General features: G+C 37.2%; 2 protein-coding genes across 5 annotated transcripts; one reads left to right on the top strand and one right to left on the bottom strand.

Moving 5' to 3' along the window:
- Positions 1-3,470: 3,470 nt before the first annotated feature.
- LOC140170055 (protein C-ets-1-like) lies at positions 3,471-51,112 on the bottom strand. 4 transcript variants are annotated; one of them, XM_072193372.1, is made up of 9 exons: positions 50,930-51,112; positions 49,948-50,088; positions 39,479-39,635; positions 20,417-20,533; positions 19,725-19,925; positions 17,515-17,709; positions 10,509-10,805; positions 8,059-8,262; positions 3,471-7,498 (listed from the first exon to the last, which is right to left on the bottom strand). In XM_072193372.1, exons 2-9 carry the CDS (start codon positions 50,041-50,043, stop codon positions 7,161-7,163), a joined length of 1,605 nt encoding a protein of 534 aa, XP_072049473.1. In that variant the 5' UTR covers positions 50,044-50,088; positions 50,930-51,112; the 3' UTR covers positions 3,471-7,160. The 4 variants fall into 4 exon arrangements, with proteins under 4 accessions (XP_072049473.1, XP_072049474.1, XP_072049476.1 ...); XM_072193373.1 differs by lacking the exon at positions 50,930-51,112 and adding an exon at positions 50,384-50,483; XM_072193375.1 differs by lacking the exons at positions 49,948-50,088; positions 50,930-51,112 and adding an exon at positions 40,567-40,716.
- A 24,574-nt stretch (positions 51,113-75,686) lies between these two features.
- Positions 75,687-99,440, top strand: LOC140170054 (dimethylglycine dehydrogenase, mitochondrial-like). The gene is made up of 15 exons (XM_072193371.1): positions 75,687-75,855; positions 79,878-80,064; positions 80,809-80,907; positions 81,174-81,338; positions 85,157-85,361; positions 86,277-86,525; positions 87,192-87,390; positions 89,019-89,302; positions 89,984-90,201; positions 90,990-91,120; positions 91,640-91,857; positions 92,927-93,084; positions 94,278-94,337; positions 98,224-98,361; positions 98,779-99,440. The coding sequence occupies exons 1-15, from the start codon at positions 75,689-75,691 to the stop codon at positions 98,956-98,958; spliced, it is 2,658 nt and encodes an 885-aa protein (XP_072049472.1). The 5' UTR covers positions 75,687-75,688; the 3' UTR covers positions 98,959-99,440.
- Positions 99,441-121,896: the final 22,456 nt, after the last annotated feature.

Below are 121,896 nucleotides of genomic sequence, written 5' to 3'. Positions count from 1 at the left end.
GTTGCTGTCATTGGTATTTTGTGTACCCCAATGTGTAATAGTTCCAATGCAAAAAGATTTATCCATGTCTTCCTTCAGCTGAATAACCTGTTATGGGGCATCGGGCCCTTTGAGGCTACTGTCTGGGCCCCGTACAGGAAAAAGTTGCTGTCATTGGTATTTTTGTAAGCCCCAATGGGTAATAGTTCCCATGCAAAAAGATTCATCCATGTCTCTCTTCAGCTGAATAAATCAGCTATGGGACATTGGGCCCTTTGAGGCTACTGTCTGGGCCCCCGTACAGGAAAAAGTTGCTGTCATTGTATTTGTGTGCACCCCAATGTGTAATAGTTCCAATTGAAAAAGATTCAACAATGTCTCTCTTTAGCTGAATAAATCAGTTATTGGACATTGGGCCCTTTGAGGCTACTGTCTGGGCCCCCGAACAGAAAAAAGTTGCTGTCATTGGTATTTTTGTGCACCACTATGTGTAATAGTTCCAATGCAAAAAGATTTATCCATGTCTTCCTTCAGCTGAATAACCTGTTATGGGGCATTGGGCCCTTTTAGGCTACTGTCTGGGCCCCCTGTACAGGAAAAAAGTTGCTGTCATTGGTATTTTTGTGCACCCCAATGTGTAATAGTTCCAATGCAAAAAGATTTATCCATGTCTTCCTTCAGCTGAATAACCTGTTATGGGGCATCGGGCCCTTTGAGGCTACTGTCTGGGCCCCCTTACAGGAAAAAGTTGCTGTCATTGGTATTTTTGTAAACCCCAATGGGTAATAGTTCCAATGCAAAAAGATTCATCCATGTCTCTCTTCAGCTGAATAAATCAGCTATGGGACATTGGGCCCTTTGAGGCTACTGTCTGGGCCCCCGTACAGGAAAAAGTTGCTGTCATTGGTATTTTTGTGCGCCCCAATGTGTAATAGTTCCAATGCAAAAAGATTCATCCTTGTCTCTCTTCAGCTGAATAACACCATATGGGCGGGCCCCTTTGGGGCTACTGTCTGGGCCCCCCGTACAGGCCAAAATTGCTGTCATTGCTATAGGCATGAAAAGTATCCTCCTGGGAGTGATATCCAACAAGTTTTGTCCATGTCTCTCTTGAGCTGAATAAATGCATTTTTTGGCCCCTACTTTGTGACCCCAGGCTGAACGTACAGGCTGTGACCCGGCAGCAATATGGAATATTGAATCTTGGGCATATACTAACATAATCAGACCATCAAACCTTTTGTCTCTTCTGAGCTGAATAAATTGTCTGGGCTCCCAGTCTATTTATGTACCCAATATTTCTTGCAGATTATTTCGTTTAGCAAAAATATCGTCATATTTGAATTTCGTTCTGGTATACCAGAACGAAATTACAACAGCCTATGGAGCAGTGTAATACACATAATTTCATGCATAACTCGCAAACGCAAAATCGGAATCAACTGAAAATTTGGGAGTAAGCTTTTTTCGTGGATATAGACGAATCCAAGTAGCCAAGTCATGGTCAGGATTTGGTCGGACATCTTTGGGTAGCCGCTAGCACCAACCTGGTGTTTTGAGCGTCCAATTGTGCAAATAAAAGCCGCCTAACACCTAGAGAAGATGTAAGGACGAGGAGGGTTAATAGAATAATAGCTAATAATGTATATAATGGAGATAATTCCGCAGGTAATCCCGTCGCATCTACTTAGTCCTTTTGTTCGCAAGTACATCAATGCATAGATACCGCGTATAGTTAATCCGATTATTATGTCACTTCAACAGCGAATAGACCATGCTGTGTGTTTTGTCGAAGGGAACTGTATTGTGTTATTCTTTTGTCTACCTGTGTTTTCGCGGAAGGTGTAAAACGGGTGATGGAATGCAGTTTACAATTTCCGCCAAGGCTGAATCATTTCACATTTTGAGTGCATTGTAGCCGACGGCTACCCAACTAAAGGCTGCTAGTCAGGTGTAGGAATGCGTGAATTTAGATTCGTCTATAGACTGAAAAATGTCATAAAAAGAGGATGATAGGATCACGAAATACTCCTTTAAAAATTTAACCAGTATAATTCTGCTTTACCATGAAACATAGTTCAATATCAATCCATCTATTCGACCAAAACTGCCGAGTTCAATTTCTATATTCCATCAACTTTTAGGGGGGGGGGGGCAAAAGTGATCTTATAACATAGACAATAGTGAAATTAAGAATGATAGCAAACTTGGCTTATTCGCGTGATTTTGAATGTTTACACTTGGGCTGAATTCTGTGCCTGTTTAATATTGTGCGATATGCAAAATAAAGGGTTTTGACCCTTTTTCCTGAAAGTTAATTGAATATGGAATAATTATTTCAACTTTTATTCTCAATAAGGCCGAATTAAACGATTAGGATTCAGCTGTTTCATCTAACAAAACAGAATATTTTAATTTTTTTTTCAAGTTACTATTGTGATTTAATAAGATGTTTAACACGGGGAGGGGGTTACTCCATAAAAAATATGGGGGCTTCCTCAAACATGGGTCTCATTTTCGACTGTATCAATGACTCGTTTTTCGAAGTCAATTTTGTGTAATTATGTATGGGGTCATTATTCAAATTTGACGGAATCTGAGGCCATATAAAATTGGGATTGATTGAGCCCATATTTATTGGCCGAGCTACAACAAGTTTTAAAATAGTGGACCAGACATAGCCGAGTCCAATATTGTAAAATTCATAGCGAGACCCAACACATATTGGGCGTAAAACATCCAATTTTACGTTTGAGTCTAATAATATTTTTACACACTTGGATTCATCAAAACATATAGTGGAAAATAGGCGATATGTCCACTTTTTTTTGCATACCTTCCTTCAGACCCAAACTCGTGTATACCCCCCTGCTTTACGACACATAGGGCCCATTAAATAGAAGCAGCTTAGCATGAAATAGCGGGACAACATTAACCAAAATTTGCAATTAACGTTTTCCTCCAGCCCCGTTACAGCCCAAAAGACTGATTTGGAGCCATTTTGACACCTTTACTAGTATTAACTTTTGTGCATATTTTAAAATGTTAAGTTATCCCCCGAAATTTTCCTCAATACGTTTGTTGTCAAGATATAGGGTGTCCCTGAAAGAACTGTATCTTCGGAAACTTAATTGTTTGGGTATTTTAACGTCACAACTAAACATTACTAAATATTTAGTGTGGTTGAGGAATAAATCAGCTGTCACATACTTTTTTGAATTTTGACAATTGACCATACCGTTCTTGAAATTATTTTATTTCAAAAATGGAGCGGTCGATTGTCAAAATTAAAAAAAGTATGTGATAGCTGATGTTCCTCAACATCATCAATTATTTTGTTACGGTTGGTTTATGCGTTAAAGTACCCGATGATACAATTCTTCCAGGGACACCCTATAGCTGGTCCACGCAGGACATAGGTTTTGATGTGAATTTCCTGCTACAATATCTATGATCAGGAGTACAAAAGAATGGACAATTCAAATACTGTGTTTCACAATTTACAATGATTTATTTTCTGTCTACTGTGCACGCTTTTAATAATTACAAAATAGAAGGCACATAGTGCTCGTACTGATACAGAAGTGGAGAAAAGAAGCACGAGCAAACAAACATGATTGATCTGTTGAGTAGTTACCATAGCGACCTATATATACTTGCTATTATTCCCATCATGTATGAATATAATTTACTGAATTGGTAAATTATATATAACCTTGAACATGATTATTTAGCATAGTGCTGCTCGTAGCCTTTTAAATTTTTACAAAGTTAACAAAATCATAACTAGTATTTAAACTAGCGCCAGCGCCAGTTATGCTACTTCTTGTAATGGAAAAAAGTTTTGATTTTTGATCAACAAAATCATTATGTAAAATCTTTATATAAAGTCTGTATCAAAGCCCACACAACCAGTGTAGTGGTACTATAGAAGTAGAAGAAATGTGATTTCATGATGGATTTTGCATTCAAGCATTTATACTAGCAAAAAAGTTTCAGATCTGGAAAATAGGATTTCAAGTTATCTTGTTACATTATGATACAGTGTTTACAAAGTACAAGTCCACTCCACATTATAAGTATACATAAACATCAGACCCTTTAGCCAGCTGATGATAATATCTTTCTTTTAAGATTTGTTGAAAAATAACACTTATCAATCAATACAGTACACTTAATACAATGCTACAGTAAGTTTTGGACTAAATCGGCAGGTTTGTTGAAGCATCACAGGCCAAATTTGTTTCACACAATTGTGATAAGCACAATTGTTTAACACACATTATAACATTATTTTGTTTTAAATTGACTTAGTGAAATGATAGCGAGATGAATCTATTGATGTATTTGGAACTGAACAAACTATAATAGACTTTGGGCACATTTAAAAATCTTAACATTAAGTAGGTCAAACCACACACAAATATCAATGAGTTGGACATTTAATAATATCAGATAATTTTTTAAGCAATAAAGATATTTTAAAGCAATAAAGATATCACAATGACACGACGATTCTAGACTTTTCATGATCAATATACTTATATTTGAACAAGGCAAGACAAACATAAAGCCACAAATTGGAAAACCTGAAAAATCATGTTTAAATCGCAAAATATAATGAGTGATTTTTTTAATCTCTAAAGAAATACTTTTTTGTACACAACTTAGGAAGAAGTTCAAGTTAGGATCAGTAATTTCTTTTTAGTGTTGAAAAATGGAAAACTTACGGAAAAAAGTTGCAGATCTGGATGTTCTAACATAATTGAATATCTATTTTTAAAATGTATCGCATACAAATTTGCAACATTTTCACTTTTTTTTAATGGTGTAAAATCATACTAAACAGGCAACTCTACAACACAAATGCAATGTGATCAATCATATCAAAAGCTTTCTCTATCTCCGTTACTCATGCTCCACATAGTACCTTGCAACATATTCTCTCTTTTCTTTTTACTTCCCCTTTTCTCCTTAAAAATATTACCCCTTTTGTACAATTGTGCACATTAATAAAGCTATACAACTAAATAAAAAAAAGTAGTATGGTTAAGATTAGGCAGCGATAAATGTAATAAGTGTTTCTATTTATAAACTCTCTGTACAGTGTTTCTAGAAGAAAATAATAATAATCATAACATAGATATTGTGATGTTTCACTGGATCCTGAGCGTCAGATGGTTAAAATATGATGAAAGACATTAAACGCCTAAAACATCCAGTACAGTGCAAAGAGAGGTTTCAACTCCTTTCCTGGAATCGGCAAAGGAACAAAACTTTTCAACCATGACCAGGATTTGAACCTGGGACCACTGGATTTCAAGCCAGTGCTCTAACCAACTGAGCTATCAATTTCAATTTTCTTCCTTAGTCGACTCTAGGAAAGAAGAGATTTGTATAGTGCTATTCATTGGGAGTCAAACTTCTCTTGCTGTACTAGTATGTGGGGGGAAAAACTGCTTGATCTCCAATTTTTGGCAACACATTAAAACAGTATAAAAAGCTGAAGACATACAAAAAAAAATTCCTTGGACGTTACAGAGTCAAGCAGTTTTGACCACTGCCTAATTCATAACTGACTAAACACTAAACTTTTTTAATACAAAAGTGGAAATTTTCATGTAGGGTAAATTTTTGACGCTTTGCTAATTTTGAACCGTTTCACTGGTTTTTAAATTCATGGTTCTAAGCTTCTTTTCACATATTTTTATATTCGCGAGAGCTGATTGGAACACAACAAAAAAAAAAAAAAAAAAGGTAGCATGAAAGTATCCACTTTTATTTAATAATTACAAGAACAACAGAAAAAAATAACGTTGTTAAATTTCCACGGAAAAAAATACCAAACAAACTTAGAATATTTACAAAAAATGCAGAACAAAATACAAATTATCAACATCATCTTTGAATACTGCCGAGGTTCCGTTTAAAATATATTTCTCATTTTCAATGCAAAAAAAAAAAGATAGTTTAAATTAACATTTAGTTAGAACTTTTGTTACAAACATATACTTAAATACAGCCCAAGCAGTGTTTCTAGACAGAAACATCTCATACTGCACTTCTTCAGTAAGCTGCATGTAGCCAGTGATGAAATCTGACCAGGGTTGCCAAACCCGTGATTTGGTAGCCCAATTGGGCGACTTTTGAACATTTTCCGCACGACTTGACAATTTTTTGCCTATAGAATCCAATAGTTTTGAGAAAAAAATTGGGACTATTTCTACATTGGCACCCACGACTTTCGGTAGCATCATGTCCCATAGAAAACAAATAGTTGAGAGAAAAAATGGGTGACTTTTTCGATGATTTGACCCGCAATTTGGTTCAAAAAATATTTGGCAACCCTGGCGCCGACTCACTCTTATGCTACTAACAGTTTAACGTCAGTATGAAAAATACTATACAAAAAAGTTATGTTGTGATCCACATAGAGCACTTTATAGTCATCTTTCTTCAAAATGTACAATAAATACAAAAAAAAAAGTTTGTCAAAGTCACACATATTAGTTATCTTTTTGGCCTACTGTAAGCCAACACATCTAAAAAAAACTTCCTTTTTCTTAAAAAGCACCAATTTAAATATTTCAAAAAGGAGTAGTCATGTGCACTCATGGATGTGCACCCCCTGTTACACAGGATTAGTCTCGCTTGAACGTTGGAAGCATTATTTTGTTACCCATCATCCTTTTGCTGGAATGTTTTTACAAGTAAACCCCCCTTGTAAAGGAATGTATCAATCCAATTATGCAGTATATCCAACATATGAAAGCATGTGGGTTGTGTAACATATACTTAAAAAACAGTACATTGCACTTCAGCAAATAGGGGGGAGGGTTGGGGATTATCTCCAGGTACTATTATGTACTGCCACACATTACATCGCACAGTATTGACTGACAACAGGTTCACAATACTATATCACAAAAAAAGCAACATGGTGTCTCTATGGTGACAAGTTACCATGGTGACAAGTTACCATGGCGACAAGTTGACAGTACAACAAATGCTCTGGTCATACAAAAATGGACAGTCCAGCTGTCTCCACACAACACACTATTCTGGCCTAAATCCAAGCCCCAAAACTGGCTAGAGTTCAAAACATCAAATAGCACTGACTCAGAAAAGTGTTTTTTTTTTAAAACTGGCGCTGACGATCAACGCCATTTGCACTCAGTAGCTCAGTCGTCATCCCGCGCGGGATTGACTCCAACCATTTCGTGTAACTCTTCCGGCGAGTAGCCTAACAAACTCTGGAGGTCGCACACAAAGCGGTACACATATCGTTTACCCGCTGTTTTGTGAATAATGTTCTTGTCGTAGTAGTACCTGAGTCCGCGGCTAAGTTTCTCGTAGTTCATCTTGGGCTTGTTCTTGCGCTTGCCCCAGCGACGTGCGACCTCATCAGGATCTGATAGTTTAAATTCCCAGCCATCGCCAGTCCAGCTGATGATGTGTTGGCAGGTTTTGTCTGTGAGAAGTTCAAGAAGGAATTGCCACAACTGAATGGGCCCACTTCCTATATGAGGAGAAAATAAATATAGACGAAAAAAATACACATTAGAAAACTTATGCAAAACATGGAAGATATATTTATACTGTAGCAGCCTGTTAATATTTTGGGTTTTTGCAGACATGGAGTTACAAGAAATAATATAAACTGGTACAGTTTCATTATTGCCTCTTTCATTCTGCGTTCAAGGTGATTTGACCGATGGTGACCCTCTCCTCATTGTCCTGACGCCAAGCCTTCAGGTCATCCACTCAACCGTGCATTTTGGCCAACGGCTAGTAAGCTTATAAACGTTTGGAGTGCATCCAACTAAAACATTTCAAATTGTTTTTAATCTGGAATATCATTGACCATAGGAATCCATGCAATAACTTCTATACACCCATGAATATCGTTTGATTGAGGAGCATTCATGATTTATTCACGCCCAACGGTGAAACAAGTTCAGCACAATACACTGTGGGTTTGTGGTTTAAAACTCAACAGCTATTGTTTTCCTGATTGGCTTTCATAAAGCTTAAAGACCATTCTGCATTACAAAATTTACAACCAGTTGTTATATTTACCTGAGTAGCCAGCTAGGACAGCAGCAGGGATGACGGGGTTTGAGACAACTTCTGGGACGTCAAGAGGGGACGTTGATCTTGATGAAGGGGGTCTCAGACCAGCCAGATCTGTGCTTGAGCAACTGTCCGAGAGAGACTTGCACATTGGGACTTGTTGATAGCCTGAGTTGTTGCTGTCAAAGCTGTCGAAAGAGCCATACTGACCTGAGTGGAGAAAACAAAGTGGAAACAAACAAATGGTTAGCAAAACAATAGCTAGCAAAATAAAGTGTTCAAATAAATAAATATTTAACAAAATCGAGATGTATAATTACAACAATGTCTATGGACAACAGAACACATAACATAGTATGTAGTGGTAGTTAAAAATGCATATAGACCCCCCCCCCCCCAATTGTTTTGATAAAGTTTGCAATTGAATAATGCATTGAAATTTCATAACCTCTCAGCTATTGTACAGCATTGCAAACAATTCACACACAATAATTTTAACCCAGGGGCAATTATCTAAGAACTATTTTCAATGAACTATTTTGATTGGTTACTCAAGAGGATCATATGTAATTAACCAATCGGGAGCTCTGTAAGAAATGTAATAGTGCCAGATTTAATATAAAATCAAGAGCAAAAATCCATGATGAGCATCCACTTACATCGCAGCAAACCAGGCCCGTACGCAGGATTTTTTTTTGGGGGGTGCTGATTTTGAAAAAGTGGACTTTTTCCAAAGGGGGGGGGGGTGAATTTGTGAAAAGTGGACTTTTCCCCCCAAATTTGGACCTTTTATGACCAAAAAAACGTAAAAAACCTGATTTTTTGCTCGCTACGCTTTCATAAATTATTAAATTTGGGGACTTTAGTTATACTTTTGCAGATTTGGGGAGGTGCGGTCGCACCCTCCGCACCCCCCCTGCGTACGGGCCTGCAGCAAACATTTCACATACAATAGCCTTCTAAATTAACGCAAAAAAACCCCCAATTTATTAAGAAACTGAGTCTATAACAAATCTCCCACTTCAGAAAAACCCACAATTTTTGCATTTGACGGTTTCAAGAGCATGTACCAACAACACCCAAGTAATAAAACTAACAACAAATTGATGTCATTCATAAAACTTCTGGAAGGAAATAATTTACAGTTAAGTCATAACTACCTCTAAAGACCGCTTGTATAAATTATGCGCTTGTTTTTTTTCTGAATGAAATACTAGGGTCTGCCGGTGAAGGGAAGGATAGCGCTTAGTGCACAAATACACATACACAGGAAAGAAAGTGAGCCAAAACGGAAACTCGGTCCCGGAAAGTGGCCATGACGTCACTTCCTTATGGGTCTTGCTACTTGCTACTACATGGCTTGATGCTGAAGCATTTTACAATGTATGGGTCACACAAAACCCTGTGAATGTGGTTACATGTTTTTTTAAGCATGTGAAGGTAGCTATTAGTCTATCTATGATGTTATCAAAATATCAAATTTCAAAACGCCTAAAATTACGAACCACTTTAGTAATAAAAAAAAAAGTTTTTGAAAGTTTTTGTCAAACTTTTGAACTTATTTAACCATATTGGCAATGGCATGGATAGGGTTAACCTATCATATGAAGTTAAAATAGCATCAAGGCTTGTTAATACCCTTAATAACCCGTTTAGTTAAACCCACACGATTTATAAATAAAATCGGTTTTAATTGTCTCTTAGTGTTTTATTACTTTATCACAATTTCATTAATCTATATGTTTTTGTCATAACAAATTTACCAGGCACAGATTTTTATGGAGTGGAAGTAGATTATTTGCTAATTAAAAACTTAACAGCTTTGGGTCAAAACAAAGGAGTATAAATATTAAATGAATGTTCAACAATGAATGTTTACTCAACATTGTATTCCCAAAATGCAAGTCAATTTTGTTTTGATGCTACATGTGCACCACTATGAACCTTTTTCATCATTTTCAGTTTCAAAATATATCCACAATCTCGACATAGATACCACTGAAACTTTCACCATGCTAATCAGACATTTGTTTTTGCCTTGTTCTCTTCATAAGTTCATATATGACACCGTGAACTTTTCATTGTTTCAGTTTCAAAATGAATATCATACTGCTCTGTCTAACATTTATGAAGCTTATTATAATATGCAAGTTGCGTGGATCTGATCAAGGACTGAAATTTTAATGAAGGGGCCATATTTGCATTGAGTGGCATTACTACTAGATTTGCTTTTTATGAACAACCTTAGTTTAAGATGGATATGATAAACCGCACAGGGAGTAAGGGAGTAAGGGAAGCTATGTGAATATGGGGGGTGGGGGATCTGGCATTGTTCCTATAAGTTGTCAAATTTTGAAAAATAAAAATTGAATTTATCAAAGATTTTTTCTTGTTTTAATTGGAGGGTTAGCAGATAATACACATGGTCTTTGGTCAACAGATTGTGCAATAATCACCTTTGTAGCCATTGCTATTCTGCTGGAAATACCCCACCATGGACGGATCAAACATCATTGGGTTATTGTAGAATTCCGGCGTGGCCGCCTCCAAGTAGTTGTTGGAGCTCGGCGACGACTCCAGACTGTAATAATCTGAGCTGCTACTGGCCGCATCTTCCTGCTTCACGAGGATCTCCTCTGCGTTGAATTCGTTGAGCGTCTGCAGCGATTCCGACACGGAAAACAAGCCGCCGTCGCTGAATGTCGACTGCGGTGTTGACACTGGCACGGCTTGGGGCTGCTCAACACTGAATCCTGTAGCATGGGAAGAGAGTAAAAATAAAAATAGAAAATTATTATTACGTGTCTGCTTATTTGAAGTTTCTTTTAACAAACCGTAAGTGTTAAGTAATGGGAAAGCGTATTAAGGCGTGGTGGGTGTGGCATTATTGCAAATGACTCTTACAAAGTACTTCGTGTCAGAAAGCAATCATCTCTTTTACAAATTGAAAAGAAGAAAACAAAAGAAAAGTCCTAAAATTATACACTGCATTGAAATTCATACAATATCGTGACTGATTACCATAGTAGAAAATTAAATCTTAGCGTGTGATTGATTTGAACTTTCTTTGATTCAATTTCCCTGTTGATTGCATATATATATTTTGTGCATATAAAAAACACAAAGTAAAATGACAATTATTCAGATGAATTCAGAGACCGATGGCCATTGATTCAGTTAACCTATGATGCACTAAGAACAACACCCACATAGCCAGACTGCGAGCTGTAATAATCTCATACCCGATGGCATAGTTCATGACCCTCGCTGAACGAAATTTGACCTTAAGTTGTGGGACATGAGTTTTTGTACCCAATAAATCCAAAGGTCATTCTTAGAGTATAGATGTAGAAGTATATTGGGGTTAAGGAACTGAGTCCTAAAGATTGTATGACATGCTGCAAGTTAAAAATATCATCCATGAATATGAACAATGGCGGCAGCAACCTTGGCTGTATGGCCGCTAGTGCCGTCGTCGGCACCGTTTTTTAATGTCGACATGTCGATAAAATTCGTATACCGACGTCGACAGTGTGTCGACATAAAAAAAATTCTAAAAAAAAAATAATTTTTTTTTTTTTTTTTTTTTTTCAAAAAAAAAAAAAAATAATTGGCCAGAAAAGCAAGTTATAGGCCCAAAATGACTTGTTATTCAAGGTTGGAAACCAGAGAAATACTGCTACTCAAAAAAAAAAAAAAAAAAATGCCAATTTTTTTACAAAGTTGATACATTTGTATATTTTAATTACTTTTGCTTCTATTGAACAGCTAGCAATGCATACTAATTCAATGTGTCCCTGACTGTTCAATAGAAGCAAAGGTAATCAAAATAAACAAATTTATCCAACTTTGGAAAAAAAAATTGGCATTTTTTAAAATTTTTTAGTAGCAGTATTTCTCTGGTTTCCAACCTTGAATAACAAGTAATTTTGGGCCTATAACTTACTTTTCTGGCCAAAATATTTTTGAAAATTAAAAAAAAAAAAAAAAAAAAAAATTTTTTAGAATTTTTTTTTTGATGTCGACATGTCGGGATACGTGCCGACGTCGACATTATGTCGACATAAGGCATGTCGACGACGGCACTAATGGCCGCCTGCAGGTCAAAATTTGTTGATTGACAACAACTTTTCACTAAAACGATTCGCTCAGTAAGTTAAGCTCACGATTGTAATAATGGTGAAGAATCATAAACAGTGCAGAAGAACTGTCTGCGCACAATTCCACTGATGTTGACGATGTTTCTTTGGACTCGTAAACTAAGAACAGTATAGAAGAACTGTCTATGCACAAAACCATGCATAAACACTCCTTGCTTCTGAGGACAATTTGCTCAGCACTTTGTACAATTACAATTGTACTGCTATTGAAGACCCATCTTTCGACTAAAGAAATACATGTATCTACACAAGCATACACATCAAACCGCTCTTTGCCATGAAATGGCCCATGAAATGAACCTTACTGACGTTCATAAGTTCAGCATGTGTCCCGTTGCATTATTCCAATTGAAATCCACACGCCCCTAAGATGAGTTTCAAATAGAATAGACAATCGGGTAACTTACATTTGAATTACTCACTACAGTTGCTCAAGATATTTAAATAGGTAAAGCCATAATACAGAGAGAGAGAGTATGGGTTTCAAAATAACTGACCCAAGCCAATTCAATTTGAAAAACATACTCCCTCTGTGGAAGATCTATCTTGAATTTTCTACAGTGAGGAGTGTGGATTTTAAATGGAATACCTATTAATTAACACATTGGCAAAGGTTTCTATGACTAGCAGTTGTTGTTGTGCTTCAATTACATGTGCAAACTGCTTCCTTTCAAAGTAAAAAACAGAGTATCTGTAGATAAATAACACATCACATACTTCCTTTTAACCTGGGATCATGTGTTTTCTGAACAAGTCTGCTTTGATGTAAAAATTGTCATTGGGCAGTTAAAACCTCTTATGTGTCATTGGCCCCTCAACATGTTTAAAGCAAAACTTACCATGTAAGCTCTTGGCAGGTTTGTTTTACACATGTTCAAGGGCCACAAGTAGTCTGCTCCCAAAGTAATATAGTATCTGCTATGAAATAGCAAAGCAAATACTGTGTTTCTACCTGTGGGCTGGGAGCAGACGACGCCTGCCTGCATGAAAACACAATAACTTCTTATCAATCAAACTCACCAAAATCAAAATCCATCACTGGTTTGTTGAGATATGGCGTTCCCACATGGCAAAACATTTAGTATTCTAATAATAGGACACTAGGTCCTAACCACCATTTACAAAATAAATACTATTAATAAATAGTACTATAATAGCACAAAATGGCCGGTCCTTGGTAGTTTCTATCGTATCCAAGTTGGTAACCAACAAAAGCACACAAGACCATACGAATCCACTGGTATCAAAAAACAACCCACTATATTTCAACACAACGGCGGTGAAAGTGTTCGCAGCAGTTTCACTATGTCATGATGTACAAACTTCTTTGGAAAACTATTAACCAAATTGTGACCAATGTTGTCTCTGAAGCTACCAATCTGTGACTGATCACTTTGCTGTTATCACACCCGGTATACCACCATTCTTTCTACCAAAACAGTTCTTATCAGTTGCACCAGTCTGGTGTTCTACTGTGACGTACAGGAAGCTAGGTGGAAATCCACTACCAGAGGTCCAAGTGTGCTAAGACTAGATACCAGTGTCCTACCACTAGCCACGCCCTCCCACCCAATTACAAGCTATTACAACAAGGAAGTACCTCATTTGGTAGGACAAAACAATGGGACCAGATAATGACTTTCATTTTTTCTTCTTTTGTTTTGGGTGCAAAATGTAACCCCCTTGGCAACTTATGCTTGGCAACTTCCTGTACAGTTTCCTGATGTCCCTATATCACTGGTAATTTGATATTAGCACTTGTTTGATTGGCTGGTACAAAATTATTAAAATCTCATCCCCAGGTATCATTTTACATGTAATTCAATCAATCTAATCTAGTATATCCTAAACTTTGCCCTCTGCGCAACTGATTATCACTACCACATTTAGTGTTATCACTGAAACACCTTAAAACTTTGGCTTCTAGAGATGAGGTTTTGCACTATTTAATCGGTACATTTACCTTCAACAAAATAACAAAAAACGGTAGCAAACCCAGCCAAGTCTCATGTTTGGGTAACTTTTACTTTTACAGACAGAAGGAAAAGCATTGGCCCACAATACTTCCTCCGCCAGCTACTTTGTACCAACATTAACAAGAACTAGTTCGTTACTGACGCACTTTCACTCCAAAGAGAAGTTCTTTTGTGACGTACCAATACTTTTCGCTCAGACTGAACACAATTTCTGGACACAACTTTCTAAAATTATCCATATCGGAAGGAAACTGGCCATCCATACCGGTCATTTTAATGGTTAAATACGTACAAGCCAAGTCAGATATGGGAAGTGAAAGTGATGACGTTTGTGTTATTGGACTCTATTTATGTATCTCCTGCCACTTAATCAGGGTTGGCAATTGTCTTGATTTAAAAAAAGTTTTAATTGATTTATTTGATTTAAATCGGATTTTTTTATTCCAAAAACTGTAATACCCTGCGATAACGTCCAAAGACACCAGCGGAATGCTAGACATTATGGTCAATCCTATCAAGTATTTACAAAAACTCAAAATGTGTTTTTACAACGTGAAATTGTCAGAGAAAAAAAAAGGTAAAATAATGGGAAAAACCTGTTGAATTCTGCACCTTGAAGATGAATTTTTAGCAATAGATAAAATGACATCATGTAAATATTTTCATTGTATCCAAAAGTTGTAGAATCATTAGGAATGAAGTAAAACAATCAATAAGAAACAAATAAACTTACATATATTTATCAAAAATGGTAAAAATGAAAAAAGTTGATTTAAAATTAGTGAATTATTTTTAACATGATTCTGATCAAGCAACACTGCCATTTAATTTCACTTTTTGTAGGTATTATGATATATCCACTAGTATCATTATGATGTACCAAGACCCACTCATCTAACACTTGTTATGTTGGTATTCATTTTCTATTGTGAAAGTGTTCAATTCCTATTACTGATTTGTGTTTTTGTCCAAATTTATCAATTTAGCACTTCATGTGATGTCAAGATAAGCCTTTATTTGAAATAAAATTTGCTTGTTTTGCAGACACTCATGTTACACCCACTGTTGAATTTCATTATAAATGATATCGGTAACAAAAAAATTGTGATTACCTCACAGAATTGATTCATGAAAGCACGATCATGTTGTATTCATCAACACTGCGACAATTAGTGTGAGTTACATTGTGCGCAATTATCAGCATAGCATATTACATGTACACAGCACCGCCATGTTACATATTTGATGTTGACAACATTTCGATCAATTTTGTTATAAATTATTTTTATCAAATTTAAACTGAATCTCAGACAGCTCGATTTTGCGGTGAAAATTTTAACCGACATACTTCAGATCAAATATTGGAATTGTATTCCGTCTCCAAAAGATGCAACCTCTGTAAGGATTATGAATATTTATGAACAGTTCTACTCTAGAAGACATCAGATCACCTCATCGTCTTCTTCATGACAATTAGCTTATAAATTAACAAATCATATTCAACCACAACATAATGTATAAACCATGATAGTACTCTGTAATGAGGTTAACCCTTTCTGTGCTAAGATTGGATGCACACAAATCCGTATAGCTTTAAATGTCACGATTCTAAGCGCATTTTGGATTCAACGTGAAATAACTGCACTTTTTGTACAATACCGAAGAATATATATATGCAAAAGGGCCAGTAGCTCTTCTGATTCTCTGAACTGCACTAAATGTTTTACCCCTAAAGAAATCAAATATAAAACCACACACGGAAGCGTGACCAAATAAAAATATTTATTTCCCAAACCTGTTGCTACTTTGTACAAAAATAAATTATCTTCTTTTTTTAAAAGCAAATCTAAGTTACATATATATATATACAAAAGTGCATAAAGCTGCACCCCTTTGCCCCCTCTCCCCCAGAGCAAGAAATTGATTCTTGCAGATGATAAAATAATGCTAAATTGTATTTTCAAAACCATTAAAAATTTCTTTATTACTTTATAGACATCTTCATCGACTCTGGTAAACAAGCAAGCTAGCATATGCAAATGACTGCGTGGGCAGACGCAGTGAAATCCTATTTTGCTTTCTTGTTTCTAAGAAGATTTTTAAAGCTTCTGAAAGCTTTTGAAAGTGTTCACCATCAGTCAAATATTTCGTATCCCACAATGCAATGCAAATTTTGAACACATGTCTAAATGATTAACACCTGGGTTACTTGCAGTGGTTTTCACCACTAAAGAGCAATGTTTCAATAGATATCCATGAAAAAAACTTATTAAGTTAAATATTAGTTGATTCGGATATTAAATTTGCGAGTAAAGGACACAATCATGATGCAGTCCTATTAAAATCTCAATTTGTTTGGAGTAAGTTTGGGGGGGGGGGGCCGGTCGTGGAATATGAAGTGCCTGTTTAAATCTTTGCATTATGGGCATGTGTTCATTCCTCCTCCGAGTGTTGCATTATGGGCATGTGTTCATTCCTCCTCCAAGTGTTGCACTTTCCATCAACTGCGTTAAACATGCCCGCAAAAATTTATAAGATGCAACAAAACAGTTTGTTTATGTCGCCAACAAAAGCTTTAGCTATTTACACTGCACATCATTTGCATTCCTCGCACACTCTCGGCAACGGACACCATAATTCTGGGGGTTCGTACGGAAAGGCCATATCTGCAATAGCTGCCAGGTGTCATATTGTTAATATGCATACAATACAGAATACATAATTTGTCAAAATGTCTATGAGGCAGCTATTGCAGGTAGGGCTTTCTTTCGTTTTAGATTGACTTGCAAATAAAATTAAATTTAAATAAACTTGAATTTGTTTCTGATTTGGATTAACATTTAGTTTAATGTGTTTATTGATGAGACTCCACTAAAAATTAAATTACAGAAACTTCTAAGAGACTGTCAATTAGAAAGCATTTCAACCGTGTTTCAGCACAAAAACAAACGAACCACATATAAATTTAATAACAACCTGACCCTTCAGCACAAACTTCACATTCAGTTCCACATGAAGTTCAAAACTTCAAAACCAGTTATCATCAACTTCTTTGTTGTTTCATTTTCTTGGTGCATTTGGATCGAGGCCTCTACATGTAGAAACACCCAGCAAAGTCACACTTTCAAATTTTATCAAGAAGTTTGACTCAAAGTCTCAAGTCTTTTCCATTTTCTTCAAATTCAATTCTCACTGAAAAATCAGTAAGTCTATACCCAAACGAGACTAGAACTTAAGTATCTCAATGTCTAGGACTCTGGTTCAAATCCACACAAAAAAATGTCACCCAACAACCAACATGACATTTGACCCAATAGCTCACTCACCTGGATTAAGGAAGTCATCAAATGGAGGCATACAAGGGGAGTACGGTGAGCCAGCACCACCATTTTCCAACTTTATTGATGTAACTGCTGTTGTCACTGTCGCTGTTGATGACACCGCTGGCGCTGATGACAAAGCTGCACTGGTTGGCAGCGGGGCCTGTGCTGATGTGGTTGTGGTGGTAGGGCATGTGCACTCTGGGACAAAAAAAAACATGATACGTAAGTAAGATTCATGTTATAAATATAAAGTACATCTGGAAAATAATGGGTTTGTTTGCAGTTGATTTACCGTTGGAAAATATATGCACACCTTGTTGGGGGGAAGTTTAGAAGTCATGAAAGCATCTCTCAAACCAACCAAGAACAAAACATTCCCAGTGCATCAAGGGATATACATGTAATCATTAGAATCTGTGGGATAGCAATATCCAAACTAACGATTTATTGGTAAACAAAATACAGAGAATGAGGTAGGAGAAAACTAATGATTATTATTTATATTAAAAATTATTTAAAAAACTGGAATTTTAGGTACTACTACTAGACTGGCGATTAAATCGCCCACCCACGCACGTGGAGGGCACTATAATAACTTGTTATCGGTTTAAGAGAGCTCTATCCTTGAATTAATGTATCACCATGATAAATAATGAACACATAATTGTTCTAGTTACTTCTGCTCTTAACTCCATGAGTACTGCCTGCTGATTGGCTACAAGAATACTATTGTGATTTATTGAGCCAATCAGCAATGTGGTAAGAATGGTGGTAGGGCTCAAGGGGATTGAGCTTACATATTTAGAAGCTGTATTCTAATTGGTCTCTCAAGATGAAAATGTCACTTAATTAACCAATCAGATATGCTGTGAGAAGACATTCAGTTGTCAGGAGGATAATAACAGGCAACTGTGTAATTAAAACATCACTTACTTGACTTGATGTTATTTTTAAAACATCATGGCCACACAGGGCATCTTTAAATCATATTTTATTTATTTATTATTTATATATTTATTTCTGTCCATAACAATTGCACTTGCTTATTTATTTTGATCTATTGTACATATTTAAATAGAACAATAGACTTCAAGTTTTCATTACTTTTGTTTGTTGAAAATAGGCCACACGGGGCATCTTTAAATCATATTTTTCTTGAAAGCTTTTACATTTATTTTTGTCCATAATTGCACTTGCTTATTTATCTTGGTCAATTGTACATACTTGAATAGAACAATACACTTTCATTACTTGTTGTACTTTTGTTTGTTGAAATTAGGCCACATGGGTCGTCTTTAAATCACATTTTTCTTGAATGCACTTATTTATTTTTGTCCATAATTTCACTTGAATATTTATTTGGTCCAATGTGCATACTTAAATAGAACAATGGACTTCAGTTTTCATTACTTTTGTGCTTTGAAGATTTCCAATTATTAAGCTAAAAAACTTTAATTCATAGAATCAAGAGATAACTATGATAAATGACAATTTTATAAAAAGCATTCCTAAAAATTACTAAACAGTAGTTTCTACAGCAAAAATAATCACAGACAAGTCACATGCGATTGCTGCTGTTCCATTGAATCATCCGCACATGTCATTTGGGTATTGTAAAATGTGTTACAGCGTGAATTCACAACTTTCCAACTCTAGAGAACAACAGAATTGTTTTAAACTAACCTGCGATACAGCAAACAATTGCTTTCTATCGTGCAAGACAAAATTTGGAGCCGTGCCCACGGCAATGACGTTTAATAGTTACTGTAACCAAGGCGGACTGGCTCGCTCGCGAGCACCTGTCCCATGATTCACTGCTGGTCCGCACCACATGCTATGTGACTAATGTAAAACTTTCCCAGTAAAGTTAAATCTTCTTGTTGAGGCCAAAAAAAGTTGAAATATACTAGTATGAATGTAGCTCTGATATAAAAGGCAATATACGCCATTTTTAAATGACACCACACTTTCAAACATACCAATGTATAATTTTGTAACCGTGATCAAAAACACTACTTATTTTCTTATTATGTTATTTGTCCAGTTATATTTGCCAGCATCCAAACATAGGGAAAGGGGAACAGCTTCCCCTGTTCAAAGTATTTTCCCCCGCCCTGGCTGCCCCGATATTTAAATTTTAAGCCTTTTCTGTACTTAATTTAGCCCAATCTTGATAATTTTCATTAATTTTCAAATAAATAAAATAAACCCACCTTTCCTGAGCATGTCAATGTGTTCCCATAAGATATCTCCCATGAACGGTGGCGCTCTACTGAGGAATTCCAGCTTCGACAACGAGCACAGCTCACGTCCTCCCAAACGAAAGTTACCGACGGACACCCCTTCCAGACTGAACTCTTTGATTGCCCATAACAGCCAGGCTACCACTTGGCATTCTGACCATTGTCGGGGATCTGTGGTAAATGAAAGAAAAACAAGAAACAAGATTATTCACCAGCAACTTGGTACTTCATTTACTTCTTTATAATGTCATTAAAGGATATACAGTCCGACCTCTCTTTTATCCGGCCATGGCGGAACCGAGCACTGATGGATAAGTGAATATTCCGGATAACCGAATAGTTGGTAATTCTGCATTTAATTTCCTATATGTTGATTGCTGAATTGGAACACAGAGTACTTCCACCAATTCCATAACTTAGTAGCACATTAATTACATGCACGTGTATGCTTGCCCCCCAAAATTAATTCTAGGGTTACTCCTTCAGCAAACCACTGACTGACCCTATAATGTTGTTTTTGCATTCAAAGTACTTGTCAATTTATGAAATATGAACTTCATCCATGGCGTTGTCTTTTTTAAAGACATTTCTTGTTGTCATGTAAGTGAATTTATGCATGAAAAGGCCAAGAAAAAAAGAAAAGAAAAAGAGACTCCGCTTACCTCTGGGGATGCCTAACCTCTCTTGTTCTTTCTTGAAACTGCTAAAGCTCTCCTTTAGGCACGCGTTCATTAGCGCGTTTGTGCCTGGAGTCGGCGGGGGAGGGCCGGGGTGCAAATCTATGAAAACAAAAATAAAAATAAACGATAAATTATTATTAGGCCTTAAGCTAACAAATACTAAAATAAATTAAAAATCATAAAACCCTTTCACTGATCAGTACTTTGCATATCATGTTTAACAATCACTTCAATTTTGGAGCAATTATTAAAACAGCCAAGGGGTACAACAGCTATATTGGGCTATTCCATTTAAAAATCTACACTACCCCTGTAGATGATTTTGGAAATATCTTCCACAGAGGGAGTATGAATTTTAAATGAAATGAACACACTAGGCAGCTCCATTTGAAACTCACCCTCCCTCAGTGGAAGATTCAAGTTGAATCTTTCTCAGAGGGTGTACAAAATTCGAAATGGTGCTGGGTAATGTGTTCATTCCATTTGAAATTCATACTACCCCTGTGGAGGATACATTTCCAAAATTTTCCACAGGGGTAGTGTGCATTTTAAATGGAATAGCCTTTACGTTGGCCAAAGATGCACTACAAATCCCAGTATTTCTTTCTTTTTAAGTTTCATTAAAATTTCATTTTATAACAGTGACACAGAATTGCACGCAGTGTCATTCCATGTAAACGTGATAATCTGCCTAAGCTCTGCTTGTATTCTGCTTGCTTTAAATCCACAACATCACAAGTGAGAGAGGCTGTGGCAATATCTAGCGTAACTTTTGTCGCCAAGTTCTTAGTGTAAATCTTGTTACAAAACGCTCTCGGGTAAATATAGGCACGGCATATCCAAAAATAGCATTATAATTTTAATATCAGGTATAAGCTGCATGATAAATAATTGAATTTATAGCAGGGACTCTTATTACTGAGCATATAAATTCTGTGCATTTGACATCGCAAATATAATATAACAAACAAGTGTATATTACAATTCTTGCGTAATTAAATTTAAAATACAAATTAATGTTTAGATAAAAAATTGCATGTTCAAAGTAAGTTTGTTTAACAAGATGGTTTGACCCATTCCGTATAAATACTTGGTCTCACGTTTCAAACATACCAAAATCACACACACACAACTACAAAAATACAGATCATATTCAAACAAAACACCGAAGTTTAAACCCTTTTGACTGCAGACAACAGTTTTCTTTAAAATTCAACAATTTCAGAATTGTACATTATCATGACCATAATGTTGGGAATCAGCATGAAAAATGCATTCAAATGAGTACAAACAAGCCCAGTATTGGTTCAGTGGTTCTTGCGATAGCTCTTGATATTTTGAGAGAATATCTCAAAACTTGGACTTCTCTATGTTGCAGCCTATTGCCTGCATGCAAAACATTCAAACAAAGAAACAAAATTGAAAACATTTGAACATCCCAAGTTAGAAGACATACATTGATACCATTTTGTAGTTCTAGGTTTCTGGCAATGACAAATACTGTATGGCGACGGTCTCCTCCTCATTGAGCATTTTGAACACTTGGAGCTTTTCCTCCTTGTCACAGGCATGTTTGTACTTGATGGAGCAATGTGATGGAGCACATGTAAAGACCTCCTCTCAGATTTGTCCAGCATCTCTTATGGCTTGCCTCTTAGTGATGATGACACACTTGTTACTATCCCCAATACACTGAGACCTCAAACATGCTCATCCTTCAGGCCACAATTCTTTAACCCCCATATACTTAAACAATCCCAGAATGACCTTTGATTGTGTTATGTATACAAACTCATCCACCGCAACTCGAGGTTAACTTAAAAGTTAACTGATCAATGGGAGGTGAATGGACTATGCCCCTATGATGAGATTGACTTGGCTTATGTTTTTGCAATGACAAAAAACACAAGATAAACTCAATTGATTCCTCCTACAACAAACCCACAGGGGAGTTGAAATTAAGTTTATCTGTTTTTTACAGCTCTTTTCACAGACAGTTTATGTAATCCTTTATTGTTTTCACTAACAAAAGGTTTGTTTATGTGTACAGATAGGAGTGTGAAGTGTTTTGTACAAAATGATAAATTTTTAAATCACACAATTTTTGCAGTCAGAAGCTATAGAACAAGATACCTTAGAATTCAAACAGAAATATTTGGTAATTTCAATAACTTCGATATAATTATGATACTGTAAACCATTGAATATTTAGACAATAAGAAGAAATTTTGCGAGTTGGATGATTAATAGTGAAAATATTTCACTAAATTCAACGAAAGCGAAAATAACTTAATGTCATTTTGTAGACAATTTATTCAGCATTGAGCCATAGCTGATTTCTAAATAATTTGGATAAGAGGTGTGAAAACACAAACTGAAAAGGTTTAAAATCTTTTGAATGTGCTTGTGAAGTAAACAACTTTCACTCATCAAGTGGAACATATTGATTGAAGATGATAAACTAAAGACAGTCTTGAAAAACTGCACTAGGATTTTAAACATCTCAGCCAAAAAACACACACATGAATAAACAATCGTTTCTTTTTCTCTTGTCTCCCTTCCACCTTTTTTTTCTTTTGGGGATGTTTACTTGTTGAATGTCCCTAACGTTTTAGACACTAGAGGCCTCTTGAATCTTATGATTCAACATTTTCAAGGCACAAATTGTCCAAACAGTAGACAATGCTGGTCATCGACATTTTGACTGCTTAGTGCCAGAAGCGGGCAAGTGCAAAGCTGCCATGTGTAGCTGCCATACACAGATGAGTACAATATGCTGTGTGTAAATTGCCATATGGTTCACAGGGCAGCTATTGCACTAACCCACTTCTGGCACTAAGCAGTCGATTTGCTCCCTCCATTTTCTCAATTCTCCCAAGTCAAAAGTCTTTTTTTCTTTTCTTTTTCTAAGTTCCTTTATTTCTTTCCAGCGTAGACAAGGCTGGCCAATGAATGACACTTGTTCACTCCATTTCACCAAGAATAAACTCAATTTGCAAAATGATGATGAGGCGTCAAAAACAGCCGCCATTTTTAACACTTGTCTTTGCGGGCATTCATAATGCATTACATTTTTATCCATAACTGTTGAAACTCATTAGAACTATATTAAGCTTCTAAAGCAGTATACAGACTTTTTATTGTATCGTACATATATTGTATGTACAATATATACGATATTTAATCTATTGCCATTCTATTTCAGTAATGTTTAAGTTCTAACGAATGTTTGATGACGTAAAATCGATAATATATTTCTGCTAGATATTGTATGTAACATATTATCGATTTTTCGTCATCAAACATTCGTTAGAACTTAAACATTACTGGAAATAGAATGGCAATAGATTAAATAACGTATATATTGTACATACAATATTGTACGCATAATACTCGGAGTCTGAAGCGCTTTAAGGGTTTAACATATCATGTGGAAAGTCACAATTCTGAATCATCTGCAAGACATTTTCTTGAAAAATCAATAGCCCAGTATTAGGGATATGTCCTGAGTTGTGACAAACAAAATATTCATGGAGATGATATGAAATACAACATTCTTATTTTGAAATGTTCAGAACAAAGTTTCACTTGTATATCAGCAATTAAATGGATAAGCCTGCCTGCTTGACTTTGCTCATGAATCCACAAGCACAATTTTCACAATATATTTAGATGTTTATGCATAATTTACACAGCATAATTTAAAGACTAAAAGAGACTGAAATTTTCATGATTTGTTTTCTTTCTCAGCCAGGGATGAGTTTGACTTGCAAATCTTAATTCTAAATTGCAGAAAATATTCAACCACAAAACGTAGAATAAAATTAGTCATGATAACAAGCTGATTATGTATTGGTGACAAGTAGGCCTTTAAAAATCCCACTAGATTTTTTGCGCGACTACTTTTTGTGCGTTGTTATTTTCACCGTAGCATCTTGGAACACGAGAGCGTGAAAATAAATGTAAGAGCAAATATTTCCTTTTTTATCTGTTTAAGTGGTGACTTTCATGTGGGTTTTAATTATTTTCATGAGTAGTGCTGCAACCGCAAAATTAACCCCTCACGAATACAACAATGTATTGCATGTATAAGGGTAGAACTGCGCAATCACGAAAATACCATTCCCAAAAATGCCTTTCTCACTACAAATTGCGAAAATTATTTTCGTTATAACTGAATTTCAAAAAATAAAAATAAAATTGGAGAAAGCTCAAAAAAGGAAGCGGGAGGGGACGTGAAACATGTTTATTTTTTTATTTGGCCTTATATAGGCCTACTTAAATATCAATCCAATTTTCAAACACTATGGGGCCGGGGGCATAATGAGATCATTTAAAATTAAACCATAGTTTAGGCTGAAATAATATCGCCAATGTGTTTCCACATGCCATGATTTCTGGCTAATTATTCAGCCAAAGTCAAAACCACTAATTGGATTCATTTTGTACACAAGGTCCAGCTCTGGCAAAGAAACAATTAAAGCTATATTATCCATATCAAAATTATTCATAATTACCATGATTCACGGTTCTAATTTGGTCTCATTGGAAACTAATGTTGTTTATTTTGACAGACCTTTCTAGAAGACATGGCGATTGTTCCAATTTGGCAAGGCTATCTCAAGAATCAATACTTTTAAAAGACTTGATTTGTACTAAAATAATGCACTTTCCTTATGATCCGATTTATATGGTTGTGAAAATAATAGTCCAAACTTTTGCAAAAATATTGTTTGGCTGATCAACGTTTCCCCTTTCTTGTTAAAATATTCTGTTGTTATTTTTATACAGTGTTTTTTATGTAGCGCTTTGAGACTTTAATTGTGTATTGCGCTTTATAAGCATGGCTATTATTATTATACTTACAAAGAGTTGCATCTTTACATATTTTCCAAAAAGCATCTTAACTCTGTATTATAACTCTTGCAACAGTGTAACAAATATGTATTGCAAGTACAACATTGGGACAACAATTCAAGATTCACCCTTTGGCCATGAAAAGAGTAAGGAGAGCTATCCACCATCTCATGTGGATTCCACTTCATCTATCTACCCGTTATTATATATATTATTTCAATAACAAATAAACATGGATATCATGTCTCATATTCCCAATCATTCTACACTTGCACAAAAAGCTATTAAATATGTTTTATAAGTATATATATGACATAGGCAAATGAAATATCAAGTTGCCATGGCAACTGGCAATTTCATCCCATATATGCGAGAGGTATGAAATAACAATCTGTGGCTTCATCGGTTTTTTATCTCTATAAGACGCTTGCAGTATCAGACAAGTAACATCTTTACAAACTCTTTGCTCCTACGTCTGTGCTACGCCTTCACATCAACACAAACATACAAGAAACGATAGAATAAGCAAAGCACAGTGACAGACAACTCTCGGACCAATGCGATTCCCCATTTACATGCACGTGTTTGGACCAGCTATGAATATGCCTATCGGTTCTGAATGGCTAACTCTATTGTCGCAACACCAAATTTCACTTGTCTACCAAGTCACAAAACGGAAATGAACTGGCTATACCCCATTGATCATCCACTATTTCTATACAATAGACACACGCTACTCAAACATAAAACACTCAGTTATTTCAATCTATTCAACATGCTACACTTATATACTTATCCCATTTTTAATGTTTTAAGCATGACTGCAGCACAGAGAGTGACATAGGCTCTTCTTAATACGGGATCAAATCTGTCACTCCATATGATCTTCATTGCAACTTGGGCTGTAAATCCTGCTTGGGATCAATGAAGTACTTGTCTTGCTCTTGATCTCACTTTCAGCCAGATTAAGAAAGAACCAAATTGACGGGCAGTCAGCTCTGACAGGGCAAGAGCTTTCTGTTAGAAACCAAACATAGTGTTTTTCAATTTAATATCTCACTTTCATCCCTTTACCATATTTTATGAGGATGTCAAGAAAACAATACCATGTCAAGACTAGGACCCCCCCATCATCGTGCATAGTTTGACTACAAAAAGTTTAAATTTAGACCCCCCTACACATCTCAATTTGTTATCAAATATATGCTTAAATTACATCTACTACATGTATAAAAGGGTCATGGCCGAAATGCAACTTATATGATCATTTGTCCAGAGTACTCCCCCCACCCCCCACTTCAGACAAAACTTGTAATCATTTCATCTAAATAAATCAAGCTCTTGTTTATTGGCACGTTTTACTTTTTATTTTTATCCGACTAATTCATTATAATACCTCTACTTATTACATGAGTCATTGCAATGGTCAAGCGTCATCAACAAGACCACAAAAACGGGGCAGCTGACCATCAGTGTGACCACACTGACCAATCAAACTTGTTTTTAGTCTTTCTTATTTCTTTCTTTATCATGAGACCAATTGAAAGTACAAAGACATATAAGGTCAGTTACCTTTGGTTACCTTACCTTGATTTGTTTATGAACTGAGGAAGGGGGCCCATGGACTTGGAAAGTTTAAAGGTCAATATAACAAAGCAAGGTTTTGTTGATTCAGCTCCTGATCGTGTCCAGTCTAAAAAGCATAAAAAACCTATTTTGTTATATTTTCCCCCTGTTTCGCTACACTCGAAAAGCCAACCTTTTTGGACTGGTGATGGGGCGGGGGAGGGGGACTGGCTATGCCCCTGCCAAAGTTGAAAACTAATAATATGGGAACAGGGCTGTTCAATCCCTGACTGAGTCAATCCAGGGATATTCCCTGTTCAACCAGCAAGTTTAAAATTAATCTAAATGTTAATATTTTATAGAATCAGAAGTTGGTCCACAATTTTTATGATCACTGAAAAAAAGGCAAAACTAGGTTAAAATAAGTAAATAATATATTGTGTTTGTTTTCCAGGAATTGTTTAAACATACATTTCCACACTCAATTGAGTCTTTATTTACTTTTTCTATTTCCTTTGGATATGAATATTCATCAGTTTGCCAAATTACCTTTTGAAATTGTTCAAGCTGTTAATCCCACAGAGAGTAGGCCTATATTAAACTGTTGTAACCAAATACAACAATTATTGAACAAAAGCAATTTAGTTAACATGGCTTATGATCCACATAATGAGCCAGCCTTAAGTGTTGCTACTTCAACTGGTCAAGGCCGCTATTTAAATCGCCCACTACCATGAATATGTGCACGACATGTACGACTTAGTATGAGCTCCACGATCACGCAAAGTTTACAACAAAATGTTTTTTTTCTCAACATCACCGTACCACCATTTCAGGAACTGCTTACACAGTGGCCCACACAACATAGGTTTTATACAAAGAATATGCAAAGGTCATTACTAATAGTCCTAATGTGTAAATAATACAACATAAACTATCCAGCACAAGAGGTCATCATACTCGGCCATCATACCAAAAGCTCTGCATTCACTAACCAATACTGCACTGGCCCAACTTTACCAGTAGAGTAGCCAGCCATGACATATCCAGGGGGATGGTGGACCAAATTTTCAAGGGGAATGGTGAACCAAATTTGATATCAGTTGTCAAAAATTGTCAAAAAAAATCCTAAAAAACTAAATTGTCATGGAGGAGGCCAGTGCTCATCCCACAGGTGGGGCAAGATGTTTAAAAGATGCCACTGATCTTCACCAAGAACAAATGTACTGTACCTACAAGATTTCAGGAGTTACATCTAAGTGGAAATAAATTAAATTAATTGTCAGACATTCATTCTCTCATAAGTTCAATTTCAAAAGAGATCTGTATGTATCAATCGTGCATACAGAATATCATCAATGTAATTCCATTTTTTTCCCAAACTCTTTTATAATTTGTACACATGTATACATTATCAAACTGGCATGTTAAAACTTGTTTGCCTCTGAACTCAAACACACTATTTCAGAATTAAAGTGCGATTTGTACTATTTAAATAAAAAATGAAAAATTTGTCTTGTGAATTGTTTCTTCCCAATAAAGTGCCCTACATGTAAGTATCTGCCCACACACATTAGATTTTAAAGTTAGGGTTAAGATTATGGTTAGGATATGGAGATTATGATCAATTCTGAGATAAGTTTAGCATGAAGGATCGGATAGCAACGTTTGCAGTATGAGAGGGACATGAGAGCACATTAGATTAGACCATCGAATTGCATTCTGAATACGAGGAATGTCCTACTGATATCAAATAATTTTGATTCTTTGGAATTTGCGATATAATACCCTGTACAAATTTTATGGCAAAATTGATATTTTTTTTTCATTTTTGATATTTAACACTCCTTGAAGTAAACTCACGTTCCCCCTAAAAAAAAATACAGTGCAAACATTGTTATTTGTAGGAAATTAGGGTTGGGATAGTGACCACTATATGTATTGCTTCCAAATCTTCAAATTACGCAGTCTGCATGACCTGAGTGGCAGCACACAATTGTTCTTTTTTTTGGGGGGGGGGGTACAATATGAATAAATCACAAAGCCAAAATTAGTCAATCTGTTACGATGAAATACTACTGATCTATGTGTACAGTGTACTGTACCTGTTGCGTAAGCATGCAAGCTATACAAATGTACAGCCAGATATTGGCTTGACGAACTGCACACAAATAAAAATCGAGATCGTATAAGAACTGGCCTTGCCCGTACATGCGCTCACGGTGATGTAACACACCCTATACGGCCAAATCTCAAAAAATCTTCAAAAAGCATCAGATTAGTTTCAAAATCGTAATGCCCATGATGCTGACCAACTAAGATGTGTGGGCGTCTACGATTTTCATAAGATAACAAATCCAGTAGGTCTGACAGAAGATAACCTGTTGCTAAGGCAACTGGGGAACAGCTACGGAATGGATTTTACATGATGCTGCAACATGTACGTACAATTCTTGCTTAAAGTCATCATTTCACAGTCACTTGACTAGAGAATAAGTGCATTTTGGACGCTTCAAATATCTATATTCTAATCATACCAGGAAAAACAAAAGTGGATTGAGGCACTCTACTCATCAATCATATTTTACACAAATAAATACAAGTGACTAGATTTTGAATATTAATATCAATTTATACACAAAGCTCATTTAAGTGAGTACAATTTTGCGAATTCCACAAATTAATAGCCATTTTCGGACAACAGAACAGTTTTTCCAAGGCTCTATTTGATCATTACAAAGAACTATTTGATGTTGAAACGTGCCTTGATATCTGAACCAAATATGTATAATTTGCATAATAGTTCATAATTTTTGCTCCACTGGATCTAGTCCGAGGTGCTCTGACGATAACACTCCGATCGCCAGGCAATCTACGTTGTAGTAGGCCAGTGGGACAACGAAAACGCTACGTGAACGAGCTACACTGGATCCAAGGAAGATTATACATTCAGATGTGAGCATTTTACACTGGTACTTTTAATCCTCATTTTCTTCTGTTCAATACATGCAAAATTATATTCCTTCCAAAACCTACTTGCACAGAAATTGCAACTTAAAGGGGGAAAAAGTAACAACTTAATTCGTAAGAGAAACAATAAAGTAGTACCCCTCAGCCAACTCAATCCATGATTCTGCTAAGTAGTTAAGACGCCTTTACTAAACTGCCCTAAAGGCTCAAGGTGTTGAAAATAAACAAAACAAATTGGTAATATGCACAATATTTTTCCAAAAAAAAATTAAAACTTGGACTGTCATGACATCCGATTTAGAATGTATTTTAAGGCCATTTAAAATCAATTTCTTGGTTCTCATCACTGCCTGTATCATTTTAAGAAGTTGATCCTTATTTGCTATATTACTCCCACCCTCAAAAATCTTAAAAATCCTCTAAACGAGAACCAAAAAAATAATAATTTTATGCGACTGTATTTAAAATTTTACAGTCAACCCCAGCACCTAAACAACGCCAGGGGCCAACCCACAAAATCCTCTGTTTGATTCCCCCCACCTAAATAAATCACTAGAAGAATACAGCTTAATACGACTTACAAGATCGCTCATACAAAATGGCAGACTGTTAGTCTCCACGACAACACTCATTATTATTCATATTTAATTTAGTTACCCATTTCACAGACTGTTAGTGCCCTTATTATTGTGGTTATAGCGTAATAACACCTCAGGGTAAATTGCTAATTGCACACTATCGTTTGGGTTAAACTCTGGCCATCCCCTACACTTGAACGCCAAAACAAAGATATCTCAACAACCGTATCGGCTCACTGATTCATTAACCGAGCAGTGAACCGAAAATTTTGATTTTTCTTTTTGGTTGTTGTTAAAAAGCTGATCAAACCAACACCGACCATAACATGGTGTTTAGGATTATGATTTACATCATACAATGGAGAGGACTTTTCAGAACAAATCATCTTTTATTATTAAGGCTTTTGAACAACAAAATGTAACATCCAATTTCAAAGCAGCATTTCTTTATTCCCAGTTCCCAATTTTTGTTTTTTTATTCTTTGTATATTTTTGCAAAAATTTCTCTAGATTATTCAGTTCAATGTGATTTTATTATATTACTGCAATTAAAATTGTAAAAAAAAAAAAAAAAAAAAAATGGGCAAAGATAGGGAAAAAAACTTGGAAAACTAAAATGCAGATTTCTCAGTGCTGATTGATTTTAAGAAATTAGCCTAAATTTAACCAATATCTGTGATTTAACTAGTTCAGTAAAAAAACAAAGGTTTCAAGTTGTATGAATGTCCCTGGACAATTAACACCTTGTTCTTCAGCACCTCCCTCCTACCAGACTCCTACCAAGTGTGGAAGTATTGTCATGGACACCCGAATACTCCCTGGGGTAAAACCAAACAACAAATGGGTGCATAGCATTCAAAATCTTGGTATTTTCAAGGAAAAACATCTTTTCATAAAGGACTGAAGTGAAGCATAAAGTATGATTTCTTGGGATAAATAACAAATGGTGGTACAGGAGTTTGCAGCTTGATAAAAGAGGATTTGGGGGTTATATGGGTTCATACTCTAGGGGTAGCGTGTAATCCCAAGAAACTTGTTCAACGAGGAACAATTACTACCTCTCCACTTACAAGTTCATATTGATAGAAGTCAGCCACGCTTTTATAATATGCATACATGTAGAAGCAGCTTGGAGCCATTTTGGATACTTTCTGTCTGCTCGCACTGGCCGTATCGCGCATATATTCCTCTTTTTTCGTATATTGTGCAAGTTTACATATGCGTGGGTGGGGGTTTAAAGTGTGCGCTGCGCTAACTGCAGACTTGTTGCTTTATGCTCGAGTCAAATTATATAAATATTAAACACGGCTCTACGATGAGTGCTTATGTAAACCTCTACTCAGAAAACTGGATTGGGGATTTGTAATTTTGGTGATTCTGATCTTTCTTTCCTCAAGCCATTCACATTGTCATCTTTAAAAATCCTGGGAAGGCAAGGTACCATTAAGGCATATTGTGCTATATAATAAGCTTTTACATTAATGTCACAGATTAAATGAGGACACAGAGATCAAAACAAGAAATCGCAAAGGGTTTCCTACGGTCAAGTAACACTATGGACCACAAGAGCCTCATCCTAATGGCATAGTCCAATAACCTCAATTACATAATCATAGTGCAAAATTTGACCTCAAGTTGCAGAGTATGAGTTTTTGTACCCAAATCTTCAAAGGTCATTCAATGAATGTACAAATGTATTAGGGTTTAAGAACTGTTCCCCTGATAGATGAGCATGTTGTGAATCCTAGTGTAAATTAATAAAATGAAGTGTGATCAATATTTAAATGAAACACATTGCCTCCGATTTGTGGAAAATTTATGAAAAAGACTTTGAAATATTTAGTATGTTGTGCTCTGAACACTAAATGCATTTTCTGCATTTGTTTGCTTATTGTTTTGCTTGTTTTTAATTCGGTCATCAATGCAGGCCCTGCAAATAAACCAGTGCTTATCATCTGGAGTCCATCCATGGATCAGGAGCAAGAAGACAAGTACTTCTACATGACTGTTAATGTTATTCCAAAAATTAAACTGGAAATGCTATTAAAAACCATAGCATATTTCAGCAGATTGGTCTCCTAAGTCCGAGAAAGGCGCAGGATTGGTTGTTTTAGTAAATTTCCTATACTTAAGGTATAGGGAAATTTTACATTTCGCCACATATATAAATTGTACAAATAGCACAAATAGCTAGAAGTAAATGCAATTTTGAACTTAGATTATTTTTCTCATATCCTAGTTGCTTCCAATGATCGCTATTTGTGCAATTTGTGCAATTGGTGGAAAGGGCTTTAACGTGCCGACTATATAAGCAATTATGACATTGATCGCCAAGTCCCTTCTAGCCGTCAGCAATTTGTGCAATTTATGCAATTTTGAACTTAGATTATTTTTCTCATATCCTAGTTGCTTCCAATGATCGCTATTTGTGCAATTTGTGCAATTGGTGGAAAGGGCTTTAACGTGCCGACTATATAAGCAATTATGACATTGATCGCCAAGTCCCCCCTAGCCTTCAGCAATTTGTGCAATTTATGCAATTTTGGACTTAGATTATTTTTCTCATATCCTAGTTGCTTCCAATGATCGCTATTTGTGCAATTTGTGCAATTGGTGGAAAGGGCTTTAACGTGCCGACTATATAAGCAATTATGACATTGATCGCCAAGTCCCTTCTAGCCGTCAGCAATTTGTGCAATTTATGCAATTTTGAACTTAGATTATTTTTCTCATATCCTAGTTGCTTCCAATGATCGCTATTTGTGCAATTTGTGCAATTGGTGGAAAGGGCTTTAACGTGTCGACTCTATAAGCAATTATGACATTGATCGCCAAGTCCCTTCTAGCCGTCAGCAATTTGTGCAATTTATGCAATTTTGGACTTAGATTATTTTTCTCATATCCTAGTTGCTTCCAATGATCGCTATTTGTGCAATTTGTGCAATTGGTGGAAAGGGCTTTAACGTGCCGACTATATAAGCAATTATGACATTGATCGCCAAGTCCCTTCTAGCCGTCAGCAATTTGTGCAATTTATGCAATTTTGAACTTAGATTATTTTTCTCATATCCTAGTTGCTTCCAATGATCGCTATTTGTGCAATTGGTGCAATTGGTGGAAAGGGCTTTAACGTGCCGACTCTATAAGCAATTATGACATTGATCGCCAAGTCCCTTCTAGCCGTCAGCAATTTGTGCAATTTATGCAATTTTGAACTTAGATTATTTTTCTCATATCCTAGTTGCTTCCAATGATCGCTATTTGTGCAATTTGTGCAATTGGTGGAAAGGGCTTTAACGTGCCGACTCTATAAGCAATTATGACATTGATCGCCAAGTCCCTTCTAGCCGTCAGCAATTTGTGCAATTTATGCAATTTTGGACTTAGATTATTTTTCTCATATCCTAGTTGCTTCCAATGATCGCTATTTGTGCAATTTGTGCAATTGGTGGAAAGGGCTTTAACGTGCCGACTATATAAGCAATTATGACATTGATCGCCAAGTCCCTTCTAGCCGTCAGCAATTTGTGCAATTTATGCAATTTTGAACTTAGATTATTTTTCTCATATCCTAGTTGCTTCCAATGATCGCTATTTGTGCAATTGGTGCAATTGGTGGAAAGGGCTTTAACGTGCCGACTCTATAAGCAATTATGACATTGATCGCCAAGTCCCTCTAGCCGTCAGCAGTTTGCAATTTATGCAATTTTGAACTTAGATTATTTTTCTCATATCCTAGTTGCTTCCAATGATCGCTATTTGTGCAATTTGTGCAATTGGTGGAAAGGGCTTTAACGTGCCGACTATATAAGCAATTATGACATTGATCTCCAAGTCCCTTCTAGCCGTCAGCAATTTGTGCAATTTATGCAATTTTGAACTTCTCGCCGGCAGGACTTGCCGTACAAATCTTAACTTCTCGGCGGGACTTGCCGTGATGATGCCTAGGATGATGATGATGAGGATGACAAGATGCCGATGCCTCAAATTAAGTATGACTCGGATGATTGGATATAATGATGATGCCTAGGATGATGATGACTCGATATGATGCATAGATGATGATGACTCCCATAATGATGAATATGATGATGAATATGATGATGATGATGATGATTGATGATGATGATGATGTAGACGACGACGATGATGATAATGATGATGACGACGATGATTACGCTATTAGCTGGAATAAGGGCTAAATAAACCGGGAAATTTTGTGCATTAGCATTCCCCAACCAAGCCTAAGCATAATGACAAAATGAATGAAGGTGTCATTTTATTAGCGATATTGAAATTAGGGGCCCCGAAAAGTTGAGTGTTACCGTAGTTACTGCGGTTTTCGGACTTGTTTTTTCTTTCTAAACATCCTCGTACGTATCATTCTTCCTTAAATTTTCTCGGTTTGAAATAAGGCGGTTCTCGAAAGCAATGGGACAGCGCTATTTTGGGAGTCTAATTACCCTATTACTTAGCAGGAATAAGAGCTAAATCAACCGTGAAATTTTGTTGATGACGATGCATCGCATGATATAGACTTGGATTATCATGATGACCATGATGATGATAAGACGGCGATGCCTCAGATTCAGTATATAATATCATCACACTGCCGGCGCAGCTTTTGACTATAATGATGATGCCTAGGATGATGATGACTCCGATAAGATGCCTAGGATGATGATGATGACTCCGATAATGATGAATATGATGATGATGATGATGATGATGATGATGTTGACGACGACGATGATGATGATAATGATGATGATGATGATGTTGGATGATGATGATGATGATAATGATGATGATGATGATGTTGGATGATGATGATGATGATGATGATGATGATGATGATGATGATGATGATGATGATGATGATGATGATGATTAAGGCAGCCCGAAAAGTTTAGTGTTAGTGTTAGGGCGGTTTTCGGACTTGTTTTTCTTTCTAAACATCCTCGTCGTATCATTCTTCCTTAAATTTTCTCGGTTTGTAATAAGGCGGTTCTCGAAAGCAATGGGACCGAGCTGCGTCGATGCCTCAGATTCAGGATGATGAATTGTATATAATATCATCACACTGCCGACGCAGCTTTTGACTATAATGATGATGCCTAGGATGATGATGACTCCGATGATGCCTAGGATGATGATGACTCGATAATGATGATGATGATGATGATGATGATGCATGATGATGGTGGTGATGATGATGATGATGATGACGATGACGATGACGATGACGATGACGATGACGATGACGATGATGATGATGATGATGATATGAAAGCGGTTCTCGAAAGAAATGGCGCAGCGCGAGCCCGGAAAAGTTGAGTGTAACCGTAATTAGGGTTGTTGACGGATTTTTTTTGCTTATAAACATCCTCGTACGTACATCATTTTTTCATTAAATTTTCTTTCCACCAATTGCACAAATTGCACAAATAGCACTTACTGGAAGCAACTCAGATATTGGCCTCATTGTTTTTATAAATTGCATAAATTGCAACACCTGTGGCTATTTCTACAATTTGTAAAAATTGCTTACGTGCATGGCTATTTGTACAACTTGCACACTTTCTCGCACCTGTACGCAATTTGTGCAATTGGCTGACATAAATGGCACAAATTGCAACACCTGTGGCTATTTATGCAATTTGTAAAAATTGCTTACATACGTTGCTATTTGTGCTATTTGTACAAATTGCACACTTTCCTGCAACTGTAGGCTATTCGTGCAATTTACTGACATAAATTCCACAAATTGCAACACCTGTGGCTATTTATGCAATTTGTGAAAATTGCTTAAGCAACTGGCTATTTGTGCAATTTGTGCTATTTATACAAATTGCACACTTTCTTGCAATTGAAGGCTATTTGTGCAATGACCAATCCTGCGCCTTTATGCTAAGTCCTGGATCTAGTAAAGGTGCAAATGCAAGGGCCATGCTGACCATCGATTGTCCAATATAAGCACCATGTCATACTGGAATAGCCATTACCCTACTACATTATACACAAGGAAAGTCAGTCACCTATGTTGTAGTCTAAAAATTGTAGATTTTTTCCCCAATATAAATTTATTTTTATGAACAGTTTTGAATTCTTAACAAACCCGTTCAATCGAGTACAAGGAACTCTGAATTAATTCAGTAGCTTGTAATTCCTGTAATTTTGGCAAAAATGTGACACATTTGGTGAATTAATATCACACAAAACTAAAGTCATGCAGAACTCATTAAATTTCTGATAAAAACAAGAAGTCAGGGATCAAGTAGGCGAAAATGAAGAGCTATGGTGAAATGATAGGGTGATAATACAGCAATGTCATCTAAACCTGGCTACAATTGACCTCCTAAGTCCAGGGAAATGGACGTTCACTCCATTCCCAACATTAAGATTTTTGTTCAATTCTCAGAGTGACATGCATAGATGATGGACTTGTGAGAAACAAATTTGTTAGGTGACTGACTGTACAGCAATTGTGCCGTATTGCAATTTCGCTGCAAATCAGCTTGCGCTTTTACAAGTTTGTGCAATATTTTAAGTTGTCAAACAATTTCTTTAATGTGTACTGTATTCAAGTCTACATTGATTCGGTGTATATAAATTTTGTTTTTTTAAATCGCACAAAATGTAAGATCGCTACAATCACACAAAAATGTGTGCTTTGTTTCTTTTGGTTGATTGTTGCAGCACATGATAGGCAAGGGCAACTTTTGATTTGATTCTCTCATTTTTACTTCATTTTAGTGCGTAAAATGTAAAGCTGATATACATTGTACAGGTTTTACGCACTTAAAAGCGAAGACACTGGTTTACGAATATAACCTTAATCCCACTAGCAAGGATGAAATCATCAATTTGATCGAATCTGAGCAGAAACAATAACAAGTTCTTACCCCTTCCATATCAATCAATAGTCCTAATCCTCCATTTTGTAATCAACTCCCTATTGGGTTTACATGTAATGTCAACTAGGATCTTCCACCCATGCTTAAAGCCCCCCTTTCTTTAAACAGCTTAACCCCTGTTTCTACATGATCAACTGTCTGTTCTATTAGACGTTCTTACCCCCTAGTTAGCACTTAGCGAGGCTAAAAACACGGTTGTTATTCTGTACTCTCTTCCCCATCATGTATCCTCGGTCACAAACAGGGTAATTCAGGAAAGGAGGGGGCATGCTAAATGACACATGATTGACAGTGCAAAGCTGAAAATCCCCCTACACCCATACTCGATTCTAAATACAGTATTCCTTTCATGGTAGGGTGACACTATCATGGGTAGGGGGATCCTCGGGTCAAGTAGGGCTGTTGACTTCATGTGAATGAGGGGTGCTATAGGCAAGGATATATGGGACACTGTCTTCAGGATCTTCGTACTGAAAAACAGGAACCTATGAAAAAGTCTGCCTTGTTTAGTGTTACATTATGAAGTGAAAGAAGTATAAAATGAAATATTTTAAAAACATAACCCCAAATCTTATATGATTTAGTAAACTCATTAGCAAGATGTTGAGTAGGTGTTTGTGTTTATTTTCCAATATTGCGCAGACTAATAATTATGCATGGAATTGTTAAGAGCCGTTCAATGTAAGCAGTGCAAAACTGTATTTATGCCTATTGCCTATAGCGAAAAACAATCATTGGCGCAGAGGAATATTCCAAACTTCTACTTACTGAATAGATTACTTAAGCCACTTTAGAATGTCTGTCTCAGTAATAAACAAAACAAAATTGATAACAAAGATGTACGGTACATCAAAATAGTTCACTTTAATTCATTTATATTGTCACAAAAAGTACAAGAAACAAAACATGGAATCATTAAGGCCATTTGGGAAGCAGGTGGCTCACAAAGATAGAAAGCCGATTTCCTGAACAAGCATCAAGTTAGCTCAACGTTACTGAAAAGCGCAGGGGGCACGCTGAGGTGTTTCCCCTTACTGACTCAGCCGACCAATCACAGCCGACCTCACCCTATAAATCCACTCAATCCACTTTAGTCCGTACACTGCCATGCAATGCTGTTTAACAGTCCACCGAAAGTGCTAAAACCGCTTGGTACAGTCATATTGATGTCACAGCGGTAAGCTTCGGACTAATTTGAGGATGTTAAATGAACAAACCCTTAAATGAGCCTCAATTGTCCTAACCTTCGACAAAGTGTAATGAAAAACATCCACTTTTTTTCCCCTTCTAAATCGGCCACTTTCAGTTATGACTTCTGCTGTGACACAGCCCATTAACGTTTACAATATTGTTCAAGTGGCAAGCATTTATAAGGGTTCAAAAGGAGCATCTGGAGACACATGGCGCATTTCTTAGCGGGTTTTAGCAATGAATTTCAAGAAAAAGTTTTGTTTTTATAGTTCAATACTTTAAAGGAGTCAATCTGCCAATGTTTTTCACATTTTCATGATCTTTTTGTCTTAAATTATTTTATAACAACTGATCCACACAAACACACACACCCTGACAAACAACAAGTGTTTACCACTGCCACATACATGTACGCATAGATACAAACAGATAGATTTACCTTGTCGGCGGTGACTACAAAGTTCATGGTACATGAGCAAGACACATTATCACTTACACAAACAAACAAACAAACAAACAACAAACCAGATTCTTAGTGGCCCTACAGACTTTTTTCGACGTAGAATATTCAGTGTAACATATCTACGTTATCCCATTCTATTTCCAGTAATGTTTAAGTTCTAACAAATGTTTGATGACGTAAAATCGATAATATGTTTCTACAAGATATTCTATGTAACATATTATCGATTTTACGTCATCAAAGATTCGTTAGAACTTGAACATTACTGAAAATAGAATGAGACTAGATTAAATAACATAGATATGTTACATCAAATATTCTACGTCAAATACTCCGAGTCTGAAGCAGCCCTTACCGACTGCAACTAGACTACCTGCAAGTTTGGGAAAGTCTGACATTGTATCCGCTAGTTCTGCTCTGATACCGTACAGTATAGTATCCATACTAACAGGCTCATGAAAGTATGTATGTTTAAACAAACAAACAAACAAAAGATTCTTACCGACTGGGCTGCCTGCAAGTTCGTCTGGTAATTCAAAGCCTGTTGGTACTTCTTGTGCCTTGGGTTCAGCTTTGATGCAAAGCGTACTGCCTCCACTAATCATGCTGTTATACCGAACCCACTCTTTGCTGCAAGACCCACTTGGCGGGTAACCAGCCTGGAATCAAACAAAATAATCACATTTTTCACAACTTTTCAAAATGAAGGAGAGTAACAAGAACAATCTGAGGGTTAATAAACAAACAGAAAAAAAAAAAAACCAATCCTTGTCTTGGGAGTATATTTGTATGTAACTCTAAGAGCAATAACTCCAGGGACTTCCTTTTGAGGAGAGCAAGAGCAAGAGCTCTCTACTGCTCTCCATCTGATATATAGGAGAGTTATTTTTAGCTCTCCTTAGTTGACCATTCGTTAATTACATTCTATTGTAAATGCTCTACACAGTCCTCCTTGAAGGCTCCAGAAGAAGTTATTTAATGCTCTCCTGCAAATTCCAAAAGACAGTCCCTGCAACTCGCACTCAACTGATACTCATTTTGGTTTATTTTTTCATAAATTATTAGATCCATCAAGGTGGTATCCTTCAGGTGATTGTTACCTACCTACTCTCTCTGTAAGACCAGTTGAATCCACCAAGACAAAAACCTTTGCGATTGAATACTTGGTGATATCAATGGTACACACATCTTTGCTAAGCCATTCAATTCAATCGCATAGGCTTGATCAGGACTTACCACATTGAGCTATAGATGCTCACTAAGTTGCAAATGTATGCATCATAATGTTGAATCATTAGCCTGACCCTAATCCTAATATTGACCCCAAACCTTAACCCTAACCTTAAAAAAAACCACAGATGGCATGAAGGGCACGCTGACGCTGAGCTAAATGTTTCCTTTAAATTCGGTATTGCTCAGCTTGCCTCACTGTGTAGTTTTATCTGGTTAAATTGTCCCATTAAAAGCAAATTTACATTTTTCATACACATGTACAACACTAAGACCGGCTTGTATTAAACTGATCCTTGCTAAAAATTGATCAATAAGCAAGCAAAGTTAGCAATAAGATTCATAACTTGAGTTACTTACAACAGTTCTATAAATAAATCCAGATATTAATGTAGATATATTCCAGAATAGTAATAATCCAAAATCACATGGAACAAAAAAATCAAAATGGTGGCCCAAGATGTGAGAAATCAGTAAAAATCCTTGCAACGAAAAACAAGCATGGCTCCAAGTGCCCGCACGAACCAAAATGTAAGCGTTCTAAAGGCAGCGCTTCACACCACATTGACTTCGCAAAACAGGATACAACAATCCAACAAGCTTTCCCATTGGTGGAAAGTTAATTGAAACTACCTGTTGTGAATCATACAAGCTTTCTGATTGGACAAAAGTTAATTACTTCAAGTGTCACTCATAATTTATGAAAACAATAGGTATGGATAGAATAGATTGGTAAAGGAAGAGCCCATTATTAGAACAAGGGGGTACAGTAGTTACAAATACCTGATTGGATTTCCTCTACAAATTATGAAGTATAATTAATTTGCATATTTATGAAATATGAATATGATTATCAAAAGTAAATACTCAAAATATAAAAAGGATAATGACCCCTAGGATTGAGGTGTTAATCACTTAAGCTCCGCGTAGGAAGTTGTGTGGTGTGCATTCCAGATATAGTTCACAAGTCTTTCGTGGCGTTTTCACACATGTCCCTTTTCCTCTAAATGGTGCAGTTCGGTGATAACGAGCAAAGAAAACAAAATGAGTTGGGAAAAGTGTGACGTCACAAAATTGTGAAATGGCTGGGATGGTACAACGAGCATGTACATGTTTCAGGTTTGCCAAGTTATTTCTAAGTAAGTAGAATTTTAAAGAACAGTTTGTCAATACACTGTTTGACAAATAATTTGCACAAACATGAGGTTTTAATTAATGATCAGAAAAAAAATACAATACATTCCATAAAAGTTCAACAGATTGATATTTACTCAACAATCGTGGTAATGAAAAATGTTGACCTCTTCTTTAATTTTATCCTAAGTTTACATGAATATCACTTTACTGGGTTACTGGGTAAGTCCACATCTTTAAGTGGATAACCAGATAAGATACCTTGCACTTCCCATAATGCAATTCTTCCATTTCAATACTGATTTGCTATCTAGTACAACTTGGGTCAAAAGTGACAAAAAGCAAATGAACAGACTATGTTTATTTCTTGATGATCGACCCATGTTTAGCCAATATCTATTCTCAACAAAAAAACAAAGGGAACCTCTATAGGATTGTAATTTTGCTGTTATGAGGTGGTGCGTCATGTTGCAAAGGATTCTGGGAAAGGTACGATATCTTCTCTGGGTGATCATAAATGAATTGATGATCAATTAAAAATATTGCCTATTGGTCAAATCTCAAAAAAAGCAGTTTCCTTTCCAGAAATTTGGTCAAAATTTATAGAACATTTTTCTTACATGTTTGCAAAAAAAAAAAAAGTTTGTGGTGATATTAAATTAAATTCCGACCGACCGACCCCTACTTGGAAAGTCCATCACCCGTAAAACACGGTTGTTATTTTTCGTCGCCTTAGGAATATCGAATATCATTATCATGGCCATTTATTTATTTTTTTATCTCAAGCAAACACTCAAAGTATAAATAATCAATATATTGGGAAATTTCAAGGATGACATCATGGACAATTGTTTACATTTTGGTGCCATTGATTGAGACATTGACCTTGATAAATAGATAACAGTCAGGATAATGACCTTGTCATGAAGTCCAATGTCCATTTCCACCTACCTAGTATTATAGTACATTGTACATGTTCAAGCAATTCTACTTTGTTCAAGATAACTTGTGTCCTAGATATAGCATACAACTCCAATGTGGAATGGAGCCTCATCAGAAAGATGCACTAAACATTGAACTTCGAGGATATTATTTGTAAAATGTTAAATCCTTTCAGCAAGTAGGCCTAACTTTACTTACAACCAACAATCACCAACTTCATATATTTTGTGGTTAACTTTTTGCTCCAAGTTGCCAAAATCTGAGAAACCAATACTGACTAGTCAGAAGTCACTAGAAATATCACACAGTCTTGAATGGATCTGAGGACATAGGTAAACATTGGTCACTAAAAACCGGAGAACTGTTTACTTTGTATGTTTGTCAACCAGTGGTTTCACAGATTTCTTTCTGGATTAGTATGCTCAGGGGCTTTAATAATGTCATTTGTTTATAACCTTTTCTGTACCCTTAATAACATTATAGTGCATGTATGATGTCACAGTATTTTTTTTTATATAGGCCTATAATTTCGAAATTGTAATTTGTACTTTTTACAAGACTCTTTAATACCATCTTTTTAAGATAATTAAAAAATAAAATTGATCGGGTGTTTGATATTGCAAAATCTCAAATTTTACTGCAAGTACTAGGGGTCTATAATACTTGAGTCAGCACTTGAAAAGTTTTGGGTGAATGACCAGTAGGGTATTATAGTATTATTTGTTTATGGATTTCTTTATATCTAGGCCTATTCATTCTATGCCTGACCTTATTGTGATGGCATGTCTGTTCATGATTTATCAATGAAGATTAAATATTAAATATTAGGCCTAGCCTATATCATTGATATTATAATTGCATAACTATCTGCAACTACCCACTGACTTATCATAAAACGATTGCAAAATAATGAAGATTTCATAAAATTATATCAGTCATAAACACTAAGGTGTTGCAAAGTAACTTGATGACATTTTACATCTTAGGCCAAGGAAAGTCGATTTTGAGTTTCCCGTCACCCGCCCTCACTTCATTTTCTGACCCTCACTTGAATTCATTATTGTGATTTTCCAAAAAAATACCGATTTAACAAAATCAAAACATACATTTTGCTGTCAACCTTGCAAACTCTTTCTAATATACTTTTGAATCTCATTTGGGCTAAACATCCATCTTCAAGTGAGTGAGCGGCAAATAACAACACATTTTACATAGTATGCGTGTTGGTCATATATTTAATGAAAGGCAGAAAAATAATGAATAATGAATAATGAAAAAGTTACCTCACTTGTTTTCAGAAATTATGTGACGGGAAACTCAAAATTGAGTGTTAGGGGCCTTTATCTTTGGCATGGATTATTTTTTTATATGCCATCATTTTGTGTCACTATCATTCTTATTTTGTTTAGTAACTCCGCCCCTCCCCTTTATTATTATTATTTTATTTTTTCATTTTTTTCTTAGAATATTATTAAAATGTTGCATTTTTAGCATTTTGGCTAAGGATATCCGTGTACATTAAACAAAAAGACTAGAAATTGGAATGTTAAATAAAGTACTTGCAGTGAATGATCTTGCCAATATTAGTATTACATCACAGTCAGCCAGCAGGTCACACACACACAGTCGAGGTCACCGATTTTCTAACAGCGAGTTCGCTATAATCAGTCGCTTTGCGACTGGACCAAAAGACTATGTCTGAACTTTTGAGGGCAATTTGACCCCTAGTGCAAAAGCAGAGTCAACATGGACGGTGAGTAGTTTTGTTTACAAAATTTGCCGTAGAATGATACCAAATTCGACATGTTTTTGTCCTTGTTTGATGATGAAAAGTTGTTCCGATGAAAATTTGGGGTGTTGAAATTTGGAATCTTCAAACCGTGTTATTATCCGGGCGGAATTCGATGTGAAAAAACGAGTGAATTAGTCACGTAGCGAAGGATGTAAGCTTTCGTGTGATACCAAATTCATTACATCGTGGTTTGGTTCAGTTTACAAAAACACGATTTGCAATTGGGGTCGATTTTGAAATGGACTCGAAATCAATCAATGATTATAATATTGTGGAGCTAGCTTGCATTTTACATTAATAATATGTCTTGCAAATTTAATTTAAATCGTTATTGTTTGAAGTTTATAATTATTTTATCTTGTTAAATAATTAATTAATTATTAATTTATTTGTTCTATTTTTTATATTATTTACGATTCCAGGATCTGTGACGGGAGGCACGAAAAACCGCACAACAAAGAGGAAAACGACAGAGACAAACATGGAACTTCAGTGGTTGATGAGGAACTACAATTCATATATCTCTAAAACACTGTCATGACTGTAGACTGTCATTATTTTTAAGGGGACTGTTGAATTGTAAATTATGGAAGCAAATCTCTGACTGAGACCGAGACAGTATTTGATGAGAAATGACGTCAAAGACGTGCGTCGTCTTGTGGTTGGAATTGTGAATTTTATTCCTGGACCTGCTCTGTACTGCAGAAAGAAATCAGAGGCTTGGAACGTAGAATGGAACAAATCCGAACAATAAATACTTAGTTTATACGATGATCTTGATTTATTAATTATGAATATGGAATACAATGGAAATACTTCATCGTCAACAAATTTAAAATATCAGGTACTGAGCTTGAAATCACAAATCATTTTCTTTTTTTAATTGTGCTAAATTATTGTGTAAAATCAGCCTTATTTATTTTTGCCTAAATTTATTGATTTTGACTGAAATTTTCAAAATATGTTTGCAAAAAATTGTCCTGACCGACCGACACTAATTTAAAAGTCTATGCACTCGTAAAACAACCTTTTTTTGGTTGCCTCACAGTTATATTTAAAACGGCAAGAAAATATTGTTGCATTGTATAATTGAACAATTGCCTGCATAAATTTACATCAGATTTGGATTGTTCATTCGACTCGGCTTCACCTTCATGTATAAACTATCTATATGAAAATTAGTTAATTCCTGTTCATCGTAGAACTTTCCCACATGGGGTATACAGCGTAGAACGCAGACGCAAAAAATTGTTATTGCACAAACACGATTAGTCGGTTCTGAAAATGTTGCAGCTGTGCTGTATGCCCTTGTGTTGGGTACCGGTACGAAAATGTCCACAATGAACATGAAATTAGCAATTTTCCTATCCAGGATCAGCTTTTGAAAAATATTGTTTTATCAAACCCAGTAATCCCCAGATGTTTTTTCCTGAATTCATTGATCTGCTAGTCCTTCAAGAATGACTATCGGCTTAGGTTAAAATCTATTAATAGCGAGGCGACTTGGCCTTCGGCCTCGTTGTTCGGCTTTGCCGAACATGCTCGGCTTCGCCGAGCCCCCCCCCTAGCTGAGGTCATTCTCGAAGGACTATGATCTGCCAATGCATTGCATTTGTATAAATCTCTTACAAAATGTAAATACCATAGTAATTTGATTATTCAGTTTGTACCGCTAGAAGTTAAAAAGAAATAAAACAACTGTTTCAGAAATTAAAAAAAGTGAAATGCTTTCTTTTTAATAAAAAATAATTTTCAAAATGGAGTGTTTTGTAGCCGTTATATGGCTATTTACCCCACAGGTGTGGTAACCGTATGCAGCTTAGCCTGAGCCGGGAGCCTGAGTGTGTTTACGAAGCTGGACCAATAATATCTTGCTTTATTCCGCAACTTTTATGTATGATAGTGTGATGTTGCATCATTGATTTACCCATCCCTGATTTACCCCAGAATATTTGATAAAACCATTGAAGCCTGCTTAAACAAGAACAAAGTCAAGTTAGTTTGGACTGAAGCACTGAAGATGCAAGAGTGCAAGAAATAGAGCCTACATAACATATTCCATTTCCCCAGATTTTTCTAGAAAATAGTGTGGTATCTTGCCTGGCAGTGTGACATCCATTCAATCAATTTAAGCTTAGGGACCGTTCACAAACACTTGTTAGGCCTGGGGGTGCTCATACAAAATGGGGGGGCTTAAAAGTTTTGACCCTCCTGGGTGGCTGAACATTTATATGACCATACATTTTCCCAGGAAAATTGAGTTTAGTTATGTATGGGGTTGACCTATAATTTTCATTTTAAAAATGGGGGAGGGCCTGAAATTTTTGAGATCTGAAAAGGGGGCCCCGAAAAATTTTCGTGATGAAATTTTTTTGCATCCCTGCACCCCCCCCCCCCCCAACCAACAAGTTACTGTTTTAACCCAGGGCCAGACGCGATCGCCGTAGTTCTGCAGTGCAAAGCAAAGCCAAAGCTTCATGCTTCAAAGTAAAATAAAGGAGAACTAGCGTAATGTTCCCCACTTCCACATTTTTTTCATGCATACACTTCAACATTTCCTTTTAATTACTTCAGCTGCGCGTAAAATGGTAAACATAGCTTGTTTACTTCATTGTTTATTTCCGGTTTATTTACCTATCGTAATTTTGAATATTCATGATCTTGTATGTCAATCGACCAATCACAATCGGTTATTTGCATGACGTAAACGCAAAATTTGACCTCTGTCGTGACCTGATAAACAATTCTCCTCGTGTTAGATTCTGTCATGGACGAAAATAATTTTGATGTCGACAGTTGAGATATTTTTCGTGTTATTATCCGGGCGGAAATATATCATGTAAATTGAATACTTGTATTACGTGGAAAACAGATCAAACTTTGGAAATATTGTGTTTTTTCTGGATCATGATCCGATATTATGTGAAAAATAACCACATTTCTTGATCGAAATTTGAGGCGAATCATATGATTTTTTTTCGAGGTAAGTTTGACCTTCCAAAATATGTTTTAAGTCATAATTTTATCATCAAACACTAATATATAGTATATAGATATAATATTTTGCAGAAAAGCAAATTATTTTATGATGTTTTAGGGAGAAATTTGAACTCCAATTTGGGGTTTCGACCACGCAACTGCATTGAGCTACCGAGGTCACGCTGTGTGCACGGGTCGTGGAAGTTAGAAACTAGACGCTCGCTGCACGACCTGCTGGCTGACTGATCATCACTAGGCATGCTAAGTGCAAGATTTGCACAATAAATCTTCAACTAAAAACGCCCATCAAGCATGTTAAAATACAATAAAATACTAACAAATGAATAGTGGAACAGATTGGAGCCTTGCCAAAAATTTAAATCGACCCATGAATGAACTTGTCCACCATAAAACTTGCTTATCAATTCATGCATGCGATTGACAAAATTTCACCCACGTACTTGTGTGTAAAAACAACATTTTCTCTATTTACAAAATTTGGAAAATCCCCAACAAAAATCAATGAGTATTTCAAGATATTACATCCGACAGATTCTATTTCAATTCATAAATAATTTCGTTCAAGTCGAATAAACTCGATAGATTTGAATGATTTCCTAGCCCATTCATAAAATTCATCACTGTCAAATGAGTCACCGTAGCTCGTAGACTACTTACAAAAAAGTACACGTCTCATGAAATTGCAACACCAGAAAAAATACTAGCCGTCTTTATATTTTATCCAAAATAAATCTCACCACCCGTAAAAAAGAAGGGCACATTTGGTAAATTACATTCATGCGATTTAAACTTGACCGTGACCGCGAGTTTAAAAGCCAAAACTCCCGCAGGGCAACCGAGCCAAATCGGGACCTTTCGTTGCTGAAATAACCACGAGTATTACAAATGTATACCAGTGGCCGTTGTTGACCATTTTTCATCCCATGACGACCCTTACGATATGCCCGAACATCAACCCCAAACATATGAATCGCACATTTATTTTCAACCTTTTCGTGGTAAGACCGGTTGGATATTTTGAACACATCATGATTAAAATAGTCGCACTAAAAATATATGATTTTAGTCAAACCAAAACACGCTGTTTTGAGGTTTAAATTAGGACAATCATTAATAGCGGGTGTTTTCATGGTGGTTTAGACTAGAAAATGTTGAAAGAAAACGTAGAAATTTCTTCCGAACTTTTGTAAGAACGGACCCATTAGCGGGTATTCCTTGATGCTCTAACGACAAACTAATTGACAAAAAGGTGATTTAAACTTGTAAAGAGAACAACCATTACACCAATTCCAAAATAAAAACTACATAAACCAACTGACTGCTGATGAATGATTACTTCCGAATTGGACGACACTTATTGCACGCTCAAGTGAATTCTACAATTGTCAATTTAAAGAATCCAAATCCGAAATAATGAATAAGAAAATCATTTAAAACTGAATATCGATGTTCCGACGGCGCGGTTTCAATATTTTTTCCGATCCTCTCACTTCAAAAATTACGAATAGAAAAGGCACCGACCATCGTGATCATCCAAGCAAGTTGTTGATTGGTAAAGAAGACGATCCACTCAAGACTCACCGATAATCGTCTTGACCTATTGTTCCGGTTCAGTGGCAAAGAAAACCGCTTTAGAAATTAGACAAAAGACAAGTGATTGCCGATGACAAGTAATTTCGATTGCCACATATCTGAAATCTATACCGACTCAAATTGAATGGGTCTTTATCATTCAACAACATAACAACAACACTTATACAATTATGATAAAACCACACGAACGAAAGTTTACCCATTTTGGAGTTTGTACCAAGCTGAATATTAAACATTTCCCACTGAATACTAGCTACATGTTATATTTCCTGGATATACAATAGTTTATTGTGACTTTTGTTTAATTGACTGTCAGTGTTAACTGGTAATTAGGCCTACACTTGCGTCATAAGCAATCATCATCGGACACATAGGTTATATAATATAGGCCTATGAATAAAATGAATGAACGAACAAATGATATGAAAATGAATGAAATGAAATGAAAATGAATGAATGAATGATATGAAAATGACTGGGAAGTTGATATCTTGCCCAAATGATACATATTTTATATGCTTTTAAAATCAACATGCATATCATCATTATCTTTCACTAGGATGTCTCTTTGTATTCAAGTTCAAGTTGTTTTTATAAACTAGAAATATACATATAAAATAAACATTGTCAAAAAAATGTGAAAGAAGTCACAGTTTCCAAATTATGATCATGCACAAACAAAGTTTTAAACAAAGTTTTAAACCAAAATTTTTAAAATTTTTAACTTGATTTTATCATCTTATATCATGTGGGATGGATGAAGGGAGGGATCTTGATCATGGACCAAAGAAAACCTGAAACAGTAACATATCTAGAAAACTATAGTACAATTCCAATGTCAACAGCTCCTTAATTATTTATAGTAATCAGAATTTTAGTAATCGATACAAAACTCTACTTCAAATTCAATGTGGGTGGAGTAATCACGATGATGAATTCCTAATAATGGTCTGGATAAATTGAGCTCATAAATTCAAGTGAGTATTTCAACAGCTTCACAACAGGTCTAATTACGAATCCATACAAAAGCAAAATGTTAATTAGACTGAAAATATCCAAAACAAAGTTTCATTTAATTGATGAGAGACTCTGAAGACCCACAGAGTCTATGCCTTGCATCAGTTCACCATTTCAACTTGTTTTACACAGCTTGCTCATAGGAGGACACCCTTGACAAACTTTATACACTCATCCCATCCCAAACATCTAATTCTAGATTCACAAGTACATACTAAAGTAATAAATCACACATTGATGAAACTGAAAAGAATGAGACTCACCTTCGCCAATATGTGGGGCTTCAGTAGATTTAAACACTTTGGTCTCCTTGGAAGATAAAAGTCTTCATGGAAACTTGTGTCTGGTCCGAGAATCATCTCTGTGCTTTGACGTAGGAACTCCAGGGTGAAAAATAGATAAAACTGTAAAAGAAAGGATATTACAATATATTACTGGTATCCAAAGAGAAACAATTCAAGTCTATAAATTATAATTTAAAATATAGGAAAATATAAGCGTATTCATATTGGCAAATAAATGTAGTTGGCATTATTTTGATTTTATCGATATAACTGTTCACAGATGATCACAAGAAATATGATCACGAAATAAAACAAGATTGTCAAAATCACGGGGTGGTGGTTTACTACCTAAAACAGGTTGTGATGGGTGGATGGGGGTAGCTGGGGGGTACCCTGGTGGTAACAACATGTTTACCTGACTCGCTAACTGTCTCCCAAGACAAAGTAAAGCTGAGCTGAGCTGAGTCCTGTTATATTTTCTATTCACAAGCGCCAGTCAATTTCCCCAAGTCCAGCTCGGGTTCAAAGCAAAAATGTCGGAGATACTATGCGCCTCTCACGTTTATATACCCACCCTCTCTCAGACTCGAGATGCGCCGATATAAATAAATCATAACTTAGCATGGTAATTTTTAAATGAGTACATGTACAAATACTACTTGTATCCTACGCAAAATGTAATTTTGATGTGACACTTAAAATTCAACATTAAAATTCAATTTAAAGAGACTGGATTCGGTGAAAGATATAACATGACTGTATAATTTAGAGTTTGCAATTGCATTTATGAATAATAATTAATATCCACCCATCAAATTAAACGTAAGCTTACCGTCCATGCCGTGCTATTTACCTTAGTTAATATAAACACCGCACCGTGTGGGCATTGACCATGGTTTAATAGTGGTAGTAAATGAACTAAATAATTGCAATTAAGTAAATAATTCAACAACATACATACCTGTTTATTATAAAAATATAGCGACAGTATAATGTCCCACTCTTGTCTTATGTTGTCCTAAACACTATTTATGGCGACGAGTTCAAGTCTTTTTGCGTGGGTTGCGAAATTATCCCTGTTGTATTTCGTGTGTACTTTCTACGGTCGCCAATCTACACTGCTCGCATTGACTCGACCACGGCACCATGCACAGCTCGGTCATTCATTAATTCGGCATCAATTGAGGTCAGATTTACCCACGTTGATTGGTTAACTTTGACATAAAGGCGGAGCTATTGCTGGTAATTCATTATGACGTCATGTGACGTAGTCTATTGTTTGCATTTTGTGAACCGCTGATAAGGAATTGGCCAATCAGCAATTGCTACTGTGTTACATGATTGACACCTTGCTATAATGTAAATAATGTGACGTAGTAAATTCTCGGTAAATGTGTTGAGACTTGTGCTGAACATGTGAAAACCTTTGAAACTACCCGATTTTTGTTTACATTTTGAAATAAGCCCGTTCGTGTTGACACATTTATTTGTTTGTAAATATTTCAAAGTTACATTTACCAACAATTATGATTAAAATCAATGTTTGAGTAAAAATCAATGTGCCTAATAATAGGGTTTTTTTCTCGCCCGGTTTTCTCGGTCAACTGAAAACCTGTAGGCCTGTAAATTTGAAATTAATTGAAAAGCAAGATGCCATTTAATTCTGCATGTAGAATATTTTTAATACCTTGAAAGAATATACTACAAAACTGAACACATGTATTAAAGGAGTATTTCGTGATCCTAGCATCCTCTATTTATGTCATTTTTCATTAGATATCCACGAAAAAAACCTATTCCCAAAATTTCAGTTGCTTCCGATTTTGCGTTCGCGAGTTATGCATGATTACTAGGGTGATTCACAAAAAATGAAATTGGTATTTTTCAACGGGACACCCCCTCATTTTGTTCATTTTGGTAATAAAATCATAAAAAAGAAATATTTTGTAGATAAACATTATGTAGCCAGAGGTTTCCAGTGATATAAAAATCTCAACTTTTTTTGAGAAAAGTGGGGGGATGAGGCTGTGGATCACGAAATTTTTCTTGCACCCCCCCCCTTTCCCTCACTCCCTTGGCTCCCCTGGCTTGACTTTTCGGTATACTACTGACTTTCCCCCAGTTGACCACAGATGACCCTATAACTTCTGCATTGGTTGTGCCATTGTATACAAATTTGATTTTTTTTTTATCATTCGCCATAAACATGCATATTAAAACATAACAACTCGTTCGATTCTTATCTAACTTGACACTCGCGTGAAAGTTATCTGTTCTTCAGGACCTTGCAGCTATATTTACCGACATCTGGAAACGGGTTTGAAACTTAATAATGGTCTTGCTTTACAACCAAGAAGAACGCGGAAGTGAAAAGAGCAACAGACTGATCAGCAACTAGTAGGCTAATAGGCCTATATTACTTATTTTTCTCCCCCCCCCCCCCAACATTTAAGGCAAAAACACAAAATTACAAAATATCCACATATAAGTAATTTTGTGCAAAATCTGTTGATTTTGCCCCCTGAGATACCATATAGGCGTAGATCCAGTGGGGGATGGGAGGGGGATAAATCTCCCAATATTTTGCCAGAAGGTGGTCCATACAATCATCCCCCTCCCAATGTTGACGCATATTTGTGTTTTTTAACCAATTATTAACCTCATATTTGGCCATTTAGCCCCAAGTGTCAATTTTTGCGCGCTTCGCGCGAATATGTCCCACCCAAATAAAGGGTTTTTAAAAGGAGTCAGTATTTTCACTATTTTGTGATAATTCTAGCATTATATGTCAGTATTTTCACTATTTTGTGATAATTTTAGCATTATATATCAGTTTTTATCCACAAAAATAGCTTATTCCCCAAAATTTCAGATGTAGTACACCATGTGGGAGTGTTAGCCAGCCTTATTTTTTTTTTTTTTTTTTTGGGGGGCTGATTTTGAAACTTCGTCTGAAAACGTTTTGTAAATGAAAAACTTTGGGTTGGTGGTTAGCCAACACTATCAGAAAAAAAGGTGCTACTTAGAACCTTTTTTGTCCTGTATTAGAACCTAAGCAGTAATATGGTTCTAAAAAAGAACCTTAAAAGGTTCTATAAAGAACCTTAAAGATTTAAATAGGCCTGGGAACATTCTAATTCATTCATTCAGGGACTCATCACAAAGTTAAGAAAGGTAAAACGTAGTGTTAACCCTTTTTGGTACTAAAAAATCATTTTCTTGGATAAAAAACCTTTTTTCTGTTCTACTAAGAACCCTTTGAGGGTTCTTTCTTTAAGATTCTTTAAAGGTTCTTCAAGCTTAAGGTTCTACAAAGAACCTTTTTCTTGGCTACACAGCCTTTTTTGGTTCTACAAAGAACCCAACTGAAACCCAATGGGGTTCTTTGTAGAACCAAAAAAGGTTCTGTAGCCAAGAAAAGGGTCTTTGTAGAACCTTAAGCTTGAAGAACCTTTAAGGAATTTTAAAGAAAGAACCCTCAAAGGGTTCTTAGTAGAACATAAAAAAAAGGTTTTTTATCCAAGAAAATGATATTTTAGTACCAAAATGGGTTAACACTACGTTTTACTTTTCTTAACTTTGTGATGAGTCCCTGAATGAATGAATTAGAATGTTCCCAGGCCTACTTAAATCTTTAAGGTTCTTTATAGAACCTTTTAAGGTTATTTTTAGAACCTTATTACTGCTTAGGGATCTACATAGAGGACAAAAAAAGGTTCTAAGTAGCACCTTTTTTTTCTGAGAGTGAATGTTTGTTCTTTTCACCGGTTTTTAAATTTGTAAGATCGTCAAAATGTGTGTGAAAGTTCAACATTTAAGCACCTAGACAAAAATGGAACACCAATGTTTTTGTTTGCTAGTGACTCTTCCTGGACAACATATCCAAAAAGGGCAAACAAGGACACAGGGGGGAAATTTAAATTTGCATATTTCCTTAAATGGCCGCTATAAATGCAGGCCCTAAATTTCAAAATTTCGATATAAATGGATAAAAATTATCTAATTGTATATTCCTCTTATATTAGGATTCAGAAAAAGTATAGTTTGACCTATCTCCGATGTAGGCTATAGTTCTTGAGTTATAGGCATAAAGGTCAAATGTAAAATTTTGGTCTCCATCATTATTTTAACCAAAGTAGTTTGTCATGATCTCAGGTGTTTTGTTACCTGGGCAACAGGGAAACAAATTTAAAGCCAATTGAATCATGTTAATCTTCACCTATTTTGTGATGTTACAGTACCGGTACATAATGAGACCAAAATTTGACATTTGACGCTTTAATATGACCATTAACTCAAGAACTATACATCGGAGATAGGTCAAACTATACTTTTTCTGAATCCTAATAATGAGAGGAATACAATGAGATGATTTTTATCCATATTCACCCATTGAAATTTGAGGACTGCATTAGCGATCATTTTGGAAATATGCAAATTAACATTTGTTCCCCTGTGTCCTTTTTTGCCCTTTTTGGATATGTTGTTCAGGAGGGTGATTAGAGTCACTACTCACGATCACTAGCAAGCAAAAACATAGGTGTTCCGTTTTTGTCTAGCGCATACGTAAATTAACTCGTCTATTATGAAACCAAATGTTTTGAATTGTAATAGGGGGTGGTGGTACTTAGGGGTTGAATCTAAAAATTGCAAATCAACGTGGATTTAGAACGCCCAGGGCCGGATTTACCTTTTTGGGGGCCCTGGGCCAGGCCAAAATTTGGAGGCCCCAAACGTATCGTGAAGAAGGCATGTGCTCTCAAGTTGCCAAGTGTTTAGATTTTAGTAGGATAATTGCGCGCGAAGCGCGCAAACAATTTCAATTTTAGACTATTTTACCCAAATTGAAGTTTTGCATTTTTTGTACCCTAACATGGTGTTTTTCGGCTTAAATGGAAGATGTACCCTGCACAGGGCAAATTTGGGGGCCCCCAAAATTTGGGGGCCCTGGGCCCGGGCCCATCTGGCCCTATGGTAAATCCGGCCCTGTATAGGCCTACATGTTATTACTCATTATAAAATCTAAACCACTAAAATAAAATCTTTCAAAATGATTTTTTTCCAGAAAATGTCATTCTGAAATCTTCAAAATGGAAGTTTGTGCAGACAAATTTCTTAAAGGTGGACAATTGTCTACCTTTGGGCGGACAATTGTCTACCTCAACACATCATAATAGAGAGATTTTATCGATAAAAAATCATTTTGAAAGATTTTATTTTATTGTTTTAGATTTGATCGTGCTAGATAGAGAGATAGAAATGGGCTGTTCCAGTTGAAATACACCCCTATGGAAAACATGAATTTAATCTTCACGTATAGGGGCAGGGGGTATATATCAAAATAATGAAGTCACTCATTCATGTGTGGGAGATTAAAATCATGTCTTCCATAGGGGGTTATGGATTTCAACTGGAATAGCTCAATAAAGATAGAAATGATGGCAAAGATAAACAGGGTCAGCGGTTTATATAAGTTCATCCAGGGCATCTCTCTCCTTGAGGAGTCTGCAAAAAAGATAACCAATTGACATTCTGCAACAGTTTCCATGGTAACGGTGACGAAAGTCACAATTTCTATACAAAATCATGTTTATTTTGGTTTAACTGCTAAGAAAAGGCAAATTACTTGCAAATTCAACAAGTAGTGGATGAAAATGATGGGAAGACGAATTGTAATATGACACTTCGCTTAATATTTCATTTTAAAGCCAATATTTGGCTATAAGAAATCAAGAAATACCACAATATAATATATTTAGTAGGGCCTATTAATATACTTTTATTGATACAAATTTAAGGAATCGGATAGCAAACGTTTGCACGTTAGAGCACACCAGATACACCAAATTGCATTCTGAATACGAGAAATGTCCTTCTGATATCAAATATTTAGATTTTTTTGAAATTTGTGATATAATACAAATTTTATGGCAAATTATTAAAAATTTATATTGTATTTTTGATATTGTCGTTTAAGGGATCTGGAATGAGCGTTTTGAGCGTTTCGACAGTATTTTTTGTGGGACATGAGAGCACATCAGACATATCGAATTGCATTCTGAATACAAAGAATTTCTTTCTGATTTCAAATAATTTTCATTTTTTGAAATTCACGATATAATATAAATTTTATGACAAATTATTAAAATTTGATATTTTTCACATTTTTGATATATAACAGTCCTCGAAGTAAATTTTATAAATCTAATGATATATTCTTAAAGTGTTTGTAGTCGGGAGGAAAAGCCGACGATCAATTGAACATTTTGACCTGATGAAGATATGGATTTTTTTCCAAAAAGACCTAATTTTTTTTTCAATATTATGGGGACCAGTTGGACACCATAATCTGCAAAATTTGAAAACTACGGGGTCCCATTTTTTTTTGGGGGGGGGTCTTTTGGGACACAAATTCTCACAGGTTAGTCTCAAATGATGGGGTCCAGGTCACCAGGTGGACCCCATAATTGTCAAAATTTGAAAAATATTGAGTCCATTATGATTTTAAGACCCCAAAACTCGGTGTAGCGAGAACCCTGTAGGCCTACTTTCTAAATGTAAAAGAGTGAAAAACTCACTCCCAAAAGAGTGATTCACCTATAAGACCACTCAAAAAAGAGTGAAATGTGTTTTTTAACTTTAAAACCACTCAAAATAGAATGAAAACCACTCTAAAAGAGTGAATATTAACTCTTTCAAGGAGTTAAATGAAGGACAACTCGAAAAATGTGTTGTCCTTCATTTTTAAAACTCCTTGAACGAGTTGAAATATAAGTGAATCACTCTTTTGGGGAGTGAGTTTTTCACTCTTTTACATTTAGAGAGTATAAGGCCTACACTATACATTTAGTTAGATTTATACAATTTACTAAAATTTCAAAAATAACAATTGTAAATCATTTGCCATGATAAAAATGTGTATTATATCGGAAATTTCAAAATATGTTTTCAAAATGTAAGTTCGATATGTCTGATGTGTTCTCAGGTCCCACATACGTGAACACGTCCGAGCCCTCAAACAAGGCAACTTTCTTGACAGTTTTTACTGATATTTGCTTTATCTTATAAGAATAATCGTTTATATGACTTTTATTATTTGGGGTAAAATCCATAAATGTTCACTTTTAAAATTTAAAATTTAAAGTTATGCACATGCACAAAACACATAAAACTGTTAATATAACGGATTCGCATTATTTTTTTTTACAGAATGTATTATAATTATATAGAAAAGGGGCTGATGTCTTGTCACTCTTGCCTTTGATAAAGATCCTGATACTCGAAAGCTCAGACCATTAACCAATTTTGATATTTATATAGATGTTATATATTACATGCATTTTCGGGTCAAATTGCATTCATTTAAACGAAATACAATCAATCAAAAACTTGGTATAATCATGGGAAATTCTCCACAATAAAAATAGATTTCATTCATAAAATTCATTCGCAAATTTATGAATGAACTATCATACCAGTCAAAATACAAAACGCTGATGACGTATGCGGGAGGTTTTGTGCAAAATTGAACGCCTGAATGACTTTGTTCAGACAAGTTTGACAAATGCGACCGACTTAAAGGTCAAGTTCATACATTTTGCTATTGAAAATCAAGAACACGGAAAATTAAATGTTTTTTAGAATGATATTTCCTTGAAGAAAGTATGCATGACAAGATTCCTTTTGCATACCAGTAATCATTACTTGTGATGTATACAATGTTATGATTATTGCCAAAATAATTTGCAAACATTCCAACATTTAAAACCAGTTGTTCACAAATTTTGCCATTGAAAATCAAGAACACGGAAAACTTTTAATGATATTTCCTTGTAGAAATTCTGCATGACAAGATTCATTTTCATGATCATACTTGCAATGTATACAATGTGATGATTATAATTATGCCAAAATAATTGGCAAACATTCCAACATTAACATGAAATTAAACACTCGCATCAAATCCATTCGGATTTTTTTAAAAGCCAACGTGAAGGTTGAGTATTGAGATGGCTCATGGTTTTAACCCTGGAATTATGGAAACTTTTGGGCCTCATTAAACTGCTAAATTGTTGGTCTAAAGTATATAAAAGTATACATATTTAGAATGGTAAAGACTTGATAAGTTCATCTGTGAGGTCAAATTTTGGGCCAAAATGCTCCTTTTTTGACCCAAAATCCCAAGAACGATTTTTTGGCCCACTTCGTTTTCGTTAAACGTAACAAAAATATTCTTGGGCCACTATTTTTTTTAAATTAAAATTTTTAGATATTTTTATCTAGTTCTTAAAAATTAACAATTTTTTTGCCCAAGAATATTTTGTTACGTTTAACGAAAAAGAAGTGGGCCAAAAAAACCCACCCCAGTATATATATATATATAACATGATATTAAAAGGGGGGTTACACCACTCAGTGCGACGTGTAGTGAATCTATTGAAGATTTCTTTGCGAGAGTGTTTTGATGTTGTTTGCTGTTTATTGTTGTGGTCCCGATTGTTGTTGTTTTTTGTATTTTTTGTTTATTGTTTTGTTTTTGTTATTTGCGCACTATCCGCTTTTACTTTTGTATTGTTTGGGTGTATTGGTGGTGTGATGGTGTGTTTCGTTTGTTTCGTTGTTATTGTGGTGTTTTTTTTGGGGGGGGTCACTTTGTTTTTGTTTTGCTTTTGCTTGTGTTTTTTCAGTGTAGAAAATAAATATCTATCACGAGTTTTACAGGACGCTATTTATATCATTAAGGTCACCCAAGGTCATTACTTAAGCCTTCACTTCCACCTGCAACAGATTGCATGAGGCAAAAACAAACGTGTAGCGTGTAATTGGAGTTGAGGACACATTGAGTCCCCCAAGACTCATTTGCCATATGTATGGCGTGCGAATGACGTCATGACAAAATGATAGATGACCAAGATCAAGATGATGGGGCTTAGGCCCTACTACTGATTATCTAATGAAGATTAGATCATAACTTCATGCATCAGGCCTATTGAATAAACAAATCTAACAAGTGCGCTGGTATAGGCCTTTATTTAAATGCCTATATGTTTTGGGGCATACGACATTTTGATCAGGGCTCCCCAGATCATCGTGATCTGTAATCAGGGGTAGGCCTACAGGGTAGCAAATAGCTACAATATAAAAATTATTACAATATTATGTAAAACCATATGCCTAAAATATTTGAAATTTAGAGTTGTTATCATTTTTTACAAATTTATGAAACTCAAAGGAGCATACGTCCTATGCAGGCGCATGCCCGGGGTGGCTTTGTGGGCTCGATTATGATCAAAATATTGCCCTATTTGCAGGAGGAGTTAAACCGTAGGCCTAAAACATGGTAGGCCTAGGCCTAAATGTTTTGTACGGTAAATTAAAACCCACACTGAGCAGCGAGAACTTTCAATTGCAGGCATAGGCCCCGTGATAATAGGTATAGCGTTATTCGGTAAATTATTCTATAGGCCTAACGTGCAAATTTGGGGTCAATATCTTTTTGCGTTCTGCTCCATCGCAAACATACAGGCTAGACAGACCCATTTCCGCATTTGTATGTTTTATCAACGTCACACTGAAGCATAATTAAACCCTTAGACAAGTCAACAGGATTGAATGGAAAATATTTATTTCTACACCAATGAATTTTATAGAAAAGTGTAAACTATCATCATCATTAAATTATTTATGTCAAAACTTAAGTTCTGCCACTTTCCTGACAATTGATACACTGCAAAAACGCTGTTTAAAAAGTTGTTTAAAAATCGAGTGCCAGCGGATTAAACAACATAAAAACAACATACATAATTATACTTGTTAAGTTGTTTAAGCATGGCACCTGAACAATTAACCTGGTTGTTAAAAGTTTTAAACAGCGTTGCAGTTAATGGCCAATTGGTGTCAATTTCAAAATCCGAAATACTATAATAGGCCTATTTTCAAACTCTGTTCGAAACAAACAAACAAACGAAGACCAAAACCCCACCCAACAAACAAAGTAGGCCTATAATAGGCCTTGCCCTATAGGCCTATTAACTGAACACATAGACCTATAATGTAAATTTTATTAGAAACATGATTTAGAATGCAGGACCGTGCGCGCGCAGGTGATGTCGAGAGGTGTCCAAAATGTCCTTTTTGGAATTGGAACTTTGGCAACAACCCCCCTTCCCCCTCCCCCCAAAAAACCGTGCGCGCGCAGGTGATGTCGAGAGGTGTCCAAAATGTCCTTTTTGGAATTGGAACTTTTGCAACAACCCCCCTTCCCCAAAAAAATCATGCGTATACGGATATGTTCAAGGGTTTGTGGGTTTTCTACTTAGCACACGTATTCAATTAGGCGATGCACTTGTTTTCTCTTCACTCGATGTAATGACTTCAACAGGTTTCAAAAGTTTTAACTTTCTGACATGACAACAGGTCTACTCAATCACTTAATATCGCCATGACAATACGCAAGTGCGTCATTGCATGCATTGACATGTTGGGTCTCTGTGTTAACAAAGCTATCAATGTCAACAATTCTTCCAAAAAATCTAATTTTAGACTCTATACCAGTTATTTTTAGATGAAAATAAATCAAAATATTTTCATCCTCATTTTGCTTAATTGGCTTTGCATCTGTGCAAACTTGCATGTTTTTGCCCGTTTCTTAAAAAAAATAACATATATTTGTTTCAACTTAATGCCATGATGTATGATTTCGGTCAAATTTTACTTTTGTTATTCTTTGCCAAAAATTATTTGGCCTACATAATAGGCCTATTAGTAAAAACTGTCAATGAGGTTTCATTTTAAGCAGAAATAATGAGGTAAAATTAAGAAAACCACTTATATAGTTATATATAGCTGCTTTAATTGTGGAGCTCTATGGGAGAAATTTGCGAACAAGTTAAGGGGGAATAATACCCTGATTTTCATCAGTACCCCTCTTCTTTTTTTTCTTGCAAATTTATAAAGTACATTTATATGTTCATCACCTCATGTCATGAATTTATAAAATATATCTATATACAAAGTGTTTTTAAACCATTTTAGTAAGTCATTTTAGCCCTATATTTTTTGTTTACTGTATCCTGGTAACTGAGATGTGTGTTTCATAACAATCCATAATTTATTCTATTGAACATGTCCAAGTAGAATACATGAATAGAATACATTAAATCCTTTGTTATAGAAATGTACTCACTGATTATAACACTGAATAAATTAAATACGCCTAATCTCTTCCACACATAGACAATTTAATACTACACCATGTAGGCCTATGTATCTTTTATAATGTGTTGTTATAGGAAAAGAGATTAAAAAAGGCTATAAGGTCATCAAAGGTCAGGTTATAGGTCAATTGGTTCAGGTCAAATTCAGGCATCAATTTTGAATACATGTGATAGTCTGTGATATCATACATGTCATAATGAGGCATCAATTTTGATATTTTGTCTGTTATACTGGATATATAATGGAAATGTGTGAGGTGGATATACTAAAATACCTTGGGATGTAAATGGTGAGTACAATTTAGATTGCCTAGTTGAGATAGGTTGGGCAAATAAATATAAAATAGTTACCAAAATCACAAAAATGAAGCTTACGGAAAACTACCTAATATGGTGGTATAGGAGACAAAAATACAATCTTTTTCAACATTGCTGTAGTGTGGTTGTGGTAACCTGTTAAGTTACCTATGGCTTAATTAAGTTTCAGTGAAATAGTGTCGCAAGTTCAAAATACAAAATATAGCTCAACATTGAAAATAGAAGCATTTTAACCGGTTCGTTTTTTGATAGTTGTGGAGCACCAAGTTCATGAAGTCATAAAAGAAATCATGGACCACTTATTCCCATTTTACATATCAACATTATTTCCCACTTCTAATGGTATAAGCCAAAAAGTGGTACATCAGTGATGTACCACTTTTTGGCTTATACCATTAGAAGTAGGCTATGTACGCGTCATTGATCCTGATACCACCAATTGAACGAGAAGATTTGCCCCTTCATTTTGCATACCACTTTGTCCAATTTCTTTTTCTCATTTCTTCACAAAATGCAAAAAAATGCAAAAAAATGCAATGGGTGTAGTACCCCCTTAAACAGGGATTCCCGATTCTATATCAAATCTCTAAATTTTACTTTAATTACAAAGCACTTTAGGCTTAATGTGAGTTTCACATGGTATTTTAGTACACAATTGGGCATTAGGCCTGCAGTCATGCAAAAAGCAGAAAATTATTCGAGAATTGAGGGCGTCGACAGTGGTGCAAATCTCACATTATGGGTCTAAAGAATTAGAATTGGGCTATATATGTTTCATTTGTAAAAAAACCCTACTTTTAATCCCAAAACTTAATCACAAATGCTGTGTTTTTTTGTTATTGTGAGTACCCTATCCCAGTGGGCACATCAGAAAATTGCCACGTCGCGTCGGAACGTTGTATGGTTGTAGAATGGTTGTATATGAAAGTTTTTTTGACGTAAATTGGTTGGTTTAATGTTGTTCTAACACAATTTTAACCGTTGGCAAATTTTGGTTGGTTTAACGTTGTAATAACAAAATTTGCCCACGGTCGTAAAAATTACGTTATTACAACATTAAACCAACCAATTCACGTCAAAAACTTTCATATACAACCATTCCATTATACAACGTTCCGACGTTGTATTGACGTCAATTTTCTGATGTACCCCACTGCAGGCCTCAACGTTTAATGTACAGCCATCTTTTTCGTAAATTCACGCCCGGAATTCACGTCCTCGCGTCATTTCTTGTTTTTCAACGACATGCATCTCCGAAACACCTCGCGATTATACTTTATTATAAAGAAAGACAAACAACAAATGGTCACAGTGAAGAAACCACAGGAACATATTAATTAGTGAGGCAACGAAAACTTTTTAAGGTGACAATTCATTAGATGGTGATACAAAAGTAGGCCTACAACGTGAAGAGCCGCTTGAGGAAGGACGAGCATATCCTCTGTTGAAAATTTAGCACGTGTCGAAATTCTTTTAAAAAAGCATTTTTTAGTTGTACGTAAATAATCATCAGAAATATCCATGTCATGGTAGGCCTAAACTATATTATTGCCAAACTATGCGGTCCCCGGCCGGATTTCGTCACAATCCGTGATGTGTGGTTCGCTGTGCACGCATATCGAATACACCTGTTGCTAGCAGCGCTTAATGAAGTAAAGGCTTGTGATAGTGTGATCGTGATCATGGTGATCAACATTGAGATAAAATTTAACGTGCATGATTAATTATTATACAATGACTGTATAGACAAAGGAACAAGTGTCACCCTAAAGCTCGAACGTCCACAACAACAATTATTGATAACCTACGTTTTGCACTATTAAGTTGTGAGGGATTCACCCATGTGGGAGGACAGGTGTGCGGCGGACAGGCGAATCAGGAGATGAACAGCTTATCGTGTAGGCCCTGCTATAAATATATCCCACCGCCCTGCCTCTATTTTAAAACTACCAAACACATTAACAAACACATCTTAAGCATGTTTGTTCTCGATTGGACTAAGTCGAGCTGTTAGCCAAAAAAAAAAGTAGTAGGCCCCCTAATCGTTATTCATGAAAATCCCCTAATATCAACCCTTATACCGTTAATCTTAAGCCTAATAGGCCTATATAATCCTGATCCTAATCGGCCTAAAATCCTAACTCTAACTATCCCATCATTCCATGCAGTGTTTTTTCTCTTTTAGTTCCTGTCATGATGATGATGTATAGGCCCCTAATATGATGTGATGCAACATTGTCAAATAAGACAAAATGTATAATATGTGCTGAAATGTTTCGATATTTTGACAAAACTGACATGATTTTCAAGGACGTTCAACCTACAGTTTCACCTTTGTTGAAAACTTCTGACCCCAATTCATGTCGGAACAAAAATCAATTGACATTATAACTATTATAGGGCCTAACCAACAACTCCCTGATTGGTCCCTACACGTCGCGAGCCGTTCATTAGCGAGTTCGCGTGGTCCGGAAACTCAAGGTGTTATCTCTCTCAAGACACCAGCAAGTTGTCTAAAACACAACTTCCTCTTTGCAACTGGAAAATTAGCTGATAATACGGATCTTAATCTATGCCAATATTGCACATTGTTGCAGATCAGACAATTCAACTTGTAACCCCTGGTGTTGGAGTGACAGGGTAGAATATGCCATATCTATTAGACACGTGCCGGCTTTTCTTACACGCGTGACCTTAGGTGTCCCCGTGTTTATACCAGACCCCATGTATGAAGGTTCCGTTGTCATGGTAGTTTAGGTCAAAACAATCTCCTTTGTTTAATTCAAGGCCTAATCCAAGATATGCTTGTTCGGTTGTTCCCCTTAAATACAAACATGGCAAATTTTACCTCAAGCTTATCATTTGGGGGAGGGGGCCTAATTATGTAGGTTCCAGTTATATAGAGTCATATGAGTATAGGCTACATCAGTATAAAGTTGATTTCAAATACGAAATCATAAAAAATGGAAAAATGTGGTAACATAACATCTAGGCCTATAATAGCCTGCTGTTTGATTAGAAATTAGACATGTATTTGAACGGGGTTTCAATTTTGTCAATCTGTTTTCCTCGGGTTTTTTTAACAATACTGTTAGCACGTCTACACTATACTATGCTACTGACAAAACAAAGCTTGTTAAAGATGAGAAAAAAAACGAATTTTGATGATTTTTACGATTTTCCGAATGAGCAAATCGCGGAATAGGCCTTTAAGATTAGCTCATGAAAAAGGTGTAGGCCCTATGCCTAAATAGTGAAAAAGAAACAAGAAACAAACGAAAGATCTCTTGATTGAGATATTTATAAGTACATGAAGCAGTCATCATGGTCATGGTTATCAGGAAATATCCATTTGAGTTCAAGACCACATCATGTCATGCATGGGTCTTAAAGTTTAAAAGTTTTGAAATGGCTATGGTATCATTTACTTATCTTCCGGAATGGAATATTTTTAACATAGCTAGGGTGCACCCATGACACAGCAAATTTAAATTGTTTTAAAGGACTAGAGGTGTTTCATTGTTTTGAAATTTAATGTTTTGTAATTTTCGTATAGTTGGTTTTCTTTTCAGGCTGTAGGCCTATATGACCTATAAAACATTACGCAGACAGACTGAATGTATTCTCTATATTTATCACGAAGCACCGGTTATTTTAGGAATAGGATTAAAGCCCGTGGATTTAATGTATTAAGAATGTTCAAGTCCCAGGGTTGTTTTAATCGCTGTGTTAATCGTGCGTTTGTATGATTGGGTTAGCCGCATGCGTAACGTGTCACAGTCATCGTTTATTTAGGCCTATATTTGTGTATGTAGGCCTACATTTTAAGCAATAGGAAGCGGGTGGGGTGGGCGGAGGATACGTCCCTAAAAACTGTTAAACTCTGATTATTAATTAGTGTACAATTGATAAATTTTCACATCTGCAACGACGGGCCTTATAACATCGCGGATTTTAATATCGATATAATTTTATTTGGAGATTTTTTTGTTTGAAATCTCGCCTGAAGTATTACAAATTATTAATTAAAGTCCTATACTTTGTCTACTTTCTTTAACACGCAAAATATAAACCAGGCAGATCAAGTATATCACTCTTAACGTGGGTCTACTTTTTGGCGTAGTGGTATAAAGCCTAATAATTCCCGCCGATTAGGAGCTGATCAAGGCCTATATAGGCCCTATATTCATGCTCGTCGGGAATTTCGCGAAATTAAGGGGTATTAAAGAAACGCGATTCGCGAAACACAATAAAAGGGGTATAGGTCATTGCTATAGCGAAACTGACAAAATGATGCTCTTCATTCACCAATCACATGTATAAATCATCGTAGTTTCATCATTAGTTCATTTACGAATCCAAGTTTCATTATCATGATCCGTTCGCCGCATGTTACATAATATCACATAAATTAGGGCCTACACTGCAGTGAGGGTGCCGTGCATTAATTTATGTGTTTCCATTGCAGAAAGGAGTGATTTGAAATATTGTTCGCGTTTTAGTGGAAAAGGAGAAGAGCAAGCATTTCGAAAAGTTCGCAAAAAAGATAAAAAACCGCCGGGGGGGGGGGGGTTTTCAAAATTCGCCGACAATTTGAACAATTAGTCCTCAAAATTGAAATTTCGGCGGGCTTCTATTCTATTTTGTACTTTAAAATTGGGTAAAAAGCTGTTTTTGATTGTTAATGATGTGCAATTTTGGGCGCTCCCATACAAAATCAGCCCATTTTTGATATTGCCAACACTGAATGACCCACTTTTTTTTGAAAATTTCTACACTGATCTCGATTTCCTCGATAAATCTGATGAAGCATGCAAGGTAACCGTTGGCATGCAGACGGGAAGACCCGACTAGCCCTCGTGAAAGAATGAACCCGCTGATATGTTAGATTTACTCAGCCATCGATCCACGGCTCGGATATCTTTTGGTCCCCGGCCCTTCACGCTCCACCTCCAAATGGGACAAAGTTCGCAATGACCAGGTTTTGCCCCCCCCCCTCCCGTATTTGGTCATGGCGTCAAGCATGTCAAAGACCCTAAAATTAATTTATCATATTTAGTCCTAATCTTTCGGTCATGTGATTAAGATTAAGCATAGGCGTATAGATCCCGGGGGGATGGGGGATTTACCAATATTTTGCCAAGGGGATGGTCCACAATCATCCTTCCCCGATGTTGACGCCTGAATATGGGTTTCTGACCAAATTAACCTCATATTTGCCCATATTCGCTCGCCAAGTTTATTCCACCTTTGCACAATATCTCACCAATTTAGCTTCAAAATATAGCATTTGTACCATAAACCTATTCTGTCGCAAAAAGGTGCTGGATTGTAGGCCTACTTCAAGAGCAAGTTTTTCCAACCCCATCCCCCCTCCACAATGTCAAAAATCTACGCCATCGCCACTGAGATTAAGGGAATACAGATTCATGTTGCTGCGGTCCTAAAAAGGAAAATAACTTTAATATCCGGGTACGTTTATTTGATTCTGTGTTATGTAGGGCCTATGATAGGTAGGCCTACGGAGAAATATAAAAATGTCAATGTCATGTCATAATCTTTAACATTCATATGATTTTCAGCACGTTCAATGAATTCACGGGCAGGATCGGGCTGTCAGTCAGCATCTTGTATGTCAGCATTAAATTGCTCGGCACGTGGGTCTCTGTCGGGGTGATGAGTATAGGGGGTACACATTTTAGTATTGACAAATGATTGATGGAGAGATTTCCCCCTGGAGGGGGGCATGTCATAGGCCTACAATGAGGTCATTCATATTATTGTTTTTCATAGCTGTGTGTAGCTCCTTGACTGTGTTTTGTAGAAAAATTATGTGCAAAAATAAGCATTTAGGCCTACAATTAAATAGGTACTCTAGGAACAAACCACTAGTTAAAGACCATTAACCCTACAGAATGATCAAGCATGCATCCGGTCCTACCAAGTAGTATTATCTTAAAAAGTATACTTTTGGTACTTTCATCGTGATTCTCATATACCATTTCATATAGCCTAGGCCTATTGAAAAAATAAATACAAAAGAGGGGTAGACCTATTATAGGCCTATGATAGGCACAATTTCGAAACCATGCGATGCCATCCCTTGATTGTGAAAGTCTTATCACAATATTCACGTCATAGTTGTGTCATCGTCACACAGTGTCTTCGACCCTATATCTTCATGGCAGGAATCGCCATGGTAGGTTAAATCCACAGCCACGATTAGCCATTTGGTTCAAACCTTTAAAGCTCTTTTAAACTAATAATTAGTCGAGGGACATAACTAAGGCTACTCACAATAGCCGGGTAATCGATCTTGGTTGTGCGTGATTAAGCTTGTATACCCCATTGAGGTCAATGGTCATCGACTTTTATACTGCCTACAGTGAGTGCAGCTGTACTACACGCTGCACGCTGTAGTCCATAACAGGACCAACGCAATTATATAAAATGGTCAAATTTTGAGTTCAAAGCGCACGACCAATTTTCAAAGCGCATTCTAGCGACTATCATATCTGTTCAACACGTATTTCCAAGTTTATGAGACCAAATCTGGTTTCTTGAGAAAAAAATCATGACGGGAGATATTCATCATTTTCTAACCCGGTATCAGAAGATTTTCGTCTGATATCAAAATCGTGCATAGCAATTCACGTGTATCGATCCCGTGTATTCATTTTAGTGTCCCTTCTGCACCAAATAATTATTAGCCAGGCGGTGTCGGTGTGCGTCAGGCATGCCTCATAATAGGCCCTATTAAATGTAGGCCTATACAGATATTGATTAATCACTGATCTTATTGCAGAAGTTGGCTAGATCCCCGGCCCTATGCTCTATAATAGGGGCCTACAGTTACAAAATTGAAGATGAGCCCTATAGGCCTATAAATTAAACCCCATTTAATTTTTCCACATCACATTGTGGGCCTAGTGTTAAGATTGCAACTTATCTCCCCCAGATGTTTGGGGAAAGTTGGAATCAAAATTCGACGAAAATGGTCCATCCGACAAGTTCGAGGATGGGCAAGCGGAAGCGGAGATGGGGCTGTACTGTGTCCGGCCCCTATATAACCCGGGGCTACCCCCTTAGATGCGTCCGACTGCGTGAGGAATGAGACTACGGATTACGAAGTGCCCCTTTAATAAAGACGATAGGCCTAATTCGAAATTTTACTAACTTCTGGATCCCAGTTCACATGTAGGCCTAAAGTATGCCAAATTTCTTGTGAAACTCGTGTTTCTGTATAAATTACTGCGCATCATACCTAGTTAAATGTCGAGTGCCCCACAATCACAAAATATTCAACCCTTTTAGGCCTTCGAATATATATCACGCAACTCGGCCTACACGAGATAAATTCCGAGTTAAATATAGCATTAACATAACAGTGACAGACAGTTTTGATGCAATTTTATATGTTCAATAACTGGATCAATATTAGTTTCCGAATGACTGAAACTATATTGTAAATCGGATGTTTTTACTTTATTATTCACTGTACCAATGCGTTTATACGTAAAGATTGTGTCTCATGCATGGAAATAGTCTCGGTCCCAACCGATTTGTGGTTGTGCTACATACAGTAACGAAGGAGAACAAAACGGCTGTGCCTCGAGACTATGATGGAAGTCGAGTTGAATCTTTGCATATCCTGCAGGATTTTGTGGTTTGAACGTCGAGCCGAGTCATTTCACTCGAGTCGCCAGGAGAATCGACTTTTTGCATAAAATGTTTTTTAATGATATTTTTATCAAAAATGGCTAGTGATGTGGAATTTTACATGATAAAATGGTAACCTTTTCAATGGAAGTCATTTATCTATGAAAAATCATAAAAAGCCTGATTTAGTGATTTTCGCCCAAATTTCATTTTTTTTTGTGTGAAGTTGATCAAAATTAAAAAACAAACAAATCAGGTACTAAAAATAAATAAATAAAAAAAAAAAATACCCAAGAATTTTTTTGTTACGTTGTCCAATTTGGGGAACAAAACCGCTTTTCGGGATTTTCTCCCAAACTGAGTATATTTGACGAAATTTGACCTCAGCTCAGATCTCAATACATGTAGGCCTACTTCTAAACTTTAGTCCAACAATTTAGCAGTTATGAGGCCAAAACTGTTTCCATAATTCCAGGGTTACGATTATGCACCCTTTATGTGATTCTATATACAAAAACATAATTATATCCCAGTTATTGTTATTTTATTGGAAAATATTGTTGTCTATAATTGTCTATAATTATGTATTTTGTTATAAATTATGTTTTCCTCCCTTTCTTGTTACTCTTCATTTTCAAGAAGATTGCAAACGAGTGCTTTACAGTAGTACCCCCTCTACAGTCAAATAATCTTTAATAATTTGAGAAACTTTGTTTGATATACATGGGAGGGCGTACTTTCCTGCCCACTTATAGACCCAGGGATAGACCTAGGCGGTTCCGATGTTGCCGCAGTTTGTGTTTTGTCTTCTTCTCAAGATATAGATCGAAATGCCAATAACACTGACTAACTGCTATTAATTTAATTTACTTATATAGCGCATCAAACAGGAAGCGCATCAAACAGGAAGCGCATCAAAACAGGAAGCGCGCCTGCATAATTAGGCCTACTAGGCCTACACTTTTAATTTCACACTAGGGGCCTATTCATTTTTCTGAATAGACCCTAGCACTAACTGTAAGTGAATTTCCGTACTCTTTCAAGGAGTTGAACGAAGGACAACCCATTTTTGAGTGGAAAGCACTATAATATGAAAGAAACTATGCCTACCTACACTTTCTTTAGGCAATATTCACTCTAAGTTCAGAGTAGACTACAGACTATTTTATCAATCCTACACTCATAGAAATGACTTGTTCGCCTTGTTGGCGCAATTCAAAAGGAGTAAGTTTGGACAACTCAAAAATAGTGTAAAAGTTGCCAAAACAAAATTCATTTTAGTTATCCGAACTTAAAAATGCTGAAAAAGCTCAAAAGTTCCGTCAACTAATCAACTTTATTTGGCATTACCTAAAAGTTGATGTAAGTCGTTGCGTCAACTTTTAAGTAATGCCAACTTCTGAATTCAAGTTCAGGGAACTTAGAAAAATAAACAAAGTTCAAAGAACCAAATAGTTGAGTTATTGTAACACAACATGATGTAACTCGTTCATATTAAGTTACTGGTACTTATTGTTTTGAGTTATTCCAATTTGGTACTTTGTTACTTAATTCACGTAATTGGATCATTTTCTGCACAATTAGCAGTATTCAAATATTTATTTTTGTAATCAGTGCAAAATTTTGTATACTATAGCCATGATAGCACACCTCTAGAAAATTATGCTAACCTAGTTCATAGCATTGATAGGACTGTTATCTACTGCTGATAGCATTGATAAGATTGATATCTACTGCTGATAGCATTGATAAGACTGTTATCTACTGCTGATAGCATTGATAAGATTGTTATCTACTACACTCTCAGAACATTGGTTAAAAATTTTAACCAACTTGGTTAAAATTTTAACCAACCATGTATTTACAGGTGAACAGCCCAACAGTTGGTTATATTGTTAACAACCTGGGTTGGTTAACAATATAACCACAGGTTGGTTAAAAACATTGACCAACTACTGGTTAACATTACGGTAACCAACCAGTTGGGCAAAGCATGTTGGGCAAAATATAACCAATAGTTGGTTAAACACTATGAATGGGAAGTTCATTTCATTGTTCATATTTTAACAAATTGGAGACATTTGAAGGTAGGAAATTATATTATAAACATTTTATCGGGTATAACACTTAGTTTAAGTGTGTGCGAGGCCAGACTGTGAGCAAGACTTACGATGCTTTATCGGCGACAGCTATACCACCACAACCGGTAAGCTTAAGCTTAAGCTTACCGGTTGTGGTGGTAGCTGTCGTCGATAAAGCATCGTAAGTCTTGCTCACAGTCTGGCCTCGCACACACTTAAACTAAGTGTTATACCCGATGAAATGATATACTTTATAATATAATTTCCTACCTTCAAATGTCTCCAACAGATCTTGAAGACCCCGATCCACAGCTTTGCAGCAAGCCACTCATATCGGCCATCTTGTTTTCTGAAATGCATTTTTTTTTTTTTTTTTTACCAATCACAGTTCACAAAGGAACACCATGTGACCATGGTTGGGCAAAACCATACTTTGCCCAACGTTATTGGCGGGAAAAGGATGTTTTTTACCAAGGTTGGTTAACTTTTAACCAACATTGTGTAAATACCATATTGACAGGTTTGACCAACCATGTATTACACTGTATTTTGCCCAACTTCAAGAATCTTAACCATTGTTGGGCATTTTTTAACCAACTGTTTTCTGCCCATTCATATTTTATCCAATGTTCTGAGAGTGTAGTACTACTGGTAGCATTGATAAGATTGTTATCTACTGCTGATAGCATTGATAGGACTGTTATCTACTGCTGATAGCATTGATAAGATTGATATCTACTGCTGATAGCATTGATAAGACTGTTATCTACTGCTGATAGCATTGATAAGATTGATATCTACTGCTGATAGCATTGATAAGATTGTTATTTACTACTGATAGCATTGATAATTTTGTTATCTACTGCTGATTGCATTGATAGGACTGTTATCTACTGCTGATAGCATTGATAAGATTGATATCTACTGCTGATAGCATTGATAAGACTGTTATCTACTGCTAATAGCATTGATAAGACTGTTATCTACTGCTGATAGCATTGATAAGATTGTTATCTACTGCTGATAGCATTGATAAGACTGTTATCTACTGCTGATATCATTGATAAGATTGTTATCTACTGCTGATAGCATTGATAAGATTGTTATCTACTGCTGATAGCATTGATAAGACTGTTATCTACTTCTGATAGCATTGATAAGATTGTTATTTACTACTGATAGCATTGATAATTTTGTTATCTACTGCTGATTGCATTGTTACTGGTACTTATTGTTTTGAGTTATTCCAATTTGGTACTTTGTTACTTAATTCACGTAATTGGATCATTTTCTGCACAATTAGCAGTATTCAAATATTTATTTTTGTAATCAGTGCAAAATTTTGTATACTATAGCCATGATAGCACACCTCTAGAAAATTATGCTAACCTAGTTCATAGCATTGATAGGACTGTTATCTACTGCTGATAGCATTGATAAAATTGATATCTACTGCTGATAGCATTGATAAGACTGTTATCTACTGCTGATAGCATTGATAAGATTGTTATCTACTAGTACTACTGATAGCATTGATAAGATTGTTATCTACTGCTGATAGCATTGATAGGACTGTTATCTACTGCTGATAGCATTGATAAGATTGATATCTACTGCTGATAGCATTGATAAGATTGTTATTTACTACTGATAGCATTGATAATTTTGTTATCTACTGCTGATTGCATTGATAGGACTGTTATCTACTGCTGATAGCATTGATAAGATTGATATCTACTGCTGATAGCATTGATAAGACTGTTATCTACTGCTAATAGCATTGATAAGACTGTTATCTACTGCTGATAGCATTGATAAGATTGTTATCTACTGCTGATAGCATTGATAAGACTGTTATCTACTGCTGATATCATTGATAAGATTGTTATCTACTGCTGATAGCATTGATAAGATTGTTATCTACTGCTGATAGCATTGATAAGACTGTTATCTACTGCTAATAGCATTGATAAGACTGTTATCTACTGCTGATAGCATTGATAAGATTGTTATCTACTGCTGATAGCATTGATAAGACTGTCATCTACTGCTGATATCATTGATACGATTGTTATCTTCTGCTGATAGCATTGATAAGACTGTTATCTACTGCTGATAGCATTGATAAGATTGTTATCTACTGCTGATAGCATTGATAAGATTGATATCTACTGCTGATAGCATTGATAAGACTGTTATCTACTGCTGATAGCATTGATAAGATTGATATCTACTGCTGATAGCATTGATAAGATTGTTATTTACTACTGATAGCATTGATAATTTTGTTATCTACTGCTGATTGCATTGATAGGACTGTTATCTACTGCTGATAGCATTGATAAGATTGATATCTACTGCTGATAGCATTGATAAGACTGTTATCTACTGCTAATAGCATTGATAAGACTGTTATCTACTGCTGATAGCATTGATAAGATTGTTATCTACTGCTGATATCATTGATAAGACTGTTATCTACTGCTGATATCATTGATAAGATTGTTATCTACTGCTGATAGCATTGATAAGATTGTTATCTACTGCTGATAGCATTGATAAGACTGTTATCTACTGCTAATAGCATTGATAAGACTGTTATCTACTGCTGATAGCATTGATAAGATTGTTATCTACTGCTGATAGCATTGATAAGACTGTCATCTACTGCTGATATCATTGATACGATTGTTATCTTCTGCTGATAGCATTGATAAGACTGTTATCTACTGCTGATAGCATTGATAAGATTGTTATCTACTGCTGATAGCATTGATAAGATTGTTATCTACTACTGATATCATTGATAAGATTGTTATCTACTGCTGATAGCATTGATAAGATTGATATCTACTGCTGATAGCATTGATAAGACTTATCTACTGCTGATAGCATTGATAAGATTGTTATCTACTGCTAATAGCATTGATACGATTGATATCTACTGCTGATAGCATTGATACGGCTGATATCTACTGCTGATAGCATTGATAAGATTGTTATCTACTGCTGTTTGCATTGATAGGACTGTTATCTACTGCTGATAGCATTGATAAGATTGATATCTACTGCTGATAGCATTGATACGACTGATATCTACTGCTGATAGCATTGATAAGACTGTTATCTACTGCTGATAGCATTGATACGACTGATATCTACTGCTGATAGCATTGATAAGATTGTTATCTACTGCTGATAGCATTGATACGACTGATATCTACTGCTGATAGCATTGATAAGATTGTTATCTACTGCTGATAGCATTGATAAGATTGTTATCTACTGCTGATAGCATTGATAAGATTGTTATCTACTGCTGATAGCATTGATAAGACTGTTATCTACTGCTGATAGCATTGATACGACTGATATCTACTGCTGATAGCATTGATAAGATTGTTATCTACTGCTCAAGCATTGATAAGATTGTTATCTACTACTGATAGCATTGATAAGATTGATATCTACTGCTGATAGCATTGATAAGATTGTTATCTACTGCTGATAGCATTGATAAGATTGTTATCTTCTGCTGATAGCATTGATAAGATTGTTATCTAGTACTATTGATAGCATCAAAAATATTGTTATCTATATCTACTGCTGATAGCATTAATAAGACTGACTGTTATCTATAAGATAATATACCTGGAATATGCCCACAAAGAATAATGGAAGCCCATCCATTTGAATAATACCTTTAAAATGAGACCAGTCTGAACTTCGCTGTAGGCCTACGTTGCGTCAATGATATTATCTATAGGCTGCCCATTTCTAGTGATTTGCTTTAATATCCGGAGTATCGTAATTATCATTAAAATTCAGATTTTGGCACCTTTGTTGTCATAGATGCGAAGCCATATGTAAAGAAATAAGACATTTTATATGAATCTGTTGTTTTTCTACTAAGCAAAATAATTAGCTATTTGAATGGGCTTTACAGCTCAATAGGCCTCCTGTTTTTTTTTGTTTTTTTTTGTGGGGGGTTAAGGTTTTTTTTAATTTTTGCCAAATGTTGCATTTGAAAAATACCTAATGACAATTTGAATGACTTAGGCTAGGCCTATGCAATTTAAAAACAATTTTAATTTATGCTTTCGATGGTATCACTAGCTATCACTGAATAGGCCTTTAAGTTTCCCTTCGCGTCGCTCGCATTTTTCACTCAATTATTCTATTTTCCCCCAAAACAGCTGATTTCACAATCATGATGTGTAAAAAAAATATCCCAAAACGGAAAATCTAGGTCGGTCGGGCCCACGGGCCCGTACATGTAGAACAATTGTTTTCGTCGCCAATGGCATATCACAGGATAGACCTTGTTCAGGAGTTTGTCTTTGATTGTGTTGATACGAGGCGAGGTCATGAGATTTGCCCAGCTGCAGCTGTGCGTAAACAGGCTAAGGTCAAGTTCAAAACATGTAGAATGAATATAATGGAATAATGGCGTTTGTATTACGTCGTTCGCTATTCGGAAATACAGCATGTTCAGCTCGGTTTGTCTTAGCCAGCGGCAGACACAAGTCAGCCAGACAACTTGCATATCTCAGGAACCACCTGTTGTTACCTGGACTTGGCTGCACCAGTGTCAATAGCAACAACTTGCCTGGGTATGTAGACCCACTACGTTTTTGTATCACGTTTTACTTTTCAATGCTTTATTGTGGCCAAAAGTATATACAAATATATGTAGGCCTATGCCACTCTCTAAACATAAAGAATACCGTAACACTTCAACACGTTATATATACTTACCCGTAAAAGTTAGGAGGCGTTGAATGTTTATACGATTTAACACACGTTTAATGGGCATTATTAACGCTCCAACATGTTAATATTGCTGATATAAACATGTTTTAATGTTAATATTGTTGTTGTTGTTGTTCTTGTTGTTGTTGTTGTTGTTGTTGTTGTTGGAAATACTCTTGTTTTGGGGAGGGCGCTCCAATATGAGGTTGATACAGGAAGGCGGTATGGGCCAGGTAGGCCTATCGTATTTTAACGAACCCCAGCGTATTTTAGAATAACACAATAATTATTATTTTGCTTAAAGGAGAATTTCTTGATCCTAGCATCCTCTTTTTATGATAGATTTCTTTTTTGTCAATAGATATCCACGAAAAAAGCTTGTTCCCAAAATTTCAGTTGATTCCGATTTTTGCGAGTTAGCCTACGCATGATTATTATGACAGTGCCCCCGCTTTTTGCGGCAATTTTGCGCAAAATTTGCCGATTTTGCCCCCCCCCCAAAGTGCCGCCACTGAGTGCTCCCATATCCCTGGTGCTCCATAGGCCACTGTTGACATTTCGTTATGGTATACCAAAACTAAATTCAAATTTGATAATATTTTTGCTAAACGAATTAATCTGCATGAAATTATTGGTACATAAACAGTAGGCCTATGTAGCCAGAGTTTCCAGTGGTAGGGGCCTATAAAAATATCAAAAAGTGAGAAAAGTGGGGGTGGGGGCACTGGGGGATGAGGCTGTGGAATGCCCTTTTAAAGGAGTATTTCGTGATCCTAGCATCCTCTTTTTATGACATTTTTCAGTAGATATCCACGAAAAAGCTTATTTCCAAAATTTCAGTTGATTCCGATTTTGCGTTTGCGAGTTATGCATGATTATGTGTATTACACTGCTCCATAGACAATGTGTTGTAATTTCGTTCTGGTGCACCAGAACGAAATTCAAATTTGGCGATATTTTTGCTAAACAAATTAATCTGCAAGAAATATTTGGTACATAAACATTATGTAGCCAGAGGTATCCAGTGGTGTAAAAATCTCAACTTTTTTTGGGAAAAGGGGGGGGGGGATGAGGCTGTGGATCACGAAATGCCCCTTTAAATAGCAACACATTATAGGGTGGGCCGGGGAGCGATTGCCGAATAGGGTGTAACTCTACTAGTCTTATTTCAAGACTGCCCTACCCCAACCCTAACCCTAAACTCCGTAAACGAGGACTTGACTCAACAAGTTGCATTCGGTATAATTGTACCAGGGGTGGTGCAATAATTATGTGTACCTCCGGGGTGGTGAACTATAAAGGGGGTGGTGAACTATAAAGGGGGGGGGGGCAAAGAATTTTTTGGCACGGCCTAATGTAGGCCTAAGTCTCTCTGGATAGGGGGACCGCAGAAGATCTGCACGTCTGCACCTTATTGTACAAGATCATCAACGATGCATCCCCAGAGGCCTACCTAACGCCAGTTACCGGACCTTCTCGCCGCTGCAACTCCAGAAGTTTTATCCAACATATCAATCCAGATACACGTGCTCTTGCTAACAGCTACAGGTGCACTAGTAGGCTATCTTTGATAAAACGAAAGTTGCTTTTATATTTGAACAAGACCTTCGAGTGATAGATTGAATAGAAAAATGGGGGCATGTGTTCAAAAAAGGGGTCTTTGTGACAGCGATTCTGACGAAGGGGGTCTTAACAGCCCTACATCGCGCCCTGGAGAGGCGGATACAAGTGATGGAAATAGTAGGCCAATTGATTACATCCCTAAAACGCCTATCGTCAGAATAAAATAAAATAAATAAATAAATAAATAAATAAAACTCACCAAAACCGATTGTTTTTGCATTTTGCATTGCACTGTTCAAAGGAAATGTTCTGAAAATCAAGGCCTGGTCTGCCGCACTGAATTATTGGCCTATTTGTGTTCCGTCAACATGATCTATATGAGAAATGTCCTCGTGATCCACATCCCCTCAACTTAATGCAAAAACGACGAGATTTTTATACCATCATGAACCTATATGACTACATTATTATGACTACAGGTTAAGTATAATTCAACCACTAGGCTATGTAGGCCCCCTATTCACCCGGTATTTTTTCGGGTACACCCGGTGTATATGGAGCATTGTAAAAATAATCATTCATACAGCCGGATATCTGACACCTTAAAAAACGAAGCCGGTGCTAACTTCATGAAACATCCATTTAACTTGTATTAGGGCCTATAGGCCTACCGCCTACGGTGTTATGGACACTATGACCCAGGCCAAAATCACTTGCTACCCGACACGCAAACACACTGTTTATTAAATCAAAAAACTTAAATAGTGCAGTAGGCCTATGGCTATCAATCAAATCACAAATTTGATACGAGAATTAACTTAAATTACTAGATTCAGAGTTCTTTTGATATGGTTACTTAACAAAACCTATCTTGATTGGCTGAAGTTCTGATGAGATTCCTTTGATGGGCTCAGTTCATGATCCAAGATCCGCCAATGTCCAAGATCCTGTCTACCCTATAGGGAAACCCCTGGTCTACCACAGTCTCAGTCCAAGTCCTGAAGACTATCGGTATGTTTTCAATATCCTAGCTGGTATTCTAGTGCTTTCAAAATGGTCTTCTATGTTGAACTTGACCGTAAGCTCCTCTCTCGGAGATCTCACAGAGCTCTGGAGATCTCGTGAGCAATCTTTGTTGACAAAGCAATCGAGCATGTATTGGCTCTACAACCGCCTATGGCATATTTTATTCTCTCCAACACACAAGAACCGCGAACCGAAGTTTGAAGACTTTAATTATGGTAACTTTTGTACCAATACTGGCTAACATAAATTTCACAGAGATCCCTCTTAGAACTTCACACTGCTGCCAAATTAATTTAATCCCCAGGCCGTATATCTAATTTGTCCCCTTCTAGAACAATCCCCCACAAATTATAGTACCTTTCTTAATCATCACAAGACAATCAGAATGATTAATCTGTGTGCATCATTTCACAAACCAATCAAAATCATAGCACCAATACTTACACTGTACTGTGGCAATCTTATGATCATTCTAGTAGCTTCTATTATGTTTCCAGAATATTCCATGAGTTTCAAGAACATTCCATGTACAAACCATTGGAGCTAAATGTCAAAGCAAGTGAAAACCAATATCTGATGACTAAAACTCTTAATGAATATAATATGGAACATTTTGGGGGCACATAACAACTGTAACAGCCTTTGTATTGAGGAAAATGGCTTGGATAGTTCATTGAATTTACAACCGTATGACAAAACAGGTGAAAATAGTAACTTTTTGCACAAGATTTGCAATTTAAAGAGAATTGGCCATTGCTCATTCTAGTGACGCTAGTATATGGACAATATAAATGTGCATTTTCATTTAATGACATAAAATTTGAAAAATATTGTAAGGAACACTTGAGGTTTTGACTTTTAAAACCTACATTTTGGTCAAAAATGTGCTTGGAGAGGTAGTTTTCAACAGATTTTCCACATTCGAATTGCTATATCATTGAATTGCGTTATCTGTTGACCAAGTGACGAAAAGTGTTTTTAGGGGGAAGTTTTAGCTTTCGTTTGATATTTAAAAAATTCTGATTGGGTGAAGGGAACACTTGAGGTTTCGACAAAAACCAATCAAAGAGGCCCATTTTTTCAGCTAGAAGCTCCACAGCTCTTACATTGCTATGCACTCAACCGTGTAGTGTCAAAGATTGTGCGAAGACAATTCACTGCTTGCTTGAGAGCTCTTGGACGAAAATATGTGTTCAGGTGTATCGAGGTGGAAACTGTGCGCATGACGGTTTATAAGAGAATCGTTTTTGTATTGAAACTTTTCCATAATGTGTGTTTTTTTTTCAACCAAAAGGTGTCGATATGGAAGTACGGATGCTGCGCACCCACTGTCCAAGAGAGTAACAGACACAGCAGAGGTGGTAGTGATAGGAGGGGGTGCTATCGGAACCAGTGTTGCATATCATTTGGCTAAAGCAGGAATGAAGAATGTGGTGCTGCTGGAAAAGACGGAACTTACCGCAGGCTCTACATGGCATGCAGTAAGAAATTGATTTGTATTAAGAATGCCTTCATAGCTCTCAATATGCATGTACCAAAAGTACACCGGTAGCCTATATATTTTTCAATCTGCTACTGGTGTTCAAAGTTATATAAATTGGAAAAACTTCAATTGACTTGAACAGCTCTTTTAAGAGCCACAAGGGGATCGAGAGCTACATTCAACATTACCGGAATAAAAATCAGGGGCGTGTCCAGAAACCTTAGACCCCGGGCAGGAATAGCTCTAAAATGCCCCCCCCCCCCATGACTGCATGTTTTAGGCATATAGACCCAGGGTGCGTGCGCGACCATTTGCACCCCCTAGATATGTCCAGGGCTAATGCTCGTGAAACCGTCAGTTTCATAACTATAAGTGTTTTTCTTTCGAAGGATTTTATTATGATTAAAAAAAAGAAGTCGAACCTGTATTTTACAGGACAGAGTGCCCATCTTTCTTTCGTTAGCGATTAGGCCAGACTACACCGTGAAATGTTGCTGTGGGGGATCGCATGCACTCCTCCTACACAGCGAGTCTGTTACCTTCCCAGCATTTAAGAATGCCAGTACCCATTTATACACATGGGTGGAGAAGAGTAATTGAGATAAAGTGCCTTACTAAAGGGCACAACACGATGGCGTCGCCGGGGCTCGAACCCGCAACCTTCCGATTATGAGCCGGAGCCCGTTCCGCTCGGCAACCGTGCTCCCCTATGATTAACATTATCTTTGTTATTCTCTCACAGACAGGCCTTACAACATACTTTCAGCATTCATTGTGCAATCGGAGGTTAAATGCCATTACGATTAACTTATTCAAGGATCTTGAAAAAGAGACCGGACAGGTATGTGAATGTTAACGAAGTTTGACATATTCGCTGCAGTAATGATCATGTCGATCATTGGCATCTTGCGATGTGTCCGGCTTAGTTGATTTATGCATTTGACCCTACAGCAATCAGCTATTTTTAAGATTGTTTAAGATTGGTTAAGGATTTTTATATCACGAAAATAAGAGTGTAGTGATCAGCCAATTGGACCCAACACTGCTGTCATTCATTAATAATCCATGACGAATGAATTGTACACTTATATAATTTTTTTTCACTAGGAAGTTGGATTTCACAATCCAGGCACATTACGTCTCATAACCAGTCCTATTCGCTTTGATGAGGCCCGATATGAACAGTCCCTCAGCAGCTGGATGCCACACTCTTCAAAGCTGATTTCTGCGGAAGAGGTGGAAAAACTTCACCCTTTTCTCAATATGGACAAGGTAAAACTTGTTACACGGTTGTTTGATGACATGTAAAACTGGGTTATTTTAAAGAAAAATTGAAGAATGATGGCGCTATTTATATAACATCTTATTGCATGTGATGGCGGATGCGATATCGCCATTTTTGACGTCCCCATTGGATTAACACGTAATCATGAAATCTTCACAAACAATTCTAAATGTGTAATGTGTTGCCAAAGCAAAATTATGTTATTCCAAAACCGTTCGGGTTCGACTAAGTACCCCACTGTAAGTATGTTGTTTTTCAATTTATATATAACTGCTAACCGTCTATTTTGAATGGGGCTGTCAGCCTCGAACGTCACGCGTTGAGTGTCCTATACCGCCTGCTTATTTGCATCTTTACAAGGGGTAGACACTTGTAAAATGTTATTAGAACATCAGCAAACAGACTAACAAATGACAAGGGAATTGTCAAAAAAAACATTTATCATAAAATGTAAGGTATAACTCTACTACTAGTATTTAAAATATATGTAAATAGCGCCCTCAATTTGCAGAAAAACATACAGTTTATAGAATTAAAATTACCACTTAAAAGCAGAAAAAGATAAATAATTTGATATAGAAACGAACAACTATGTTAAAAATTGTTACAAAATATATGTGTATATACAGTTTATTAGTGTGATAGCTGTTGGTATTATTCAGGTCTAGAATTGAATATTATAATAATAATGTTTTGTTAGAAAAATTAATAAATGATAACATCAAACAACCGTGGTTATAATGGAATTCTAAACGCATAATCATGTCATAATGTTTAGGATTTAAACATTTTTATAAGCATGTTTAAATAATCATTATAATTTGTTCAGCATTTATACGTGTTTAGCAGATTCTAGCTAACACAAAAAAGCCATGGATTAGCCAAGAATTACTTGATCTAGCTGAGGAAAAGAGCAGGTTGCGCAAACAAAGTAACACGCCAACCCAGAAACTTCGATACAAAGAACTGCGTGCTGAGATCCAGAGGAGGATCAGAAGAAACAAGACAACATGGCTTGAAGAACAATGTAAGCAGATCAGAGACTTTGATGCAACCGGAACGTCCAAGGCAATGTTTGAACAGATTAGATCAGCAAAAGTCATGTCCATTCCCAACACAGCAAGCATGCATCAAAGATAGAAAAAGAAAAATACTCAGTGAGCTAATAAAACCCACAGGACGGTATGGACTAGAAGCTTTACACCAACTATATGCACAAGTATATATTATATGGTCAAATTGAGAGTGGCCAGAAGACTGGAAAATGCAAGATTATGTGATACTATTCAAGTCTGGGGACTCCAAGCAATGTTCCAACTACAGGACCATCGCACTCATCAGCCATACCAGCAAAGTTCTCTTGATGATCATCATGCATCGCCTGAAAGCAAAACTGAAGCAAACTGGAGCCAACCAGACGAACAAGCTGCTCACAGGAAAGGCCGAGGAACCAGAGACATGTTGGTATGCCTTCAGATGCTGATGGAGAAGAGAAGATACTTCGAATAGGTGATGAAGTCTTCGTCATGTTCATTGATTATTCAAAGGCGTTTGATTCAGTCAGCCACGTTAAACTGTTTGCTGTAATGGAAGAAATGGACTTCCTAGTACATCTTTTGTTTCTGCTGCAATCCTAATTGTATGTAAACCAGAGAGCAAAGATCAGGTGGAATGGTGACAATACAGAAGAGTTCAGCATGACCTAAGGTGTGAGACAGGGATGCATTGCGTCACCATATCTTTTCGTGACATACACAGAGAAAACGATTAGGGATATGCTAATGTGCATGGTACTTTAATATGGCATCAAAGTGGGAGGCATACCAATCTCAAAGGATTATAAGCGCTAGCGCCCTAAAAGCAACACATTTTGATGTAGGCCTATATTACCGGTACAATTGTTTATACTTTTTTCCGCCCTTTTTTTCTTTACTAGTTCTTTTTGCTGCCCCTTCTTCTTCCGCCGCCCTTCGTTTGCCGCCCTTCTTCTTCCGCCGCCCTTCGTTTTGGCCGCCCTGCTTTTTACCCCGGGGCTGGCGCCCCAAATCCCCCAAATACGCGCATGAGTAGAGCACATAGAAAGATTGGCAACAGCGATAGATGTAACTGTCAAAGACATGAATCTCAAACACAGTGTGAAGAAAACAAAACTTTTTGTTGCAGAGGCAGAAGGAAAAGAGTACAACATTACAATAGATGGAGAAGAAGTTGAACAGGTCAACCACCTCAAGTATCTGGGCTCGGTGAAAACAACCAATGCAAATTGTACGGCAGATATCAAAGCCAGGATTGGAATGGCCAAAGGAAGAATGATTGACCTTCAGGATCTGTGGAATGATCGAGACCTTGCAACAAAACTGAAAATGAAACTGATCAAGATACTGGTATGGAGTGTATTCCTTTATGGCTTGCAGCTTGAAGGGCTGAACTATGACTAAAGCAGATGAGAACCAGGTGCTTGCTGCTGAAATGTGGTTCTGGAGAAGAAGAATGCTAAACATCAGTTGGAAGGAGAAAAGAAAAACAGAAGCTTCCTTGATAGCTCTTGATTGAGGAACTTAATGTGAAGAGACAGCTGCTTGGAGAGTTTGTAACAAGAAAGTTAACCTATACCTTGGTCACATCCTCAGAGGAAGTGGCAGTACATTAACACTCCAGGTTATAGAAGGAAAAGTTGAAGGGAAAGGGAAGAGAGGACGACAGAAGAAACAATGGTTTGACAACATCAAATAATGGACAGGAATGAACCTATAGTGCAAGCCAAGCGTCTAGACCAGAACAGAACAGCTCGGAAGAAGGTGATACGGAGATGCAGCCAGATGATAGCCAATCGTCAGTAGTGACGGCGACCAAAGAAGAAGAAAAGCTGACACCATTTATTTTGTCCATACTCTCAAAAAGTCTAAAACTCTCGGCAGTGGACGTGTGGAGTCCAGTAGACCATGTGGACGTTATTGTTTTAAAAAACAACCTTGGTAAAACGTACCTGCTGGCAGCTGCTGTTTTTGCAAGTTGCAATGTTACTATGCCAGGGTTGTTATCCTGGGTTGCTATATAGGAGATACGTCGTTGTATCTTTGTCAAAGACGACTCGCGATTCTTGCCGAAGAAGAGGTGCGGCAAAGCCACGACAGCTCGCCGCGACGCGTCGATCTCGGGTACATGTATAGTAATCAGTTTGTAACACAGACTAGTCGTTGTATAGTATTGATGGCGTTTTGGCTCGCCTAACTCCAATCAGGCTGGAATTAGCGAAGCGGAAAACTGAAAGCGAGGACGATTGTGTAGCCTGAAAACTGATAGCGAGGACGATTGTGTAACATGGCTTCCTTAATTCCGCCTTGTTGGAGTTAGAGCCAAAACGCAATCAACGGCTGTAGGGACCAATTTAAACCAGGGAGTTTGTGGCGTAGTTGTTTCTTTTTATATTTATTGTTTGCACCATGATTATTGTGGACAGCTGTAGCTGGGAGCTGTAGGTACGTTTTACGTTGACTCAATTAGCATCATGTAGGATCGTCTTAACCAGAGAGAACCAATTTCTTACCGTTTCTGCACGGCGAACGCCGCGCTGGTGTGCCTTGAATAGACTTGAAAGTCGGCATTTTTTTAATTATGGATTATTAGACATTGTATAAAACAAGATTCTTAAATTACTATACCGGCCAACATCTCATAATGTAAACTTACTCACTCTCTAGACATGCATGTGGTGGACGACCCGGGGAACGACCCCCATGACACAGAGTTGTGATTGCAGTTTCAATGATCACAAGCACAGTAATCCTTTGTTTTTATTTTTTAGATTACAGGTGCTTTGTACACGAAAGAAGACGGCCACGTTGATCCTTACTCTTTAACCCAGGCATATGCGGCAGGAGCGCGATTACATGGCGCAGAAATCTTCTTAAAATCTCCCGTATTATCACTGAAGCAGCGGAGTGACGGTGGGTGGGATGTGCAGACGGAACATGGTACCATCAATGCAAAGAGAGTCGTTAATTCGGCAGGTAAGCGGTATAGCATAAGAGGGTAAACGAGGTAAGTAAGTTGCCAACTATAATACTTGGCGGACGTTTTACACCATGACCATGAAATCCATAAATAGATTCCAAACAAGTGTTTTAGAACAATGGTAGAAATTAGAGTATACTACTAGATCTCACTATATTGCATGCATGTACATAACACCAGACATACCAGTAATAAAACAGGCATGAGAATACATTTCAATGAGAAAAAAAGGAAAATTCTGAAAAAAAAGTAAAAAGTGCGTCCACTGAGCATCACTAATAATGTTGCGTCAATTCAGTGAGATTCGTGGAATAGCATCAGTGACTCATCAGGGCGTGATGTAGTCTAGGAAACGAGGTGTCAGGGAGAAGATAATAGAGAGATTGTGATGTTCCATACGCCTTACTCGCGGTTCGTACGTTAATACGAGCGTCCATACATACGTACATCGCTGGTGTCGGTTCCATACTGGATTGTGCTCCTTCGTCATGATATGGATCATATTTTAATATGATAGTTAGACTTTCTTTCGTATCTTCTTTGATAGAAAACGGACAGGTTGTGTGCATTTTCTACGTTGTCCGCTCGTTTTTTGCGTGCGTGCAGAATCTTCAATACTGGCTAATATCACACAGTCAGGAGAGATTGGAAATCGCAACCTCTCTAATTCTGTGCATGGGCCACTTCCCTAAGCGATAGCACATAGCACAACCTCGATTTATTTTAGGGCCAAGGATCTTGAGAAAAGTGGCTCTAGCTCTGTCCCACTGTCCATTCCGTGTAAGTACGCCAATGGAAAGAGGTGAGTTATAGGTCTTACTATAGTAAACTATACATTTGTAATGATTCGTAAAATTTATTTTCTGATTTTATTTCTGAATTTATATTAAGTAATCATTTTATATCTGTAGGTGTGTGGGCAAGAGATGTCTATCAAATGGTTGGGCTAGATATGCCCGTTACGATTACTCAGCATCAGTATGCAGTTACAACAACGATACCAGAGATAGAGGACTTGGGGAGAGAGGTACCAGTGATTCGAGACTTGGACGGCTCTTATTATGTACGACAAGAAAGGAAAGGATTGCTTATTGGTCCTTATGAGAGCGCTGATACAATGAAAGTACAGGAACAGTGGTTTGATTCTGGTGTCCCACAAGGTTCGTATTCAGGTCCTTATTGATCATTCACAAAGTTCAATAATATAGGACCACCCAAAAATCAAAACGACATATCTCGTCCTTTAAAAAAGTAGTGTTGCCTTATTACACCTTCCCATGGTGAGTCGAGTAGAAACCGAATTTAAAGTGCCTAAATATTTAAGGTTAACAACTATTTTAAGCTGTTACGATTTGGTAGTTCACATCATCTTACGAATGGTAGTGAGCTTTGGAAAAAATTGCATTGATCAATATCATAGAGAGCGTGCATGTAGAAAAATTCAAATATCACAGATATAGTTTTTTAGGCCCCGTGGTTCTTGAGTTATGTTGTAAAGAGGGCTGAAACAACAACACTTTTGAAAAACGTACAAAACTCATTCACAACAATAAATCAAGCAAGTATATGATTTGTAGAATGAACTTTTGCAAAACATCAAAGTGTTATTTTTCAATAATATATTGATTGAAATAATGGAAATCGATTTCATTTTTGGCTGCTTCGACCAACAATACGTCGTGTACCCTTAAGTACCAGGTATAAGTCACTGCAGTCACCACAAAGTATAATCATTTTAACCATTCATAACCACAATGAAATCTAACGTTATTGACATAAACAACAAATAAATAGAGCAGCAGAATTGTGTATTATTCATTCTACAGGATTCGGAAGAGAGCTCTTTGAGAATGACGTGGACAGAATCAGTCCCCATCTTGAGAGGGCAATGGAAATGTGTCCTCTTATTGAACGAGCAGATATCCAAACTGTTGTTAATGGACCCATGCCTCATACTGCAGACTTTGCAGGTCTGCTAGGACCCTATTTAGGATTGGAGAACTTCTGGTGTTGCAGCAGTCAAATGTAGGTACCGTAAAAAATTAATAATTAATGACTCTATCTTTGAGATAGACTAGACTAAAATTACTGATTTGTGATTTGTACGCCTGTATAGTTAACTATACTTTGCAAGATTAGGGTAAAATGTTAGATATTAATCAAAGATGATTAAACATGTCATATTGATCATCAATATGATCTATGATCAGTAACTATAATACAGGTACTGAATGTTCCTGTAACTACAAAAATGCATGTACTGTACCGTTCATTTATTTCATAAGGTAATACTTCGCTTGGAAACTATTCAAAACAGGTATACATATTGTAGGATAAGCTTTCACGACGGGAGCTCATAACAATTGGTAAGCTTTTAGCGGGTTTGCCGTCGGACAAGTTTAGAACTGTCAAGCTTTCGTCAGGAGTAGCTCTGACTTCTTCAGGACAAAATACCTAAGAATGAGACATGTAGGCCGCCCCTTGCCTACTGGTGGCTCTGAAAAGAGCCGTTCACTGAAGACTGCCCCTTGTCAATAGAGAACAAGAAGACCCCGCCTATCTGAATAATCACATAAAGAGGCACGGGGCAACCTACTTTGTTGCAAACTCTCTGCAGCTGCATCAGCAGATAGGCGAGGTCTGCTTGTTTTCTGTTGACAAGGAGCAATCTTCAGTGAACGGCTCTTTTCAGAGCCATCAAAAGAGCCATCAAACCTTTAAATTTAGCAGAAAGGCGAGGTCTGCTTGTTCTCTGTTAGCAAGGGACAGTCTTTAGTGAACGGCTCTTTTCAGAGCCACCAAGCTCCTACATTAGCAGATAGGCGAGGCCTGCTTGTTCTCTGTTGACAAGGGGGAGTCTTCAGAGCCACCAAACCTTTTACATTAGCAGATAGGCGAGGTCTGCTTGTTCTCTGTTGACAAGGGGCAGTCTACAGTGAAAGGCTCTTTTCAGAGCCACCAAACCTTTTACATTAGTAGAAAGGCGAGGTTTGCTAGTTCTCTGTTTGCAAGGGACGGTCTTCAGTGAACGGCTCTTTTCAGAGCCACCAAGCTTTGACATTAGCAGATAGGCGAGGTTTGCTTGTTCTCTGTTGACAAGGGGCAGTATTCAGTGAACGGCTCTTTTCAGAGCCACCAAACCTTTTACATTAGCAGAAAGGCGAGGTCTGCTTGTTCTCTGTAAGCAAGGGACAGTCTTCAGTGAACGGCTCTTTTCAGAGCATTAGCAGATAGGCGAGGCCTGTTTGTTCTCTGTTGACAAGGGGCAGTCTTCAGTGAACGGCTCTTTTAAGAGCCACCAAACCTTTATATTAGCAGATAGGCGAGGTATGCTTGTTTTTGTTGACAAGGGACAGTCTTCAGTGAACGGCTCTTTTCAGAGCCACCAAACCTTTTACATCAGCAGAAAGGTGAGGTATGCTTGTTCTCTTTTAGTAAGGGGCAGTCTTCGGTGAACGGCTCTTTTCACAGCCACCAAACCTTTTACATTAATTTGTCCGACGGCGAACCCGCTAAAAACTTACCAATTGACAGGTATATATACATTTTGTAAGAAGTGTGCCAAAGTAGGCATACCGGGAAGGGGGGGGCACTCAACTTTACATGTTTTGCAGCTCTTGTATTTACTGTGTATTTGTCCGCTGTGTTTTCAGTGGTGGTATAATTCACTCTGGTGGTGCAGGTCACACCATAGCGTATTGGATCATACACGGTGAACCACCATTTGACGTGTTTGCCACGGACCCAAACCGTTTCGACAAATGGATGACCAGAGATCATGCCATCGACATGAGCCGGGAGTCTTACGGGTCGTATAACAATGTAGTGTATCCAAAGTTTTCAACAGAGGCATTTGTGCTAGGAAGACCAACTCAACGCGTTTCGGGGATTTATGAGAAATTGAAAAGAAATGGCGCACAGTATGGATTTGTTGCTGGTGAGCGCGAGTCAGATGGTTTTGTTTCAATAATTGGTTGGCAAACGCCTTTGTTGTATGTTGTACTTTCATTACTTCATAGTATCAGTCTTGTATCAATTACTATTACTTGTATCAACTATAATAAATAATATGTCATAATTTCTAAGGCTTATATCATGAACATTGCATAGCATTGTGTCATATCGTTAGATCACTGCAGTTTTTATTTATGAAGGGTCCTAGATTTTCGTTGCGCAAAATCCAGTAAGCCTACAATCCCGGTCATAAATAGTTGGAACACTTGTGTCAAAGTAGGACTGTTTGAAACCGTATTTCTGTTATACTTGACATACTAAAATTTCGCTTTCTTTGATGTGAAGTTTGAACCCTTCCCTACTACTACAACCCTCCCCCTGCCCCACAAATAAACAATGTTGGATGTCTCTAGGGGTACATGACCAAAAAAACCAAAAACAACTACCAACATTGATCGGGGAATGGGGGCATATTTGAAGTACGCATGTTAAAGTGTTCCAACAATTATGACCGGGATTGTAGGCCTAAATATTCATCTTACTTCTTTCCGGGCTTCTTTCCATCTACCATTCATAACATTAAAACAAATTTAGATGGTTAAACCTTTATTAAAAGATTTCCGTTTTGCATCACAAATTCAACATTTGATGTCCATTATTTTAGGTTGGGAAGTACCAGTTTGGTTCGCAAAAGGCTATGATGTGCATGGGTTCAAACCCTACTTCCGACGCGCAAATTGGTTCGAGCAAGTTCACCGGGAGTGCGAATTTGTGGTTAATGACGTCGGTATTATTGACCTGTCAGCTAGAGGCAAATTTGAAGTGACTGGGTCAGACGCGCAGATATTCCTAGATGAGTTGGTTGCAGGTGATCTACCAGAGGTAATATCGTACCCGTAAAAACTCGATAGTTAGCATATGTGCTTACTATCGAGCGCTTTTAAAACATGCAAACATGACGAGCCCCATCCACAAAAGTGTAAAGGGTTTTGAGTAAATCGTCGATAATTATACGAACACCCCAACCTGCAAGTGTGTGTCTCAACACCATTAGCTCAGTTCGCAAAGCGCCGGACTTTGGTACAATTTCATGTTTTCAAAAGCGCTCGATAGTAAGCACATATGCTAACTATCGAGTTTTTACTGTATATATAGCATGATAGTGTAGGGCTAGGAGTGATGTGGATATGCATGTTTTGGGTATAGGTCCGGGGGTATAATTATACATTATGCATGGGGCTCGTGTTAATGTTTTTAAACATTAACAGCTTCATGTTGCAGGTGTGTGGGAGTTTCTTCTTTCGTGTCAATTTCTTTATTTTGCATGTGGCCCGAGACAGTTTTGAACAACAACATATTTATAGGTGTACACTAAAGTGAGCTAGCAGTGTACGCTTTCCTCGACACGGATCTACATGAACGTATTGTCGGCAAAACATGCAATAAAAGGTGTACATAAAAGTGAGAGTATGTGTATGAGTGCTAGCACTTTTCGCTGGTGTCTCATTCTCCCGACACAAGTTACTTTACCCTTTTCGGTGGTCGTGTATGGGGGTTATTGTGTCTCAGCCATTTCGCATTCGCCCTCTGCTTTTCAGCACGACGTAAAAATATTATCAGGATATATATATTGTATTTTTTTGTTACATATTGTATATTGGATCTTTCAGGTGGGTTTAACCAGTGTTGCATACATGTTATCACTTCAAGGCAGAGTACTTTCAGAGTTGTCAATTAGCAAGCTTGCCGATGATCACTTCTTTGTGGTAAATGAGGCAAGGTCAGAATTACACGATCTGAGGTTAGTTGTACGAATGGGCAATTCCAGTTGAAATCCATACACCCCTATGTAAGACATGACCATAATGTCCCACAAAGGGAGTGTGAATTTCAAATGGAGTTATCTGAATGGGTGATTCCATTTGGAATCTACACCCTCTATGTGGGAGATTAAGGTCAATAATGTCTTTCGCAGGGGGTGTATGGATTTCAACTGGAATAGCGCAGTTTGTTTTAAAGAACCTCAACCCCAGTCAAGTTTATCAATTCATCTTCAATATACATAATTACATAGGCCCACACAATACGTTGAATTGATATCAGACTTGATTCTATTCGGCTACGTTGAAGTTCGCCGAGGCGTCTTGTATCAGGTATCAGATTTTCTGAGAGTTTCTGAGAGTTTCAAATTATGACTTATCAGTTATCATATCATAACCCGACGTTATTTGCTTCACAAAATATTGACTATAATTATATTTTTGCATGTAAAGTGATGTGTTTGCATTCGTTTTTATTCCATAATAATCACCAAATCAAGATGGATGTTGCAGCAATTGAAAGCAATGAGATACAACGTGGATATCAAGAATGTCACTGATGATATTGCGTGCCTTGGTGTAGCTGGTCCGGATACACGAACATTCCTGTCCGCGGTCACGTCCACTGATCTGCAAGACCAACATTTTCCTTATGGTGCAATTAAGGACATACAAGTAGCAGGGGTACCTGTGAGGGCTATAAGGACGTCTTATACCGGTAAATAATATTGAAATGTTGTCCGGCTTTATAAAAATAAAATAAAATACTGATTAGCTCAGTCTGGTGGCCACAAACCGACTGCTCAGTGCCAGAAGTGGGTAAGTGTAAGTGCAATTGCACTTACCCACTATACTTGCCCACTTCTGGCACTGAGCAGTCGAAACTTGATAGGAGAGATTCAAAATACCATGCTTATCCACTTAATAAGTGGTCCGCGGTCACGTCTACTGATTTGCAAGACCAACATTTTCCTTATGGTGCAATTAAGGACATACAAGTAGTAGGGGTACCTGTGAGGGCTATAAGGACGTCTTATACCGGTAAATAATATTGAAATGTTGTCCGGCTTTATAAAAATAAAATAAAATACTGATTAGCTCAGTCTGGTTGCCACAAACCGACTGCTCAGTGCCAGAAGTGGGTAAGTGTAAGTGCAATTGCACTTACCCACTATACTTGCCCACTTCTGGCACTGAGCAGTCGAAACTTGATAGGAGAGATTCAAAATACCATGCTTATACACTTAATAAGTAGGCTAAACTATAAGCATGTATTAGATGGTAAAATAGAGTTACGCGATAAAATAGAAACGCTGGGAAATTGTCAATTGTCGATGTCGCGTCGTCAGCCTTCATTGTATTACTGGAACGTCATTGCACTCGACAATTTCGGTCCCCGGGAATATCGCGTGTTGAGAGACGGGTGTTTTTATTCGTTTTTATGGTCACTATGAAATTGTTTTAAATAAAACCACGTGATTCGTGCTTGATAATTATTTTTCTTACATATAAGGTATAATGTTGTGATTGCCGGACACTTCCTTTAATTACAGTAAAATTAGAGTTTTGTATCATTAAAATATTTGGGGAGCTCAGTTTTTGGCAAGGAATAATATGGCAAAGATCAACAGATTTGACCAATAGATGGCAGCGGATCTTGAACTCGGAGAAAGTTTGGGTTAGGGTAATAATTAAGGGTTGGAACAAAGTCTATGACATGCATGTTCACCTTGTAACCAAATTATTAACCTTTTAATTGTCAAATTTCACATACACCCCTTTCGTAGGTGAGCTTGGTTGGGAACTTTACCATGCAAAGGCAGACACATTACGCCTTTATGATGCGATAAAGCACATCGAAACACCCGACGGAGTGATTGATTTTGGCTGGTATGCTCTTGATGTGCTACGTCTGGAACGAGGCATTCCAGCAATGCACTCGGAGGTTAGTCATAATTTTCGTTTCAAAACTAAATATTTAAAAATACTCTCAAGCGGTCTTCTTATATGAATTCAGTTTTATTAAATAATGTAACAGTATAATATCGAAGGGTCAGAGCCAAAAGGCCCTAAGTACAAAAACGACATGTAATGCTACCAGCGTTTTTGCACTTAAGGCCTTCTGGCTCTCACATATTTCATGCATTATAGCGTTGCACTTCGGGCTTTACATTTTCGCTGATAACAGTTTCTGTGGCTATATAGCTTGCTTATGGCTAATAGCCTTTGGCTATACAATCATAAGGTGCCCAATGTTGCAAGGATTATTTTAAGACCAAAATCTCATTTTGGCCACAAATGAACTTAGGGCCTTTTGGTTCTGACCCCCGATATGCATTTTTAGAAATTCTAAAGTAATACATGGGTTTCTTAACTTTCTTTGTTATTTAACAAAATATTGCAACTTTAAAGTTCATTTTCATGCATTGAAGTAGGCCTACACATCATATAGCAGTCGCTCTTTCATGCAGCTTTGGTGATCTTGGACGAATATGATATTCAGACATTGTAATTGATTGCATGACAATCGTAATGCCCGAATGTCAATGTCGGTCCATGCAGCATGCAGGATCATTTATCATGCCGAATTTGAGATTAATTGATAAAATGCGATTTTACATTCAGTCTGAATGTCCAAAATAAAAGCTCGATCTCCGAATGTCATTTCCGTCCAAGATCATCGAGCAGGATGAAAAAGCGACTACAAATTATACTGAAATTTGTAGGGCATATACCCAGGGGCATATACTACGCTTGCCTGACGATGAGCCAGTAAAAGATTATGCATTGTATATGCCCCAACTTATGGCTACGAACCTTGTTCTGGAAATACATCCAGTGTCTTTTGGGAGATATGGAGAGCATGCCGAGTCAAGGTCAACTATCAGCAATGGCTCACGACCGATGTAGCTGGAGGAAACTTGTAGTCGCCTGCGCCGCAGCCGAAGGATGATGATGAATTATATCTATATGTGTCCCTCAATCATGTCAGTGAAAATTAACGTTTTAAAGGTACAATCCAGCATATGGCATGATCATAACATAATAGGTATGCCATTAATGCTGGATCGTTCCTTAGTGTCGAACCTAGAGATATTAATTTGAAATGTCCTTTGTTTATTTCCCGTTTGCTTACAGTTTTCAATGGAGTATAATGCTTTAGAAGCTGATCTTGGTTCATTAATTAACCTAGAAAAGGTAATGATTATTTAACTTATATTGTAATTCTAGTTGAGGAAGGCACTCAAGGGGCATGCGGTTTGAATTATTATATTGTGCAGCACTTTTTAGTGGCGATGGAAAAGGGGGTGGCAATGGAACTTTCAAAGAGGGGGGGGGGGGGGGGCAAAATTCGACGAAAATTGTAAAATAAAATGGCATAAAAAGTACAAAAAAGACTCCAAAATCTTAAATATCAGAACGGTCAGCACCCCACATGGGGAAATAGGGTGGGTGGGGAGGCTTGTCACATGTCACAGGGCCAATGACCCCTTGTCTTTTTTGGCTACGCCACTTGTGTTAGGTATGGCTGGCATATTTCTAACCACAGATGAAAGTTTGAACAATCGCGGTGATTCGGATGATTCAAGTGCTCCCAGTGCGAGACCTATACTGCGCCAATAAAGTATCCTTACAGTTGGAAAAAAAATCATAAAAAAAAACTGAACCATATTTTGGTAAACTTATTTTTTTAATAGATGCATTATTTAATCCTGCACATTATGACACCTCATTGAATCAATTGTGACCTCAGGAACTAAAGTTACAGCATTTGATTAGTCAAAGGTCCAGTTTTAAAAGTGACAAACTGGCCTATACAAGGCGAAAAGATTCCAACAAGCACAACAACGACACAACAGAGTTTCTTCAGTCAAGCTTTATCTAAGGCAGGATGTTTTTATTCTTTATTTTTATTCTCTCTGCTTTTAACATTTTTATTTAATTTTCAGTTCTTTTGTTTCATTTTTCTTTAGTTCCTTGTGTTCCTTAAGTTCCTTTGACCCATCAGTATCTGGTGTGACTACCGTTATTGTTAATAACAGCTGTGCATCGTCGTCGCATGCTATGGATCAGGCGTCTGATTTGTCCTTGCTCACAATGTTGTTCCATTGTCTGAGTAGGATGCGCTCCAAACCTGCCAAGGTGGTATCAGGGGTGATCTTCTGATTAACCTTCCTCTTGTCCCACAAGTGTTCCAAAGGGTTCAGGTCCGGGCTCTTAGCAGGCCAATCTAGACGATCTATGCCCTCCTGGTCAAGGAAGTTGTTGGTGATGCGTGCTCGGCGAGGTGTTGCGTTATCATCCATAAGCCAGAATCCTTCTCCAATGGCAGCGGCATATACGGGACAACAACTGGTTGAAGGACTTCGTTGACGTAGACCTGAGCAGTAATCCCGCCTCTCAAAATAATAAAGTCAGTTTTACCATCTTCGCTAATACCCGCCCAAATCATCAAGCTTCCACCACCAAACTGGTCATTCTGCTGGATGCAGTCGTCATCTAAGCGTTCACCGGTTTCTCTCCAAACCCGAATGCGCCCATCCACCATTCGAAGGCAAACTCTGTATTCATCTGTAAACAGCACTTTTGCCCATCGACGACGACTCCACCTCCTATGCAATCTTGCAAATGCCAAACGAGCTTGCTTATGGCGTTGAAGAAGAATACACCTCTTAACCATTCTCCTGGATCGCAAACTTACTGAATGCAGCCTGTCCTTAACCGTTTCAGTACAAATCTGACCAGGTGGTTGTCTTCTCCTCCTGTGTAAACGCTTCCTGATTTGAGGAGCTGAAAAAAGAAAAACACAAAGAAAGCAAGTGATTAATGGGTGAAATAGGCATAAAAACATTTGAGATATCTCATTTAAAACCTTCGAAAAATCTTTCAAACTCATCGAAAACCTCTAAATGAATTCTTACCTGTAAATGTTTTCTTCCTGGTTGCCATGTTAATGTAGGATGCATCTTGTCTTGCCGAAGTTATTCTTGGCCGCCCGCTCCTCGGAAGATCATTTACATTACCCGTAGCCTGGTATCTGTCTCTCCAAAATGCAGCAGTTGTATGGGACGCACCAACCCGGCGACCCGCCTCTCTCAAAGAAAAACCTGCAGCTAACAACCCCACAATCTGGCCCCGCAAATGTATTGGCAATTCCGCCATTCTTAAACTACTGCATTTGCCTACCTTTGCAGTACCGACGTCTTCTTGGGAATTGAGATCCATTGTTCTTAATCTTTTAATCTCCTTAATCTCACCATTATTTTATATTTATTGATGTACCATGCTTCACCCAATTGCTTTTAAATTTAAATTACAAAGGCGCGCATAAATGACCCACCTACCACCACTCTCAAACCAGAAATATAGTCCTTGGATTTTTGAATAGGCCAGTTTGTCACTTTTAAAACCGGACCTTCGTCTGATCAATTGCATGTAACTTTAGTTCCTGAGGTCACAATTGATTCAATGAGGTGTCATAATGTGCAGGATTAAATAATGCATCTATTAAAAAAAATAAATTTACCAAAATATGGTTCAGGTTTTTTAATGATTTTTTTTTCAACTGTAAGGATACTTTATTGGCGCAGTATATAATAGCTGACATATGTTGTGTTGATGAATCAGTGTCGGCTTCTCTTTATATCATTATGACGTAGTCCTTCCAGAAGGACTCAACAGTGGATATAGACCGTCAGCCGGTGTGGATATTGTCCGTCTCGAAGGACTATTATGACGGAAACGTGAAGTATTCATGCGTATATAACTAAAATGTTGTTAAACGAAGTTATGCTCCAATTATTAGATGGGACTTATGTGGCCCATACACGTTCAATTACAGCCTGTCTCAAAAAAAATTGTGCAAGTGAAAAGCGCCCTCTTTGGCAATTAGAAAATACTGTTGTGACATTATGCTTACATAAACGTCAAGGGCGCAATCTTAGCTCTCAAATGCCGTTTGCTCTGTTCAATTTGCTTGTTGCAATCTTGAGATATGTTTATTTAACAACGAAAGGGTAAAATCACAATTGTGCCACTTTTACTAGGGAAGAGAGCTGTAAAATCAATGATATATCTGATGTTGGGGCTCGTGCATTAGACGCATTATTGGCATCAACATCAGCGCACGTGCATTATTTAGTCTAATTTCTCTCCCAGCAAGTAACATAAACTTATAAGGTTCGTATGCACAAAAGAGTTAGTCTTAGTGATCTAAGTGGAATTTAGTACCATGAGAAAGGACATTTTCCTTTACTTAAGTTATTTTGTGTTATTTTTGAACGTTGCATTAAAATCTTTAGAATTTGCTAGCTACTCTAGGAAGGAAATAAGAGTAAAGGACCATTCCTAGTGGAACTTAATTCCAGTTAGACCAGGTCTAATTTTAGACCCTCTCTAACTCTTTTGTGCATACGGACCTTAGTGTGCAATATTTGTTTGTCTTTTAACATGTCTTGAGTGACTAAGAGAACAGTATTTACCATGATAAAATCATTGACGTGCACATGTATTTAATTTTACAGCAGAATGTGAAATATTTATTTATCTTTTCTGTGGAAAAAGAGAATCATGATAAAATAGTAAAAACAGTAAAAAAAAACTTGTATTGTGTAATTGATGCATTCTTTTGATTTCACGAAGGAACTCTTGATAAACTTGATGCTATCGCTGATTTACATGCAAAGGTCTCTTCCCTAGTAAAAGTGGCACAATTGTGATTTTACCCTTTCGTCGTTAACTAAGCATATCTCGAGATTAAAACATGCAAATTGAACAGAACAAACGGTATTTGAGAGCTATGACTACGCCCTTGACGTTGATGTAAGCATCATGTCACAACGGTATTTTCTTATTGCCAAAGAGGGCACTTTTTACTTGCACAACTTTTTTTGAGACAGGCTGTATATTGGGCAATATCAAAGACCCTAGATACAAAATCTACCACTGTGTACTGTACACACGATCATTAATAGTGTACATTGGCAGATTTTATATCTTGGGTCTTTGATACACGGTTTTGATATTGTCCAATATAATTGAACGCGTATGGGCCGCATTATGACGATGACATTATCATCTGCAGAAAACCTCTTTCATTGGGAAGGAAGGGTTATCCCACCTCCACAAGGGCGAGATAACAAAGAAACGAGCATATATCGTGATTCATTCAAGACCAGGTGTTGATCCACATGGAGTTGAAACAATCTGGAAAGACGGAAAGGTAAAATGAAAATTAAAAAGACTAGTTTGCGTCTGACGTCAGGGCAAAGGCGCGACGTGATTGGTTACTGACCTGCGTAGTACAGCATTTTTGGTCGGATAGGACGTCATACGCAAACTAGTCGAGTCTTTTTTTTTTTTTTCGGTCTTCAATTATAATGTATTGTGAATGTTATTTATTGTTTTCATTGTTGGTGATGCACTTAACTGTTGATATTGATGACGAAGATGGGCGATAAGCTGTACATGATGGTGATATGGTCAAGGGCCAAGATGGTGGTGATGATGATGATGATGATGATGATGATGATGATGATGAAGAAGTTGACGACGTTGAAGGAGGAGGAGGAGTAACCACCATAAAAAAAAAAAAAAAAAAAAAACCACATTGTTTTGTCTCTCTATTGTTTTTATCCAGACGGTTGGGTATATGACGTCTGGTTGCTATAGCTACCGGATTAATAAGGGCATTGGTTTTGCTTACGTTTCACCTGAATTAGCCGAACCAGGTACCCGATTAGATGTGGAGATCCAGGGCAAGCTTGCCCCGGCTGTTGTGACGTACCCAGCAGCCAGTGAAGAATACATTGACATCTGAAACAGAATACTTGTTTGTCTCTTTTTGGAGCAATTTGAGGCTCCGGTTTGAGGCCCTCATTTCTTGACATTATAGACCAGGTTAAAGAAGCTAATGGCAGCTCGGGGTGGGTCACACACTATTTTGTACGGGGATGTACCTCGCAAGAAATGACATGTTTCTATCATAATTTCACAGTTTTGATGAAAAGCCCCCCCCAATTCCTCCACCCGGACATCAATATTTCTGTCCTAGGAGCTCCTAGGGTGTACTGCGTTCGATTCCCCTTAAAAAGAGGGCCACTGTAAATTTGTGGCCTTTACGCTTCAGTGGATAAAACAAGAAATGGGGGGACTCTCAGGTTGTCTTTGTTGAAATTTTAGTCCTGATCATTGCTGACGGAATTCAACTGTCTATTTTTTTAATTGATAATAACGTCTTTTCGCTGTGAGTGTTCCGCGTACGTGCTTAATTGCCTATTTTCCCCATTTAAAACCGAGAAAATAAGTACTTATGGGCAAATTGAGACCCATCAATATACTATAGGTTTCTTTATGGCTATAAGAATTGGTCAACATATTGCTATATCCAAACGAGGGACTGTCGCTATCAAATTTGCCGAAATTGTAACCACCTATTATAAGGGGTGCGTTTTCTGGTACAATACCCGTATACCCAGAAACAGGGACCCAGCTTGGGATGGTAGTTTACGTAAAACAAATGTATGGCAAACATGCATGGGTGACTGGAATGTGTGGCTTGCCTCATTGATTAATTAACTTTCGCCTCTTTAAACCACTATACACTCTTATTTGCCCCCATTTTGTTTTGATGTCATTTAAAAGCCTTAATATACGATTTCGGTCAAATTTTGATTTTGTTGTATTTGCCAAAATCAAATATTATTAGTAACAACCGTAAAATGAGGTAAAATGAAAGAAAACTCACTGTCTAAATGAATGTGGTGTTTTTTGGGGGAATCGAATTTATAATTATGACTATAATTCAAACAAATTGCTTTGTTATCCTAACATGTATAATAAACTTGACCGAGTCTATTAGGTGTCAGTTGGGACATGTGTAAACATTAAACACATATGACAAAAAAAATCGGATTTGAAAAAAATCGACCAAACTCATTTTAAAAGTCCGTATGGCTTTTAAATTCAAATTCGTGTTAACGAATATGGAAAATAATCTATTTAGTCATGCTAGTGAATTATTCACCTCTTTTGAAGAGAATTCCTGTAACGAAATTTTTGTTTATTATACAGGTATGTTTTATTCGACTTGCAAGCCATGTCATCCGTTTGTACAAAGCTACATAATAATCTATCACAAAGTTTTGAATAAAATGATTTATTGGAAATTACTTTTATAAGTTGTTACATTGCATCTGATACCATCCGACTTATCAGCCCACTGACCTGCTGGGCTGATCATGTGATACTTGAAGACGACTAGGGATCTATATCGTCACAGTTTACTTTATATCGTTCCATCCTTTTTTAAACCGTCTCGTATTCTAAACCTGTCGTGTGCGAGTACCTATCCTGTGTTTCTCCCTCCGTCCCGTGTTCCGTTCCTTGTTCCATGCCAGGTGTTTTAACCTGCAAGACGACTGCTCCATCTCTCCAATATGGCTTCCTTGATACCTCTCCTGTGTCAAAGCTCATATCAAGTATCGCAGACATCACTGTATAACATTTGTATAACAAGTCTTTCCATACATTACGGTATGAGGTATAACAACAAGAAATGTAACAAGGTAGTCTTTCCAGTCCCTGGATATCCTCACAAAATAAACTCGTAGACACCACTGTGCATTGTGAAGTGTAACAGCAAGATAGTCTTTCTAGTCCCTGGATATCCTCACAAAATAAACTCGTAGACACCACTGTGTATTGTGAAATGAAATAACAAGGAAGTCTTACCAATCCCTGGATATCCTCATAAAAATCCTCATAGACATCACTGTGCAAACAACAAGGTAGTCTTTCCAGTCCCTGAATATCCTCACCAAAAAAACTCGAAGACATCACTGTGCATTGTGAAGTGCCACAACAATGTGTTTTTTCCAGCCCTGGATATCCGCACAAAATAACCTATAGTAGACATCACTGTGCATTGTGAAGTGTAACAACAAGGTAGTCTTTCCAGTCCCTGGATATCTTCACAAAATAAACTCAAAGACATCACTGTGCCTCATGAAGTGTAACAACAAGGTAGTCTTTCCAGTCCCTGGATATCTTCACAAAATGAACTGGGAGACATCACTGTGCATTGTGAAGTATAACAACAAGGTCGTCTTTCCAGGCCCGGGATATCCTCACCAAATAAACTCGTAGACATCACTGTGCCTCGTGAAGTGTAACAACAAGGTAGTCTTTCCAGTCCCTGGATATCCTCACAAAATAAACACGTAGACATCACTGTGCATTGTGTAGTGTAACAACGAGGTAGTCTTTCCAGTCCTTGGATATCCTCACCAAATAAACTGGGAGACATCACTATGCATTGTGAAGTGTAACAATAATGTAGTCTTTCCAGTCCCTGGATATCCTCGCAAAATAAACTCGTAGACATCACTGTGCATTGTGAAGTGTAACAGCAAGGTAGTCTTTCCAGTCCCTGGATATCCTCATAAAAATAAACTCGTAGACATCACTGTGCATTGTGAAGTGTAATAACAAGGTAGTCTTTCCAGTCCCTGGATATCCTCACAAAATAAACTCGAAGACATCACTGTGCATTGTGAAGTGTAACAACAAGTTTGTCTTTCCAGTCCCTGGATATCCTCACAAAATAAACACGTAGACATCACTGTGCATTGTGAAGTGTAACAACAAGGTAGTCTTTCCAGTCCCTGGATATCCTCACCAAATAAACTGGGAGACATCACTGTGCATTGTGAAGTGTAACAACAAGGTAGTCTTTCCAGTCCCTGGATATCCTCACCAAATAAACTGGGAGACATCACTATGCATTGTGAAGTGTAACAACAAGGTAGTCTTTCCAGTCCTTGGATATCCTCGCAAAATAAACTCGTAGACATCACTGTGCATTGTGAAGTGTAACAACAAGGTAGTCTTTCCAGTCCCTGGATATCCTCACCAAATAAACTGGGAGACATCACTGTGCATTGTGAAGTGTAACAACAAGGTAGTCTTTCCAGTCCTTGGATATCCTCGAAAAATAAACTCGTAGACATCACTGTGCATTGTGAAGTGTAACAACAAGGTAGTCTTTCCAGTCCCTGGATATCCTCACAAAATAAACTCAAAGACACCACTGTGTATTGTGAAATGAAATAACAAGGAAGTCTTACCAATCCCTGGATATCCTCATAAAAATTAATTCATAGACATCACTGTGCATACAACAAGGTAGTCTTTCCAGTCCCTGAATACCCTCACCAAATAAACTCGGAGATATCACTGTGCATTGTGAAGTGCCACAACAATGTGTTTTTTTCCAGCCCTGGATATCCACACAAAATAACCTATAGTAGACATCACTGTGCATTGTGAAGTGTAACAACAAGGTAGTCTTTGCAGTCCCTGGATATCCTCATAAAAATAAACTCGTAGACATCACTGTGCATTGTGAAGTGTAACAACAAGGTAGTCTTTCCAGTCCCTGGATATCCTCATAAAAATAAACTCGTAGACATCACTGTGCATTGTGAAGTGTAACAACAAGTTTGTCTTTCCAGTCCCTGGATATCCTCACAAAATAAACACGTAGACATCACTGTGCATTGTGAAGTGTAACAACAAGGTAGTCTTTCCAGTCCCTGGATATCCTCACCAAATAAACTGGTAGACATCACTGTGCATTGTGTAGTGTAACAACAAGGTAGTCTTTCCAGTCCCTGGATATCCTCATAAAAATAAACTCGTAGACATCACTGTGCATTGTGAAGTGTAACAACAAGTTTGTCTTTCCAGTCCCTGGATATCCTCACAAAATAAACACGTAGACATCACTGTGCATTGTGAAGTGTAACAACAAGGTAGTCTTTCCAGTCCCTGGATATCCTCACCAAATAAACTGGTAGACATCACTGTGCATTGTGTAGTGTAACAACAAGGTAGTCTTTCCAGTCCCTGGATATCCTCATAAAAATAAACTCGTAGACATCACTGTGCATTGTGAAGTGTAACAACAAGTTTGTCTTTCCAGTCCCTGGATATCCTCACAAAATAAACACGTAGACATCACTGTGCATTGTGAAGTGTAACAACAAGGTAGTCTTTCCAGTCCCTGGATATCCTCACCAAAAACTGGTAGACATCACTGTGCATTGTGTAGTGTAACAACGAGGTAGTCTTTCCAGTCCCTGGATATCTTTACAAAATAAACTGGTAGACATCACTGTGCATTGTGAAGTGTAACAACAAGGTAGTCTTTCCAGTCCCTGGATATCCTTACAAAATAAACACGTAGACATCACTGTGCATTGTGAAGTGTAACAACAAGGTAGTCTTTCCAGTCCCTGGATATCCTTACAAAAATATACTCACAGACATCAATGTCAAGCCCGCGACACTCCGGCGCTTGTTGGAAGACAGGAGTACAGCAGACAGTTACATGTACAATTGTGATTTCCGCATAAAATTTTAGTTTTGAGAACGTAGACTCGACCAAATTGTGCACTTCATCTAGGATGGGTTTAAACCATTACAAACCATGAAACCGAGAATGTTTTATTGGAATATGTTTTCTGTTATCGAGTGGTCATAAAATGCTCTGAGATTACGTAAACATGGTATTAAATTAGTAAATCAACCGAGGACTGCGTTAGAGACTTCGTTAAGATTACGTCATTGCCAGAGCTTGGTTTATTTTTCATTAAAATGATTGACAGCGGTGGGCGGACTTATATACTCTTTGTTTTGTGAGCGGTACAAAAATGTGATTCCCTGATAAATTAATAAATTTAGGACTCTATGGTCTCTTCTCATTACACGATCGTAGTAAGACTTGGCCGGCGACGACGCTTGCGGATTGCCTGTCTTCAACTGCGGTATATAGCATGGTATATAGACAGTTTGTACAGCGTGTCGCTTCTCATTCTTTTTTTCTCGGTCACTGTGCATTGTGAAGTTTAACAACAAGGTAGTCTTCCCAATCCCCGGATATCCTCGCAAAATAAACACGTAGACATCACTGTGCATTGCTGTTGAAACTCCCAATTTGTATTGTGATCATTGATCAGATTAGTTAATAATACTAAATTGTATGAATGTAGCTATGGGATTGGTATATGGAAAAGGTGCTACTAACGTGGAAATTGTAAAGGCATGGTAGTCATGTACAATGAAAAATTGACAAAATAAAGTGTGTGAAAAATTTAACTGCACCTCTGAGCGTCTAAGAATTGATTGTTGCTATATAGTCACAATTTTTCCTGCATAGGATACCGAAATGGGGAGAGGGAGTCACTAACTTTATCAGATTATCCATGCTTTTTTTCATGCCCCCCTCCCCACCACAACAACACACACACATACTTACATTCCTGCACAATTCAAATGATTCTATCGTTTGGAAGAAATTTGCTAATTTTCTTTTGAATAATTTCAGGACAATGAATCGGGCATATTAAATGAAAAAAAGAAAGAAAAACGTTCTTATCAATTTAATCCAACACACTGAAATATTAACGCATTATTGAATTTGACCACTACACATTTTTTTATGATGCATAGGCCTACACAAATTTTACAAGAATGATGTTATAGTACTAGGTATAGTTTTCAGAAAAAGTCGATCATTGTGTCATGGACGGGCCGAGGCGCGTTATGTCATGAATGTTGACCAAGATCTATCTGGCGCAAAAGAGTATTATAATACAACAAGGCCAACTTTTAGGCCCATTTCGCCTCCTGTTGTTTTCTTTAACCGTTCCTGTTCAATTTTTGCGGCCTCTTCTCCGCCTTTTCACACAATTACGACATATGAGCTGTATAGCTGCTAGCATGGTTCTTAATGTCTTTTTTACTGATCCAGTTCGTAAAAACACATTTACAGGCTACGCTGCCAAGCCTGAAGATCAAACCTGGTAATAGCACATCAACAGCCCTGTGGCAGCAGACGACTAAAGCTGTGTAGAGTACATACTTCTGAACATTGGCCTCGGAGATAATGTACTTTTGGACGGTAGATAATGCGTAAAGTTGTTTGTGTTATGTTCCTTGCTTGAGGAACCTGAATTGTCGACTCATCTCGTTATAAACATTTCTTGTAAATGTTATGATATTGACGCGCACTCTCAGGCCTCAAAGTCGCCATAATTGCCCCAACACTATAGCGAATTCTAATCTTACAAAGCAAAGTTCACTACCACGTTAAGTAATTAGTCTTGCATGTTGTTTACTCAATGTGAAAGTGATTGTCTAAGCTAAAGCCATACATTCCATCCATGAAATATCGGCAGTTTATATCCTTCCTATATTGTTGTTTCCACGAGCTAGATATATTTTTCTTGATTCAATATAATTTTTTGGAGTATGGGCAAATTTAAAGTACAGGTACTGGAAAGGAGAAGCGACGAGTTACCCCAAATCACAGCGGTATACGTAGTGATTGGGGCGCCGAGTGCGAATATGTACTTATTTTGGAAGGCAGGCAACAGAATGCAGATTGGCATGCATGATAGATGTCGTGTTATTACTTTGAATCCATTATGACAGCATTGAAATTTTCGTCTGAAAATAGGGTTCCTGGCTGATTTCGGAACAGCTGTAGTCTTTGATGCCGAATCAATATCTCATAAGAATGATGTTATTCAGAAAAAAATCAATCATTGTGCCCCTGACTGACCGACGCGAGCGCGTGATGTCATGAATGTTGTCCAAGATCTGGAGTATTTGGAGTACCGGTAGATAAGGCCAGCTTTTAAGCCTATTTCGCCTCGTACTGTTTTCTTTAACCGTTCCTGTTCAATTTTTGCGGCCTCTTCTCCGCCTTTTCACTCAATTACGACATATGAGCTGTATAGCTGCTAGCATGGTTCTTAATGTCTTTTTTTACTGATCCAGATCGTAAAAACACATTTACAGGCCACGCTGCCAAGCCTGAAGATCAAACCTGGTATTAGCACATCAACAGCCCCGTGGCAGAAGAAAACTAATGCTGTGTAGAGTACATACTTCTCATACTCCGAATGAACAGAGATAATGTACTTTTGGCAGAGAATGCGTGAAGTTATTTGAAAGCGAAGAAGCTCTTGGCGTTTTAATTATTGTAGGTTTCAATAAGTGATGTGTTATGTTCCTTGCTTGAGGAAACTGGATTGTCGACCAATCTCGTTATAGACAGTTCTTGTAAATGATATGATGTTAACGCTCTCAGGCCTCAAAGTCACCATCAATGCCCCAGCACTGTAGCACTGTAGCAGAACTCTAATCTTTCAAAGCACACTAAGTAATTAGTATTGCATGTTGTTTACTCAATGTGAAAGGGATTGTCTAAGCTAAAGCCTTCCTTCTATGAAATCTCGGCAGTTAATATTCTTTATGCTTTGAATCTTGATTGTTGTTTCCACGAGCTAGAGGTATTTTTTCTGGATTCAATATAATCTTTTGATCTTATATCCACCAATGTTCATCAAATTTCACCACATTTGCGAGATGAGCATATCATAACTTTCCCAAGTTCTCATCAAGTTCTTATTGTATCGCATGTGTATAATACTGGCGATAGAAGCATTAAATTTTTGAGGGACAACTACATTTTGTTCAGGCTCCACCGGGGGATATCTGCGCACGAAGCGCAAGAATATCGTAAATTTTAGACTATTTTAGCCGAAATGATGGTGCATTTTGGTATTTGATGGGCCATTGCGTGAGAATCACACAAAATATTACAAATTTACACTACTTGGAACCAAAACACGTGTTTTGTGCGCTCCAAAAGAAAGATGCACGGGACAATTATTGCTTTATTTTTCCCCGCTTCCGCCGCCAATCTCATCATGTCCTTGCATATACTGACATACGCATTGCATATACAATCCCTCATTTCAAATATTGATTTTTGGTTTTGATTTTGGTCACGTGGTTTCCTATTATCCTGCCTAAGCTCTTGACTGACATGATTATCGATATCTTTGTTTCTACCCTTTGTTAGAAGGTGATATATATCCTTAATAATTATACTATAGCACAATAGGCCATTATATAGCCTACATGTGGCTATACCTTAGGGGTCGTCCATAATTTTTGCCATTTTCACTTACGTACAAAGCGTACGTAACTTTTTACCCCCCTCCCTCCCTCGAGTTACGTACAAATAAAATGGCGAAGGATTTCCATGAGTAAATAGCAAAATTGAGATGTTGGGTTGGGGTTGGGGTTAGAGTTTATGTGAAAGGTTCGATTATGTTTAGGGTTGGGATTAGTGTTCCAGGAGGACAGTTGGTTCTGGATTAATGTTTTTACAGATAAGTTGTGAAATACTGAAAAAAACTTCTTTTTAAACCATATTTTCATGAAAACGAGAGTCATCAATAAATTAAAATATATATAGCTTAAAATGCAGCCCGACTCTAAACTTAATGACTAATGTACCCCAAAATCTACCGAAAATCCCAATACTTTAATTTCCACTAAGAACCTCCGGGATCACATCATATATATGGGGTACCAGGGGGACATCCCTTTGGCATGTTTGATGTACTAGTATGCGCTTGCAATTATGGGTTTCATGTCTTTTGTCGCAATTAACAGTGACAATCCACACTTGAGCCTTTGCTGCCATAAAGCGCAGATAGAAAATACTTTGGTATGAACTAAATTAAGCATAATGTAAAATAGGTCCACTGTGCATATTAGACTCAAAATTAAAGAGAAAGTCATTGTTTGCATGGCATGCTATAGAAATTGTTTAAAAAATTGAACAATTTTAGGTCAATTTTATATGAATAAAATATTGGAAAATATCATAATTTATCACTTTAATTTTTTGTATTGATCAAACAAATCGCCATTTTTCTTACGTACACATGCCCAGGATTTTTACCCCCTCCCTCCCTCTTACGTACGCTTTGTACGTAAGTGAAAATGGCGAAAATTATCATCGGGACGGCCCCTTACTGTGTCCTCCCAGCACAAAAGTCTTATAATTGCACACCAGATCTGCTCCACCTTTTAATCCACCCCCCCCGAAACTAAAACTTTAATTTGAATTGAGGGAATGTAGCTTTAACATTTACTGGAACACTGTTGTGCAACATTTAAAAACATATACACAAACAAATAAACCAACCTATTTAGTATAATTATTAGTGTAAATTCAAACAAAAATGAAAAGAAATGGTTTTGATACATCACTGCTTTTAAGAATATGAACACATGAACGACTCGTATTACCAAAATATATGACAGGAAGGATGTGGATCCTCAGAACAGTCAGCTACCTGCACAACGGATTCTTTTGTTCTGCAAGGCTCACTCAGTCATTTAATGAGGCAATACAAACGATCGAAATTGGTGTTGAAATGAGCAAAATTTTGAGTTACACCTTTTCAGTGTAAAAATTTTTTTCTCAGCCAAATGAAAAGCAATAATTTTCATTTTTTCAGTAAATGGCTGGAAAAACTATAATGCTTGATACTGATTTTTTGTTTTAAATCCTGGTGTTAAACTTAGGCCTGAAATTCAGTCATTTAGTGTAAGATATTCGATTTTTATAGGCTTCAGCTCGGCCCGCGAGCTTTTTCTTGGATCAACCTTTTAGCTTTTCAAATGAAAATAGTTCGCTAATGAAGGATTTTCCCCAACTTTCTAAAGCACATCACCGTGAGCTATATATCATAGTTTTGTCAGAATTTCCGTTTTGATTTCACCATCTTTCACTGTCGGCTGAAAAAATTTCTAAATCAACACGTGAAATCTAAAGGCTAGTACTAGCATTGTGGATCGATATCCCTGGGTTTAATAGGAATACCGGCATGGCTATAGTGTTGCCAGAACTTCAATATAGCAAAGAAATTCCCAGACCTATAGCGCTCCTACTGATCATGTTTAACCAGAACACCCAATTGGGGATTTAATCGCTGGTCGGGCAATTGGCTTTCAATGAAAAATTGACCTGGATAACAACAAAGGAAATATCGACTATTTCAGCTGGTTGCTCTCGAGATAAAAGTACTCACCATTGCCTACTTTTTACTTAGTTTGACATTTTCGGAGACTGAATGGAAAAAGGGTAAAACAAAGACGGAAATTCTGACAAAACTATAACATATAGACCCACACGATGTGCTTTACAGAGGTGGGAAATATCTTTCTTTAGCAAACTATGTTAGTTTGAGACACTAAAACATGAATTCCGTAAAAAGCTCGCAGGCGAATTCAAGGCCTATAAAAATCAAAAATATCACACTAAAAGACACAATTTGATGCTTAATTTTAACACCAGGATTTAAAAAAAATGTATATCCAAGCACCAAGTTTTTAACTGACATTACTGAAGAAAAAAAAAAATATTGCTTTATATTTGACCGAGAAAATTCATTTCATAGCAAAAAGGTGTATCTCTGAATTGTGCTGATTTTTACATGTATCGATCGACTTTTAGCGCGACTAAGCATTTCTAAAGAATTGGTTGTCCAGGCGGCAGACTGAGAATAAACGACTTTATATTTTTTGTATCTCGCGCACGGTTCGTGGATAACGAATAACTCGGGGATGAATGTAATACTACATGCTCAATGCTCATGTTTCGGATCCCACTTGAGCGCACATTAATGCCCTCGCATAATACATAGGTTTGGCGGAGGATAAAAAGGATAACAATAATTCTTTAAACCCCTCAAATGCCCCAGACACCATCATTAAGTGTGGTGCAATCTTAGGAAACGCAATGGTAATAACTATAACAGGTCGCTGACAGGATATTAAGCTTCCCGTTTTTTGTGCAATATTTTCTGCAAAAACAAGCAAATCTGAAAAAAAAAAAAGCGGGTTAGATTTGTTAGTTCGTGTATTTGTTTGTTTGTTTTTCACCAGGGCAAACAACGGTGGCTGTGGCTTCACTAAAATCCAAATACGAAAGCGCGAAAGTAGCGATTTACTGAGAGCCAACTCGTTTTTGTTTGGTATGGATTGTATAGCCTGAACAGGGGGGTGGGGTAGCAAGATCCTCAGGGGCTCATGAACAAGAAGCAGCGTGGGGCCCTTTTAATATCTCCTTTTACCAGCCCTATTTCATTTTCGCTTTTGGAAGGGGCCCTGAACCCTCGGGCCCCATGGACTTCGTCCACCCTGTCCACCCGCTTGCTACGTCCCTGGTAGGTAAAAGGACGTACCGTATATTTTCGTGACCGCGAGAGCAGAAGATGGATTCCGTTGTTTTATTAAATTCATGAAAAATAGAGAAGATCTTTTTGAGTTCCCGAGTTCAATCCCCGGCGGTGAAGATTTGCTGGGGTATTGACTCGGGGCCAACATCAGTTCTCCACATGTGCAATTGTGCAAATAAACTATGAGAGTACTCCATCCTACGAATGGGACGTTAAGCCGTCGGTCCCGTGTACAGAGAGCTATTCATGTACATGTATCAGTTTCGAAAAGAGTATGCTGACTGTCCTGGTGCTGTTGGTTTTCTTTTTTGTAGATTTAAATGGCGCTTTCAACTCATAAGTTTATTTGCGCCACTCACTCCTTTGTCAAATTGCACCTGTATATCTTCATTCAGTCACAAAACGTTATATGCTTCACTGCATCTTAGTTATTTTCCATCAGCTTGATGCCACATTGTATATCTTTCTGTAAACTTATACGGCGATTTCATTTCCATGCAGGCGTGTTTAAAACCAAACGGTGTCTTTTCAGAGCCACACCAGGCTGAATCAGCCGAGGAAGGGCTAGAACGCGGCCCACAATTTACATGATCCTCCGCTAGCTTGACTTCCTCGCATCCCTGTTCCCCATTGCCCAAGTTAGAGTTACCCATCCGACACCACGTGGAGGTTTGGGTTGAGGTCCCCGCGAACAAATACTATGCCAGCTCTGCGGCCCTTGCCAGACTGGTGCTGTTGTTTTTTTCTCGTTTTTTGTAGATTTAAATGGCGCTTTCAACCCAACAGATTATTTGTGCCAGTACTCACTCCTTTGTCAAATTGCACCAGTATATGTGATGCGATCAAGCAAAATCAGTCGGAACTCGGAAATATTGATTTTGAGATATAGCCAATTTAAACAAAGGCAATATTTCCCTTTGTTTCCTCTTGTTATGGAAACTCTTCAATTGCTCATATCTTTGGAACTAGTTGTTCAATTTCAATGGAGTTTTCTGCAAAATACAGCTTTTCAAATGCTAATTACTATCCTATAAGAAACTGAAAATTTAATATTTCCGAGTTCCGACTGATTTTGCTTGATCGCATCACATATCATTCAGTCACAAAACGTTATATGCTTCACTGCATCTTAGTTATTTCCTTTCAGCTTGCTGCCACGTTGTATATACTTCTTCTCGTAAACTCATACGGTGATTTCAATGTAATTTCTCTTGCAGTCTTCTTAAAAAACAAACGGTATCTCTTCAGAGCCACACCAGGCTGAGTCAGCCGAGGAAGGGCTAGAACGCGGCCCAAAATTTACATGATCCTCCGCTAGCGTGAACGTGGTCAAAACTTTACATGATCCTCCGCTAGCTTGACTGCATCCAAGCCTGTTCCCCATTGCCCAAGTTTGCGTTACCCATGCGCGTATTGGGGGGGGGGGGGCTTTGGGGGCGCGAGACCCCCGGGGGAAAAGCAGAGGGCGGCCAAAACGAAAGGGCGGCGGAAGAAAGAAGGGGCAAAGCGAGGGGATATCGGAGGCGGAAGAAGAAGGGGCTGTAAAAAGAAATAGTAAATTAAAAAGGGCGGAAAAAATTGGAAATAGTATAAAAAATTGTGAAAAAATTGTTTTGCTTTTAGGGTGCTAGCGCCTATAATCCTGCGGGCCTTGCCGGACCTGGTGCTGTTGGGATGTCGACATGGCAAGATATATCAAAAGTAGAATATATATTCTGTGGAGTCAAATTACATTAAGGTTACTGTTGGTCAATGTTAAATTAAGGTTACGCTTGCTTTCTTGCCCTACGGGGCCCTTCTATATTGGAACTTCATTAGTAAAGAAAAGAACTCAATTACGGGAGCCTCCGGCCTCGAGCCTGCCGGATCTGCGGCCTTGATTTTTTTTGTTGATACTTGGGTTTCTTTGTAGCCATGCAGGGTAATCTGGTTGGATATCCAGATTTCCCAGCTTGTGGCCCTGCGGGACAAGCTAGTTGGATAGGCCTATCCTTTAGAGCGGTATGGTTGTTGGCGGACTTTCGCGGTTGTGGTTTTAATTAATCATTATCTAGCCAAGTCGTGAAGCGATATACAAATCGAAATATGTGTGTATTCATTTAGCACATTAATATTATGCAAATAACATGACACAAAACTATACAGCACATCATACCACCATATCCGATAACCATACCAAGTTATTTGCCACAACAATGCTGCTTAACAATCATGATGCAGACTATTGTACTCATTTGGGAACCAAAGGCCTCACGCAGTATTGTTACTGTGCGTCCATCCACTGTTTGCTCTGTAATAGTGCATCCAACTTAAATTATAACTGTAGCATCACAAGCCATTGCAATATCTTTGCATTTATTCCACTGCCACTATATCACGCCAGTTGGCAGCCAACAACAACGACGCCCGTATGACTACCCTCTATAACAGCTCCCCATCTTAAACCTGGGTGGAGTGAAACAAGCGAGATAAATGTCTTGCCCAAGGACATGACATGTTAGCCCTGTATCTCATGGTCATGAATCGAACGCCGTTTGGCCACCATGGTTCGTGCATGGTAGTCAGAACTGTACATTGCTTATCAGTGGTATAGATAGCAGTTAATGTAAAATTGCTATCAGCAGTAGATAGCAGTCTGTGTTGTATTAGTATCAGCAGTAGATAGCAGTCTGTGGTGTATTGCTATCAGCAGTAGATAGCAGTCTTGCGTTATTTTGCTATCAGCAGTAGATAGTAGTCTGTGTTGTATTAGTATCAGTAGTAGATAGCAGTCTGTGGTGTATTGCTATCAGCAGTAGATAGCAGTCTTGCATTATTTTGCTATCAGCAGTAGATAGTAGTCTGTGCTATATTAATATAATTTGTTTTTCTTCTTCTTGGAAGTTTTTCATTTGCATATTTGTTTTAAATTGAAAATCGTAAAGTGCATAATTTTAGTCGTATCTGCCATTTTAAATACAGTTTGCACTCTGTGAATGATAGTCTGTGTTTTTGGTTGCCCGGCGTCAAATTTTGGGTGTTCCCGTGCAATCGGGCAAGCCATTTTGCGGTACCTGTGAATATGTAGGCTTAATTAAAGGCACATTGTCAAAATGGGTAATATGTTGTTGTGTAGAGACAACAATTAATGTTGAAAATGCGCGAGATTTTCCTCTCATCATTAACTCGTCATGGCCCTGCAGAGCCAACGTAATATTGCGATGGAGAAATGTTACAATAAATACTTAATAGCTATGTTCACGAAAAAAGGAAGTTAATTGAAATATATTAATTCACTCGCGCATTGAGGATATTGAAGTTGGCAGTTTAACTATTCCGAGCAATTCAGCACGTTTATACACAGCATTGAGCATGTTTATACATCGGATTATACTCTTGAAATTTTAAAGATGCCCTATTACGTACATACCGTTTCCTGCTGAATGAAATTAATTATTAAACCACCCCATTACTAATGTTGCTAACAAGAATGTATTGAGTTGCAAATGTAATTATGGTTTCCAGAGATTTAATTTAAACATCCCTCCAAATACCTTAATTATATTTTACTACTAATGTGATATATTATACCTTTGCATTTTACATACGTTATCTTTGTTTTTCTTGCACCTGCATGGAGTAAGCAGCAACACATGCTTAATCAATTTATTTAGCTTAATTTAATAAGCGAGTTTGTCAGGTAACGATCTCCCAAAAAGTTTTCTGGGCGAAATTGAGATTTTCAAATCATCTTAAAGTACTGTAGAGTTTGTAGAGTTTCTTTCACATTCGCACAACCCCCCCCCCCCCACACACACACACCACACATCCCTAAAACACACCATAATACGCTGCCACCCCACGCACATCCTATACATGCAGTAAAACAGATCGTTATTTTTGCTTTCTATAAAAAACAATTGTAAGGCTTGAACTTGAATATATGTGTTGAAAGAACATGAGAACCAACCGTGTGTTTTGAAACTGACAAAAAAATATCGGATTTTATGTGTGAAGAACATAAAAATTACAGAGCATAACACAATACATATGCGCAAGGTAGACGACTGGTGGAGTCAGTCTAAAGCAGATGAGTGGGGAACCAGGCTCACTGACGTACAGAGGTCAGTGACCAGGCTATTGTCAATAGCCTTTAGTTTCGGCCTATAGTCTCAAAAGTATTAAACAGGTCGAAATAAAATCGCCATGCGTGGCTGTTGAAAAACTGGTGGATTCGAACGTATGGAATGGATTTATATGAACAGTAACATTAATGTGGCGACTCAGTGGATTATTAATATACATCCACGGCTCAAGTACGGCCAAGTGATAGGATTCCCTGACCCATAAATGTGGACATCCTTACTAGCAAACCACGGTCCATTTTACTGGTTGGAAAACCCCGGGTAAGTTACGACATAATCCCGGCCCGGCTCGGGTAAAGTCCCGGCCCACTTTCCCGGGGTTTTGGCCGACGTCAAGTCTTATACCAGTCCCGGCCAACACCCGGCTCCCCCCGGGATACATTTTGAGTCTAATCCCGGGTCACATGATGTCAAGTCCCGGACCATCCCCGGGTCCCCGGGGGCCGGGGTTGCATTTGATATGTGCATTAGTTTCGGCCCATAGTCTCAAAAGTATTTAACAGGTCGAAATAAAATCGCCATGCGTGGCTGTTGAAAAACTAGTGGATTCGAACTACCATCAATGGGATTTCTGCCATGAAGATAGAGGGGCGATGACACTGTGCAAACACAAGTCTACTGCTGGCAGCTCCAAATCAGTAGTCAGGGTACATGCTGTGAGATCCAAAGGTCACCAGGTTGATTGTAAAAACGTACAGGTGCTCTAACGGGAACAAAAGAATTTTCCCGGAGAGTTCTTGAAGCTATACATATAAAGACAAAAATCCGAGACTGAACCGTGACCAAGGACTAGAAATAGAACCTACGGTGTTTAGGATAACCTGCCTTCGCCTGGAGGTGGTACTACATCGTAACATCCTATGACGTTATACTGTCAATCACATGACGTCATCAAAACGAAGAATATCCAGATTGTAGACAAGATATCATCACAGCATCACTGTGACCATCTGCAGAAGACGCTAGTCGAACCACTGAAAACGTTCCAGGTGAGCGAAATATAGTGTAGTGTCGAATAATTGATTCATTTTAGCTACCATATCCACTCGTATGTTTTGTATCAAGTTTTCAAAAATGTTTTTGGGACGTTATTAAAATGTTCTATACCCTTTATATAACCCGACAATGAAACGTTTTCCAAAAAACATTTTGTATTTGCTGCGCTAATCTGTGTTTTAGGGTTGAGATTTATAGGGATGTAATTGTTTGAGGTCTAGAAATGAGGAGAGCGCCCTCATTTATTTTCAAACTTCGGAGTTGTGCATGATTGCAATGTACTTTTAAAATTTAAAGAACTAAAATAGCATGCAAAATTCGTGGCACATGACTGTATTTGTGACAAAGCAGGTTTGCTTTTCTTTAAATTTCTGAAAATGTAATATTAGCTAGAAAATAACATGGATCAATAAAATATCCATAGAGTTATAAATTAGCTGTGGTGAGATAAAGCGGCATTGCTTTGTGGATTGTTATTGTTTTTATATGAACAATGAAAGAGAACAATAATGGGAGACCATATATTTTGTGCCTATAGTCTGTATACCTTTCTCGAGTCAGTAATTTAGATATTGTTTTTTTTATTGTATCTCTAAATGTATTGATGAGCAGTATATAAAAGTATAAAATCCAACTAGCATAACAGATTCCTGCAAAAATTGACATTTGATTTTACTTTACTGATTCGAGGAAGGTATACGGACTATAAGCTGTTTGTGTACTTGCAGGTATAGATTAATATTGACGTGTTAAATACTGCTCAGCTCAATTGTTGCAGACACTCAAAATGAAATGGTGGTACCCGAAAGGCAACCTTTTGGGACCCTCTTAATTTTTTTTTATATCAAATATACGTAGCATCGGGAGACAAGATAGCAGAGCATAGATGTTATCATAATTATGAAGGTAGACTGGAATATAAGGGAATATTTTATCACAATAGCGTACCAACCAGGCTAGCTTCGTTGCTTTTTGTGGGTATACTTTGAGAAAACATTACAAAACGTTTGTTCCAATGTTAACAGTCTGTATGCACTATAGATATCTGAGCGATTGGGATATTTAATTTGAAATCCATAGGCCCTACATCTCCTATGGAAGCGTGGGTTCGATTTTCATAGCTAGCCTTAGCTTATAGACCATCGAAAAATTTCAACCAAAACGGAAATAAATAAATAATAATAATAAATAAATTTTGGTATTTATATAGCGCGTTATCACACATCACGGAGTGTTCAAAAACGCTGTAATTTCGCTGCCATGGTGAATCATTACAATCAGATCGCATCAACTAGGCATTGTGCAGCCGGAATAGCGCAATCCTATCCGCACTTAGATTGTAATATCTACCATTTATCTGTGCAGCTCCCCAAATTCCATTGAGTGAAGGAAGTTTTTGTTAACCAAACAACTAATCACCGATTTTTTTGAAGCAGGAGGAAACCGGAGATCCCGGAGAAAACCTGCGAGAGCAAGCATGGAATCGGGATAAACCTAGTGCACATGAGTCCTTGGGCCGCGCCGGGGCTTGAACCCGGGACCTCAGTGGTGCAAAGTGAGGGAACTACCGCTGCGCTAACTCGCCCTCCTCATAAACACAGATTATGCAAAATCCGCCAAGTATATAAATTCAGCTCTAAAGTTACACCGGGTATTGCCAACATCTAATGAGGTAGCCATCTTAAATTATTGTTTTTTCTGAAAATAAATATCATAGCGAGAAAAATCATATGCACCTAAAGCTAAGGATTTAAGGATGGTTGATGTTGTTTTTACATAGCTTGAATGAAAATGATCTTTCAATTTAATCATTTCTGGACTGACGCTGTTTTTGAAGCCAGAATCGTACATCACAGATATATACATTGATTGACGTTATGACGTGGGATACAGACAACGAAATACAAAATAAAATAATGTGGCTATTCATTTTTTAAATATGATTTTGAATTAGTAGCTGTACGTATTCGCAGATTCTTTTTACGCCATTACGCAATGTCGTTTTAGCAACGAGTTTAGTTTTTCTTCTGTGACTGAACAGACATATTTCTTAGCCACCGTATTTGTCTCCGTCCTCCAGCAAACATACATGCTGCAGCAGTGGATAGCAATACAACTTCATCAAAACAAGTATCAGTAGTGGATAGTAATTACACTACTTCATCAAAACAAAGATCAGCAGTAGATAGCAACACCTCACCATTAACACAAATCAGCAGTAGATAGCCAAACTACTTCATCAACACTAATATCAGCAGTAAATACACTATTTCATCATTATCAAGAGTAGATAGCTACACCGCTTCATCAACACTAATATCAGTAGTAGACAGCAACACCACTTCATTAATAGCAATAGTGTGTAGTAATACTTCACCAATGCATGTGCCTCTAGGGCGCTCATCTAGAGATACCGACTGCGCGCACTGTCGCGAACAAGGAGATCATGTTAATCCGCATCACAGCATTGCGGATTGATGCGGATCCTGCTTCCCGTGTAGAATCTTTATATCTAGGTTTCATGCTGGGGATTATTAAATCCAAACATTACAGCAAACTAATCCGCGGAATGTCTCGTGTTCTGCTATTGTATGCAATTGAAATCCTTATGTTGAATGTTTTTCATATGTCTGTATCCTCTAAACGCAACTGGATTAGATAATGTTAAAGAAAACATTAATGTTAATACAATTGAATACAAGGGAGTACCGTAGTGGTCAATTAACCTAAAGATAATAGCTGAAAGTTTACAATATAGAACGATTAAGTGAAGACATTACAGTGCATATTATACGAGTACTTCACGATACTGTTATAAGGTACGTACAAAGACACACCAACGTAACACAAAAGCTACATTTCGTGCTTGAGTTCCACAGTACTTTTGACAGCTTTTGACATTTTTGTCATACATGGATTGCACTTATGTACACACCTTAACAAGAATTGAACTATGAATTAAACCATTTTACAAGGAAGGGAAATTGTAAGCTTCCCGAGAAACTCATCCCGTCAAAATGTACATTGTTTCCACAAACTGTACCACAAAGATGCCATTGCTATTTGTCTCGGTACGCGTTCGGTGGTATTGCGGATTGATTACACCCAACGCTTGCGTGGTTAAATGACTGTGATAAGCGTGTTCATTTTATTCAATCATTGTTTATTAATCAGTTAAATGACACCAAAAGTATATACCACCAAGTCACGCTAAGGGCAACAACAAAAGGTAATTAAAATCTGTTGGGGAAAATGCAGAAGCCTACGATGCCTGGAACCGGGAACGACGGTGCAGAGAGTAGAACGAGGGATTTCATTCTAAATAAAATGGGACGGCTAGACTGTTCACTCGTTTATATTACTATCTCCAGCAATAAAACAATATAGGGTAAATTGGGGTAAATGGAACGGTGGGGTAAATGGAACGCTGAGAATTCAATTCCCTAAATCAAGAAACAAATTGGGCAACATCATACCGAGTGTTCCATTTACCCCAACGCCATACGTTCTGCTTTCGTTTCATACCCCAAGCGTGGGTTTACTCGGTATTTGAGTGGAAGAAAATCTCAAATGTTGTCACTGACCATGAAGTGGTGCTACGGTTCAGTGAACATTACTAATTTAAGGGTATTGATTCCTAAATATTTGAATGTTGTGCTGAGAGTTGTCTTACAATATTGGCAATATGTTTGTTATCTACAATAACATAAATGTTTTAAACAATAAAATAGCAGATTTTAATGGTGAAATTATGCAAATTAATATGCTAATTAGCTAATTAATTAGTTTGGTGTTCCATTTACCCCACAACAGATCCACTTGGGGTAAATGGAACACGGTTGACTGACTTCAAATATATATAGCATGTTAATATTTTTTTACTAATTGGTTTAATTATTATGAAATTATATACTACAAATAACTAATTCGTGGTAGATTAGGCCTCCTATTGATTTTTAAAAATCTGAAAACCATTTTTTCTGTTATGTACCGAGAGAAAGTGTATTTTTACGTGGTATTTTACCATGTTTATAAAAAAAACATGAAAACAAAATTATTTTTGTTAATCTTTTGTTTAGTCACAAAATATATGTTAAATAAAATATTCTGATGTCTTTTCAATGTAAATATAGCTATGAATGTAGGCTCCTTGCAAGTAATACCCCTTGTTCCAATTACCCATCACACTGTTCCATTTACCCCAATTTGTTGGGGTAACTGGAACACCATGACCATGCATGTATTTGGACCGATACAAGAAACAAAGCCATAAAATGGGAGTTTATCTGTTAAAACAAGTTGTAAAAACATATTATCTACTTATTGAAATAAACAAAAATCATATATGGATACCCTCCTGACCACAGAAAGTGATTTATTGCTTAAGCGTTCCATTTACCCCAATTTACCCTACAGCACGTTACAGAAATAAAATGGTGCAAGCAAAAACGATTGATTTGCAATAGAGGCAGAAGCATTAAAATTTAGTGGGGTGAGCAGATCACCTGATTTTCAAATCTTGGAAAACATATAGTGAGCAGGAAAAAATGCGGCTGAATTCTGAAGATATATACGGTAATCAAAGACAAAATTAAAAGACTATAGTTTGCATTTGACATCAGGCAAAGGCGCGGCGTGATTGGTTTTTTTTAATTCGATCTCGCATTATAGTCTCTCTCGTCTCAAGTTGAGAGTAATTAAATGCTGGTTGCCGCTTTGCAACTCTGACGACAATTTTCTTTCACTGCGCAGTCGCATCAGAAACGCTAGCGGTGACCAGCGGCAAGTAATTGGAGAGTTTGCGAAATATTTGGACTTAGAGAATAAAGGTATTGTTTTTAGCCCTGAGTGCATCTATCGTCTCATATAACACGGGCGACATCATTATTTTAAGTAAAACAACGAGGCGAAGCCGAGTTGTTTTACGCCAAAAATAATGATGTCGCCCGTGTTATATGAGACGATAGATGCACGACAGCGGCTAAAAACAATACCTTTATTCTCATTCTTAAATACTTCAATAAAACTATCATACAAATTTTAGTCAAATTAAATCTACATTTTGCAAGGAATTACCTATGGCTTAAAATCGATCAATCTCGTTGTTGCTGTGCGCCTCCGATTGGTCCAAATAGCGAGTACGCGTATCGCGTTGACGCACACGCTCTGACCCGTGTGATATCGTGTCATATCACACGGGTAAAGCTGGGTAAGAACCAATAAGATTGCAGGAACGTTCTCAAGTGTTTAAGAATAAACAATAAAAAATACTTTACCGTGCAATTTTAGAATTTGAGCGTGATGTATATCGATATTGTATTTATTATGCAAATAAACAACTTCAATGGCCTTTTGTTCGAACCTTCCCGATTTCTTGTGGAACAAGGTCACGTTATTATACACATGACTGAATGTCAAAAGAGCTCATATCAAGGGCTCATGTGTATATAACATGACTTTTTATTTACTGTGACGTCATCAGTCTCCTGCCATGGGAATCAATTTTGCTTCGAGCGGGGGAAGGACCGTAAATTGGTGTATGAGACAGAATTTACAAACACAATTTCTCTTTTTTCAGGAGAAATTCGAATAAAAAATTGCAACGAGTGTCAACTTGTAATGTAATAATTATTTTCTTCGAATGGAGATAAACTTGTTTTTGCAATAGATCTGCCCTTTAAAAGAGATATTTTACAGAACAATTTCTGAATAACACAATTGGTTATGCCACAGTAATTCATCATCAATTACAATACCTAAACATCCAACCTTTTTAATGTACTACATGTAGTTTACAGAAATCAATATCAACAGTGGATAGCAACACTACTTCATCAACACTAATATCAGTAATATAGATAGCTACACTTCTTCATCAACACCAATAACAGCAGTAGATAGCAACACTACTTCATCAAAACCAATATCACACGAATAGCAACACTTCTTATTCAACACCAATATCAACAGTGGATAGCAACACTACTTCATCATAACCAATATCAACAGTGGATAGCAACACTACTTCATCATAACCAATATCAACAGTGGATAGCAACACTACTTCATCATAACCAATATCAACAGTGGATAGCAACACTACTTCATCATAACCAATATCAACAGTGGATAGCAACACTACTTCATCATAACCAATATCAACAGTGGATAGCAATTTTACTTCATCAACACAAATATCAGCAATAATAACGGCAGTAGATAGCAACACTACTTCATCAAAACCAATATCAACAGTGAATAACAAGACTACTTTATCAAAACCTATATCAACAGTGGATAGCCACACTACTTCAACACCGATATCAGCAATAGATAGCTACAGTACTTCATCGACACCAATATCAACAATATATAAGAACACCACTTCATCATAACCAATATCAACAGTGGATAGCAACACTACTTCATCATAACCAATATCAACAGTGGATAGCAACACTACTTCATCATAACCAATATCAACAGTGGATAGCAACACTACTTCATCATAACCAATATCAACAGTGG

Source organism: Amphiura filiformis, chromosome 14 (assembly GCF_039555335.1).
Source record: "Amphiura filiformis chromosome 14, Afil_fr2py, whole genome shotgun sequence".
In the NCBI taxonomy this organism is placed as follows: Eukaryota; Metazoa; Echinodermata; class Ophiuroidea; order Amphilepidida; family Amphiuridae; genus Amphiura; species Amphiura filiformis.
This window is presented reverse-complemented; position numbering and strand designations above follow the sequence as displayed.

Coding starts and splice junctions, on each gene's coding strand:
- LOC140170055 (XM_072193372.1), bottom strand. CDS start 50,043: ATGATTCTCGGACCAGACACAAGTTTCCATGAAGACTTTTATCTTCCA. Junction 39,636..49,947: donor AGCCCCACATATTGGCGAAG/GTGAGTCTCATT, acceptor GTTTGATTCCAG/GCTGGTTACCCGCCAAGTGG. Junction 20,534..39,478: donor ACTTGCAGGCAGCCCAGTCG/GTAAGAATCTTT, acceptor TTGTTTTCATAG/ATTTGCACCCCGGCCCTCCC.
- LOC140170054 (XM_072193371.1), top strand. CDS start 75,689: ATGGCGTTTGTATTACGTCGTTCGCTATTCGGAAATACAGCATGTTCA. Junction 85,362..86,276: donor GAGAGTCGTTAATTCGGCAG/GTAAGCGGTATA, acceptor TTATATCTGTAG/GTGTGTGGGCAAGAGATGTC. Junction 91,858..92,926: donor TATAAGGACGTCTTATACCG/GTAAATAATATT, acceptor CCCCTTTCGTAG/GTGAGCTTGGTTGGGAACTT.